The 135,886-nt window shown below is 36.1% G+C and overlaps 1 protein-coding gene across 4 annotated transcripts; it reads right to left on the minus strand.

Moving 5' to 3' along the window:
• Positions 1 to 12,400: 12,400 nt before the first annotated feature.
• Positions 12,401 to 115,204, minus strand: LOC149575720 (uncharacterized). Of its 4 annotated transcripts, XM_089815496.1 has the most exons (8): positions 114,729 to 115,204; positions 106,372 to 106,550; positions 79,051 to 79,113; positions 78,318 to 78,901; positions 76,277 to 76,348; positions 26,470 to 26,604; positions 12,929 to 13,043; positions 12,401 to 12,817 (listed from the first exon to the last, which is right to left on the minus strand). In XM_089815496.1, exons 4-8 carry the CDS (start codon positions 78,873 to 78,875, stop codon positions 12,672 to 12,674), a joined length of 1,026 nt encoding a protein of 341 aa, XP_089671622.1. In that variant the 5' UTR covers positions 78,876 to 78,901; positions 79,051 to 79,113; positions 106,372 to 106,550; positions 114,729 to 115,204; the 3' UTR covers positions 12,401 to 12,671. The 4 variants fall into 4 exon arrangements, with proteins under 4 accessions (XP_089671622.1, XP_089671619.1, XP_089671620.1 ...); XM_089815493.1 differs by lacking the exon at positions 106,372 to 106,550; XM_089815494.1 differs by lacking the exon at positions 106,372 to 106,550 and having other exon boundaries at positions 79,051 to 79,149.
• Positions 115,205 to 135,886: the final 20,682 nt, after the last annotated feature.

Raw genomic sequence — 135,886 nt, forward strand, 5'->3', positions numbered from 1 at the left:
TGTATCCAATAATTGTCTGAACATTACGTCCCCCTGATCTGGACCGGCATTCTCGCCTCCGCCTAATCCTGTATTCCTGTCATCTCGATCACCCATATTGTTGTCCTGATCAAAGAATATCTCCACTGTGTCTGTATGGTTGGATTCAATGTCCCACTGCACGGATGTACTAGACTGTTTGCTTTGCAAGTCTGAAATCCTATTTTGTCTTGCTCTGGTATTGCGGAAATTATAAGGCCCCTGTCACATGCTCAAACATAAATGCTTAGCCTGTGTTTTTTTTATTTCTGATTTTAGTGTTTTGACATTTCATCAAACATTTTTCCCTCTATCCGGCTGTTCCAAATTCCCTATAAGACCTCCACAAGATGGCAGGACTTATAGCTCTGATACCACTGTAATGGGCACCCCTGGATGTCCCAAAAGAACTAAACCAATTTGCTGAAAGGAATTTTGTCAAATAGTTTGCATTCAACCTCTTATTTCTCCGTTTAATGTTTTATACACCTTATAACTCCGAAAATCAAACGTTTATTTGTTTGTTGTGTTTTGTGCATGGAATTGGTATCATACAACATAAACAAGAAAGAAACTACAATAATATGCAAAGTGGAAATGAACTGCTGCTAATAAAATGTTATTTTCAGAATTCATAAAACCAAATACATGGCAGATTTATCAACTCACTAATTACTTCAGCAGTATTGACATAATACTCTAGCCCATGCTTTCGAACTTGTTGCTACAGTGCTTTGTCCTTCAATCAATCCACTACCTTCGTAATATAAGCATCGAAAAAGTACTGAAGAAGATATGAGGAAAATACCAAATCTGCCTGTAGCTGGAAATGCAACTAAATTGCCTGATAATGAAGCCAATAACAAAGAATTCCAAAGGCCAAACCCCAAGGGAATGACATCTAGAATGTTACAAGAGAGGATAGACGTCCTCAAATGCCAAGAACGGAGCTGCAACTCACACACCAATTTCTTCTCATAGTCAACCTCCCTAATGAAGCCATAATTGCTTCCTTTTATTCTATTTCCAAGGGTCCGCTCAACTCATATGGGAAATGTGGGATAAAAGATGTGTAGTAAATAAACCATATATTGAAATACCCCTTATGTCTCCCTTGGGTACACATCCCCATAAAATAAATATTAAAGTAACACTTTAATATTTTACAATTAAATTAGACGTTACTTTAATAAAACTTCAGGCATTAAAATGTATTAGCAATCGGACTCTGAATAATGAGAGTGATAGCTCATCGAAAAGCTCTCACCAAGGAGTATCAAATCCAATCACCAAAATTGACCTGCACTGTGTCCTGCCGACTTACTAAAAATAGTAAGTATGCCTGAAACTGAGTAAATCAACTTCGTTTTGGCCCAAACTGGAAATGACTAGGCCAAAACACTCCAGGATCTCATTAAACCCTTCGTTAGCCCTCGGGACCATGTAGAACAAGGCTAACGCACACACACTTGGTCAGCTGCTAAAATGGGGACATTACATAAACGTGCATTTGGGTTTCCTAACCCCGATTTTGGTCTCCAAGGCAAAAATGCCCATGTAGAAGACATTGTAAACCATGATTTGAGGAAAACATGCAATTCCATTACATGCAATACCCTTCTCAAACCCCAATTGTCTTATGAGGAAAAACGTTGCATGTAATGCATCATTGAATGCTCGATTTTGGCTTGTAGACATTTGCATTGCATATTTGAAACATGCATTTGGGCTTCTAAACCATGAGTTGGGTCCTCTATGCCAAAATGTTATGTGTAATGAGGATTTTGAACCATGATTTCACCATTTCATACTAAAGTGTTGCATGCAACAAGGCTTCCTAACATCGATTTTCTTAAAATGTTGAAAAGGAAAAGGTTTTTCAAAGCATTTGCATCAACACATGTGCATGCAATACAAGGTTCGAACCCCGATTTACTCTTGGGATGGCATTTTTAAACACAAAAATCATTTGGAGAGATGCAAGTTGCACTTTGAGGGGCATTTGCAACATCTTGCACATGCATTTGCATCTACACACCTCAATTTGAAGCTAAGGTTTAAATATTTCAAAGGTATTTGGTCATTACATGCAAACACACTTGCTAAACCCAATTTTGGACAAAACAAGTTCATTCAAACTTCTTCCAATTTTGTCTCTTTTCTCTCCAAGTAAGTGTGAGAATCCAAGTTTGCTTGCATTTCTTACTTATTTTGCTAATTTGTTGCATTCTTTAGCTCTTTATCATCCATTGGTTCAAATGTAGCCCTAGTTTCTTGCTTCAACTTATTAAATAAGTTTGAAACTTTCATTTTTTGCAAATGCAAAAGGTCTCTCATTTCAAAAATGAAATTGCATGCAAAGTGAAGTTTTTGAGTTTATCAAGTTTGAGTCAAAGCAAGAAGTATATTTTTCTTTTTCTTTTTAGTTTTCGTACATAATTTGTTGCTTTTTTTTGGTTTATTTATTGATAAATGTTAGAGATCTTCCCTCAAGAATGCAAGTACTTTTTTATGCTTTCATCTTCTATATTCAATTCATCATCCAAACATCATATTACTAAATTTGTAATCCATCCCTAAAACCTGATTACACACTTACCTCAAGTAAAAATGATGAATTTTTTACCACATGTAATTGCATCTCCTAAACCCAATTTTGGTTAAAACACACATTTTTAAACACCTAAACTCTCATTTTACACACATTCATATGCTTCCAACTTGTATTCTTGGTCATCCAAAATAAAAGCCCCATTTTGCCTATATGTAATCCACCATCCAAGCCTCTATTTTGGCCATTATTGCCCTAGAAACAAGTTATTCCAATTATTTCTAGGCTTCTAAAGCATTCAATAAGTATTTAAATCATGCTTTAAACACTCATCCCTCATATATCTATTATTTTTTATCAAAATTTAAAACCCCTCATGGATTTGGTCTCCTTGATAGATGTTTTCATTCTCTGGAAATCTAATGTTGCAGTAAACTCTTCAAATCAAGATATGAAAAAAATCCTTCAAATAAAGGAAGCAATGTTCATTTGGTCTCCACTTTCCTAGTGGTAGCCCTAGAACCTATGTTTGTGTGGGAATGTGCAAAGCAATTTGTTTGAAAAATAATAAAAATAAAACAAAAATAGTTGAAGATGTTGAGGGGAAAGTTGTTTTGGGCTTACATCCAAGCATCATTGAGAAGGTTTTATAAGGGTCAAAAATTTCGAAACACGCAAATCTAGCAAAGAAAAATTCCCAACTATGGAATGAGGAAGCTTTGATTACATCTAGTTGTTAAATGCCAACTAGCAATTCGTCAAAGAGAATGCAGTGGCATGGAATACAGGAACTCTTGATTCAACGATCATCCACAATTGCATCACCAAGTACAAAGCCTTTGTTGATAATCTATAGGGTTGATTCAACAATTCCAACATTTTCTTCAAGTGTATGTGTAGCTTTGTAGTTTCAAAAGATAGGTTGCATGTAACCCAATTACACTGTCTTTAGTCATGCAATCCAATAAATCTTCTTTCTTAGTTTAACCTAGTCAAGGTTATTGAGTTTCTCCTACCTTTTTATCCTTTCTCTCACTCCTTTGCCTATATAAAGGAGTGTTCATTGTAAAAATCACCTTTTATATATACAAGAGAGCTCCACCGAACATAACTTTGATTGTGTAGTACAAATTTGAAAGAAAAGTGAATAAAAAGATGCAGTTGGATTCAAAGCTTTGGCTGACAAAAATTGTAATAGAACAAATTGGGAGTTGTGAGTGTGATTTTTTTCTAATATTTTTAATTTGTGTTATTATTGTATGTTTACTAGAGCATAGTGAGTACAAGAAACAATTGGAGCTAGAGCTTTGACTGAAAGCAATTGTGGTAATATAGACAAAAAGCTTTGATTGAAGTTTATGTTAATGTCTCATATTCACACAAATTTTTAGAACTAAGTTATTGTGTAAAATCATCTACTTCTGGAAGACTATGTGCCCCAATGGTAGATATTTACTATTGTTTCATAGTCATTCCTATTAAATAAGGAAAGCTAGACATAGATCTAAGCTAGTACACTCTCAATCAGCCTTCGAGATGATGTTTGGTATCGGTATTATTGTTTTCAACTATTAGATAGAAGTGTAGTTATAGAGATTAAACCTTGCCCATTACTCACTCACGCGCTCAAGGGCCACGTGGCATAAGGGGGCCCCCACTATGTCAGGTCAAGCTCAAAATTGTCTACCTTACAGCCCAACAAGTCCATCACTATCACCGACCTCTAGTGTTTTAATGTTTGGATAAACCTGTAAAGTTTAGTTCAGTTCTATGAGTAATTGGATTCTTTCTTGAAATAGGAAGAAAGAATATCTAATAACAGTCCTTTACAATATCTCTTAAATTCTTGATTACCTTGAGTTGGTCCAGTGAACAGTGAGAGGGGGGAATCTTCCCTTAAAAGTAGGAGAGACTTTGTCTCACACGATGTCACTGGTCAACCTATTTTACAACCAAATTTGCATAAATTGTTGGTTGCAATAAACATCAATACTATGACAATTTTTTGCAAAAAAATTCAACCAAAAATTGTTGAATAACATGGATCATTTTCTGCAAATATTCTAACTTGCCAATGTTATTGATATGTTCTAAATGCATATTTAGATCTCATATATGAGAGGAGGAGACATGTCTCTAAGGTTTAATCATCATTTAATTAATATAAATATAAATAATTTGTATTTTTTATATGTGTGTGTATAGATATATATGTAGATGTGTGTGTGTGTGTGTGTGATATATATATATATATAGGAAATGATCATTTACCAATAACAATAATGTATAATGAATCAATCTGACTGAAGCTACAGCTTTAACACTCCCTCTTAGCAAGGGAGGATTTGTAGAACATATTATGCTCTCAAGTATATGAAGAGATATCATCTCAGTATGATATTTAATTCACTGTAAGGCTAAATTTCTCAACACTCCCTCTTTAGCAAAAGAGAATTGAAGAAAATATAATACAAGATTTGAATGCCACTTTAAGTGTGGTGTATAACAGATTTAAGTTATGGTGTCCATCAAGATACAACCTGAGGAACCATAACAATAGATTGTCATGGTGTCCGGAAAAATCTAGCCCAAAGAACTATGATGATTTGATTATCAAGGTGTCTAGCAAAATCCAACCTGAAAAACCATGATAAGCTAGTTATCAAGGTGTCCGGCAAAATCCGACCCGAATACCATGATAACATTTTCTCCAACCCATTTTGGTGTTAGGAGATAGATCAACTATTGATAAAATTGACACCTTACAATAGTGACCTCACACATATGAAAGATCATCACCTTTCATAACACACAATTGCAAAAATTTAATCTTTCAATGACAACAACTTAATAAAGTTTGTTATGATACATTCATTATCATGACTTTTAGCACTCTAGGACAACAACTTAATGAAGTCTATCATGATAACAAGTCTACCATTTATAAGATTGTCACCTTACAATGATTACCTTCTGTTTATATATGTCAATGAAAGATTGTCACCTTTATTATATGTCATATGTGAAATAGTAACCACCACGAACCAAGTCAAAGGGTGGTACAAAGGCTTTCACCTCAATTCTTCCTCATAGAGAAGAATGCATGACAAGGAGTTTCACTTAGAACTTTTCCTTGTAGAGAAGATATCATTTACAAAGGATTGCACCTCATAAATCCTCCCTTTCAACAATGATCCTGGGAAGTTGGGTCCTCTAGTTAATCCCTTTGAGACTTTCTTCACCCAAGGATGCATGTTGAAATCCCTTTGAATCTAATATTAATCTTTCAACCATAAGGTGAGAAGTTATTAATTCCTCGTGATGTACACATGAGTGGGCCCATCACAATCATGTATTCATACACGTGTTAGACTTTGTCTAAGTATCAATCCTCTGAGTGTGTTGTATAAGGTGGTCTCTGAAATGAAGTATTGAACTTCCTCTTGATATGAAAGGATACTCATAATCTCAATCATCAAAGATATTCGCTTTTAAGCCTCACTTTAACTAGTCAGATCATTAGATGACTCATAAATTCTAGATCACAATTTCTTTTGAGTTACTACCATAAGATTGAGTCTACACAATATTTGGTAGCATGTGTAAAGTACCAGCCTACTTTTCCTGCAAGATCATTCCTACACATAAAGGAAAAAATCAATGCAAATAGCTCTTAATAGTATATATACAAACATAGATAGATAAACGTAATATTGAAAGACAACAAATACGTATTTGCACATGAATGGATATCTTCCCTTTAAAGATGGTTCAAGTTGGAATAGAACATTGTTTATCAGTTCCCCCCCACAATGTGAAGTTACCACTCGTATATTTTCGAACAATTTTGCATCATATTCAATTATGGAAAACTCCTTTCTATTCTTCTTTGCAAAGAATAATCCTTGGGGATCAAGGGAAAGAACAAGAGCATAATTTAAAAAATGACTTTTATATTACATAAATAGTTAAGAGAACGATATGCAAATAAAATTAGTATTCAAGAGTGAATACCCAAGAATACGTATCTAATGAACCATTGATTTCCTAATGCACCATTCTTCTCTTCCCAATGCTATCCTTTACAGTGTGAGTCCTTTATATGTATGTTAGACTCTTATTTGTGTTTCTTCTAACATCACAGTGCAAATTGTAGTTGGCATTTGATATGAAATTCACATCACTTTACCCTCCTAGGAACCCCCAAATAAATGAGTGTTGCAATTTCAAAGATACCCCTATAATTCCTTAATTATCTAATGACTCTTGTCAACAATCAATTTATGTTGGATTTGTCAGACAGATTTGCCAAACTTCCTCTTAACATCAATCTCCCTCTTTCTCCTACAATAACATTCTCAGAAAAGATCAAGGCAAAAAAGCTCTTACAGGACGTAATGGAGGGAGTATTGGCCTCAGAAAAACATAATATGGTATCACTAATATATAGACTTAAGGAAGTGCCTAGCTCCACAAGTGTTACCTTGGCAAGTACATTGTTGGGCTAGGGAAAGGTTTTCTTTAGACTACCCGGCTAGGAGGGTGGTAGCCTAACTATGGTACTTGGAATCGGGATCGAAGATGGAGTATGACACACTGATGGACTTTGGTTCATCATTAGGTATAGATCGCCCTTTGCCTATATAGTTGATGCAAATTGTAGTTGGCATTTGATATGAAATTCACATCACTTTACCCTCCTGGGAACCCCCAAATAAATGAGTGTTGCAATTTCAAAGATACCCTTATAACTCCTTAAATTATCTAATGACTCTTGTCAATAATCAATTTATGTTGGATGTGTCAGATAGATTTGCCAGAGTCCCTCTTAACATCAATCTCCCTCTATTTCCTGTAATAACATTCTCGAAAAAGATCAAGGCAAAAAAACTCTTACAATACATAATGGAATACTAAGAGGGACTACTATAATAATCAAGGATAATAATAATATTAGGAATAATCAGATATTCATCTTATTAGTGTAATATTGATTCTTGCCTCAAAACAATATAATTTTTTATATTCTTTAATGTCCAAGTGACACTCTTATTTATGACTAATCATAATCAATATTTAATATTATACATAAGTTGTGTTCAATATTATTATGGTTATATTGATTTGTTGCTTTGAATCTCATTGTTCTCGCAGAGTTGTTGGGCAGGAGGATGAAAGACCCTTTGGATACACTATTGTGTGTCCAATGTGAATAATCATGTGATTTTACTAAGAATGGTGTAAGTATGAGGCCATCGTTTCCTTCTCTACACATGATAAAATCCCTTTCTAAAAGCGTAGAATGCTCCAATATCCAATTGGAAGACCAGAAGAAGCTTTAAAAAGAGTGATGTTTAAATTATTTGTTATTTTTTGAATCAAGAAAATCATATAACCCCTAGCTAAATTAATAGTAACCAATAGAAAAAAAGAAATAATGGTTATAAAAATATTTTTAAAACAAAACTATTTAAAACCTTTATAACTTGTTAGTTTTATTGAAAAAATTAATTGGTTTGAGTACATCCAAAACATTAGTTACCTGCCTATACATAGGCAAGGACTAATAATATATTTGCCAATAATAACATTTACAGTAATCATAACATGAAATAATATAAATGTTACCTTTGAAATGGCATTAAACATTATTTTCATACCTCCCGATATAACTTTGGTGGAGAATATAGTTTGGCAGTATGATGTTATCCCATCAATGGGATGTTAAACACCCAAATCATGTGGCAAACCTTCATGTTCAATGCAGGGTATGTTCAATATTGTCCTATATTGTTCGATTTGGTATTTAAATCGACTATGAAAGTTTCAGAATGGCATATGGTCCTTCTTTACAACCCACCGAGTGAAGAAACTCGGTGTACTAGCATTGTACTAGCACCACTTCCCAACTGGCATTATATTATCGTGAATTTTCTTAGTAATTCTGAATCCAACAATAGTTTTCCAAATATTAGATTAATTATTTGGATCTTCCTTTTAAGGGCACGATAGTCAATGCCAAGAATATTTCTGTTCGTGGTGCTTTTAATAAACTTCATATTGCCCAACTTAATAAATCATTTGATGTCGGCGAATTATTTTATATTGTTGTTGAAACAATGGATTGATTTGTCAGTGATTCCTCATATTAGTAACTTCACCAATGATTTATTCATTGCATCCATATTACAATATCATAAACATTGAGCACCCCAGTTGGACTCGCGTGCAACACCAAATATCAATAACAATAATATCATCTCTATAAATTTGTTGTATCTATCTACTTATGTGAGAATCAACCACCACATAAGCTTATGTTTTAACTGATATCCTGATACAACGGCAAAGATGACCTCACCAGCTATCACCCATTTATGCATCTCATATTTTATCCATATCGCAAGTTGCGGTAAATTTCAATTTATGATATTATCCTTCTGGTTGTCTTTCACAAGACGGTATGGGTGTTTTTTTTTTTTTAACTACAATCATATCTCGATTGGCTTTCCACTTCATCACCACTCAATAGCAAAATCAGAAAACCCGTTGACCACACACACTTGTTTAGCCAAGCGAGCTTCTAACATAAACTAAAGGAAAAGCTCATCCTCCTCGACCCTTTCATGACTCCAATCTTGATCCACATCATAACCCGAATCAGCAACACCGCAAACATCAACTTTACCATCAAATGCAACAGAGCAATCTTAAAGTCAAGACCACAGTTTCGTATGAAATCCTTTTGGCGGAGGTGGGTTCCTTTCCATTAGAAGCCGTCGCATTGACCCGAATGCTAAGCTATTTAAAGAAAACCCAAGGTCTAGAAACACATCGTTGGCCCAAGTTGGTAATAGAGGAAAAACTTGTGAGGCGGAAAAGCACATGGATGAAACAAAATGACAAATGGATGCAAAAATGGGATATCAACATCCAAGCTTGCCCGGATAACATTAAAGAAATAAAAAAGTTTGTCAATGAAAAATTTTGCAATATTCTGTAGACAAGACACATAGGGAGGAAAAAATCTTATTACATTAAAGAATTTAATCCCACTTCTAGTCATGATGAAAAGGCCTATATAAGGGCACCTATTAACTGGAAAGCAAAAATGTTGATGGCACAAATTAGAACTAGTTCACATCAGCAGCGATGTGAAACTGGTAGATGGCAAGTTCCAAAGGAAGAGTGGGCAGACAGAACATGTTTATTTTGCAATATGGGAACAGTGGAGACAGAGCAACACTTTGTCATGGAATGCTTGGCTTACAACGACATCAAATCTGATTATACAAAAATTCTGCAGAACAAGGACTTCAACTATTTATTTGAGGAAGATCAAGTGAAGAGAACAGCGGAGTTGATTATCAAAATTCAGAGAAGAAGAGACAAGTTAACCAAAACTTTGCAACTGACTAGTTTGGCTCCTGACTCGGGAGGGCGATTGCATGGGTCCCATAGACTACTTTAGTCTCGTGGACGTCATTAAAATCTATCATATCATATCATATCAACCAGATCTGTTGTTGAAGATAGTAGCCAATAAAAATGTGGAGTCAAAGATCAACACAACACGACAAGGTCATCACATCCCTACATCCAAGCAACCTGAATAGAGGAGCCCATAACAATGTGCACCAAGGGGGAGAAGACAATAGGATCCCCATCCACAATGTTCCAACACTGTCTATAGATTCATTGCTACCACATCTACTCTCCAATGTCAAATGGTGCCAAAAACTCTTAGTACTTATCCTTGTTTGCAGCCCCCTCAACATTTTTACCAAGTTCTCAAAACCTTGCCCCGCTCCTTTTCCCACTCCCACTCGTCGTTCTTTCCCAACATTTGGATACTTAATTTGATTACTGTAATTGTTATGCTATCTATGTAAAACAATTTTTATATTTAATTCATTTACCCATTTCCACTTTTTGTCTGCTTGTTGGATGCATGCCACAAAGTGTAGCTTAGCAGTCTATCTTGTTTATTGGCATAGTGAAATATGCACAGAAATGTTCTATGTGCTTGAACAACATGCCAAAATGTGTAGCTGAGCACACTACTTCGTTTATTTGGCATACTGAAACATATGCAGAAATTTAATATTTTTACGTACTTGACCTAAGAGTCTGTTTTAGACTTTACTAGTTGTTTAACAAGCATAGCCATTTCTACCTTACAATCCGGGTACAAGCGTAGCTCCTACCTGTATAATACTCGGCCTATTCAATACCATCCATTTGGTCTGGTATTGGGCCTCGGCCAAAACTCAGGAATGTGGTTTGGGCATAGATGTTGGGATGAGATGTTACGTGAGTAGATCAGTGTGGTTTCACCTAGGTGGACAACTTGTTTCACACCTTGTTTGAGTTTGAATCCCTTGTGATCTCGAATAGGCATAGATCGAACACAACTCTCCTCCCTTAATATCTTTTTCACAGATTTGACCATTGTAATGGTTTATGAGGTGTCTTAGTCTGTGCTATCCCAAACAGAATCTTACACATTTCAAGAGCCTCCTTTTATTTTTCTCAAAAATTTAAATTTCTCTTCATGTCATGCCCAGAGTTTACCCAAATTAATTTTGAAATGAACGATTGCTTTGTGAAGCATCGTTATTAAATTAATAAAGGATCACTGCCTGTTATTCTTCCCGTTTATATCAGACATGCCAATCTCTGTTCTTCCCCTGCCATTGTTTTCCAACTATCAAACATCTTTTGCAGCCACTTAAGCACTCTCACCCTCATTGCTCCACGCAACTTATCGGTGCTTAATTTATGGGAGCAACAAATGGTCTTCGGCAAAAAGTTTAAAAAATCTTAGACATAATTTATAATATATGATCGCCTTTTGAAATAGTGAAGCAGCTCCACTTTATTACTTGTGGATGAAAAGGAAGTGTCAACTATGTGAAGTACTGCTTGATTAATATTTGCTAGTTCAGGGGAAAGCATATGGTCTTCTGACAAAAAATAAAGCTTATAATTGCAGAGCAGTTGCACTTTACGAATTCAAAGAATAGTTGTGGAGTAAAAGGTAAGCTTATTATTATGCAACTACTGCTGGATTAAACAATTGTCACCTAAACAAAATTTTCTTCCCCTCATTTTCTTTTTAACATACTTCCAAATCAAAAATCTGAAAAAATAAATTAGGTGTGCGGTGGCAGGGGACCCTGCTGTTGGAATACAATGACATTTGTATAAGCAAACCAATTATTGGAAGCAGGATTTCTTATGATAAAGCATTCCCTCAATCAGAGTAAAATTGTTTTTGTTTCGTTATTGAGATGTGTTCAGCTTGTCATCATTGGCCGCTTCTGACCATGGTAGTATTTTCACCATAATGTATCTTCGATGAAAATGATAATGGACACCACCTCTACTAAGGTGAAATTCATTTTTCCTTTCTCCTGTTATGGGGTTCAATGTCCTGTCATTGAAGTCCTCCTGCAACCTATAGTACTGAAATTAATCTTCCAGCCTATCAGTGAAAGAATACACCGGTAACAAATGTAACTTTTCAATTATGGCTAGGTGGAAAATACTTGATCAATTTCGAATGGTTATAACTTTTTTTAATTGGACAAAGCTGATTACAAAGAAATAATAGTAATTGAAACTTTCAAAGAATGAATTATAGAAAGAAGAAGATTAGAGATTACAGCATAACCCCCAAAGAACAACTAGAACAAAATGCTGATCCAAATGGTTATAAGTTTGAAAGAAGACATTGAAATGGTGATGACATGATAAAATTCATCAAAAAATCACCTCTTGCAAGCAAATTTAATAATGATCTCATAGGGTGAAAAGTGCATTGACAGATTTTGCGGACAAACCACTCGTGACAGTGAGCTACATTCATTATTTACATCTAATTTTTTTCTTTAAAAAATGATCCATTAACTTTTATAGTACGGAATGCCCATTGGATATCAAATATACAAGGCACACTAAATAATAGATTTGTAACAATTTAAAGAATACAAGATAAAATTATTTACAGGATATTATCATATAATACAGTTTTGGCGTTGAAACCAGCTTAAGAATATTTCCATAGGATTTTCCAGCTTTGCGGAAGAATTAGATAAAACTATTCTGATTTATCCTCAATCTCCTTAGGAACATCAGCTTCTCCAGTCAAGACTTTCGCATAAGCTAATTGTGTAAAAAGAAGAGAAAAGATGACCCCATACGAAATGAGTTTTGGGGCACGCATGTATGATCCTGAAATAAGAGCTACAGCAGAAAAAATGACAGTCAGTATTGGCATTGACTAACTGGAATAATCCAGAATCATACTCCCAAAGAATTTCACAGATTCTGACAAAAGTTTATTTGGGCTATTACCTGAACCTGAACTCCACATAAAAGAAAGAAATACCAAGGAAATTCCCCCGTACAATATCTGCTTGTAACTTCTAGTAAAGTCTCCTGGGGTGATTGAGGATGGCATTGATGCACCCTGCATGCATCCAAACCAATTTAGAATGGTCGATATAGTTTCCAAACAAAATCAGTAAAGACGGCTAATAGCATTACCAACATGGCAAAAGTATCCTAAATATCAAATTCCACGTCCGACATGATACACAGCTTTCCCAAATACTGCATGATATAACCAATATCTATGCACCATAACAAAAACCAAACAACAGTTATTTTAACATACAATAATAAAGCACTATGTATTCGGAATATAATAAATTTAAGCACTTTGAGATATGTACTACTGTTGATACTCACAGGGAGCTTGAGAAGCAAAGAGAATCCCTGCTAATTGTAAAGAGATAAAGGCTACAACCATCGGATATAGAAAAATAATGCAAAGAAAAACATTGCACTCTCTCATGAGAACAAAAGGGATGCTTATCCATGAGGTGAACCTTCTATTTGAGTCTGCCCATGATCGCAAATTGTCAGACCTTTGATGTATTTTCTGAGTGGATGGATATCCTCCTAAATTTCTGGATTAGGAAGCCTAAATTCTAAAATATATTGCCCCACTCTTCCTCAACAACATGGCAGGGACCCAATATTACAAAGAATTCGGCCACTGAATTACCCTGGGTCTTCCCTAGGACTGCATTCATATGTTGTCTTGGTTAAAAATATTATGCCTTGTATTGGCATACATTATTTCAAATAAAAAGCAAGGTTATGATTATATAAAAATTTGTTTGTATTTGTAAGAAACATTTTTTCGATCATATACTTCACAATGGGTTAAATTTAAAATATCTTTAGCAGCAATGAATAAAATATCTCTATTCCACATGGATTCACAGACTAATCTTAACTCTTTTCCTTTCATTTATATAGCTATTAGAAATAGTACACAGTATTTCTCTATTTATTCACTCAACCTCTCTAACCTCTACTTACACTACACCTATCATATTATGTATATCTCTCTTTCATGCTTTCTCTGCTACTATACTGCATGATATGTGCCTTAAATTTAATACAACTCATGGGGCTTGATCCTAGACATTTCTGTTCTTCAGCCATTTCTTCTTTGTATGTTGTTACACTCCTACAACTATCACATAGGTCTCCACTGAGGGTGAATATATTTTTTGTCGTGGTACCATTCAAGCCTCTATGGCATGATATTACACTTGCAATCTAATGATGAACTCTGGCAGTACTAGCTACGTACCCTTGGACTTGAAACCTTGTCTCATCGTAACAACCCACCCTATTTTTCTTTGAATATTGCAATATTTAAATGCAATACAATGTCCAACACATTCTGATCAACCAAATCCTAGAATGGCCAAGGTGAAAGCATGTAATGCCTCCAACCACACAACTAATCTATATGAATGCAATTATTTTGAAATGGAGGCAAGCCAACCAAAATACATAGCAGACGCAACCTAATTAACACGTCTTCTCAAACTTCATGAATTGGCACCTCTTTTACAAACTGTGTAAATTGGCATGCAAGTGGCACAGCTAGCCTATCAACACTTATTTGACAAATTGTGTGTATGCAATGAAAGCCACTAGCAAAACTTTGCATACCTCATTCTCTTTTCCTACAACCTGAAAAACCTGAGGCTATCACGTAAACTTATTCCACCCAATCTCCATTAAGCAAGACAATCTTTACATCTATTTGATGGACTTTCCAGCCAAGCTGAGCTGCCATAGCTAAAACAAGACAAATGGTGCTCATTTTTGTTGTAGAATCAAAGGTATCCTTATAGTCTAGACTCTATTCCTTCTCTCCATGAGAATTTCTTAACCATCAACCATACCTTGTATTTATCGAGTGTTCCATTAGCTTTGTACCTGACTTGGAGCACCCATTTGCAGCCAATAGATTTCTTTCCTAGGGGAAGATCAGAAAGGACCCGAGTCTTATTTTTCAAAAGACTCTGATGTTCAGATTCCATAATTGTTTCCCATTCAGATTTACCTTTCACCTCTAAATAATCATGGGCCTCATTTGAACCATGAATGCTAGCCATGAGTCCAAAGTTCACTATATTTTGCTTACAAGTTACTTTTACCTTTGGATGAGCAATCCTCAACCAGTTCATCATCTTGAACATCACTACTGAGTCTCTCCCATCACTCAAAGATGCAAGGTAGAAAAACCTTCATTCAAATCAGCATGCTCACCATGACTAGGGTTACCTTGTAAATGTCTGGATGTTGATCCAAGTTATGCTGAGAAAAATCATCAGGTACTAGTACTTGCCAAAGAGATTCAACAAGTTTGAAATCATTGTCAGAATCCCCCCATTCAAGTGAAGCAAATGGAAGTTTAAAACCCAGATCTAAAGCCCTCATAGGCTGATCTTCACAACCATTAATGGGAGGAGAGACCTAAAAAGGGAGGAGAGACCTAAAAAGGCCCACCTTATTCATCGATGACTACATTCCTGCTAAATGTTAGGTGATCAATGTTCACATCAATCAGCCTATAGGCTTTATGATTGTCACTGTACCCTGTGAGCATTGACTTCTGACCTTTGGAGTCAAGTTTGGTTCTCTTGGCATCCAGAATCCAAACATATGCAATAGAACCCAAAACCTTAAGGTGTTCATTTGTGGTTTCCTCTGAAACCATGATTCCTTTGGTACTCTTCCTAAAAGCTTGTGTCGAAGACCTGTTAAACAGGCACACTATAATGTAAACCGCCTCAACCCAAAACTTGTAGGGAATGTTTTTGTTCTCAACCATAGTAAGAGCCATTTCTGTAATAGTACAATTCCTCCTCTCAACTACCTTTTTTGAGGGATATTTGGTGCGGCGAATTGATGCTTAATATTGTGTTCAAATAGATGCTAGTGAACTCGTTGGAAAAAAAGACCCGCATTATCAAATCAAAGGGTGATGACTGGACACCCTGACACTTTTTCTACTGAGGATTTAAACTTCTGAAATGTATTTAACACATCTAGTTTTGCCTTGAGGAAAAATACCCACATTTTCCTATTAAAATTATCAACAAACAAAAGAAAATACCTGGCACTAGTGACCAATGCAGTATGCATTGGTCCACAAATGTCTGCATGAGCCACTTGAAGGACCTTTGATGCTCTTCAAGCTTGTCCTTCCGAAAATGGAGTTTTGTGTTGCTTCCCTGCTTGGCAAGCTCCACAAACACCTTGGATATGTTGTTCAATCTGAAGTAAGTTGTCCAACATATTCTCTTTAGACAACTAAGAGAGATAACATAGGTCAAAATGCCAATAGAATTGATGCCAAAGGGTATTGGTAGAAGATGAACTCTTTGCAACCAATGCATGTTCTAAACCTCTCCATTATCAACAAGATGATACAACCCATGATCTTTGATGCCAACTACAATGAAATTCTTGGACTCATTGTCAACAATATGACACTTGTGTGCACTAAAGATAATGTCATGTCCCCTTTTCAAATAATTAAAAAAATAATAATCTTTGCTAAGGCAGGCAGGCCCAAGAAAGTGAAGTTTCAGAAAAAGGGGGTTAATCTTTGGAAACCGTTGGACTAATAAATAAAAATTATTATTAAAATATGTTTCATTAGCCTCTCTTGGACGTGAGTTACAGTTATGCCCTCTTTAAAGGGGTTTGGAGGCATTTTGGGTGGATTACAGAACTTGGATTTTGCTCATTTTCTTTGTTATTCTTCAGAGGCTGCCAAACCTGTGGAGAAGGAGACCCAAGAACGGGAGTTTGCAGGTTTCCAGGGAGACCCAAGAACGGGAGCTTGCAGGTTTCCAGGGAGACCCAAGAACGGGAGCTTGCAGGTTTCCAGGGAGACCCAAGAACGGGAGTTTGCAGGTTTCCAGGAAGGCTAAGGACGGGAGTTTGAAGCCATTCCATGTGCATGTTCATACAGAGTTTGCCTTTGTGCTGAACAGTGTAGATTTGGAGGTTTTTGGGTGTGTTTTTTGCATGAGTTTGGTGTTTTCAGTTGAGCATTTCATATCAGTTTTGGTTGCTGTTGTATTTCAGACTTTAAGCTGTTAAAATAGAGCTGAATATATGTATTGGGACGTGATAAAACTTCTGAGATAGTTTATTAGTGTTTTTGTGGTGTTTCCGGGCATTTTTGTGTTAATTTCGGGAGCCCGATGAGCATTGTTTTTGTCCTACATTTGTGAGCTGTTGTGTAAAGGCTATATAGATCTGGAAACGTCATTTTGTAGGCTGTTATGCTGCTGAAATTTCTGTAAAAATTTCCACTTTCAGATTTATTAATAACAGGTGAAGCTGTGAAGCTTTTTGGCACTATTTTCGGCATACCCGATTTGGGGTTTCTTGAGAAATTTGGTGGATCTTTGTGATAGCGGTTGTTTGATTTTGAAAATATGATTAGAGGTGTGAAATACCATATCAAATCAGAAAAGGGGACATTTCAGTGGTATCAGAGCCATGATCTTGCCAGCCTGAGGGTTTGTAGAAGTTGCAGGTCAGTTTTGACAACTACCCAGATCTTGCATTTCAGTTTTGAGAACTACCCAAATCTTGCATGTCATAATTTATGGTTGCATGTTCCCTCTAATCAGTTGCATGTCAAAATTTATGGTTGCATGCTACTTCTAATCATTTTCATGTTAGTTCTTGGTGAATTTGGTGGTTGTAGAAGTTTGTATGTCAGTTTTGACAACTACCCAGATCTTGCATGTCAGTTTTGACAACTACCCAGATCTTGCATTTTTGACAACTACCAAGATCTTGCATGTCAGTTTTGATAACTACCCAAATCTTGCATGTCAAAATTTATGGTTGCATTCTACTTCTAATCATATGCATGTTAGTTCTTGGTGAATTTGGTGGTTGCATGTTGCTTCTAATCAGCTGCATGTCAAAATTTATGGTTGCACGCAACTAAGTGAAAGAGAAAAAAAGATATTTGCAGCGAGAAAAGAATAAAAAAATTTTGATCAAACCTCCAATTGAAAGTAAAAGTACAAAATCCAAGGGAAAAGTATGGCTGATCCAGATGAGATGGCAAAGAAATTCTTCCAAGACATCCAAAATACTCAGAAGCAAACAATGGATAGTTTGGCAGAAACTAGAGAGGCTTTGCGAATATTGACAGAAAAACTACAAGGAGTTGCATCTATTAATGAGAAAGGGAGCACTTTAGAGGAGCCAAGAAATCTGAAATCCACACCATCTAAATCAACCAAAACTATTTTCTTGCTTGCAGATGAGCCACCAGTACCAAATCCAGCCATTAATCCTATGGAAGAGGTTACAGGTAACTTGATTACATTAAGAGCTACTTATAATGGCTTAGATGATGACTTTCGTAGTTTAGTTCCTTTTAGAGAATATGTGAATATGATGAACACTTTGATGCCCAAGAAAGAGTACAGAAGGGAGCATGACATAAGTGGAAGAGAGCTCAAAAATAAAATAAGCAAGTTTATAGCACCTACTTTTGATGGAACAAGTAAAATTTCAGCTAGAGCATGGCTACAAAAATTACAGACCTTCTTCACACTTAACCCCATGAAGGAGAGTGATGTTGTTCAAATTGCAAGTCTACACTTGGAAGATGCAGCCTATGATTGGTGGTATCATGGAATGACTACTCAAGGTCATGATCAGGTAACTACATTTGATGATTTTAGTCAAAGAGTGATAGATAGAATTGACCTCAAGGATGATGATTATGAGCATGTTGTTGTGCATGATGGTGAGATACCTGGTGTAGATGAGTAGACATTGAGCATTCATGACTTTTCTGAGAGAGAGTACCAGGCACAGTTAGATGCTTTGTCACATGAGGTTGAGGCTAGTAGTACTTCACATGATTTATCCCGCCAGTTGAAGGTGAGTGAAGACAGTATTGTCACTACATTATCTCATCATGACAGGTATGTGGAGTTAGTTGGTATTGGTCATATTACTCAAGTCATGATTTTGCTTGAGTTACCAGCTAATTCTAGTTTACATATATGGACTCGAGATTGTTATATTGGCATTTGGGGTTCAGTTGACTGTAAATCTTTAACACTTTTTGGTAGCAGTGATTGTTTGGGTGCTACCATGGATTTGATTAGCAGATTGCATGGTGTTGTCTTTTCTTGTGCCAGGAGCTTATCCGATGTTGGTATTAGTTTTTATACACCGGTGTTGGGCTTTGTTCATATATCCAGTCGACCATACTTGCTGGAATGTGTTGATGATATTTCATATTTGGCAGTGTGTACAGATGAGTCCCAGGATCATATTGGCATTAATGACATCCAGGAGGATGTAGTGGGTAGTTTTGAAGACTTAGTTTCCTTGGGTACAGAGGAGTTGGACAGCAGTGCTAATGTTTTTGATACTCCGTATGTTGATATGAGTTTTAGATTTGATTCACAGGGTATGGATTGTAATACTCTAGAGACTAGTGACTTTGAGGATACTCCTTTAGACAGTGCATCAGAGGAGGTTTGTAGGAGACAGTCAAGCCAGTGCCATCATGTGTCTAATCAGTTAAGAGTTAGTGACCAAGACATTGCTATCACTTGCCAGCATTTTGATGCTACTCGTCAATTGTTAGCAGTTTATGGATGGGGTTCTCCTACTAGTGATGAGCAGGAAGGCAATTATCTTTCCTTGACAGAGATCCACTCTTTATGGGAGGCTATTCAGATTTTGAGACAGAATTATATGCAGTTGGTAGCTGACATAGATTATCTTATGGAGTGGGGCAGTACAACATATGATGCATTGTTGGCCAAGGAAGATGAGGTGAGTGAGCTTACTGATCAACTTGAGGTGACTTCTGAGATTCTTGAGAGTACACAGTTGGCTTTCAAGGAGTCACAGTTTCATTTGGCTAAGGTGACCATGGAGTTAGAGTGGCTACAGTCTTTACCTGATTCTATACAGTCACAAGCTATGGTGTTTGGTGATCCGAGGATGTCCATGGCCGAGATTGTCAGAGACAGTGGAGATGGGGATGCATCCATCCTTGATACTAACATTGGCATATCATGTTCATTCCCACTAGAGTTAGGTTCAGTTGAGTTGGGTTTTGTAGCAGATTGTTGTATGCCTGACATGGTGGTGGCCTCTAGTACTGATGGCACAGAGACTAGAGATGTATCAAAGAGCATGTGTGATGTTGGTGAGTCGACAGTTGGCATGCTTCCTGCTAGTAATACTACTCCCTTGGTGATATCTTCAGAGGTAGTAGTCAGTTCCAACATGGTTAATGATCAATTGCAGTTAGTTTCATCTAGATTACAGTCTGAGCCATTGACTGAGATTGGCGCATTCTATCGGCATTACACTGTGAGGTACGCTCATCAATTTACCTTTGATGACCATGTTAATGAGATTATGATACAGAGATGTACTTTGGTTCCTCGTGCTTATCATCAGTTATGGAATAGTTTGATGCCTCGGGATGAGAGTTGTGATGGGCACGACATGGCAATAGGTCCTGCTGTTGATAGCTTGATAATACATGACTTAGAGCAGGTGTTTTGGAGTGATGCTTCAGCAGGGTATGTACATCAGTTAGCAATTGATCCTTTTGTTGAGGAGTTGATGGAAGGAAAATTTGGTTTGGGTTCCATTTCTTGTTGTTCATCTTGTGATCGCTTTTCACCATCAGGGGTGCATGGGAGTTATGGTTATGAGACAATGGCCGATGATCTACAGAGTTGTGTTGATTGCAGGAGTTGTACAGTGTGTGGATTCTCCATACTTGGTATAGTTTCATATGAGAGCATTCACCATTGTTGCAGAGTTGGATTGTACATTCCGTATAGGCCAGTGGGATGCGTTGATGGTATTTATTGTGTTGGCAGTTTGATTTGTCCACTTTACTTGGGTTCTAATTTTCTAAGAGTTTGTCTCGTGGGTTTCTGATTGTGGTAGTGGTGATTTTGGAGTTTGGTTGAGCTGTAATTGTCAGTTTGATTATGGATTCCTCTTGGTCATATTGCAGAGGATATTGCAAGAGCCTATTTTATTTGGCAGTAGTATAGTTCATGACTACATTTGGGATCCAGGTGGATTGATTGGTTTATTGTTCAGCCATTGCTTGAGGACAAGCAATGTTTGGGAGGGGAGGACTTGTCATGTCCCCTTTTCAAATAATTAAAAAAATAATAATCTTTGCTAAGGCAGGCAGGCCCAAGAAAGTGAAGTTTCAGAAAAAGGGGGTTAATCTTTGGAAACCGTTGGACTAATAAATAAAAATTATTATTAAAATATGTTTCATTAGCCTCTCTTGGACGTGAGTTACAGTTATGCCCTCTTTAAAAGGGTTTGGAGGCATTTTGGGTGGATTACAGAACTTGGATTTTGCTCATTTTCTTTGTTATTCTTCAGAGGCTGCCAAACCTGTGGAGAAGGAGACCCAAGAACGGGAGTTTGCAGGTTTCCAGGGAGACCCAAGAACGGGAGTTTGCAGGTTTCCAGGAAGGCTAAGGACGGGATTTTGAAGCCATTCCATGTGCATGCTCATACAGAGTTTGCCTTTGTGCTGAACAGTGTAGATTTGGAGGTTTTTGGGTGTGTTTTTTGCATGAGTTTGGTGTTTTCAGTTGAGCATTTCATATCAGTTTTGGTTGCTGCTGTATTTCAGACTTTAAGCTGTTAAAATAGAGCTAAATATATGTATTGGGACGTGATTAAACTTCTGAGATAGTTTATTAGTGTTTTTGTGGTGTTTCCGAGCATTTTTGTGTTAATTTCGGGAGCCCGATGAGCATAGTTTTTTGTCCTACATTTGTGAGCTGTTGTGTAAAGACTATATAGATCTGGAAATGTCATTTTGTAGGCTGTTATGCTGCTGAAATTTCTGTAAAAATTTCCACTTTCAGATATATTAATAACAGGTGAAGCTGTGAAGCTTTTTGGCAATATTTTCGGCATACCCGATTTGGGGTTTCTTGAGAAATTTGGTGGATCTTTGTGATAGCAGTTGTTTGATTTTGAAAATATGATTAGAGGTGTGAAATACCATATCAAATCAGAAAAGGGGACATTTCAGATAATGCCCAACATGGGATGGTGGCTCATCATCTGACTCACTAAGAGAAAATCAAACTCTATGCCCATAACAAAGCATTCATTGAGAGAAATGAGATTTCTCCCTCCAACGAGTATTTGAACATTGTTTTTGTCAACAACTATATACTCTTCACCACCACCAAAAATTACTAAATACCATGCAGAAGACTTTACATGATTTGCTGATCGTTTGGCCATGACTGCATAGAAGGTTGACTCTCTGGCTAATCTAAATCATGAATCTTCTATTGACACCCTCCCTAGTTGGATTTTTTATCAACCAACTGCTTCCATACTACTTCATATAACCAAGTTTACCATAATAATGACATTTAATAGATTTCAAATTCTTTGCCGAATCATTTGGTATGCCTTGTCCTTTTTGCATAGTGTACTTGTCTTTGCCTTTGTCCTTGGCTGTAAAAGCTTGTCCTACACTTACTAATCACTACTGCTACTAAAATTCTTCTTCCATCTATCCTATTGCAAGAGTCTATTGCAATAAACATTGAACTTAAAGTCAACATTGGAAGATGTGATATGCAAAGTCTTTGTGAAATTCTCATGGGATCGTTGTAAGCTTTTGAATGTGATGACAACAATATCTTCTTCCATCTTGTGACTAATAACCTCCAATCAATCGTGAATATCTTTTATTTTCATCAAATGATCTTGCAGAGACATTTTCTCATCCATCATGACTGAGAACAAAATAATAAAATATTGCTACTTTATTTAACTATTCATACAAAATTTTAGAGTCCAAATCTCTACAAAGTCTCGCCCAAGAGAACTTCTGGAAGCATCTCATCTGTAACAAATAACTTGATCAACATAACAACTTCACAATTACACTCATTCAATCTTGTCTTGGTCTTTTCCCAAAACTATTGGATGAGTTGATTTACCAGACACAATCTGGTCAAGACACCTATACTTGAAGATTGTAAGCATTTGCTGTTTCCAGGGATTGTAGATTTTTCCATTAATTTTTGTCTGTCTTCCAACATGATGTTGGACAATCATGACAATCCTCCTACTATCCAAAGGCATGAAAAACAAGGTAATGTATCTTTGTCTGAAATTTTTAGCAAAATATTATAAAAGCCCCCTTTGATTTTTTATTTTTACTGAAGATTTTATCAAAAACCCATAATTTTTTTTAAATGTTGAAAATATTTAAATGCCCAAGATTTTGTTCAAAAAACTGATACATGAAAATCAGCAAACCTAGGACTGATTAACCCAAAACTAATGAGAGGCCCAAGAAACCTACAAACCCTAAGGTGCAATTTTTTTCCTAGAAAAGATTTGCAGAAAAGCCTTGCCATAGACAAAAACCCTGTCATCTTGGCACAAGCAGAAAAAGCCCTCAATTTGTGCAGGCAAAAGGCAGGTGCAAAGTCAACACTACAAGACACCCTAGCACACAACATTTTATGTAGAAAATGCACCGAGTTGTGTGGGCAAAGGGTCGCATGCAAAGCCAGCAGAACTGCAGTAAAACCCATGGTTTTGTTTTAAAAAATGTATAAAAAATTGCAGGGAAAAAACTTTGTGCGGGTTCGCACTTCAAAAACACTGATGGGATGCTTAGACACGGTAGAAAAAACCCTTCGTGTACCACAATTTTGACCAAAATTGCAGGAACAACCTGCACAAGAAAAATCTGACTTTAAGCTCTTCAAGGTGTTGTGAATCCTCAGAAATTAGGATTTTTTTTATTCTTTTCTAAAAACAAAAAATGCAAAAAACAATAAGCAAATCCTTCAACTTTCAATTTGCAAATGATCAACACTACGAGACACTCTAGTACACAACATTTTATGTAGAAAATGCACCGAAAAATGGAGTTGTGCGGGCAAAGTGTCACATGCAAAGCCAGTGGAACTGCAGGACAGCCCATGTTTTTGTTTATAAAAATTTGTAGGGAAAAAACTTTGTGCAGGTTGGCACTTCAAAAAGAACTGATGGGATGCTTAGATACAGTAGAAAAAACCCTTTGTGGACCACAATTTTGATCAAAATTGCAGGAACAACCTGCACAAGAAATTCTGACTTTAAACTCTTCAAGGTGTTGTGAATCCTAGGAAATTAGAATTGTTTTTTTTTTCTGAAAACAAATAATGCAAAAAACAAAAACAAATCCTTCAACTTTCAATTTGCAAAAAAACCCTCAATTTATTGCCCTTGAATTCATAAAAATCTCCTCACAATTTCAAGAAAGAAATTGTAGATTTTTCCTTGGTAGATCTGTATGGTACCATACAAATTTGTATGAACCTTTTTGATACATTCTCTGTGAACCTATTCAAGTTTACTCAAAAGACATACTCTAATACCAAATTGTAAAAAGTAATGACATAATGATTATCAAGATATTGATATTAAAAAGAAGTGAAAATCACCTTAAATAAGAGATTACAAAAGATTTTTTCATAACGGAAACGATTAACTAAGAAAGCTTACTAAACTAAAAGATACCAATGAAATTTCTAAACAGAATCCTAAAGCCATAATTGACCATTACACTAAATATAACAACACTATTTTTATAGTTAACTGGTTTGCTCCTAGCACTTCTGCTTTTGCTCTTTCTTCTCCTCCTCTTCCTCCTCCTTCCCCTATCCTTCTTAACCTTCTTCATTTCTCCTCTTCCTTCTTCCATTATTTTCTTTCTTCCTCCATTTTATTTTTCCCTTTCAATCTTTTTTGCTTCCCATCTCGTGGCTTCTATCCTCGTTATCTAAAACTTTCATTGCTGCAACTTCTCTGGCTAATTGTTACTTCTTCTAGCATCCTTAACTGTGGTTTCATTTTGTAATGTCTATTTGGGCTAAGAGATTTACAACTTCCATCTCTTGTTTGGAATTTTCTTTTCCTCTTGTAGTTGATTTTCTAACGCTACTGATCTTTTTATGTGCCTCCTCTTCTTATTTCATTCTTGCCAAAAATAGTTATTGTTCTACAGCCTATATGAGAGAATTAGATCTTTTGCTCGGTCTATCTAATTTTCTTTTCTGTTGTTGCTGCAAGACTTCAGTTTCTTCTTTGAAAAGTTTTTTTTTCTCTCCAACCATCTGATGAGTTGCGCTTTCCTCCTCTCTTCATTTTCTTCTATTAAAAGACCCTAGAGGGATTCGGGTAGGGCCTCCAATATGTCTGATCAGGATACTCCACTAGTAGCATTACACTGGAGCGCCACTCCTAAAACCTTTTCTATGCCTGCCCTGTCAGTTGTATCATATTTCTTTGCTATTTTCTTAAACCTTCTGCACCTTTTCATATCTTGAATAAGTATCTGGATAGGGCTCATTCTCCTCTCATGTGGCCTTTGATGATGATTCTCATACTGCCACCCCCCACCCATTCTTCTGCCACACCTTCAGATTCTGATTCTGAATGACCCACCAGTACCTCATGACTTCCTACTTCTGCACCTAGTTTTATGTCTCTTTTTCATCATCGGTACAGTAGACGTCTTCTTTTTACCAACACTCCTTTGGAACAGTACAACCCCAACTACCCCTGCAGATGAGCTTGTCAATTTATCTATTGTTAAGAAATGAGTCTCACAGGCCTACCAACATAAATATTATTAGAAAGCAAATGAAAAAATAGTGACATAAGTAAAATATATTTACAATAATTCCTTGGCATGGTAGATGCAAACTAAATTGCCAATTTCCTAGCACTACTGTAAACACATTGAAAGAACCTTTAAAATTTTGAACATGCAATTGCATTTGACCAAACTAGGAAAGATTCATTGGAATGTTTTTAGATTTATAGTTAAGTTACAAAGTTGTACAGATGCAAAAATAAACAATTGAGCATAATCTAGACATGTGGCATCTTTGTATGCTCCAATAATCGAAGAATCTCAAAACTTGGGAAACTCAAGTACTTGAGCCCAATTGGCAATGAGCAAATGTGTTGGGGGTCCTAGTTTTAAATTTTATGATAGCCATAACTAAGAACCCAAAATCAACTACTTGTTCAACTGAGTCCTTTACCAAAACCCCAAACTAAGGAGCATGGCAACGAACCCCACTTTTGAAGACTTGGAGACCACATTCAAGGAGCAGTTTTAATACATATAATGTAGCCAGCCAACTTGCAAAAATACAACCTAGAATCAATTACTTATAGAGCTAAGCCCTTAACCAGAACCCCAAACCAAGCACTTGGCAAGGAACCGCACATTTGGAAAAATTGAATACCCCATTCAAGAAAGAAATTTAATACATGTACCAGGAAAGAATAGAACCCACTTCAACTAGTGGTGGAGCTAAAGCTAAAATACTGGATACCTCTCAATTAGTATATACTAAGTGCTCTAGTGAGGAAAAGCATCCCCTCATTAATATATGTCTACATATGCAAAGATTTCTGAGTAATTAAAATCTTGCCTCTTTTGCCAAAGTTGACCTTGTTGATCGATATGCAAGTACTCGTGGAGCTTTATATAGATTTTTAAAGAATAAGCCATCATTTCTTGAATATGAAGCAAGAAGTTGAAATTCCTCAAAATTACGAGATTGTGCCTGAAAAACATTGGACAGACATGATAAAAATTAGATGGGACTGCAAGTTTTGTAAAATTGCATACACCCAAACATATTTGAGTTTTAAAAAACTATAACTACTAACAACTTCATTACATTAATAGGTCTCAGCCAGAGCATTATCTTCCTGCGATAGAACTTGAGTGCAAACAAATAATATGACATTTATTAATTGGGAACGATCCACTCAAGAAAAAGAAAAAGAAATAACATTGTTTCATAGAGTTTAATTATGAAGCATACAACCTTGATATCACTAATGTTTTAAACCTTGGTCTATAATGTAAATTAATTCCAAACATCATCCATGGAGTCTGAAGTTCATGCTTTTCTAATTATTCACTTACCCCATGATATTACCTAACTGAATATCCATACCTCATACAGTCTAATAAATTGGACCTTGTAATGTACATAGTTCATGCTTTTCTAGTTATTCACTTACCCCATGATATTACTTAACTGAATATCCATACCTCATACAGTCTAATACATTGGACCTTGTAATGTACATACATATAATTATCCTTAAACACTACAAAGAAAAAAAACTCCGCATGTAATTTATTTCCTCGTATTTGATAAGCCCCTGTTTTACAACTTACTTGGATAATCTTGTTATGAGCAGGCTTTTTAATGGAAATTTCCACAGTAAAGCATATCTCTTTCTAGGAAGTTTCAATCCAATGCAAGACTTGAGATTTAGCTAATAGCATCAGTCCTTTTTATAGAGGAAAAAATAATAGTGTCAAAATATTAGAACTTCAACCTCCTATGAAGTTGCTCAGTCTGTACTATAGCTAAAGATAGGTGGCATAGAGAAGATGGAAACTTGGAGATTTAGCAAGAACTCTAAAGTCTCTATGTTTCCTCAATTAACTATGTGCTAGTCAAAATGTGGTTTTTTGGCATTTGTAAAATTTCTTTGTAGGGAATCTACAATCATTCTTTACAAGACTAGAATACTAGCACTTTTGCCCTTTCTAATATTTGTTAACTTTCCAATTGTGACCAGTAATCAGCATGCAGTGATTGACATTTAGCTTTAGAACTTAAAATACCAATGAAATAAAGGCCTCTGAACTTATAGAATTAGTGGGCTAGGCGTCTAGCTCTATTGGAGAGAGCTTCTGGTTGTAAAGCACTAGGTCCAGTCTCTTCCCCAGCCCACGTGGTATCGGAGCATGCATTGTATCAACATCAAAGGTCACATTAAAAAGTTGAAAAGGTGCACTGCAGTTCAACCCGATTCCTGCTGTAAAAACAAAATCTCATGGCATAAGTAAATGACAATCTTTATACTTTGTTAAATAATTTTCAAAATATCAAGAGTGGTCTCTTATGGCAATTTTCAGACTCAAATTTTAAGATGATTCAACTCTTGGGAATCTCATTTTTGTTGTTAGCCCAATATTTTTTGTTTTACAATTCTTAACTTCAATTGTCAGTATTGTATTGCTTTGCACTTTTATGCATAAACAATACTGAAGGCAACAAAAGGGATAGATGATGCTTTTTTTTTTGTGAGTGAGCACGAAGTAAATTAAATTTTAATTTCTTCCAAATGATTTGGTATATTTTGCTATATGTGTTCATTTGGCAAAGGCATCATCAAAGAACAATGTACAAGTACTGAGATCATTGCTTTTGGGCAATTCATAGTTATTTACTGCTAAATTCTGCTGTATTCCTTTCTGTTAAATAAATTAAGAGAGTAAATGCTGAATATATCTCAATATAACTCGTAGTTGTAAAGAACACATTTGATCCTTATGTGTATTATTACAGGAAAATCTGATGTTGATCACGAAATTTGTGTCCAATATTTCTTAGGAAAAATGCAAGATTATATATATAAATGGTAAAATCAACTAGATACAGATGAGAAAAATACCAGGTAGTAGTACTAGATACAGATGAGAAAAATACCAGGTACTAGATACAGATGAGAAAAATACCAGGTAAAGAACACGTTTGATCCTTATGTGTATTATTACAGGAAAATCTGATGTTGATCACGAAATTTGTGTCCAATATTTCTTAGGAAAAATGCAAGATTATATATATAAATGGTAAAATCAACTAGATACAGATGAGAAAAATACCAGGTAGTAGTTAAAACAGCATTTACTGAGGAATCTAAAAAATTGCCCACAACTGCCCAAATACTGAATGAATTAACGAGTCTCGAACAAGTAAAGGGTGATTTAAAAAAAGACTATAATAAAAGGATTCTAAATGTGACAAAAGTGTTAAAGAAAAACCTCAGGAGAAGATGCAAAGCAACAATACTGCATAAATGAACTACAGAAAAAAAGTGGTTTAAATTGAATATTCTACCTACATCTAAATTTCATGCTATGTACCAAAGATAGATGAAGAATAGCAGCAGCAGTTAAACAATGTTGAAGAAGAAAAATCGGAGTCTAGGTTTGAAAGAGATAAACTTCCTACCAATAAAGATGACAAAAAGGTAAAAATCAAAGACTGTTAGGGTACCGTCGGCTACAGACTAGAAAATACTGCCGGAACTATCCAGTCGGCTAACAAGCAAATTATCTAGTTCAGTATTTTTATTTTTATTTTTATTTTAGTACTTTCAGTCTAGGTTACTGGTACTTCAGAAATTTCCTTCAAATGCTGGTACAGTACAAATCAGAATCGGACACGTTGGAAATCACCATGGAATCAGACATGGTTTGACTTTTCAAAGCCTGCATCGTATGTGACTTTTACAACCTGTATCTGGACTTGGCGATTTGACTTCGAATCTGAGTGCTGATGTGGCGTTCTGAATTTGTTTTCTGATGAATTTGAGGGTGATGTGTTATATAAAACCTCTTGTTCACATTCGAAAACTCTAAAATCTCACAACTAAAGCTCCTCCCTTTCCTTTCTATCTGCCGCAAACAGTAATGACTGCAGATGGTAGCTGTTTGAATCCACTGCAGACAGTCGTGCAGACATTCGCCTTGTCTGCATTCTGGAAATGGTAGCTGCAATGACAGAGCAACCTGTGTGCGGTAGCTATGAAAGAAATTTTATAAAAGTTCTTAGTCTATCAAAGTTTTAAATTGATTTAGGCAACATGGATTTTTAGGATAATTTAAGATTTTTTAAAATTTATTTTAAATATATAACTCAAAAGCACTTAGGATAATTAGGAAAGATATTACAGGAATATTTAGAATGATTTAGGATATTTAAAGTAGTATTAAACTATTCTTTTTTTTTTTATTGGTAAACAGCCGAAGCCTAGATTTATTATTATTATATGTTAAGTGAAGGTAGATTCGAACCCAAGACCTCCCTCATGTGAGGCTCGCAAGTTACCGTTGCGTTGTAGGCTTTTGCCTATTAAACTTTAAAATATTACATATATTTATGATAATAGTATTAAAATTATTTAGAATGATAATAGTGTTAAACTTTAAAATATTGCATATATTTATAGTAGAAGATTTATATAATATTATAAGTTTCTATAGTTTCTAAAACATTTAAAAATTAAATTGTAAGTTTTTTCATGCATAGATAATATTATATTATATTATCAATAATTTTTTATTTATTGTTTAATATTGTATTATGTAATAATAATATTTATTTTTTTAATTTGTTGGCTGCTGTAGATAACATAATGGCTAATATTCTACTTTTCAGGCTGTATGCATTTATACATATATATTTATGATTTTTATATTTTTTTGTCCTGACGTACCTAGATGTACCCAAACCGCCTCCCAAGAAATTGTCATACCCATGTACCATACCCACATATTTGTACCTGTACCGGCAACTTAGCTTTCAGTATTTGTGTTTACAAGTTAGTGTACTTGATGACATAGTTCTAATAGATGTTTCAATTAAACAAATTCGGTGAATTTCTTTAATGCAGAACCTACATACCATGGTCTGCAATTTTAACATGGTATCAAAGCAAAGAATCTGAAATCTCCAAAGTTTTGATGGACGACAATGGCTGCTAAAGGTACTTGTCAGAGAGTTTCAGTATCTGTGATGTACAAGTTTCAGTGATTAAAGCTAGCTTGTGACAAGCACCCTGACTTGTGATAGGTTGTGGGTGTGATGCCCACAATCTTCCAGTAATTGGAAAGGTTTATTTTAACCTGAGATAGGTGGATGATTTATTTTGTGGTTGTGAAGTCTTCAGTGATTGAAAAGATCCAAACTTGTGAAAAGCTGTAGGGTGTGATGCCCTAGTTGCTTTGGCAATTGGGGTGTTGGTTTGCACCTAGTTAGGTTGCTGATACATGATCAGTCTCAACCATATGGAGTGTGACCACCTAGAGGGAATTTTAATTTTCTCCCCCTTCAAGTGTACGTTGCAGATATCATTGGAAAAAGTAGCTCTTTGGATCTTTGAGGAAACAATGTTGACACCTCCAACTTAACCTGCTCAATTGGCTGATCATAACTAGACAATGGTCAAGGTAAAATTATCATCTTGGCTTCCCTGAAGGATCATTTGATTTCTCACATTGCTGAAAAGAAATCAGCAAAGAAGATGTCTGATTTCTTCACCGCTCTTTATCAAGGTGTGAACATCTCTCAAAATATGTTCGTAAAGGACAAATTCGATGTCACAGGCTTGAGTGACACCAACACAGTAGCTATGATCAGCTTACAGTGATTGGTATAAGGTGGAGGGAAAGGAAAAGACTGTATCTATGGCCTTAATCGAATTCTCTCCATCCTGGGAACCATTTGGTAAAGGTATTTATGCTCCTGTGATCAAGAATCTTTGGAACAATTTCTTCCAAAAGGAAAATAGACTAGAGATTGTTTGAACTAGAGTAGAAAGAAGCAAAAAACCCAGCCCTCATTGAGAAGATTGGGAAAGAAGAAAACCAAGGTAAACCCAAGAAAGGTCAAAAGGGCAAAAAGGCAGAAAAAGACTTCATTCACATGAGGTGTGTTGGGACTCAAAACTGAAGCCCTGATTTTGAGTACCATTCTAAAAATTGAGCCCTATAAGCACTTTTAACGCATGCGTACCCAGTCGTCTTTTTGAGGCCTATAAAGTGTTTAATGTTTCTAACACTTTGCATTCAGCATATCCATGTGTCCCATGATGATAAATTGTCATTCCAAATCATTCTGTCAGGTTTCAATTTGAGCAATGTTCAGATTTGCAATTGAATATCTTGCACCCAGTAAAGTTTCATGACTCGCCGCTTTGGGAGTATTTAGTATGCATATCAGAGAACCTATGTTTCAGATTTCAAATCGATTTGATTTGTTTTGACTAGGTTTTGAATCCCTCAAAGTTGGTTGTTTACTGTTGTCATGCAGATGCAAATTTCTCAAAATTTCGGGAAGCCCTGTTTGACCAGCTAACTTTGACCCAATTTACTCTACTAAGAAAATTCATTTGTGCATTGCATTCTAGGGGTCAGATAGACGATATGTTTCAGTTTTGAACCTATGACGAATCCATTTGACTAATTTCCAAACGCAATTCCAGATGCAATTTCTAAAGTTTTACTAGTGTCTAAAAGTGCAGATTGATCGGAACCCCTGTTTGAGATGTCATAACTCTGAATCCGTGATAGATGAGACCAAATGATTTGTACCACTGTGTTCTACTCTTAAAATTCTTTAATTGCGCCAGTTTTCAAGTCTTGATCAATTCGTTTGCACACTTTCCCAGGTCCATTTCGTTTGTGAAAATCGTTGTTCTACTAGTGTTCCTAGTTCTGCAATTCTAAGTACCCCACATTGACCACTTGCCAAATTTGCCCAATTATTCGTCATCAGCCCAAATCATAGATTTATACTCTCCTCGTGACAGTAAACTAATGCCCCAATTTTTGTACCCCCAAGTGTCAATTTGACCTATTTTCAAAGCCAAAACCAAACACATTTTATGGTTTTTTGACATTTTTTTTGTAGGCAATTCAAAGAATGCAACTTTGACGGTCAATATCTTTAGACCCCAAAGTCGTCATGAGACGAAATCTGATAGGGTACAAGAATGTGGAACAAAGAGTCAGTGTGTTTATTTTTAGGGCTCAATCAGGTGTTTTGGTCAATTTTTAAAACCAGCCTATAGGCCTTCCTATCAGTGAATCACAGTTTGCGAATCTACAATGTCTACCGAGCTCGCAGTGTTAACAAAGTGAATCTAGTGTTGACCGAGTCATGCAATGTCAACCGAGTGATTCAACAGCTACCAAGTTTCTCAGTGTTCACCAAGTCACACAGTGTTGACCAAGTTCAAGCTACTCAAAAGTGATTATTATGGACCGAGCTTCAACTTCAACCGAGTGCCAGAGTTTTCCAAACATTGATAGTGTTTGTCAAGTATCAGAACATTACCGAGTTTGTCTTTAGAACCCGAGTTATAGCAGTTGGGCTGACTTTGTGAATTATGATGAATTTGGTATTGTAGCCAACTCCAATAAGTAGTTGTTTGGATTGATATATGTGGAACTCATTGTATCATATCCAAGTGTGTAATTGAGAAGGAATATGAAGTGTATGAGTGCGAATTAAAGAAGCCTACAAGCAGTATAAGAGACAATAGAGATTTATCTATCACAGTCAGGTGATCATTGCAATACAAGGAATCTCATTCAGGAAATCAAAATTGTAAATCAAAGATCAGCCACTGATTCATTCTAACAGGTGTATCAGTTAAATCCTTTAACCGGGTGACCTTGACAATCTTTTGCTAAATCTCCTAACAGAGTGCATGCTTCGTTGTATGTTTGTAAATCCTTTAACAAGGTGGACCTCATAGTCCTTATAGCTCCTAACAGGGCAAATCACCAGAATTGGTCACTCGTAAGCCTTAACAGGTTAACTTTATACTGCAGTACTAAAGTATGTGGGTATCATCCCCACCCCAATTTTATTTTCTATTTGGAAGGTTTTTGGGTCACCATATCTTGTGTCAAAGTGTTATAAATGTTTTATTGCTTTCATTCTTTTATGCATGCAATTAGATCAAAATAATATATGAAGGATTAATTGGTGAAGTAAGATAAAGTTTTATTGGATCCTCATTCACCCCTCCCCTCTCAGTAACCTAGCCTACCTTATATTTCCAACAATTGGTATCAGAGCATTTGGTTCTCACAGAAGAAGTTTAACAACGTGAGATAAGATCAGAGGCAATGGAGGTATATAGGCTAGGCAAGGCTATTGAGAATGGAAAGTTGGATTTGGAATTGGCCATTGGACAACTCAAGAAAGCAAAGGAACAACTCTCTCAATCATTGAAAAGAAGGAGAAATCTTGCAGCACAAATGGATGACAATCTCCACAATGAAGAAAGAATTGAAAACTTACGCCCAAAAAGAAATTTAGATGAAGTTGATGCCGCAATAAAAGACCTACTAGAGAAGAATTACAATATTCAAGAAGTTGGAAAGCTGAAAAGAGAGCCAGAAATCCAATCAATCAGAATGTGTGAGGTCATGGAACAAAAGGACAAAGCCAAAAAAGAGATAGAAGAAAAGGACAATGACATTCAACAACTATACCTTCAGGAAGCAGACTTTATTGATCAACTCAATGATGCAAATCAAGAGCTTATCAATCTAAGAACAACGAATGAAATACTACAGAATGATCTCAGCATTGAAAAGCAAACCAATGAGAGAACGACGAAATCTCAAGAAATCATGAATCAATTGAATGAGCAAAATTAGAATAGACACAAAGGCAAAGCTGGATTAGGATATACAGAAGAAGGTGAATCATCTCAGCAAGGAGCTCAAAAGAACAAAAACCTACTTGCAATCATCATGGTAAGATAGGTCATACATCAAACAAATGTTGGAGCAATGGTAAAGAAAAAATTCAATGGAAAGTGTTACAATTGCAATAATCATGGACATAGGGCAAGTGAATGCATAGAGAAACCTAAGTTTGAAGCTAAGTGTCACAACTACAATAAACAAGGACACAAATCTTCAGAGTGTAAGACCAAGAAGTGGAACCTTGCAGAACAAATTGTGAAAGCAATATTTTGATGAGATTATAACACATGGTGTAGCTGTCACTATTGTGGTGAGTTTGGGCACATTGGAGCAAACTGTGTGAAACATCACATGAGGAAAAGAAATACTACAAACAGATGTTTTATTTGTACAAAACTTGGACATCTTGCCAAAGACTATATGAACAGAGGAAGAATTGAAGATGAAAAAAAAGCCAAAGTTGACAACATCAAAAAACAGATGAGGCAACAATGGTTACAGAAATCTCCAGAAAATGCAAACTAAAATCATGAATTTGTTGACACCCAAGTCATTGAGTTGGGTGGTCCAACCATTTCAATTTAGTTCCCTATGGAGATCACTGGAACTATGATTTAGAAGAAGTCATCTAACATCTGTTCCAGCTAGCAAGCAGAAAGATCCATATCTGCATTCAAGATGCACAAGGATCACCAAGTGATAATGGAAACTCAATACCTTACCGAGCAAGGTTAGGTCGCAAGACCTTACCAAGCAAGGTCGGGTTGCATATCTTCTTCAAGATACAACTATTGAGATGGGAGTTCCTACCGAGTTGAAGGTGTCTTCTGGGCATTAAAGACCAAACCAAGTGGACGGTCTGTCACCGAGCAAGTATATGTACGAAGCATTAATGGCGATCATAAACAAGAAATTCGTTAAAACAAAGAAATTAATTGTATTGTTTCATTGTGAATTTTCAGAGCATAGAGTGAAGAGCAAATTTAGACCCTCTAAGCGATTTAAGCAATTGTTGTTGAAGATTCTCTCGTATTCAAAACCCTACCGAGCGATAGCATCTTCAAGGAGCAAAGTTAAAAAAGGTTCAGAAATGTTGGTTCATGGAGTGGATTGCAAAGCTCTTGCATTTAAACTGAGTCCAGCAATTCCAGAGGCACTAGACCCCACTGGAGCGCAATCACAAATTCAACCAAAGGTACTTCTTGTCCATGACATTTGGTCTTTCTATCACTATTCAATTCAAGAGCTTGGAACCCTAGAAATGAATGAACCATTCAACAAACTTTAGTGGCTGGCGTTCTCAAACCTAAGCACAATCATTTGGAGACAAACTATTTGACACAAATCACTAGAAGTGGTCAATTGTAAGCCTTAATAAGTTAACTTTGTACTGCAGTACTAAAGCTTGTGGGCATCATCCCCAGCCCAGTTTTACTTTCTATTTGGAAGGTTTCTGGGTCACCATATCTTGTTTCAAAGTGTTATAAATGTTTTATTGCTTTCATTCTTTCAAGCATGCAATTAGATCAGAACAATATGTGAAGGATTAATTGGTGAAGTAAGATTAAGTTTTATTGGTTCCCGATTCACCCCTCCGCTCTCAGTAACGTAGCCTACCTTATATTTTTATGCCAGCCTATAGGCCTTCCTGTCAGAAAATCACAATTTGTGGTTACTTTTGATCCAAATCAAACCTAGTTTGTTCAAGGAGTCAAGTCAATGCTTTCCAGGGGTCAAGTGTTTCAATTTGAAATTTTTTTAAACTGGAACCACTTTGGGGGTCGAACTGATCTTACCAGATTGATAAGATGTGGAGAGGATTGAATATGTTTTAAGAAGTCAAAATGATTAATATTGATTGCATATCCTAGCATGCACACATTATTCTTTATGATCAAAAGGACTTGTGGATTTTTAAATGCATTAGCAAATGACATATGTAACTGAGCTTGTCATAAGAGTCCCAAGGTTCACATCTATTGAGGACTTGTTTTTGAATCTTTAAGGTAGACAAATTGAGAATCTAAAGGGAGATTCAATACAACAAAAAGAAGTGCATGGAACAAGTTGTAGCAGTAAGTTGTCTGATGTTCTTTCCAATCTCTTACTCAAAATCATGCATCACAGTAATGCTTTATTCATTTACAGCAGTGGCTTTGAGGGTTGAGTGTAAATTGTATTGGTACTAAGAGAGTTCATCTTCAATCAATTCAGTCGGATATTGTTTTCGAAGTGTTGTAAAATCAGAGTCAAGAATGAACAAAAGGGTTTGTTTTCTTTTTCAAATTTGTAAATCTCCAAGAGTGGTTTGATAATTTGCATTTTTCCTACAATTGAAAGTACGGTTCAGATTTGTTATGTGACAAATTATATTTTTATTTCTCACAAGTGTGAGTGGCAACTCTAAATCTCTGTACCAATATCCTAATTAATTTCATATTAAAAAATTTGAAGGACTTTCAGCTTGTGTGGACAGATCTGAAGCTATTGATAGTAGTTCTTGGAAAAGAAGATATCAGTTTTTTATTTAATTTTAAGTGTTGTATGCATCTGTTGTTCTAAGAATTTGAATGTTAGAAAGAGAATCACTGTTGTGATTTATTTGTCGTCTTCAAGGAGATGGCGGCTCTACACCATTTTGATAAATGGTGTGAAGAACTTGAGGTTCACACCTGTGCAAAATTAGAAGATCGAATTTCAGCATCAGCACTTAAGGTATTTTGATTTTCATGTGTTATCTTTTCATGGAAGTCACGTGTTAGAAATCAGTGTCTCTATTTAGTGACTTTAAGCATTAAGAGAAAGAGGTAAAAGTTTTGTTTCAAAATGGAATTGGATCTCAGATCTGAGGTTAGTCTATCAAGCTATGAAAGTGTGATTGAAAATATTGCTATATTGAAAAAGGAAATCCACAATAAGATTGTCAGTTTCATAAGGAATATGGTAGGAAGTAATCAAGGTTTGGGAGATTATCAAGTTTATATGAAGTTCAAATCAGCACTCATGAAGTTGCATTTTTCTTCAAGACCAAAGGAATTTTCGTTACCTATTGTTTTCCTAGATGTCTTTATGCCTGATTCAGTTAACTGGCCAGCATATTTAAGATTACAAAAGCTTTTGCAAGTTGAAGAATACATCAAGAAGATGGAAAGTATTTTGTATAAAGATAGAATTCATGTTGAGTCTTCTAATGATGATAGTGAATGTGTTGAAAGTCAGAACGAATGTAAAGAATCCGTAGATAGTGATAAGTTGTCTTCCGAGTGTGAAGAGAAGAATTCAAATTTTAGTGAATCAGATGATTGGAGACAGCATGAGGAAGATGGATGCATGACTAAAAATGAATCTTGTGACAGTGCGTATGAGAGTGAAGAAATATATAACAGTAGTAAAGGTAATTCTTACTATGATGAAAATGGGTGTAGTGGCGATTCTGATTTTTCAGATTGTCATACCAATGGTCCTGCTGTTATGAGTTCTTCATGTCATCTGGATAATAATCACAGTCAAGAGAAGAAGATTTGTGAGGAAATCTTTTTGAACCCTAATGAAATTTCAGCTTTGTTAGCTCGTGATTTTGAAAGGTGTGTAAGTGTTTCTAAGGATGCTCATATTTTTCCTTATGATGTTTCTTCATTTAATGAAGTCATTTCCCCAAAGTTTGATATCGAAAGAGAAATAGAATCAGAGCCATCTTTGTCAAGCTTTGGAAGTGTATATGACAATACCTCAAATGTCTGTGCACATGATGACTTGTTAGATGTGAGAGATGTGATTGAAGAGAAATTTTGTACTGTTTCAATTTCTTCTCATTCCGATGATGCTGCAATAAATTTTGATTATACTTATGATGACAAGGAAAAGGCTTGAAGTTGTAAATCTGATTATGAGTTTCCCTTTTATGCTGATGAATCTTGTAATGATAAGATTGGTGAGTTCAAGGCTCATTTTAACATATTATTAGATAAAGACTATGATTATGATCAGCAAATTTGTTGTGAGCACTTTCATGGTAGTTTTTCAAACTTGATGACTAATTAGTTGTTTCTATGTGAAGAGGTTTCAACGTGTGATAAATCTGACTGGATGAGTATCAGGACTGCAAGAACAGAGAAAGCAGATTTTATGTACTCCTCACACCCGGTTACACAAGGTGAGTTGCAATCTCTTGACATGTGCAACTTTGTGAACAAAGTGGAATATGAAGCCTTTGTGTTTCCTATTGATAGCATGCATCAGTCATATGTAGATGAAGGTTTTCAGTTTGATCCTGATTTCTATGAGCATGTTAACCCCTGCTTTCATAGTGAGCATTTTGTTGAGGATGTTCCTAGTATGCATTATAATAAGTGAGGAAGATTATTTTGTTTTGCCAACTGAGCTAATTGAAAATTCTGATGTTATTGGTGAAAATAATGGAAGTGATTTTTTGAGCTTACCTCAAGGAGATGTAAATGAAAATCATGTGTTCAATAGAGGTAAGAAGTGTTGAGAGGTTTTGGTGGCCCACGGCCATCATCTTGTACAATTAAAGTAGGTTTCTTGTTTTAAATCAAGTTATTTGACAAATTTGTTGGAGTGGTCTGCTTCTTCCAGAGATCTGAATCCTTGTGATGCTTGCAAGGGACATGCATCCCCAAACAGAACCACTGTTGCGACTCAAAATTGAAGCCCAGATTTTGAGTACCATTCTAAAAAATTGAGCCCTATAAGCACTTTTAATGCATGCATACCCTGCCGTTTTTTTGAGGTCTATAGAGTTTAATGTTTCTAAAACTTTGCACTCAGCATATCCATATGTCTCATGATGATAAATTGTCATTCTGAATCATTCCATGACGTTTCGTTTTGAGCAATATTCGGATCTGCATTTTGCGGAAGTGTCAAATAGAGATAGGAAGCCTAGTTTGCAATTGAATATCTTGCACTTGGTAAAATTTCATGACTCACCGCTTTGGGAGTATTTAATATGCATATCAAAGAACCTACGTTTCAGATTTCAAGTTGTTTCGATTTGTTTTGACTAGGTTTTGAATCCATCAAAGTTGGTTGTTTATTGGTGTCATGCTGATGCAAATTTCTCAAATTCTAGGAAGCCCTATTTGACCAGCTATAACTTTGACCTAGTTGACTCTACTGAGAAAATTCCTTGTGCATTGCATTCTAGGAGTCAGATAGATGATATGATTAAGTTTTGAGCCTATGACGAATCCGTTTGACTAATTTTCAACCCTGATTCCAAATGCAATTTCTAAAGTTTTACTGGTGTCTTAAAAGTGCAGATTGATCGGTACCCCTATTCGAGATGTCATAACTCTGAATCCATGATAGATGAGACCAAATGGTTTGTACCATTGTGTTCTACTCTGAAAATTCTTTAAGTGTATCAGTTTTCAAGTCTTGACCAATCCGTTTGCACACTTTCCCAGGTCCATTCCATTTGTGAAAATCATTGTTCTGCTGGTGTTCCCAATTTTGCAATTCTGAGTACCCCATTTTCACCGTTTGCCAAATTCGCCAAGTTATTAGTCATGAGCCCAAATCACAGATTTATACTCTCCTCGTGATAATAAACTAATGCCCCAATTTTTGTACCCCCAAGTGTCAGTTTGACCTTTTTTTGAAGCCAAAACTGAATGCATTTTATGGTTTTCTAACATGTTTGTTTGCAGGCATTTCAGAGAATGCAACTTTGACGTTCAATATCTTTTGACCCCGGAGTCGTTGCCAAGGTACAAGAATGTGGAACAAAGAGTCAGTGTGTTTATTTTCAGGGCTCAATCAGGTGTTTTGGTCAATTTTTAAAGCCATCCTATGGGCCTTCCTGTCAGTGAATCACAGTTTGCAAATAACAGGGTAATAACAGTTTTAAATGATCAATCAGTGGTTGATTTTGATCTAGATCAAACCTAATTTGTTCAAGGAGTCAAGTCAGTGGTTTCCAGGGATCACATGTTTCAGTTTGAAAAATATTTTAGCCAACGCACTTTGGGGGCCCGACTGATCTTACCAGATTGATAAGATGTGGAGAGGATTGAATATGTTTTAAGAAGTCAAAATGACTATAATTGATTGCATATTCCTAGCATGCACATTTATTCTTTATGATCGAAAGGACTTGTGGATTTTTCAACGCATCAGCAAATGAAAGATGTAAATGAGCTTGTCATAAGAGTCTCAGGGTTCACATTTGTTGAGGACCAATTCAACATTGAACTTTTTAGTGAAAAGGAAGTTTGAACTTTTCACGTGAGAGAATATGTTGGGAAATCTTTCATAATAAAGACTTAAATTGTTAAGGAGCTCCAATGAATTCCCAAATCCTATCCATGTTTCACCTTTTAATAAGAATGAGATTAAATTGAAAATTGGGCTTTGTAATATGGAATTTTGTGACATTGGAGCTGCTCTCAATGAACAACGTAAAGAACCAACTGGAGTGAATGAAACATGCATGGAAAGGTTTCTTGACCTAACAGGAATATAAAGAGCTTCGGCAAGAATGGAAAGGGGCAACTGAATTGAAAAACGTGAAGATTCTTGAACTCATGATCTCGTGGGAAAAGCTATGTGCCAAAGATTACAACTTGAAAAGGTTGAGAGGCCTTCAGAAGTTTCCCAACTTTCTAGAACTAGATGTGAGTATGTGTCGTGAGCTAAGATGGACGTTTCCACCTGACAACAATGTTACTCCCAGTCTGCATGTGAACTACCCAATGCTAAATGGACTCTTCAAAGTTCACGTTGCCTTATGTGGATATTTGATTGTGGCAGCAGATATATAAATGCGGAGCTTGGACTGCTCTTGTTCTTGCATGCTCTACGACCCTCGCGGCCTCTACAAATAGCAAAATTCAAAGCATTGCTAGTTAAGGAATGCATGCCAAATGCATGAAGAAGATGCCGTGGTTAACCATTTTGAAGGACTCAATCTTTGCACGCCTCCGCAGTCTCCTATATGAAGGATATGCTTTCATGGAACACAATTCAAATAGCATCAAGCCTGGTGACGTCAAAGCATGACATTGACAATGAAAGAGATTGCCAGAGGAGATTTTGAACTCAGCGATTCATCCAAGAGAAGATCATATGTGTTTTGTGAAGCCACCATCAAAGTTATGGGAGAAAGTCCACGATAATGGGGCAAGAATTAAGTGTTCATTCAAAACACTCTGCTGTATTAACATGCTACTATATATGTAGTTAATTGTTCCCAATCAATTGTTTTTCTTTTTCTCCTTCAGGTTTAAACCCCAAGTGGATGGGGGCATAGTTTGTTATCAGGGATCAATTTCGAGCTGTGCCTTTGCCCTTCTAGGGGTAGTGGCGTGCGGAACAATGCTCTTTCTATCAACAAACAGACAGACAACTAGCTCTTCGCCAGTTCTTTTAGTCACCCTTTGGTGAGTTCTTTCCATGGGTGGTTTCAACTGTCCAGTTGGGTTCAACCAGCCTCTGATCTTTCATTTGCTGGAAACTATGCTATAGATGGTTTGGATCTGCTCCTGGAGGATACAATGTATGGATGGGATAATGCGAATACTACAAATTCCATTGTCCTACATTGACAACAGCGTGGTTACTTTACCCATTTAAAGTGTTTAAAGCACTTTGCTTTACGACGCAAGACACGAGATGGTTGGAGGGCCCCATCTAGCTAGTGGGAAATAAAGTCAACGAAATTTTCACAAAAGTTGACAGCGCAATTGATGACGTGGAGGCAAATTTGTATGGTCAGAGATGTTAAGCATGGAGACTTGCAATGTTACAACACAACGTAAGTTCAGAAAGGCTTCAAATTAAAGCTGCAATGCTACACCACATCGCAAGGTCGGGGAGGCTTGGGTATCGAGTTACAACAATACAAAATGGTCGTGTGGTCAAAAGGAGAGGTGAGGAGAGTCACAATGTTACAAGGAATCGGGAGATCAAGAAGGCTAAAATGAAGCTTTAAGATGCTACGAAATTGTCGTAAGATCGGGAGCTTGAATTTGGAAGGATGCGAACACACAACAAAGCGTAGGGTCATAAAGCCAAAAGTGCAAACTTAAGATGCTACAATGAGTTAGTAAGATCATGAAGCTCGTATGGTCAGGAGGCAAAATTTCAAAGGTTTAGAAGTTACGCATAAAATAATGTGGGTCCCGCTTGGGTGTCATCTGACCAATGGGACGCTGACAAGTGGCACCCAGGTGGTAGGTGATAAGGTAAATTTGAAAGAAGCCTAAAAAATTAAAATCAATATTCTCCAATTTGAATGCTCATCCTAAGATTGAAAAAGTGAAAAATTTAAATGACTATGATTATATCATATAGTTCAGACTATATAAATTTTAAATTTTTCAATTTAGAAGCCCTATTCATGGCCACAGGCCTGGAATTTTTAGACCAGCACCAGAGGCACCATTTCTATCCAAAATATGGAGTATAATATATCGTCGGAAACGGGAGAAGTTGTATTTTCCATTTTCGTAGTCAAAATTTGCACAAATCTTCAGTAGCAGAAGTAATAGGCAGTTTTGTAAAATCCGGGGTATTCTCAGCAATAATGAAGATTTGAATTTCAGGTGGAATAAAATTAGATTTAGATTAAATCAGATTAACTGAACAGCCACCAAGAATGAATTAAATGTTTTGAAAGCAGCTGTAAATGATAAGGCTCTGTCAGCAAGAGGTAGTTGGAGATTTCCATGACTAAAGGCAATAGAAGACAAACAGAATTAAATTGAAAACTCCTGCACATTTTGGATGCTTATTTGATATTCCATCAAAGGAGGGTTTTCTCATCATTTTAAGGGGATATTTTTGCAAGTTTGTTGTACTATAGTGATGAAATTTAATTTTCGGTTGAGGAGAGAAGACATAAGTTCTATAACAGCAGGAGGAAGAGTTTCATGTGGACACATGGCAATACCAGATTCGATCCAGGAATTCTTCCTATCTATTTATTCTCTTCTTTTCTCATTTTCTAGGGTTGTTGATGGTTGTTTCCAGACTACTGAACAGAGCTCTAACTGTGATCCCACCATTCAAACCCAACATTTTTCTCTATTATGAACGACATTGTAAATTCTTTTAAGCATTTAGATATTGCAATCATATGTTGTGTATTTTCTGAGTTTTTTGCATACATTTGATGTATTGGTTTCAAGGAAAAATACAAAGCTATGTTGAAAGTCTCAATCTAAACCTTATCTCTTCTTTATGGGTTTGTAATTTTCTATGATATATGTACAAGGTGCATATTGTCCAGTTGCAACTTGGCTTTGAAGTTGTATGCCATTGTGTATTTTGTTGTTGGGTCAAGGACTTGAGTAAATTGTTTGATATGCATTGACAGAATTGCAAGGATCATGGGAGGATTCGATAACTATGAGTTTCATTTTGAAGGTAGATGTTTGTTTGCAAGGTGAATGGATAGATCTAATATCTGGGTATATGAGTATGTCTTAGATATCCGTATGAATGTTTAGACTTATTTAATGCCCAATGGATAAGGGACTGAATAGCTTGGAGAGTGCATGTATATTGTTGTTCCATATGTGGGTTATGCTGATTCAAATGTTTAATCAATTATCCTTTTCCCTTTCTGTTTAGGAGCTTACAAGAGTTGCCATTACTTAGTTTATCAAGTTCATAGATCATATTGGTGGTTATTTCATGTCTATGTTGTTTGCATAAGCATAGAAGATTCAAGGGTTTCTTGCAGAGCCTAAAGGAGTATAGCCTTATAGTTGGCCCCAATGTTTGAATGGGTATGTCAAACATGGGAATTAGCTTCCCCTAGATGTATTTTGTTCCTATCACTGAGTTATTCAAAAGCTGTTAATTCAGTAGCCAACAACGCGTTGCCTGTAAAGTCCTTTTTTGGGATATTTCTGATTTTTCCCTTGAAACAAATTCCAACTCAAGAAAAGAATTGCATTATACTTATAAATCTAACTTTATGAAAAATAATTAAGTTTTATCATTATATTCAATTTATAAATCTATGAATAATTCTGAAAATACAACTTATCTTGATGTTCTGCAATAATTCTCCTTCAAATTGTCTTGCTAAAGATCAGCAATGCTCAGATCAATAAATCATAGCACAACACTCAATTGATCAAATCAAGAAATCCCCATAAATACCTTGCAAATTAGGAGTTAAAAGACTCCCACCCTAACTCCATTTCTTTGGATATGGACTGGTATTCACCAGCAATGTCCTCGAAGAAGCATATTTCTTAGCCCTCCCCAAGAGATTTTGACCTCAACAAATAAATGACTTGAGCTGAAAATATACTGTCCCTCCCGGACAAGAAAATTTCTACCGCATGAATTCTTTGAATCTATCCAACCCAAATATAAACAAGAATTCAAATGAAATATCCTAAACTAGCATATTGTCTCAAATCAGATTTGGATTTCAATTCTTGACATGTTTTGCTTCATTTCAATCCAAAATAACAACATGCAAACATACCAACTAAACATGCAAGGAAATGATATAGATTTTCAAAGAAAGAATTGATGACAAACAAAAATCTATTGATAATGGTTCTGACATTAAACATGCTTGGCTGTTACATCAAATATACTGCTGTTACAATGCTAGATGATGCATAAAAATTACATGCAACATTCCCACATGATTCATTTCCAATAATTAAGTTTTATCATTATATTCAATTTATAATTCTATGAATAATTCTGAAAATAGAACTTATCTTGATGTTCTCCAATAATTCTCCTTCAAATTGTCTTGCCAAAGATCAGCAATACTCAGATCAATAAATCATACCACAAAACTCAATTGATCAAATCAAGAAATCCCCATAAATACCTTGCAAATCAGGAATTAAAAGACCCCCTCCCTAACTCCATTTCTTTGGATATGGACTGGTATTCACCAGCAATGTCCTCAAAGAGGCATATTTCTTAGCCCTCCCCAAGAGATTTTGAACGCAACAAATAAATGACTTGAGCTGAAAATATACTGTCCTTCCTGGACAAGAAAATTGCTACCACATGAATTCTTTGAATCTATTCAACCCAAATATAAACAAGAATTCAAATGAAATATCCTAAACTAGGATATTGTCTCAAATTGGATTTGGATTTCAATTCTTGACATGTTTTGCTTCATTTCAATCCAAAATAACAACATGCAAACATACCAACTAAATATGCAAGGAAACGATATAGATTTTCAAAGAAAGAATTCATGACAAACAAAAATCTATTGATAATGGTTCTGACATAAAACATGCGTGGCTTTTACATCAAATATATTGTTGTTACAATGCTAGAAGATGCATAAAAATTGCATGCAACATTCCCACATGATTCATTTCCAATATCATCCAAGACCCTATGAGATATGATCATTTGTAGTGGGATACTCATCCACAAAAGTGACCAATGTAATGCACCTGTGAATCCTAGAGCAAATCGACCACTTGATTTGGGTTCTTGTCCAAATCACCAAATCAACTAGGACTTCCATTTGACGGTTTCATTGAAACTTCAAGCGAAGCTTCAAGTCCATGGAGAAAAGACTCAATAAAAATAACAACTTTAGAATGCCTTCACAATTCCCTTTTCTCTCCTTTTATAATAGCCTTTTCCCTAATTTGAGAGAAATAATTTATTTCATTTCCCTCCAACAAGCAACTTTATCTTGTAATTTAAAGTTGTCATTATAATAAAGTCATTTTATTAATTCAAGTGACATTTAATAATTCTTATTTTATTGAAGTCACTTTTAATTATATTGATTAAAATAAAGCAATCCTTTTAATATTTAATTTATAAGCACAACTTTAAAATATTTAATTTTATTTATTTATTTCACTGACATTTGGGGGCATTACAGTCCTCGTTTCCTGGAAATTGCTTGCCCTCAAACAATCTGCACCTGCATTGTAATATCCCTTCCGGATATTCTACTAAAAACTGAGATATAGACTTGCAGGTTTAAAACCGAATAATAAACTGACACTGGATATAAATTTCAGAACTTAAAACAATTTGTAACCCACAGATTTGCATTCAAAGAAACTCAGAAAAACTTGTTTTATTTCTCCAATAATCAGAAGTACATATTAAACCAGGAGTTAAATAACTCAAAATGTGCTACTGTATTATACATCAACAATACAATAACGTGCACAAACTCAAGTAATCCAATCTTATAAATAGAAAATGACAGTCAGATTGGAAATATAAAAGAAACCTGTAAGAAGGCTAAGTTTGCGTCCAACCTTCGAACGCTTCTCCAAGGGTTTGCGTCCTAGAAGAAGAAACCAGCAACTGTTTCCAGTTCCCAGATTAATATTTGCTTGAATATTATAATCTTCATATATATCCTCCCATGTAGAGCCAGTTGTACCTTTATTGCTTTCCTCAATGTGATGCGAACTCTTTTAAGCAATGTGGGATAAAGCACTTTTTTTGTCTTTTAGCCACTTAAGTGAACATAGTAACTTTTTAAAATAAAGTGACAAGTTAAATGACTTTAATAGTCACTTAGTCAGGAAACCATATAATCGTCAAGAATTAAAATAACTGACCAAATGAACTCGGATAAGCACGTGCAATAGCTCGTTGGAAAGCTCTCGACGAGACACTTCCAAACCAACACTGAGATATCCAGAATACTAAGCTCTGTTCACTTACTAAAAATAGTAAGTATTCGGACAACCTGCCAAAACTGCTCTGATGGGTCTGAAACTGGAAATGCCTAGGCCAAACCTCGAATTGAACCCCTGTAAAGAACCTTTCCGCCCCTGAAACCTAGGCGAAGCTAGCCAGCACACAGAATTATAATGTCCCAAAAAAAGGGGACATTACATGCATGCTGAAACCAAATGCCGAGATCCCATATCAACTTCAAGAACATTGCTCCACCAATCCACCACACTACTCTGACAATAACAACAGTAAAACCAGAGTTGTGAAGCAACTCATCACTCATCCTTTGAATCCTCTTTACATCTTCTATGATATGATGCACAAAATCTGCCCTCTTACTAGTTGCATCATCAAGCCATGTCTCATGACTATCTGCCCATACTTGAATGCCAACATTAGGTGACCCCATAACATTGTCTTTTCTATAATTGTGGGATGCATTTTCTTGAGGATGAAGAGATATATTATTGCTTTTATAGCAATCAGCACTGTTGTCGTGCATTTGTATCATGGCTTCAACTTTTACAAGCGCTTCTTCATTGAAAACTTCATGTGTAACACTTGTAGACTCAACACTTGTAGATTCCCCTACATTAGTTGTTTAATGTGTAGGAGATGCAAACTCATGAGAACAAAAAAGTAAACTATTGTTGTACCAATCAGAATTTTGACCTCTTCTTTACTTTCTTTGGAATCATCAATCACCACCAAATTTTGACTTGACTTATTTTCTCCCCATGTAATTAAAGGTGGTAGTGTCACAAATAAATCATCTTCAAACAATGTCACTAAGTTACAAGGAATTTCTTTGTGAAGTTCTTCAATTCTTTCATCAACTTGTTCGACTTTTATACATCTAACATTGTCATTTTGCATCATAGAAGTGGGTGCTATAGAGGTTTGAATTTCTTCTTGTATTTCCTCACTTTGGGCTATCAAAAGGAGGTCTTCTAAGTGCTTATGAGAAGTGTCCATCCTTGATAACTCTTGGAGATCTTTTATCATCTGTTACCGCCAAATGGTCTTGCAAATCTTTCCACACTGAAGGCTTTTGCTTCATGTTTCCCATGATTCCTTGAATGCCATGTTCTGATTTATCTTCATGTGTATGAATTGTGTCATAGTTGAAGTCAACATCACCCAAGAAGATGCTTTGTGATTGCCCAAAAAATCCATACCATCACTAGCCATATCAATCTCATGCTTAACATCAAGAGAAGTCATTATTATCTCTCTTATAGGTTTCTCTTGTGAATCTTCTCGCAAAGAGGATAGATAGATAAATAGATAAAATTTTAACGTCCACGAGACTAAAAATAGCCTATGGGACAGCAAGACAACTCAAGCAGATTTAAGTAGCAACGTTCACTGCTTGTGCAAGATGATGATGAGTCCACCCAATTGCTCAATGTACTCTTCGTTGAATAGGTTATGCCAAGAACTGTCACATATAGTGTCCGCAAATTTATCTCTACTACTCTTGTAGGCTTCACATTCTAAAATAAAGTGTTGTTCAATTTCCACTTTCCCAAAATTGCAGAATCTGCAAATTCTCTCTTCCCAAGCCTCCTTTGGCCTCTTCCAACGCCCGGTCTCACAACGAAGTTGGTGAGAGTTGGTTCTCAGCTGAGCAATAAGAATTTTAGCCCTCCAAGAAATGTTGGCTCCTATGTATGCTTTTTGGAGTTTATCAGAAGCGGGGTTGAACTCATTTATATAATATAATTTCTTCCTTCCGATCTCGCTTCCCCAATTTCTCTTGTAAAATTTCTCCATGACAAAGACCTTTATTTCTTTATTATTTGTGGGGCGCATATTGAATTGAATATTCCATTTACTCATCCATTTGATGTTTTGTTGCATCCATGTCCTTTTTCGCTTACATAGTGTGTCACTAAAGACCACTTTAGGCCATCTATCCTCTTCCATTTTTTCGATTCTTTTTAGATAGCTTAGAAGGTGAACCATAGCAAGTGCTTCAATAAGAGCAGCCCCCATTTCACTTAGCATGATATCATATGGAACAGTGCTTTTGATTTTAAACTTGCTTGTGATCAAGCACTTGCTATAGTAGTGTTGCTGGCCCATAATTCACACCCGTAAAAAACAACTGGCAGCACAAGAAGACCGAACAAGGTTTGAATAGTTTTCCAATCCCACAACTCTACTTCACGGCACCTATTTTGAAGAGCATAAAAAGCCTTCCACCCACCTAATATCCTTTTATACCTGCAACTAGATTAGCTTAGTTTTTTGTTGAAATCGATGCCAAGGTATTTATACTCCGCAACTTCTTCAAGAACACTTCCATTGTAATAAAATTCATGTTGGTGTTGTTTTTTATTATTAAAGAAAATCATAACCTTAGTCTTGCTGATATTGACCTGCGTCCCCACCATGCCGCAAAAGCACTCAAGAGAAGATAGATGATCTTGCAAACCACAGGCAGATTTGGCAATTAAAATGAGATCGTCCGCATATAGGAGCAGCTTTATAACAAATTCACCTAGCGGAATGCCTTCACCCTTTTGCATGTTTAACCACTCTTCCAGTTTGTCAATATAAACCAAACAAAGTAGGAGATAAAAGGCAGCCCTGTTTGACCCCAATATCGCTCCTAAAACATTCTGAAATGCCATCTAAAGTTCTGATTTTAACTTTCACCTCTTCGTACATCCTATGAACAACAGCTCTGAGATGCATAGGAATCCCCAATTCTTCCATCCTAAACCAAAGCTTGTCTCTCGGAACGGTGTCAAAAGCCTTTTTAAAGTCGACAAAGCAACAAAATACCTCTTCCTTTTTCTCCCACTCTTTTTCAATAATGTGTCTCAAAGTGACACAGTGATCCACTGTCGAGTGTTTTGGCCTAAAACCAGCTTGCCCTTTAGCACGTTTATGGTTTTCTTCTGCCCATTTGCTAATCCTAGTTTCTATCATGCTGCCAAAAAGTTTAGCAAAGAGGGGATTGATCATTATAGTCCTGTAGTTGGAGGGATTGTTAACATCAACACTCTTAAAAAGTGGTATTGCAAGGCTGATTGTCCAATCTTTTGGAAACCCTTCATGGCAAATTTTGTTGAAAATTTCAGTGATGTGCGGTGCAAGAGTTTTCATACCCCACTTCAAATATTCTGCTTGGAGCGCAACAAGGTCTTTTGCTTTACCTCCACCTAACTTCTTAATCCCTGCCTCTATCTCTTGCACAGTGAAAAGATTTGTATCATCATTGACCAAAGGTGGCTGTCCCACTCCACCCTCTTGTTCATAAAGTTTCTTAGCATATTCAAACCATTGGGTGGCAGTAATATTATTATTTTCAGTTTGTTTTCTCCTTGGTTGGAGTTCTTTCCAAAAACGTTTGGGGTTATTTCTGCCCAAGAAAATTAGCTCCTCTCCTTGTGAACATAAAATCAGTTTTTTTCTTCTTTAGGATCTGTTTGTAGGCCTGAATGTCAAGGTTAGTTTTATTTGACTCCCTTAGGTTTCTCCTAGCCCTCTTGCATTCCTTATCAAACCAAGCATTGGCTGGAAAACAATTAGTTTCAGATTTTCTATTTTTTGCTCTCTTGCATTTTGACAGAGCCTCATGAATCAGGTTTGATAAATCATAACTGTTAACACCATGTTTATACATAGGGTGTCCCATACAAAGTTCCTTAAGAGTAGCTCTGAAAGTGTTACTGTTTTCTAAAGTTAACAAAATTCTGCCCTGAGAAGGGGGGTATTGAGGGCCTTGGGTTTTTGCTCCAATCCGCCTATCCTTTGCCCAATACAAATTTACGTATAGCAGTCTATGATCTGATTTGAGATCCCAAATGTACTCTCCTATTTCAACTTCTTCAATATTTTCATACAAATTCTGCGAACAAATTACATAATCTACCACACTTGCCCCGTTGTATGTGTTGCAAGTGAAAGTGCCTGACTTAGCCCATCTAACCAAACCATTACAAATTATGAGATCAAATGTGCCACATAGAGTGATCAATTCTTCCCCAAAATGATTGCAGCCTTTAGCATCTTCGGATATTCTTTCCCATTGATGATTTCTTTCTTCTGTGAGCCAAATAGGGTTATCATTTACTTTGGAGCTGAAAATACTTGCTTGCCAATTTGTTGTCCTAGCATTGAAATCTCCAACAAGAAGAACATCCCCACGCTGCGAAAAAACAGCAACATCTTTCTTTAACGCAGCATAGGGGTCATTGTGATCTAAGCCACACTTTTTATAAGTTTTAGATACTTGTGGAGCAAAGTAACATGCTGCAATCCTGATAAGAGTGTTATTTTCCACGATTTTGAGCCATATAAATTGTTTATTAGAATCGGTCTTTTCCAACTGAATGGCACGACCTTCCCTTTCTTTTACTAGAACCATTATACCTCCATGACCTTTACCATTTCCCGCTGCCTCATTCCACACTACCATCTTCCAGTAGCTTTCAAACAATGGGGTCTTACATCCCTCATGTTCATGTGTCTCTATGAGACAAATAATGTCTTTGCCTTCCGCAATAGGTCCTAACCCAAGCCCACGTCTCCGTGGATAACCTCTGCAATTCCAACAAACTAAACTTAAGGACGCCTGGGTTAAGCTTGATTGCTATTTGTTTTGATGTGAAAGACTCGAAGTTGAGTTATTATCGCTAAGCGTGATTGCTGATCTTGTTGTACTGCTGCATGCTAATGTGTTTGTTGTCACATCTTTGTTGCCTTCTTGCTGCCCTTCATTGGAGCGGTGGCCAAAATGAGCAATAATTGCTTTTCCCTTGAACATCCAAGCTCTTTTGCCTTCATTTCTAGCTGTTCTGATTTTTTCCATTTCCATTCTTCTTTCTACTTGCTGTCTCATGGTTAAATCCTCCTCTACAACGAAGCGAGAACCCCTCAAGAGCTGTTTTTTGTTAAGTAGATTTTGTTTGTCGCTAATGCTGGGCATGACTACCTTGATTGGCCTATTTCTCTCAGCGTGTGGTTTGCCAACCCTCCAAGCTTGACAAATTTGTCCTTGCCACAACAACACATCTTGTAGGAAATCCCTCGTTAAGTCGAGGGTGTGTTCGCCTTCCCCATAATCTTTTATCCCTTTGATAATTATATTGGATGCCCTACGCTGCCTTTCCTTGACCTCTCCGTCTTGTGTATTCACACGAATCTTTGCCTCTTCTCTTGCCCTATCAAGGTGTTTGCTGTTTTTGTCCCAAGTTTTGGTGACTTCTGAAAAACTTCTCCTCTCCTCTTCAACCCCTGCCTTTCCCAACGAATTAGTGTGAAGAATTGTTCTCTCCTTATAATGAGATGACTCGGTATTTGCTGTGACCTTGTTTGTTTCCAATGTAGCATTCAGGTTTTTCCATTCATCCTTCATGTTCTGCCATTCAAGCTTCCCTGCTAAAAGTGTTTCTTGCAGCGTTGAGATTTGAGCTTTTAAAATGTTGTTATTATCTGCAAGAGTTTTATTTGCTGCAATTAACACCTGCATATTACGGTAACTTTCTTGTTCCTTAGCCTCTAGGAGTTCCAACCTCCTCTTGGCCCTCAATAGTTCTTGCACATAAAGATCTGGGCCCAAAGTTATTTGCTGTAATTAACACCTGCATATTACGGTAACTTTCTTGTTCCTTAGCCTCTAGGAGTTCCAACCTCCTCTTGGCCCTCAATAGTTCTTGCACATAAAGATCTAGGCTCAAAGCGAGAGGTATGGAGGTAGGGCTGTAAGTGACAGAATCAACAAAGTTGCTGCTACCACACAAATGACTGTCACCATCTAAGTGTGGAGGAGGGTACATTTTGACAACATCTTTCTGTTTCTTCTCTGGTTTATGCAATCTCTGCTTGTGTTTCTGCTTTTCATGTGACCCTTTCAAGCGAGCAAGTCTACGTTTAAAATGCCCTTGAACTGTTTAACCTTGACCCAAATATATTTCCCTGTCTTGCCGAGTGATGCCATTTTGACTTGACCTAAATGGTTAGTTTCAAAGTGCACCAGAATTTCTTGACCGTTTTTTACCAATGATATGGTTTGTTTTCCCATAGCTTGCATATCCACCGTTTGTTTTCCCATTGTTTGTGTATTCACAATTTGGTTTTCCATTGATCAAAGGAAAGAAGGACGAAACAAAACTAAAAAGAGCAAATATATAAAACAAAAAAAAAAATCGAAAAGTGCACCTTGAAACCCCTGGCTTAAGAGCCTACCACTATCTTGCTATGGGCTGGGCCCAGTCGTCATTTTTCGCTTGGAAATGAGCCTGTCTAGTATTGTGTCTGCTGCCTGGTCCCACTGTGATGCTCCGATGTGATGTCCTGGTCCCACTGTGCCGTTACCTGCTTAGTGCCCTGTCTTTTCTGCCTTGGAGAAGTGGAGCCCAGAAGTGGAGAATATGTTGAACGTATTGCTGGCGGAGACAAATTCTTGCTTAAGTGCCGCTGAAATCAGAAGCCCGGTGCCCCTAATCAGAAAATGCGCTGCCTTCAGCTTTAGCCGCGTTAATAACTTGGAGACGAAAGCGGTCTCTGAGGACGCCTAGTGTGAAAGCGTCACTCAAAGTCAAACGAGCTCCCAACTTGCAACTTCCTTTCCTTTTGTCCTCGTGAACCAAATCTACATGTTTATTAAATCTTTCATGTAGAATTTTGCATACTTCCTTTGAATTTTCTTTCCTCTTATTTTGGTGCTTTGAACTTGTAGATGATTATTCTTCTCTTTTTGGTATAAAAGTAGGTTGAAGTGATGTATCTGAAACTATCACAATGACTCTATCAGTTTTACTATGCCTTCTACTATTCTCAATTCTTGACCTTCTTAACTGTGAATAGTTCAATCTTATCTCACCCATAGTTGTAATCATACTGTCCTGTAAGTGTTGTACCATTTGCAGCTAATGTTGCATCTTTAGTTGTTGTTGTTGTTGCTATTGTTGCACATGTAGTTGATGTTGTTGTTGCTGCTGTTGAGCAAAAACTGTCAAGAAGTCATTAAGTTAATTATTTAGTTCCTTTGGCAGGCTTCCACCTCTTCATTCACCTATCTCTATTTCAAATGGGCTAAATTCAGCTTCTTCTACTAGTTGTCCTAACCACCTTCTAATGTAACATTTGTGTGATCCTACCACTCTAGGGTGTATAGAATTAATTGAAACTGACTTGCAATAACCGACTTTCACAAACTGATCAAAAGTACCATGCAACTCTTTGGGTATCTATCAAATTGACATGCAACGCAAATCCACTAACTAGGATTGCTTGGAAATAACATGCAATGATCACCCTCTTCATAAGTTGCATCTAAACTAACATGCAAGACAGCTAACTTGCATGTTTCATGTAGATTTTTGCATACTTCCTGTTTACCGCATAGATTAATTGATTAATACATACAGACAATGAACAACAACAGCAATACTCCTTTATTCGCATATGCCAAAAGATACATAACTGATGATAAGATGATTTACAATGTACCCAGATGGGTTATAAATACTTTTCGGCGAACCTTCCCGAAGGGGTCCGTCAGCGACAAAGCAATCCTAATCTACCCCTCGGCTACAAAATCCAAAATCTCCGACGGCATAACCAAGTCGGCTACAGAATGCAAAATCTACCGATGACATTTTCCCCCCCAAAAAGAAAAGTCATCTCCTGACAACTAACAAAATAGGAGACAACCCACATACAACCAAAAAAAAATACTAGAGAGAAGGTGGTGCCCCTAAAGAATGATGTTGCCGACACAACTCATAGACCTGCTTCGTCCGGATGCTCAAATCCTTTTGAATTCGTGTGTTAACCTCTACGACTTCCTTCAGGAGAAGCGCTGCATCCATAGCCTGGGTCTTTGCCAACTGTAATTCCTGTTCAGCTGCTTCCTTATCTCGCAACAGTGTTGCACACTCAGCTACCCATGCTGCCTGCTGGCTGGCCAAGTCGGTCGCTATCTTCTCCCTAGCCTCCCTCTCAACTGCTAGAGATCTCTCGGCTGCAACCCTGTCTGCTGCCCTGTCTGCCTCTGCACACCTGCAAGCATAGTAGACTTCTTTGTACAGTCCTACCATCTCGTGCGCCAGCTTCTCCATGGCAGTGTTGCATAGACCCAATTTTGGCTCTGTGGCCCAATCCGCCAACATCTCCGGTGTCTCAACTGTTGGCCAACCTCTCTCCTCAAAACATGAACAGAACCATTGCAAACAAATCCCCTTGATGTAAGCCCGAACCAAATGCCACTCTCTCCGCTGAGTCATAGCCTGCAATGCCACATTGTGTCCCTTCTTTAGCGCAACCTTCATAGCCCTGAGGTAGTCCCTGCACCTGTCCTCATCCGACCCATAATCCTCCTTTGCCACGCCCTCCATCGTCCATTCCTCGTCACTATTCTCTGCCTCGTCTGTGGTGGCCATGCCCACATCTAGTGCGGCCTCCTCTGCTCTTGGCGCATCCACGGCCTGTGGCACTCCTACCTCCAGAGGCTCTGCTACAGCTGATACCCCTAGATGCCTTGGGGACTGACCAACTTCAGCAGGGATGAGTCGAAACTGTTGTCTGAGGAAAGCACTCGCTCTATCTATCACCTCCGGCTGCTCTGACTATGCAGGCTCCATGCTCTCCTCCTGCTATACTGACTGGGCTAACTAGAATGACTATACTGGCTCAACTTCTGCTAACAAGGAGGACGAAATTGTCAACACTGCATCACAGTCAATCACATCCAAATGAACCTGGGGCTCAGGCTCCTGCGCTAACAACTCTACCTTCTAAGAGAGTGGCTTCGCAAATGGAACAACATCTGCCACAGCCGTGGAGAAAGTAACACTTGGACTAGTCGTCGGTGCAACGACATCTTCTGTTAGTGGGACACCCTTAGCCACTGCCCATGGGACATCTGCTACCATTGGTGGGGTCATCACGACCAGTGCATGATGTTGACCAAAAGGAGGAATGTGTGGAGTGGGGGCGGACAAGTGCGCCGAAGTTGACAACTGGGGCGGGGTGAAAAATGTGGGCTCACTATCTGCTGGTTCGCTGCCAACTTCCACGGAAGTACTTTCTTCCTCGTACTCCGCTCTACTGCTCTCCTAAGTCTCCTCCCCTTGAGCCACCTACAATCCCCGAAATACCTTCTTCTACCCCGCTGCTATCCCACCCGTGTCCAGATGTCTCCAATAAAATATCGTAGGCTCTCCCTGTGCCAACTTCCCCCGAGGTGGTGCCTCAAAAACATCCATTGGTAGTTGATTCACCGCTGCCTCCAAAAACAAGCCAATTGCATGGTGCAGCATAAAGAATGTGCGGTGCTGGAGTGTCATGAACTCCTCCATTCTGTCAACAAGAACTGTAGCCCAATCATACACCGTGTCGTTCATGATGCCATTCATGAATACTATCTGTGGCAATGCTATATCTAAAGCCCGAGTTGCACCTGTCAGCTTGCTCTTGATAACGTCCATAATGCACCTCCAGTGGCCTTCCCGAATCAGATCCCGCCGAAGCCCTCTGCATTTAGACCCATTTATTACTGACTCCATCTCTCGTGTAAGATCACGGCCTACTAACCGAATCCAGCGTTCCTTCCATTCTTGAGAGAGCTTGTGATTTTTTATTTCCACCTTACTTGCAGGACCAGGAATGCCAAAAACCCTCGTGAAATCCCTAGGCTTAAAAGAAACTATCATCCGATGCTTTTTGTACAAAAATGTGCTCGTTCTGCTGTGCCGATTATATGATTCGATCATGGTGCGCAAAACTGATTCAAACAATCAGATAGAAAAAATTGGAAGCTAGATGGTCCAATGCACCTGTGCCCGTATCAAAATCTGCTTAATTAGGTCTGCGTTTGGAGTTTCCTGCCACCATTTTCGGCACTCACTGCCATTGAGTCCCTCAAATTGAACAGTAAGATGTGTGAGTTCTGCCGTGACTTTCTATTTCTTACTGCTGGAAGCGAATGGCCCTGCAACCCGAATTCTTGAAGCTAAAACCCTAGCATTCTTCTCCATCCTTGTCTGCAACTAGTTCTTCCACTTCCATTTCCCTGTCGATTCCAAAATAACGGCTTCGTTCGTGTTATATAAGGTTCCTCTTTCCGTTATGTTTGTTGGAATACCCCTTCGCCAATACTTCTCTTTGTCCACGGAGATTGATTAAAACAATGAAGCCGTAGCCCTTCCACGCAGAAGAATCAGACACTGGATGATTGCGGGGGAAATCTACAACAAATGGAGCCCTTAGCCATAGGAGAACATAGCATCCGTAACTTCACCACAAATCACAATGCCTAGTTATGGAGGAGATCGAACACCACCGACTTCTTCATCTCAGCAAGTCTGTCTCCAAGAACGACTATTCTTCCAATACCCGAGGGAGAGAGATAACACGACTTCTTGCACAGTCTGCTCCTTCCTCAGTAATGTCCTCTGTTACCAACACCCGACGGAAAACATGTGCAAGTGTGCAGAAAGAAAGGATCAACGCCTACGGAAGAGTGTGAGTTCGAAGCCGAAGAGAAGGATCAGCAAGTCATAACAACCGGCAGGGGAAGAATAAAAGTTAAGCCGCTGTCACAAAAGCACCTGCGGGCAGAGCCCAGTCTGCGGAATGAGAGACGTTGCCGAGAATAAAACATGTTGCCCGTGCGTAAGTAAAGACCTTCACGAGGAGAAAGGAGAACATCCGCAGGACAGGGGAATGAGAGCGCCCGCGGAAGAATACAATCATCTGCAGAAATGAGCTATCCGCGAGCTAAAAAACAATTCGCAACTCCAAGCCAGGCACGCAGGGGGATATAAAAGGGTCCATAGAAAAAGAAATTACCGGATGGCCCCGTGGGGAAATAAGTCGCGGATTATAAAGGCCAACCGTCTTCTCCTACCGCATGTGCTTGAAATGTGTGGTACTTGCTGATTGTCATTGATGATAGCATACCTCTTGACCATTCAGTCAATCCATTTATTACTAGCCCCCCTCACATAACCTTAACTGTTGACTAAGATCTGAGATCCAAACTAATCTCTTACACTCCCTTCAAGGCAGTCTTCTCCAAAAGCAATAGATAGTTGTTTAATTTCATTTCTCTAGTGCGCTCACTATGATTTATCTCTTGACAAAAATAATCAGTCACATGAAGCTTCTTTTAATGGTTAGCTCCAATCAATCATTTGATCTTCTTTCCTCTGTACATGTCCTCGAAACCTCCCTAGTCCTGTCACTATTTTTTACCATCCATGGCACAATTATGGCATTGATCGTTCTTTCTTTTTTTCATACCTAGTTATCCCTCCAGACTTCGGCATTCTACGACGGCAAGGGAGTTCGGACTTTGTCATTTCGTGACATCGGGGGTATGTTTCTGGCATGATACATCTTCAACTTTGACCCATTCACTGCATGAGGCACTTCTTGCCCGTCCAAGGTCCACAATTTTATTGCTCCATTGTCACCTACCTCCCGGATCTGGTATGGCCTGACCCATCTGACTTTGAATTTGCCTGGTTTGACTTCGTTCATTCCATCATACTTCAATACCCACTGACCCGGTTGGAACTTGTTCAGTTTCAGGTGTTTGTGCCTTACGCATGTTCTGCATCACCTCTGTGGCCCACTATGCTAATAACCGCTTCTCCTTGAGCCTATTCAATTTGTACAGTCGCTCCCTTAAGCTTTCCATGTCGCCTAACTTATTTTCCAGTGCTATCCTCAAGCTCGGTATCATGAATTCCGCGGGTACCACTGCCTCCTGCCCAAACATTAATTGAAACAACATATGCCCCGTTGTCAGCTTATACGTCATGCGATAAGCCCAGAGAGTGGAGGGTAGTTTTTGCTCCCAATCCTCACCTTCGACTACACAAGACTTGTAAATAATTGATACCAGGATCTTGTTTGTAGCTCTGACCTATCCGTTTGCTCTAGGATAGTACGGGCTCAATAATGAATGACAAATCTTGAATTCAGCGGTGAGCAATCTGATAACATGGTTAACAAAGTGTCCACCCCTATCACTCGTTAACTGTAATGGAATCCCATACCTGGTAATGATTTGCTCATAAATAAACCTTGTTGTGCTAACGGTCGAGTTATCTGGTAATGTGCGTGCCTCCACCCACTTCATCAGGTACTCTGTTGCGACAATAATGTACCGGCACCGTCTAGTCCTGCTCACCTTCAAGGGTCCAATGAAATCCAATCCCCACCGTTCAAAGAGTTCCTGCACGTGGGAAAGGTTAAGTGGCATGAAGTCTTTCTTCAACGGCTTCTCGGCCCGTTAGAAAGTGTCACACCCGACGACCCATTCCCACGCATCATTGTACACTGTCGGCCACCAGAGTCCTATTAGCAAAATCGTCCGTGTCGTGGTGTTAAGTCCCATGTGTCCTGTTGGACCTTCATGTGCTTCTTTTAACACCCACAGTATTTCTTCCTCTAACACACACCGTCAGAAAATATGATCTGGCCCCATCTTGTAGAGCAATCCGTTGATCAACTGGAAGGTACGGCTCCTGATTATCAACTTGCGCCTTTCATTTGGTGGCATCCCACTTGGAAACTGTCCTGTTGACAGGTATTCTCCAATGCTCCTGTACCATTCCGGTGGTACTACAATCTGAAACAGCTGTGCGTCAGGAAAGTCGTCATTCACACCATCCGCCGATTCCCCTATTTTGATCCTCGACAGGTGGTCGACGCTGACATGTTTCTTCCCTAGCCGTACAATGATTTTGAAGGTAAATTCCTGCAACAAAAGTAGCCATCTGCTGATTCTTCCTTGAATGACAGGTTTATTGATCATGTACAATAGAGCCTGATGATTGACATAGAACACAAACGGTGTGGCCAGCAAGTAATGAAGGAATTTTTGCACAGCGTAGACCATTCCCAATGCTTCCCATTCAGTCGTATTGTAGTTCTACTCTGCTTTTGATAACAGTCGGCTGGCAAAGTATATCAGGTGATCCAACCCGTGGCTACCTGTCTGCATCAAGGTTGCTCCAATCGCATAGTTAGATGCGTCAACATGAACATGGAATTCCTTATCCCAATCCGGATATGCCAATATGGGTGCCATGGCCAATCGTACCTTCAGTGCTTCAAATGCCTCATCATGTTCCTTCTCCCATCTGAATGATTCTCCTTTGCAGGTTAACATGTCCAGTGGATATGATACTTTGGCAAAAAAATTAATGAACCTTCTGTAATAGCCTATATGTCCCAGGAAAGATTTTACCTCTGTTACATTGGTGGACGGCTACATTTTCAATATGATTCTGACCTTGTCTGGATCTGTCTTTAATCCCTCTTTACAAACTGTGTCCGAGCAACCTTCCCTATGGAACCATAAACCTGCACTTCTTCAGATTCAGGCTAGGCGCACTCATCAGCATCTCTCCATACACTCGCCCACTACAGCCAAGTGTTTGTCCTCGACGCTGAATACCGACCAATCATCCAGGAATGCTTTGAAGTTTCCCACAGACATTTTTTCAAAGATATGCAGTATGATCCGTTGAAATGTAGCCGGCACGTTGCACAAGCCAAACGGCATCCGGTTATATGCGTAAACTCCATCTTCTACGACAAATGTCATCTTTAGTTTATCCTCCTCTGCGATTGAAATTTGATTGTATCCGGAAAATCCGTCCATGAAGGAATAGATTTCATGTCCTGCAACTTCTTCCAATATACTGTCCATAAATGGAATCGAGAAAGGATCCTTGATCGTGACTGCATTCAGGCATCTGAAATCAACGCATATTCGGATCTGGGTGGTGTCTTTCTTTAGTGAGATTACTATGGGTGACACCCATTCACTGGTTTGCACCTTGAAAATAATACCGGCCTCCAGCATCTAGTTGATTTCTTCTGTAACCCTTGATGCATAGTTCTTGTTCATCTGATATGGTCGCTTTTGTACAGGAACTGCACCCTTGACCAATGGGATGCGGTGCACACACAACTCCGAAGGTACTCCTTTCAGATCCTTGTATGTCCATGCGAATACATCCTTATATTCTAGGAATATCTTGAATGCCGCTGCTTTTAATACTAGATCCCAGTTGTCTCCCACCAATATGTTTCTCAGTTCGGCTTCATCTCCCAAATTCATAGTTTGCAGTGAGGCTTCGTTGTATTTGATGGGCTCCACCTCAATGAATGCATGGGCAGGTGTCTCATGCAGTGGCGCATCCCCCTCTTTCATTTCTCTGAATTCTCTTGGAAAATCATCTCCGTTGTGGCTTTCCTCTACTGTCAGTACATTGTGGCTCTGGAACAGTTCGTAGTCCTCTATTTGCCAGTGGTAGAGACCGCTGACCAAATCCAAATTGTCATATCTTGATCCTCCTTCCAACCGCAGGACTCCCTCTTGATCCGGTTCCATACGCTGCCTCCCTTCATCTTCCTCTTCAGAATCTGATGACAAAGCTTCTTCTCCCACCATCTGAGTGTGCAAATCAATGACGAATTTTCTCCCTTTGCTTTCAAGTGATAAAGTGTTTCTCTTCCAATCGTGTATAACTCTGACTTTAAGCCATCCGTGGCCCAGAATGGCACCGTATCCTTTTCTCTTCAACAAGATCGCGACAAAGTCAAGCACGAATGGTTGTGTGCCAATTGTCACCGGTTGCACCATCAGAACGCCGAGAGGTTTTATGCCATGTTGGTCTGCTGTCAACAACTGGAATGTAGGTGGTCATAGCGTCAATTGTCCCAACCTCTTCCAGGTATCCTCGAGTAAGACGTTCACGCCGGACCCTTCGTCGACAATTGTATCCGTCAACACGCTTTTGAGAATCCCCATCTAGATGACCGCTAGATGTCGTCCGGATGCGAGTGCTAGCAACATTGGGTCTTCTCCACCAGTGGCAATTTCGTTCCCTCTTCTTGGTTCTCCTGGTAACTTAGCTACTGGCACAATATTTGTGAGTGTCGATCGAAGCTAAGGCATTGTGATCAACAGATCATTGATTTTGACAGGTACCTCCGTTTGTAGTATCTGTCGTACAATGTTTTGCTCGGCGCAGTTCCGTGGTGAGGTGCCCACAATGTCCTTCAACTGAGATGTCTCCACTTGCGTTGCTTTCTCGATTTCCTTCTGTACTTCTTCTAGCCTATTCTTTTCCTCCGCGGGGTCAAGGTATAATTTTGCTTGTTTTCACGTGATTGCCAACACCTCCTCTTCGTTCGGCCCGACGGTGATTAGATTTACTCCAAACTTCGAGCACTTGGCATCTTCATGATCGCCAAGTCCACACCATCTCCATAACAATTTTGGCGTGTTTGTCGTCGTACAATCCTTGGCAAAGTGGCCCCACAAATTACATGCTCGGCCTTGAACGATTGGCCGTCCATTCACATCATACTGAATTCAACTCTGGCTGTAATTGTTATTGTTATTGTTCGCATTGTTGTTGTTCTGCCCACGTCTATGATTCTTGTATCCTCCGGACATGGCACCCTCTATGCTTGTGTTCCCGCTCCCTCCAGACGCAGAAGCCTCCTGTGTCAGGAACGCCTGTTGAGGTCCTCTAGTTTTCATGTTGAAGGGGCATTCTTTTGTGGAATGTCCCATGATCTGGCAAATGTCGCAAAACTAGTTCTTTGGACAGGAGCCCTTTGTGTGACCTTCTGCCTTACATTTTGTGCACCATAGTTCGCTTCCCTTTATTTCTTTTTGCATGTTCTTGAATTCCTTCATCATCTGGATCATACCCTTCTAGAGGGCTCAGACCTTTTTGCTGCTATTTTCCTCATCGCTGCTTTCTTCTTCCGAGGATGCATCGTTGTTTGACTCAAAGGAGTTACTCTTCTTCTTTTTCGTTTTTTGCTCACTTTCCAAGTTCAATGCCTAGTTGTATGCTTCAATGTATGATGATGGCGGCACAATCTTTATTTTCTTTCGCAATTTCGGGTGTAGGCCTTCAATGAATCACCTTTTCTGTAATCCATCAGCTTGCTTATTCTCCATTTTGTTGATCGAGTCCTTCAACTTCCTAGCATAGACTCGGACTGTTTCATTTTTTCTTTGTTTTGTGTTGTATATTTCGGCTACTATTTCATTGTCGTCGCAGAGTAGTTGAAATTCGGTAGTAAACTCTTTGAGGTCGTCCTAAGTGGTTAATTTCTAGGGATCTGCATCGGCGAACCAATCAATTGTGACACCCCGTAGGGTTGCTAGAAACTGCCGAACCCATTTGTTTGTATCAGTTATGCCATTTGCCCTCCAAATCGTTTCGCATGTTTTACAATGTTGGTTCGGATCAGCCGTACCATCGCCATCAATCTTCGGCAGCTTTTCCTTTGGTCCCACCATCACTACTAGATTTTGTGCACGGGCACTGTTCGGTCCTACAACACTAGCACTGTTCACTCCCACACCGATTGTGTGCACTCCCACACCGGCGGTCTACTCTCCCACACCAATGGTCTCAACAGCTACGAACTTTGGTGAAGAAGGCTCTTCTGAAATTGTCCCTTCCGAAAGTGTATCCCGAACAAAGAGTTCACTCCACGCTCGTGCTCCCTCGGCACTTCGAGCCGTGCGAGTCCATTCCCTTCCATCTGGATTCTCTTCACTCGATGAATACAAATTCAAAAACTCCTCCCTTGCTTCTTCCACCAACTCCACGCGCTATCGAGTCTCCAACAATTCTTCCGCGCTTTTGTGTCCATCGGCAATCTTCTAGAAGCTCCTCTTGCGTTCGGCTTGCTATGCCAAAATTAAATTTTCTTGCGTAGTACGTATCCCATCTTTTCCCTTTATCTTATTTTGATCCTTGTTCAGCTGATTTGGCATTAAGCTTCATTCCTCCCTCCTTCCAAGTTCATAGGGCAACGGCGCCAAATGTTTACTGCATAGATTAATTGATTAATACATATAAACAATGAACAGCAACAGCAGTAATCCTTTATTCGCATATGCCAAAAGATACATAACTGATAATAATATGATTTACAATTTACCCAGACGGGTTATAAATACTTTCCGCCGAACCTTCCCGAAGGAGTCCATCAGCTACAAAACAATCCTAATCTACCCATAGGCTACAAAATACAAAATCTCCGATGGCATAACCAAGTCGGCTACGAAATGCAAAATCTACCAACGACACTTCCTTTGAATTTTCTTTCCTCTAATGTTGGTGTTTTGAACTTGTAGATGATTGTTCTTCTAATAAGTTGGAGATAATTTCCACAGCAAGTCAAATTATGATAATGCTATTAGGATTTAACTGTGTGATTTTTGAGTCAAACTCATTGACCCATATTTCATGAGTACTTCCCGGTGCTTCACCTCTGTGAGCATCACCTAGATCCAATGTGTGTTAAGTGTTCCATTTATTCTCATGAGAGATGGATTCATGTTGAATCACTACTCATGAAATATAGGTCAATGAGTTTGACTCAAAAATCACACAGTTAAATCCTGATAGCAATATCATAGATTGTTCTTCTCTTTTTGATATAAAAGTAGATTGAAGCGATCTATCTGAAACTATCACAATGGCTCTATCGGTTTTACATGCCTTCTACTATTCTCACTTCTTGACCTTCTTAACTGTGAATAGTTCAATCTTATCTCACCCATAGTTGTAATCATACTGTCCTGTAAGTAGTGTACCATTTGCTGCTGCTGTTGCATCTTTAGTTGTTGATGTTGCTCTTGTTGCATATGTAGTTGATGTTGATGTTGCTGTCACTGCTGTTGAGCAAAAACTGTCAGGAAGTCGTTAAGTTAATTATTTAGTTCCTTTGGCGGCCTTACCCCTACATTCACCTATCTCTATTTCAACTGGGCTAAATTCAGCTTCTTCTGCTAGTTGTTCTGACCACATTCTAGTGTAATATTTGTGTGATCTTACCACTCTAGGGTGTATAGAATTAATTGAAACTGACTTACAATAACCCACTTTCACAAACTGATCAAAAGTACCATGCAACTCTTTGGGTATCTATCAAATTGACATGCAATGCAAATCCACTAACCAGGATTGCTAGGAAATAACATGCAATGATAACCCTCTTCATAAGCTGCATCTAAACTGACATGCAAGATAGCTAACTTGCATGCAGTCATTTAACTTGATGTACAACTAAAAATCTTGACATGCAACTGAAAATGTCAACATGCAACTGAAATCTCAACATTCAATTGAAAATCTTTGACATGCAACTAGAAAAGTTGACATACAATTAAAACCCTCACAAGCTGGCAGGGTCACTGTGCTCTAATACCACTAAAATATCCTGAACTAGGATATTGTCTCGACTCCCAAATCAGATTGGATTTCAATTCTTGACATGTTTTGCCTCGTTTCATTCCAAAATAACATGCCAACTAAACATGCAAGGAAATGTTATACATTTCCAATGAAATAATTGATTACAAACAGAAGCTTATTGATAATAATTCTGACATAAAGCATGCATGGTTAATATGTCAAATATACTATTGTTACAATGCTCGAAGATGCATAAAATTTGCATGCAACATCCCCACATTATTCAACTCCAATATCATCAAAGCCCCTATGAGATATGATCATCTATAATGGGATAGTGGTCCACAGAAATGAACAATGTAATGCACCTATGAATCCTGAAGCAAATCCACCAAGGGAGCTGATTTGGGTTCTCATCCAAATTACCAAACCAACTAGGGCTTCTGTCCTAGGGTTTAACGAATCTTCAAGCAAAGCTTCAAGCTCACAGGAAAAGACTCAAAATAAAAATAACAACCTCCAAAATGTCTTCACAACTCCCTTTTCTCTCCTTTTATAATAGTCTTTTCCCTAATTTGAGAAAAATACTTTATTTCGTTTGTTTTATTTTATTTCCCTCCAACAAGCAACTTTATGTTGTAATTTAAAGTTGTCATTATAATAAAGTCACTTCAATAATTTAATTTGACATTTTATAATTCTTATTATATTGAAGTCACTTTTAATTAATTTAATTAAAATAAATTTATCCTTTTAATATTTAATTAATTTGCACAACTTTTGAATAGTTTATCTATTTCACTGACATTTGAAGACATTACATCAAACCTGCCCTTGCACTGCATTTTTATTGATTATTAGTATTATACTTTCTTAAGAAAAAAATTCAATAGCTCGATGGAGTACTTTTTTTTTAATTTGCATTGAGACATTAAATAATTTTGTGTGTTTTTCTTTTAATATTTTATCCTATTCAAACACACACAAGATCTCAAACCTAGTAACTTACATGAGTATGCATTGAGTGTTTATTGATTCTAATGTGTAATGTCCCCTTCTAAGTGATCGTTAATAGAGAAGAAATATTTAGCCTTTTCCATTCTCCGAGGCTGGGAGATTAAAATAAATAGTAAGGGAATGAGGGAATAATTTAATATTAACCCAAAAAGCTAAAGTTATTTGTAATATATTTAATTCTTCATTAAATTTAATGTTGGGACCGCACTTATAACAAGCTATAGCATTATTACACCTACTAAGTGCCATGGTGGAGATTTAATAAATAAAAAGTGAATAACAATTTATGCATACATTCAAAGGCCAGGCTTTTGAGTGATCAAATACTTTTTGGGAAGGAGTTTCTTTATATGAGGCTATGCTAGGTTCAAAGGGGGTATTCTAATCTATCAATTTGTTTTGATTTCTCCTCTCTGCAAGAAATTGTCGATTTTTTGGGATCATTGCAAATGTATTAAGCATTGCCATAATGTTTGGTATGTACTTTCCAAATGGCAGCGTCCTCTTGAATTTGTATATGGAATAAACCAAGAGATGAGACATGTCCCATAATGAGACATGTCTATCAATCAATATAATTAATATAATGGAAAACTTAATTATAGTTGTATATATATAAATATATGTGTGTGTAAGTATATTAATTTCTCTTTGATATCACAGGTTTATCCTGCTAAAGCTACAAAAACATCAACACTCCCTCTTAGCTAGGGAGGATAAACATTAGACACGTAAAACACCATTGGTAATATTAGATTTTAAGATATCATTGATTAGAAGATATCCACCATTTTGATCACACATGATATCAAGAGTATCAGCCTTCAGATTATCAACATGTGATATTCACCAAAACTCTAAGTAATGGTCTCCAGAATATCAACATATGATATTCACCATTTTGATATCACATTTGAGTATTGGTCTCCAGAATAACAATATATGGTATTCACCAAATACTCTTTGAGTAATGGCCTTCAAAATGTTGAGATGCAAGATATTCACCAAGTGTTGTGAGTAATGGTCTCCTGAACATCAAGTTGCATGATATTCACCAAGTACTCCATGTAATGGCCTCCAGGACATCAATTCGAATTACATCCACCAAGTAGCCAAAAATGTTTATAAGATACATGCACACGCATTCTCATAATGCCTAACATATAAACATCCACCATGCAAAGTATAAGCTATCATGATTTGCATAGACATCATAAGATATCCATCATAATAGAAAATTAAGTTATTGTAAGATCGTCACCTTTCAATAACTTCTACAAATACAAGTAATAATCATTTGGAAGCTGTCACTTTCTCACGATGTACACAGGGGGTAGGCCCATTTAAATCACAGTCATGAGGTATATTCATGAATCACAGTCCTCTTGACTACTTAAATTTATGGATCACTGGAGAATACATAACATGGTTTACTCCCTCTGAATCAATATGATTAAGATCACTGAAAGCTGACTGAATCATATCCTCTATTTGCTCCCTCTCTTTCAAGGTTACTTCTAATAAAATGCCAGGCTCCCTCTGAATCTCAATATCCCTCTTCCTGCAATAACATTTTCAAAGGAAAAGATCAAGGCACATAGCTCTTATATTATGTATTGATATTAGAAATTAGAATAATTCTACATAATAATTAATATTATTCCAATAAAATATAGATAAAAATTTACTTTAAATATATGCTTTGAACATATATGCATACATTTAATTCTCAATATATATATTGCATATAAAAAGAGTCTTTATCCATGTCCATATCTCATTAGAATAAAGAACTTATTATTATTCAATTATTCATTCAAACTATAACATATACTTTGTCAAACAAATACATAGCTTACTGAGACTCGATGTCTTGAAATTGGTGAGGGCCCACTTCTCATTTTGACCGTTGCCAAGAGCCAGACTTATCTTTTAAAATTTTGTCTTGATTGGTTTATGGAAATTGGTACCTCATTCTTTGTGAATCATATTTATTAATTAATTGCACTTCTTCATTTTTAATCAACAGGTAATCATCACTGCTAATTAATTGTTGTGATCTTATCACTGGTCTTGACATGCATTTCTTGGTTTTATTTCATTAAGACCCTGCTAAATTCCATAATCCTAGTATTATATTTTATGGAGAAAATTCAATATATTCGAGAGAAGACTCGATCTTTGCAAAATATTGTGAACCAAGCAGCTTCATCCTTAGACTAAAGGCCAGTTGAAGATGCTAAGTGTTTGATGCTGTCAATTAAGCAAGAAAAATGATCTTTTGAACAACAAATTTGCAATTCCCAATTATATTATTATGCCTTTAACCCGCCATTCAAACAATGCCCAAATAAATGAACGATTCAAAATCAATACAAAATGGAACAAAAATATATGGTAAGGACCGATTCCCCAACTTCCGAAAAAGAACCTCTAGTTGAACAGATAAGATTACAGCCATATATTTTATGAACAACATTCAATAAGACATTATGCATTTGAACTGTATCTTCTTGAAATGTAAATGAATTGTAGAGGGATCAGTTACTCGTGATTCAATCGTATTTGGGATTGGGCAATGACTGCTAAAATATGTATCAATGTTTATATCGATCTTCGCTTTCCTCCTATTAATTTTTCCTTGATTGTCAAGTCATACAGTCCTTCTACAGAGACCACTTACACTTTGATAACCTATTGACTTCTCCTCTCATTCCACACATACCACAAGACATTCTGCTAATAATTCACACCCACAATGGTTTGACGTACCCAATCCACATCACATGATTGTTTCACGTACTCCCTGTAGTCGTTGTCAAGGGTGGGTATGCTCTCTGCAGTATACTTGTTACAAATCTACAATATGTATATAGTATATCTTAGTATGTATGTTTCAATCTGCACTTTTGATGAGATTGCTATGCTCGATATATAAATACTTCTATGTATATATTGATCTCTATAATGGATGTCGCCTTATATATGTATATACACCCACACTATTGTAGTTGTATCAAACTCAAATATATATAATCTCTTTTCAATATAGATTCTATCCTCGGCAAAAGTACATTGGCTTCAACAATAAATATATCCTCTAAAATAAGTAAATGGACTTCTGCGATATATTTATATATCCTTAGCGAAATGTAAAACTATAATCTTCGAAGTCTTCTGCTCTTGTTCTGACTGGTGAGTGTATTGCCCAGGTTTGTCCTTGTATTCGACATGCTACCTCCATGCCTGCTATTGCAATGTTTTGTTTCAAGGGCGATATTTGATTTGTCTATTTTTAACCTCCCCACTTGTCCCTTGTATGCCGACTATACAAAGTGTCAGTCACTCTGTCTGCTATTATCACCTCATAAGAGCTTCAATGTTGGTGAAAAAATATTAATCCTCTAGTGTCAAGAAGCGATCCCCATAATGATATATTAATTGTCCATACAACTATTATCACTCCACTCCACCAAGCATTACTATCGCTAATAGTAATATTATCACAAATATCGAACAATTTCTTCTTTTCAATGTATCACTATAACAAGGAATGGTTTGCCTCCAATTTGGTTCGAACCCTGTGTGTGATTTGGCCTAATCCCTAACTTGTGAACTATTGAATAATAGTCAAAGATCTGTCACTAACAGTAACACAAAGCCAACATCCTGTATCCACATCCCCAAAAAACTAGTAATTTTAATTTAAAAATTTGCATTGCAGACTATTGAAGTTATTATTCTTTGAATGTGGTCCACCGCCATGTGGCCCTAAATGTATGTCATATCTACTATTTTGATTCTTATTCTTTGACATTTGCAGTCTTGCTTTGATACCATGTTGATTTTCCGGGATCGCTGCAAATGCACTAAGCACTATCATAATGTCTGCTATGTACTTTCCTATCACATCCCCTTTCTAGAGTGGACATTAGAGACGATAGAGTTGGCCTATCATTAGAGTCTCATAGGCTAGCAGCGGTGTTTAGAGACTCAATTAGGGTATACAGTGTTCGGATCTGGAGCAGATAGTAGGAGGGCAGTTGAGAGCAGTTCCTTAATTGTATGAGGAGTTTCCTACATTTTAGGAGGTGGAGATGGGTTATAGTCTTGAGTCTCTACGAGATCATTCTATGGTTTCAGTTTTGGGAGATTTGGAGATGTTCCTATTTTTTAGGAGTATCCCTAATTTTGAGGGATGAGACTGTCAATTATTTCAAATTATTTGGCATCAGTCACAGGACGTGACGAGTTCAATTTCACCTTGTAGAGGTGTTTTGGCTATCAGTTCGCTATTTGGGAAATATTTTCATATATTTAAATATTCTCCCAAGTTAGCATCTTAATAATTTGAGTAAGGCTAAGTTATAGCTATTTTGGAGTAATAAGGGGTTTTTTGGCCTCATCCGGGTGAATATCCCGTGGTGTAATAGCTTGTTGGAAAGGTCTTGAAATTTTCTAAATATTTTTCTTTTGACTCGGAGCATTTCGGTGAACGGATTTCTTTCTATTGGGAAAAAAGTTATTTTCTAGATATTTGACCACTTTAAAAATAAGAAATATATTATTTTATAACTCAACACCACATGGGGACACTTTTAGGGTTCGAGCTAAGTTTGGTGGGTTATAAGGAGGTAAAGACAAAGTTCGAAGGCATGATTGACATATTACATCTTGGATTTGTGTTTTGGGCTCTAATTGAGCTTTCAGCATTTGGGATGCCAAACCCACTTGCTTTGCCTGTTTGGGACGTAGCCCCCAAAATAGTGATCTAGATTCTTGCAGTCAAAAGCATCTTGGAAATCGTGCATTGTTTATTCTGGGGAACGCAGTACTGAGTCAAAGTTTTAGCTGGGGTTTGGGTATTTTACCCACGTGTGGGCACTTTGCAGCTGTACGGCCGCACTTGGCAGCCATCTACTTTTCCACGTACAGATTTTAAGAGCTGGATTCTGGCCGTAGCTTCCTTCTAGGTTCATATTTCACCTTCATGCCTTCAGGTTGGCTTTATTCTTGGTTCTAATCATCTGGACATTATTGTAAATCTTCATCTAGTTACATATTAGGCGTATATTCAAAAAAATCTGCTTGAAGTGACTTTGCTTTAAATGTATTTGGAATACATTCTCAAAATTGGTTCATGTTATTGTACTTCTGTTGTTACTTATTGAAAAGTCATCAAAAATATAAAACAATCAAACCATTCTGCAACTTCTATCTAGCTCTACAAGAAAATTTTAATAAACAGGGAAAACAAATTTAAAAATATAAAATTACAGCAGATCAGAGGAAAAGATCCATCAAGGATCTTTCAGTGGTATCAGAGCCTAGAACCTGCCAGTCTGTTGGAAAAGAAATCAGTTCAGTTATAGGCCAATACCATGGTTAGAAATAAAAATGGGTGCTCTAAGGTTTCATCTTCGTTAACAAACACAAGTAAGATGCCTCTTGCCAAGACATTCAATGTTGCAGTTATGAGTAGCTACCATCATTATTGTTCTCTTCCTAAAGAGATATGCAACCTCCTTTCCTTTACAGAATTTATAGGTGTACCTGAAGCAAATGAAAACTGGGTATCTACAAGCTCCTTTCAGCAGCAAAACGAGAAAGAAATATTAAATGATAATAAAGAAGCCATTGGTCACAAATTGGAAGAGATTACAATCAGGGAACAAACCATTAGAGATGTTGGAAATGTGACACCAAGGTGTGAAGCCTATTTTGAAATTTGCAACAGCAGTTCAAATCATGAGGCAACATTGATTTCAAATGGAGGTAATGATGTTGATGACAGTATTCAACTTAAGAATGGGATGACAAGTTTAGTATGCAGGCAATCTGATTTTGAATCTCATGGAAGCCAAGTTGAAGACTTCTTTGAGCCACTTCTATCTAAGCATGTGAAGAATCAAGATGGGGTGTTGTTTGATGATTGGAATGGAAGCATGAAGGAGGCTCCCACAACTCTGATTTGGGGCAGTGATAGCTTACACCCTCCTTCTTGTAATATTGTAACTCCTTCACTTGGGAATAGTCATGAAGGCCCGTATGCAAGTGGTGGCCATGAGGCTTTCTATGATAATACACTTAAAGGGGTCAAAAATATAACTAGAGCACATCATAATAATTCTGAAGTTCATAACAGCAGTGACACAACTTCGTTACCTCAAGATGTGGCATCCTTTAGTCAAGAAGAGAACAATGATTTGTATTCTATATTTGAGGGTACACATGGTGCAAGCATGGGACGTGATGATGGGAATGGTACAAGTCATCATAAACCTGATTTTGTGTACTTTGGGGTAGATGACATAAAACATTGTCACAGGTTGAATAAATATTGGTTAGATAGAGCTATGCAAGCAAAGATACTTGCTGCCCAAGCAAGACAACGTCTCCAAAGAGTCAAAGAATGTCATAATCAGATAGATGATGCAAGGAAACAAACGGAATCATCCATTCGAACTTTATTTCTTCCAACGGAAGAAGAGGCTAGTGTTGATTTGGATGGAACAACAAGTAATACAGAGGGTCAGGATTATTTTGGTGAGTTTGCACAAGAAAGTAATCCGGACATAGGTATTTCAAAGACATTGGGTGATGAGACTTCATGTCATGATGAGTCTGATTTCTTATACCATACCCTAGAAATTAGAATAGTGTGTAGTCATAGTGACACTAAATCCCAAGATTGTGATTCGGTTGTATTTGCAAACACATGGGGAGCTGATGAGAGTGAGCATAGTGTGGTGACAGCAATTTCATCATTGACAAAGGAGGTGGTCTCAAATGTACAAAGTTGCACTACTATAAATGAGGATACATACATTAGTGAATGCATACCAGATACTCCTTACTACGATGTATATGACTCCGACATAGTATTCTACCATAGCACAAATTCAAAGATAGTACACAAGCCTAAGAACTATCATTTTCAAACTCCTCATCGCTTGATTAGACAACTCAGGGTTGATGACAGGAGGGTAGACATAGTGGTTGAGCACTTTGATGTCACTCGACAGATGTTATCTACACTCAGTTGGAGTGCTCTTATGACTGATGAGCAGGATAGTGGAGGATTTTCCATGGCAGATTTCCATGCTCTTCATTAGGCTATGGGGATATTGAAGCAAGACTTATACTATCCATGTTGTAATAGTGCACTGCCATCTTCAGAGCATAGAGTTATTGACTGTAGGCTCTTGACTCAGCAGTTTGGGAGGATTGGTTGGTGGGACCAGCAAACGATCCAGCAATATGTCAAGCAGTTTCCGACATGGGCTATCACATCTATATCACAGAGACTTCATCCGGGATCATGGTTACAGGATGATGTGGGTATTAGCAGACATGATGCTTTGGATGATTATTACTTTCATGGTGGTATCACAGTGGTTGCAGAGAGTTATGGCATGATAGAGGTTTCCAGTTATCCCTGTTTATACCTGATGGATGGGTGTTGGTTCAAATGGTGTTGGAATCTGGGTGTTGTTTTGTTTGACGCCTTGTCTCACAGGAATTCCAGTATGTTACCACCTTGGTTGTGGGAACACTCTCATCCAGTGTGGGATCCTGGTATTATCCTATGCAGTGCATTTGATTGGGTGATCCTTGATGTGTTGTTTCATTTCACACACCCAAGAGTGTATATCAGAGTGGCGCAACAGGAGTTTGTGCATTGCTTGTGGACAAGCAATCTCCAGGAAGGGAGGATTGTCATGTCCCCTTTCTAGAGTGGACATCAGAGACGATAGAGTTGACCTATCATTAGAGTCTTGTAGGCTGGCAGTGGTGTTTAGAGACTCAGTCAGGGTATACAGTGTTCCGATATGGAGTTTCAGACAGTAGGAGGGTAGTTGAGAGCAGTTCGTTAATTGTAGGAGTTTCCTACATTTTAGAAGGTGGAGACGGGTTATAGTATTGAGTCTCTACGAGATCATTCTATGGTTTCAGTTTCAGGAGATTCAAAGACGTTCCTATTTTTTTAGGAGTATCCCTAATTTTGCGAGATGAGACTGTCAGTTATTTCAGATTATCCGGCATTAGTCACAATAGGTGACAAGTTCAGTTTCACCTTATAGAGGTGTTTTGGCTATCAATTCGCTATTTGGAAAATATTTTAATATATTTCAATATTCTCCTAAGTTAGCATCTTAATAATTTAAATAAGGCTAAGTTATAGCCATTTTGGAGTAATAAGGGGTTTTTTGGCCTCATCTGGGTGAATATCCCTTGGTGTAATAGCTCGTTGGAAAGGTCTTAAACTTTTCTAAATATTTCTATTTTGACTCAGAGCATTTCAGTGAACAGATTTTTTTCTATTGGGAAAAAGGTTATTTTCTAGATACTTGACCACTTTAAAAATGAGAAATATATTATTTTATAACCTAACACCACATGGGGACACTTTTAGGGTTCGAGCTAAGTTTGGTGGGTTATAAGGAGGTAAAGACGAAGTTCGAAGGCATGACTGACATATTACATCTTGGATTTGTGTTTTGGGCTTTGATTGAGCTTTCAGCATTTGGGACGCCAAACCCACTTGCTTTCCTTGTTTGGGACGTAGCCCCTAAAACAGTGGTCTGGATTCTTGCAGTCAGAAGCATCTTGGAGATTGTGCATTGTTTCTTCTAGGGAACGCAGTACTGAGTCAGAGTTTTAGCTGGGGTTTGGGTATTTTACCCACGTGTGGGCACTTTGCAGCTATATGGCCACGCCTGGCAGCAATCTACTTTTCCACATACAGCATTTGAAAGCTTCCTTTTGGGCTCATAATTCACCTTCACACCTTCAGGTTGGCTTTATTCTTGGTTGAAATCATCTCAATATTATTGTAAATCTTCATCTAGTTACATATTAGGCGTATATTCAAAAAAATCTGCTTGAAGCGACTTTGTTTTAAATGTATTTGGAATACATTCTCAGAACTAGTGCATGTTATTGTACTTCTGTTATTACTCATTGAAAAATCATCAAAAATATAAAACAATCAAACCCTTCTACAACTTTTGTCTAGCTCTGCAAGAAAATTTTAATAAACAGGGAAAACAAATTTAAAAATATAAAATTACAGCAGATCAGCGGAAGAGATCCATCAGGGATCTATCATTTCCAAACGACAGCATCCTCTTGTATTTGTATGAGGAATAAGCCAAGAGAAGAGACATGTCTATTCATCAATATAATTAATATAATAGCAAACTTAATTATAGTTGTATATATATATATAATCATTTCTCTTTGATCTCACAGGTTTATCCTACTAAAGCTACCCAAAACATCAACAGAAATTGCATGTCTCTGCTTTTTACAGGATGCAGCCCTTGTAGAAAACCTCTTCTAGACAAAATCCCAGAAGAATCATCTCAGAATCTTTAGATTCCAAGTTGTGGATTACAGTTTGAACTAGGTTCATGCAGCAGCCCTATTCTGGGCAGAAAACAGTGAAAAGCTACAGAAATTAAGGCGTCCCCAGAAAGCAAACTATCAGGAAGAATTCACAGCTTTTTGCCATAAATAAATGAATCACAGGTCTACAATTTTTCCAGCCAATCTTTGATATCTGGCGATCAGGTCAGCAGTAAATGGTTTCAGCTTTTGAATGATTATTTGTAAACTTTGTAATCTGGGCTTCCAATTTCGTTCAAGGATACTCTGATATTGATTATCAGTATCTCTATTATCCCATCTCTATTTATGTGTTTCATTTGGTTGTAATAAAACAAGCCCTTATTGCTGTGAGTATTATATTCAGTTTCAATTTAATCAGAAGAAAGAATATTTCATAATGATATGTTTTCTCTAAAACTGAAATTCAATAGCTTGATAAATCAATGTTCTATTCCATTTACATAGAAAGTTCTTACCTTTTGTTCTATATTTTAAACTCAAAATTAAATATACCTCATGAAAAAAAATCAATGCTACAATTTATCTATCGGAAAAAATAGAAAATAAATGCACTATAGATGTATAAAAATGTGATGCTAACTTGGAGCAAATAGAACTAACCTCAATATTTGCATTAGTGATATTTAGTTCTTGACGGAATGCATTAGCATTTGCATCCAGTTCATTGAGTACCTATTCAAGTAGAACACAAATGAGATGTTACTTGCCATAGACTTAACATTAATCACTAGATTTACAGTAACAAAATTTTAACTGTACAACAGCAACAACATATTTGTTAACAAGTGAAATAGTCAACTAAAAATGCAATGTTGGGCATAGCTGTAGTTAAAAATTTCATGTAATCTTGACAGTTAAAAATGTCATTAATTCAGGTAAGGATAAAGATAGTTTTCTAGGTTACCACAAAATAAGACAACAATTTTGGTATTTGTGAAGGTCCTCATGCTCTATGACACCAATGAAGACATTTATAATTGGGGGGCTAACTGTGGTTAAAAACTTTCACGTAATATAAAAAAAAAAAAACTTAAATAGTAGGCACCAATATTGCTGCCCTGTCTAGTAGGGGAATGGACAATGGTGAATGAGTCACTTATATTGGTACTCTAGCTGTAGACAAACCCCCTTTCTATGGTAGGGAGGAGGAGGAAGAGATCCACCCTTATCCATTGTCGGCCAAACAAAACCCCTATCCACCCCTGTTTTCCATAGTAGGTACACTTCATCCAATTATTTGTGAAGATAAAGACATCTTTTACATCACTGTCAAGTGAGACACTAGTTTTGGCATTTAAGATCCCCCTTGTGCAAGCATTCAATAAGGGGATTCTCAGTTCCCATACACCTTATATTGTTTTTGAGATGTACAACCTTACTCCCCTTTAGATTCGACCATGTGACCTCCATTGCCTTCACTATCAAGCCAACTCAAGTGAGTACAACAAATGTACATGGCATAATATCCACTAAAGGAAATGGGAAGAGTCTATTATAATAAAAAATAGACAGTGATATATGTCATATATGCATTCATTAGTTAATCATTTATACATCCCTGTAATGCAGTTGGAAAATTAGTTGATCATTTATAGTATATACAGTAACATAAGACATGAACACATTACTAAAATTGCAGTCCCCAACTCCTTGCCATATTATACTACAATAACACTGTAGTGAACATGACCAAGCACATAGACAATAAAAAAAATTGGCCGCATAATTACTAACAAATATAACAAATTCTAATTGTTCTACTGCAAACTTCACTATCATACAACTTATTAAATAAAATACAGATGGCAATAGCTTTCAATTCTGTAAATATGTTTCTTAACCTTATATCATGATTAATGTTACCTTTTAATGAGCCTGGCTATCATGAAGAATAATTGCTGATGTCCTAACATCTCTACTACTACCAGTAACTGCACAACCACCTTGGTAGATTCATTCCTGTGTCCATCTACACAGCAAGATATACTATTTATGAAGTTCTAGACTATTTATTGACAAATGAAATCCCCAACGAAAATCATGATTGAGTCGTGAATGGTATAATAAAAGAAAATGATTTGAAGTTGACGTATTAGTGTATCAGGGAAATGCAAGCCACAATTTGAGGGCATGGTTGTAGCTCAGTTGATTCGCTATATGATGCTTTTCAGTTTCATTCTACAACATGGTTTGAATGTAACAAGAAAACATCCAGGCATCATTTCATTGGAACTTGGTATTAGATGCTTCTATCAAGGTTTAAAGTTGACAAAGGCTTATTATTTGATCTTGAAATGCACATCATAAATTTCTTTTACGCAACCAACATTTGCCACAATACTTTTCTGTAATCCATATAAGAGATATTCTTTGATATAAAGACAAACAATAATGATGTACTATTCAAGCTCCCTGGGTTGATGTCCAAATCTAATCTGAAGGAAGAGGTTCAATACAGTGCTGCTCAGTCAGAAAGTCCTCTATATATTGAAAATCACTCTTTCAGCAGTACTGTAAATATCTGAAGTGTTTACTTTACCAGTCATTTTATAGTAAATAACTACAATCTATTCATAACTATTACTGTATAATATAGTTACAGACATACAGTATAAACAACTCTTATATACCAATTCCTTACCTGGCTTCCAGATGCATCCAACCTTTTCTTTGTAAGATCAGCAAGTTGAGCATAATCCAGCTGCGTCTGCAGCCCAATACTTTTTATTTTTTTGGAGCTTTCATCCAGTAACTCTGACATCCGTACTTTGGAAACCTCTAGTTTAACTATCTCAACAAGAATGTCCTGAGTCTCATGATCTCCACTTATCCAATCATCATCTGAAGACCTTATGCCACTACAAATAACATTCAATCCATCATTTCTTTGTTTGATCAAGCTAAACTTCTTAAAAGAGTTTCTCAGTTTTGGAACACAACACCACAGATCAGAGCCCAAAACATTTCCCAAAGGTTGCAGTGTACCATGTGGTACTGTGAGCCACGTAATGCTACATTTTAAATTGGGTTTCCTGGCAACAGAACTTCTGTTGAATTTGCATGAGCATACAAGGGTCTCTGCATATGAATATATTCGTACTTGAGCAGCAGATTTTACATCCAGGCGCCCGCCATAAGTCAAACTTCCATTGCTTCTGCCAACATCTACTGATAAACAAGCCTGAAAAGCACTTGCCATTTATACAACACCTCTGGAAAATATACCTGTATAACAACACCACGTTGACTTGAATAACCACTCTTGAGAGTAGGAAAAAAAAAAGCATAGGCATAAGATATCATAGTTGCAGAATCTAAATATACATTTCCTTAATTTTGCACTACTCCCAAATATAAAGTGTGAGATGTCTTACCCTCACATTAAGCTCGAGTCAACAGAAGAACTTCCTTTTCCACTAGCTTGTACTTCCACATAACTGCTTAAAAGCAGTAAATTTAGTTTGCACTATGAACTGAAAGAACACAATTGACCTAACTCAAGAATGTTACTAAAAGAGGTAAACATAAATTTTCTAGGTTTGAAAAAAAGAACTAAGGTAAACAAAAATTTGGAACTTGTTGACAAAAAACCTTAACAATAATCTGAGATTCTGAAGAAGCTGATGCTTGGTTTTGGCTCTCATATAAAAATAATAATTATAACCATGTCTCAATACTTCATTCAAACTCGTCTTCCAAAAACAATAGCCTTATATTTTTCAGGCTAAGATAAATGTGGCATTTTCATTGTCTAATGGTACTCAAAGAATAAAATCGTAAAATGTTGCAATGTAGCATAGAAAGAACCCATGAGAAGGATCATTTGACATTTCGTTTCTTTTTTAAGTTAGATCTGAAAATTGAATTTATGTGCAAGACTTTAACCCTCTCCAAAAGAATAAGATTCATAACACAAAAAATCTCTCAAAATCTGTTAGGTTCAAAATGTAGTGATAACCCACTGATCTGACTTGGACTATGACAGATAGTCATATCACTAGAAATTTGTAGGCATTAACTTTTTCAATGTGTGCTAACTGTTAAAACCTAAAAACTACCACGGTCAACATGAACCCTTACTATCAGAACAGATGCTGCATAAAAAGGATTGAGCCATGCAATCAAACTAGAACAGCTCTAAGGTAAACTTGGCTCAGTGTAGTAATAGAAAATAACACTATAAAACTGCTGCTCTTTTGAACCCCAAAGCTGATCTATTTTATTCTCATCTCTACAATGAGCACTAGAAACCTTGTTGAATGAGTAATACTAATTACAATATATTCTTCTCATCCATGTATGCTAATCCTCTGCAGTTAAAACAGATCCATGAGCATTTCCCTTAGCTTTTAAGCAACAAAACAAATCAAACGAAAATTACAGGTAGCAAGAGTGTCTGAAGCTATGATTGTATTCTTTTCATTTGGACTTGTTCTCTGCAAATGGACATTGCCAGACAATAAAAAGAGAGAGCAGAACAAAAAGGTTCTCTTGTTCACAATCTTTTAATCGTTAAACTGTCCACACGAAATTACTGCAAATCTAACTGCTCTAACTATTTGAAGCATTGAACTTCTACACTACTTTAAAAGGAAAATACTCATAAAGTCTCACCACTAACAAATACATCCTAGTCCCTTCTCATATAGCTGCTTGTCCTTGGCCCTTCTCTCCACTACCCCTATTGAGATGGGTCTTGTGTTGGGGAGGAGTTCCTTAGTTGTTGTGGGTTTCTGTAGGTGGGTGCTGTTGATTCAGCTGTTGATCTTCAAGCCTAGCCCCTTCTTTTCAGCTGGGCTATTGTAATGTTGGTGCGGAGCCTTCTGTTATGTATGCCGATCAGAAGGAAGTTTCTTGCTTTCAAGGGCCCCTTCAAAAGGCTGGATATTTTCAGTTTCAGTAGCAGGCAGATTTTGCGATTTTCCAATCCCTGGGTGGGAATCAGGTATGCTAATGCCACATGTTTGAGAGATTTCACAAGTTTGGTTAGATGGCTCAGGGAGCCTTGTACTCTTTGTAATTTTGGTTTGGGGAGCCTCAAAACGCCAATGGTCCCTAGTCTATAGAGATAGGTTATATATTAAGCCAGTCTGGTGTGCTGGCTTTTCCTGGGGCAGCCAGTTTCAACTTTGTCAATGTCTTTTGGACTGCAGTTCGCTTGTCTTTCTTGGGCTGCTTGTCTTTATTGTGTATTTTCTGTAGCAGCGTTCCATTCTGATGGGGTTCTAATCCCTGGTAAAATCTATTTGTATGGGGTTTTGGGTCCCCTCAAAACCTGCTTTTACCTTAATCCAAAACAAATACATCCTAGTCAATCCAAACAAAATTACAAACTAAAGTAGCAAGACAATTACATAACACCATGAGGCATTAGATAAAACAAAGAATGCACCTCTTCACACTACTTTCTAGACACTACGTTTGGCAGAATATCTAGAATTCAAAATCCAAATGAACACTGAGACAAGAATGTTTACTGAGTGAGAAGAAGAGATTGCATTTTATTTGGTATGAGCCAACTAAAAAGTAATTTCCTCCCTAAATTGATTCAGTGTGTGCAAGACTAATACTTATTTTACACAGAAGGATAGAAAAATAATTTTATCAATGGGGCCATTGGTTGCAAAAATAGGGGCAACAATCAATTAAACAATATTTAATGGTAAATACCACCATATAAAGGTGTGGGTATTTCCATAAAGAAGATATTGTAATTGCTGCAACACTTGCATTTTAATCAGGACAGATCTTATAACAAATTCTATGACAGGCCATCAAAATTGTAGAGTGGCATTTATGACCACGTGTAGCTGGTTTGAGAGAGGAATCGTATCTAAATTATTATTTAATAAATACCATTTTATATGGATATGAGGCATTGGGATTTGGGCACCCAAATTGCTCTTCTAGGGCTATAAATTGAGGTGCATAAGTACCTTTTGAATCTGTTTTTGTTTTCATATATCTTTCTATCATGGATTGAGCTTTGTGTCCAACAATCAATTCCAAGGCAAAAACCCTTGAATTTGGAGATCGAAGACAAAACCCCTTTGGTTGGAAATGGAAGTTACATCCAGAAATTGTATGTGTTAAAAGCAGTTTTGCTTATTAGTTATTTGTCAACAATGTTTGGTAGAGTGGAGCAACATATTTTGGTAACAAGTTTGACTTGTCTTTATCAGAATTTTGTATGCTTCGTATTTCCAATTTAAATATTCTGGCAGTTGAATAATAATATTCAACTTCTATATATTTGCAAAGATTTCTATTGTTTATGCAAAATATAACCAACTCTTTAGGCATTGTTACTTGAAAATTAAAAAATAAATGAAAGTTATCATTCATCCACCATAAGCTCTCACCTCACCCTCATGGGATCTTGGAGATCAGAAAATGATGACTAGTTATATTTAGTATTTACTATTTACTCACAATATGCTTCCACCTCACCCTCATAAGATCTTGGTTATCGATAAAGGGTAAATATTTTACATAAAAAATTGTTGATGTCATCACAATGGTAGCAAAGTTTGACTTTTTTTCAACTCTACAAGTCATATGGATTAATGAAAGGCCATTGACAGATGAGAAAAAAGAACTATATCAAGATACCATGATAGGGATTCATATGGTGCAAGAAAGAATGTGATAGTTGCTGAAATCAGGGCAAGAAAGAATGACCAAGTTATTGAAACCGCTACTGCAGATTGTAGCTAGTATTTAATGAATATTACTATGTTTTGATAATATGGTTTATTTGACTATGTGATATTTGTTTCTTAACTTTGGATAAATTACAAGAGATAGATAGCTGACAGTTGTGTTTCTCTTGTCAACCGCGGGTTTCTTTAAATAGATTTTCGTATCATCAAGGAAAGCAATGTGATCTAGTCGGATTGACTCTAAGCCTTGGTTGACCATGTCTAGTTTGCTTTTGTGGTAACTTCGTGTGCAAACAAAAATATACTTTTCCAACTCTATTTGGCATGCATTACTAATTCTATTTTACTATTTCAAGTATTCTTTATTATCAAATTAGAGTAAACATTGGTGTCAATGCCTTGAAATAGATTAGGTCAAATTCAAGAGATTCATGCCCTTAACTCTCTAATAAAGGTGGAAAGAGACCACAAGGTGGTCAAGATCAAAAAATTAAGTGATGTTTAAGGAGTGTAGAGCAAAGAGAATGGAGAAGATGACTATGAGAAATATCAAAGAAAACCCAACAATAAAAGTTCAAAGTCTGAGGCCATCTCAAGGAAAAAGTTGAACTTGGAGCCATAGTCACAAAAACAATAACCCTTTTAGTACAAGACAAAATACAAAAGGAGAGTCAAAGGATGTAGTCACATGCTTACCACTACTTGACAAAGTGTCATTTTGAACAAGTCGAAAAATTAAGACAATCTTCTTTGTGCAAGGTATGTTGGGAGTGGAGTCAAATTCCTTTATAGAAGTGGACAAGGGTAACCTTCAAGGCATCCAAAGGATATCAATCACAATAGAAAATGTTAAGCCAAGGGTGTATAAAAGAAAAAACTACAGGCAAAACAATTGCAATTATAAGCCCTAGCGTAGAAAAGCAAAAGTTACCGAATTTTATAAGAAGTGAATTAGAGGATTCTATGGAGCACTTGTAAGAGTTGTGAAACAATTTGGACAACAAATAAGCAAGATAATAAGTTTGGCTATTGACTTTTCTAGTCACCTTGCAATGTGTAGCATTGACAATTTTGTGTATACAAAAATCAACCAAGCCTCTGAAAACACATAAGAGAGATTAAAAAAGGCCTTTAAAGAGGAATTTATGTTGCCTCCTAATGAAAATGAATTAGTAGTAGAAATATATAGCACAAACAATATAAGCATGAATATGCAAAAGCTTATTGTATAAAAGGGGATTTTCTACCCTCAAGATGACAAGATCCCAAGAGGAAAATAGCCCAACGCTACCTTAATTAACTAGTGCTTTTGTGAGCTAGGAAGATTAAAATTATAAGGAACAACTAACTATGCTTATAAACTGGAACTAATAAATAGCTACGAGATATGAATGATAAAAACGCTTTAGCTACAAAAAAATGAAAGAGCAAATCACCAAGACCAACTGGTAAGCTTTGTGTACTTCCTGTCAAGGATGCACAAATGAGTCTAGACAACAATGTGGCACACGTGCATCCCGTAGGAACTAGATACAAAGATAGTACCAAAAAGTGTTGCATTGCCAAAAACAACTAAGGTAATGCTCCAAGTGTGAAACTAATGTGTGGCGCATGGATGTCTTTGCAGCACAAATATTTTCTAGAGTCAAAACAGTCCACATGGTCAAGGATTCACACAAAGGGGTAACAAGGCATGCGAGTGAGATGGACGCATATGTGGAGACTTTGATTCAAAAAAGCGAAGGCACCATGAGACATGGAATTGTGTTGGGCACAATTTGTAGCATAACATTTATAATCATGGAATTAAAGAATTGCTTGTAAAAATAAAGGAAGATTCAGCCAACAATTTCAAGTAAAGTTGGTCCATCAACTTTTTTCATTCAGAACAAATATGAAGGCAATACCACACTCTTCCAACCTACATTCGGGCAATGGACATAGAAAGTAAAGACAAAATGCCCTTTCATGGTAAGAGAAAAATAAGATGAAACTTCAAATGACAATGATGACAATAAATCAAGAATGATACAAGTGCTTTGAAGGGATATGCTCCAAATAACGAACAAAGTTTAGGCAAAGGAAAAAAACTAGGAAAGAAACTAATGGGCTATGGCATATTGGGTGAAAAAGTTAAAGTCACACCAAAGGTAATTACTCCAGAAAAATGTTTTGTGAGGTTTGCCAAGTTACAAGTTATTCAATGAAAGAGTGCCTATATAATTTAAAGATTCAAAGTATACAAGCATTCCTTACACAAGGAGAGTAATCCATCCACCTAAGTCACAGAGTACATCTCCAAGTTGTTATCAAAATCAAAGAGGAGGTCAAACTCAAAGGTAGTACAACCCAAAGGATACTCAACCGCACAATGTGGCAAATGTAATGAATGGCCATATTTTACGAGAGATTGCTAGTGTAAGTAGGACAAATTGCAACTCTTGTGCAAATGTGCAACACCTTGAAGATATTGAACGTCTGAAGCAAAAGCTATGCCAACATGATTAAAGTAAAGCACAATGAACTATTGGTCCTCACTCAAGCACAAGCAAAGAAGATTGTATACGCGAACGCGCATATGAAAAAAGAAAGGCTTTGTCCAGTAAGGGTTGTGGTATAGGAGAATGCTATGGCTGACAGGTGGCACTACTGAAATACAAATTGAAGTACAATAGCAAATCAATCACAATTCAATATAAATATTACAAAACAAGAACTTCAAACTATTGTACCAATCATAAGAGTTGCTTTACTACAAAGCAATCTAGATATACAAATTGCTTTATTACAAAGTATTCTAGAATTACGGAAGGTTATTGTATCGTATGATGCATGCTACAACCCATTTGCAAGTCAATAAGAATAAAGATCCAATAATTGAACCTTTATTGGCAGGCAACCAAGTGATCAATCTAATATTACCAATAGTTAACATAGGAGAGAAACTAGAAGCGGTGAATATGGAGATCCTTGAAGGAATCTCACCAATACAATTAGTGATGTTAGGTCTAGTGTAAACAAACTTCCAAAAGAGTCTTAAAGAAGTTTGGGCAATCAACAATTTGGCTACCAAATTCTCAACTAGTGGATATCAATCAACAAAATATTAAGATTCTTGGAGTTTTAAAGGGCCAAAAGGTAATTATTGGAACCCAAGCATTTTTATTATGTGGTCACTTCAATAGTTAAGAAAGCGTATGATACATTGTTGGGTTGAGGTTGTGTAATAGCAATTAAAGCCAGCCATATCTAATCAATTTGAAGAACCAAGCAAATTGTTAGGAAGAAACTTCCTTGGATTTATTAAATTCAACTTCTAGAGAAGAATAGATGGGGAAGCAAAATCAAGGTTTGATAGAACTAAATGACAAAAGAATTTTGGAATTATAGACATGTTCAAAGGATGAAATGAATTCTCTTAGTGGCCTATTTCATTAGCAAATGGAGGATTATGAAGCCTTTTCGTTGAATTGTAAATTTGATGGATAAAATGAGGCACTCACATGGAAGAAATTGAAATAAAATAAAAAAATTTCAACATTGTGTAGAGTGCCAAAGTCATCTTAGAAAATTAAATGTTTATGATACCCCTAATACCACCATATGACTTGTGTCTTCCCCAATTGTATAGTTTAATTCTACATTTGTCGTACTGCTAATACAAAATTTCCAAATTTTGACCATTACATGATTTACTCCTACATTTGTACAACTTACTATAAATATAACTATATGAATTGATCTCCATGCATTGGACAAGCTATTTAGCAAATTCATACATGTGATTCAATTGTATGGCCTTTCATCATTTTGTTAGCCATATAATTCAATACTCCAACAACCATACAACTTTGCATGAGAAGTGTGAAGGATGAGAAGTACATAGTGGTAAATGAAATGATTTCATTGGATATAAGGATGGAATTGTCCTTGCACTCAAGTCCAAGATGTTCTCGAACATAGTTGCATGACTTGTCAATAAAATAAAGAAAAGCATGTTTTTCCAAGAAGCCTGCTACAACCTTTGCCTATTCACAAAAGAGGTGAAAATGTATGTTCGTGGACTTTAGCATAGGTCTTTCTGAGGTAAGTGTCAAGGGCTACATTTGTGTTCAAGTGTACCAATTAAATGAATATGTATACTTATTCACCATCCCCATAACAATTAGTGTACATCAAGTAGCTATCTTAGTTTTCAAAGAGGTATTCAAGCAACATGTCTTTACTAAGACCATTGTCAACAACAAGGATAGCAAATTCTTGGATCCTTTTAGCAAGAATCATTTTGTTTGACAAATATTGAATTCATACACAGTATCCAACTATGAACCCCAAACACATGGACAAGTAGAGATTCATTAAGGGAATCAAAAGGCATTTGAAGAACTACATCACAAACATAAGTAAAGTGTTCACAACTTGGAGAGTATTGCTACAACACCACCAGTCACATGTTCATTGATATAACTTCACTTATGGTACTAAATGGATATGATGCACTAAAACTAATTTGATGTTTATTAATAACAAGCTACGAGTAACTAGTGACTTGATAACTATTTCTAAGACATTATAAGATCGTTTAAAAGTCAATTACAATGGGCATCACATCAACATAAGTTTTAAACAAATCAAACCGTATTATCATTCAAGGTTCGACATATGGTCTTTGAAACCCTACATTATAGAGTCTATGAGCTCTATGGCTTGATATTGATCTAGTTCGTACTGAGTACACAAACAACTGTGGCTCGAGATGCATACACGTACAAGAGTTTATTAGCTTTGCTGTCATTTCTTGTTTACCGATTCAGGCATTCTTTTGTCGAGGTACATTGATTAAGGATTTTACCCATTTTTAGATATCCAATCTTGGGAGTTGGATCTTCAAAACCCTAGCTACTTTTTAATATGTAAAAACGAAAAAAGGAACGAAACAAATCAGCTAGGTTAGAATATTGATCAGATTAGGGTTTTGTTTACATTTTATTTATTTAGCATTTTTTCTTTTATTGAGAACCAAATCAGTAGAACATCCTTCTTTAGTTCAAACCTTGCATCTTCCATACTAGAAAAACAATTTGTGAATTTTTATGTACTGATTTGAAAACCATTAGGATCATGCCTTCCTGGTTCATTAAGTGGAGCTGGTATGCATAAGGGTAAATTCATCACTACAATATCAAAAGGTTGTGAAGAGGATTGGTGCAGTTGAGGGATGGAGTGAGCATCTTTACAAAGCATCTACCAAAATTGCAGACCTAGAAACTACCTAGAAAAGCTTGAATAACAAGCTCACCAGCTACATAGGAGATTATTTCCATGTTCTTCCCAAAATAGTAAGCTCTTTCATAAACAAATCTTCTTCAATTCTAGGAGTTGATCTTCCAGCTTCTTCTCTTGAAAAGTTGAGAGAAGTTGTTATGACTTTTATCTATGCCTAGAAGATGAGTAGACACTTTTGGTGGATGGCGTGTACAACCATTATAGAGTATGTAAGGGAGTATCATATGTAAGGAAGTATCATATGTATGTAATTGAGGAGAGCATTGTCAATGTATGCAGAGATCAAAAGATGGTGTGAGAGCTTGTTGAGAATGAGTTAGCTTCAGTTATCAATTGTATTTCTTTAAATAGCATAACAGAAAGAGATGTTGCTCCTTAGACTAGAATTTTTCACCCAACGTGGGCTTTTCTCAAGATTATATTAGGTTGTTTAACATTTGAGCATGCTTGTTATGTTTATCTTCACATTTGTTAGATGTTTAGATCTTTGTTGTGGTATTATGCACATGCCCTTAGTATGTTGAAAAAAAATTTATACGACAATGAGTTGTTACAATGTATTGAGGGATCTTCGCACTATAATTTGTTCATTGATGACTAGGTGTGTGGAAAACCCCACATTATTTTACAGATCAATTACCCTAGGCTATTTTAGTTTGGTCTTTAAGCCCATTGTAACAAACGAATTTTCCTAACCAATTTTAATCACCTAATTAACAAATAACTGATTCCATTTCACATGACAATGACTTCTATTAACTAAATCTAACTAGAAAGAAGTAATTGTTTTCTATTCTATTTGCAATTTATATTCAATTGATATAACGAAATAAATAATTGAATACATTGATAACAATTTAACAATTTCTACTGATAACATGTTCAGCTGAAAGTAAAGTAACAACTATCTTCTTTATCTACTAATATAATCATTCAATTTATGCTTTTGGAAATCTAAACTATCTATTTATTCTTCTATGGATCTAAGGTAAAAGTGCAAAAGAAACATACAAAAATAATAGAGGAATCCCTTTGTCATGTTGTTCAAACCTTGGCATTGGTGAGAGGAGAAGCATTATCATAGGCTTAACCTTCCAACCATGGACCATACTTATCCCCACGCATCCTAACTTAATAGAACGGCCCTTCCCACCTTAGGATCGGGCTTGGGATGTTCTTAAGTCCAGCCATCCGAGCTAACCAGTGGTTTGAGCGCCCCATCAGTTATTCCTAAATAACTGAAGTTTATGGACAAACAAAAAATCTCATGATTGGCACATATGCCTATAACTACCTTGGCCAAGGATTTCAATTTGGGTTCGTAAACCCGATCTCCACCACTCGACTTGACAACAGATTTCATTAACAGGACATGCATGAGCTATTATGTGTTTTTCATTTCGTGGTTATTTGTATCTCATTCCATTCTTGGTTCTTGCAGGTTATCTCCACCTCTTCACCATTCATGGCTTCTTTGCCGATGAATCCTAGGTGCTTGAAAGTTTAATCCATTCTAAGTTATTTACACCTCTTCACCCTTCATAGCTTATTTGCTGATGAATTCCTCGGTGTGTGATCATAATGATATCGTTTACATTTCTGAAAATTGTTCGAAAAAAGATGATATACATATGCATAGATATTGATTTATACAACTCAATTGAATTCTCTATCCTCCAAATCCAAAATTCAAGTATTCTCATGGTTATTCAAATTTAAATCAAAGAACAAGACATCGGATTGTTTATAAAACTGACTATGGTTGGGAATTACATATCCGACTACACTTTCTATTCATTTCTCTGCTCAAAATATTCGACAGCAACAATGTACTTAATGGTAAATGAATTCTACAAATGCATTGATAATATTCAAAATGAAAGAGTATGGAAGCCGACTGAAACAAGAAATCACGTGACCTGATTTCAAGCTCGAGTTTCTGCTTCCGCCAGCCGGTATTCTTGATCTCCGTTGTATATTGCCTTGTTCCGAATTTCTATCACTGTTGGTATTAGAGGGAATCAGAGGAATGAATTGGATTTCAAAGCTAGGAAGGGTTAATTCTGAGATCGTTATTCATAGGCCTCATAACAAAACGTAGTAGATTTGGGATGAGAGTAGAGAAAACGCAAAAAAGAAAGGTGTCTCAAATCGATTCATGGTGTACTTTTTAATGGTCAGTCGTGACCTTTTGGCTACCATCGACTATCAAGAAGGCTATTCGAATTCTTCATAAATTTGAATTTAAAAAGGAGAGAACAAAGAGGGAAAAGGAATAAATAAAAGTTGAAGAGTTTAAATTTTATTTTATTATTATTACAAACTCTTATGTACATTCACGTATGTATATCGATGAGGTGACATCATTAGATTATATAATTATAATTTATTGGTGCCACTTCATTTTTATATATGTGTTCATATTTAAGGGTTTATAATAATGATTAAATAAGAAAATTCAATAATAAGTCTTCAAAGGTATGAATTATATTTAATTTAGATTATTTTAAGTTTTTATTATATTGTTTTCCTAATAGCTCATGCGGTCCCTTAATGTAATTTGTGGTCAAGTCTTCGTATCCTTTCCAAGACAATTTTAGGTCATACATGCCGATCCTAATGACTAGACCAATCGACCATCCCCTTTCGATGATCTCGTTTAGCAATGCTTCCCCTCTCTTCAATCTTCTTCCTGCAATCACCCAAGCAAAACATTCTTGCCAAGACATTAATTCAAATATATATATATATATATATATATATATATATATATCGTTAATTTCAATCAAACAACTGTCAATCATCTAATGACAGTTATAGGTTGCTTGATTATTTTCATTGTCTATAATAACTAACTCATTTCACATGATCATGAAAGAAATAATTCGTTATCAGTTGGTACAATGTATATAATTAACTAACTCGTTTCACATGATGAGGAAAAGAAATATTATGTTAACAATTGATACAACGTATATAATTAACTTGTTTCACGTGATCAGGAAAAGAAATAATTCGTTAAACCAACAATTATGATCAAATTTAAAATTAGGGCAAAATTTGGGATGTAACATACCCACCCCCTTAGATTTTTCATCGTCCTCGATGAACATATTAACAAAACTTAAGTAATACTTAGTTTATACAGGAAGAAAAGAAATATTCAGTTTTCAGTTTTCACAGAAAAGATAGGGGTATCTTTGAAAAATGTCATGATAATCCTCCCAAGTGGCATTATCCTCAGCGTACTGGTCCCACTAGACCTTGCACTGAGTCACTTCCCCATTTCATAAGTGTAGCTTACGCACCTCGAGTATTCTGAGTGGTCTTACCTCTACCACCCCTAGTTCTCGCACCTGCAATAATTTCCAATCAATCATATGTTCATGGTGGGTAATATACTTTTTAAGATATGATACATGGAAGACATCATGCATCCTGGCAAGGGCTGGTGGTAAAGCAATCCTATAAGCTACTGGGTTCACAACTTCCAAAACTTCAAAGGGTCCTACATATCTCGGTGCTAGCTTAGCGTTTTTACCAAACTTGATAGTACTCTTTTGAGGTTTAACCCTTAGTAATACCTTGTCCCCTACTAAAAATTCTATAGGTGTTCTTTTGGCATCAACATAACTTTTTTGTCTGTCGTTAGCCTCTTTTAACCTTTGACGAATTTGGATTACTTGCTCTTCCATCTCTTGAAGCATTTCAAGTCCGACAATGATTCTATCCTCCAGCCAATTCCAACTCACCGAAGTTCTACATTTACGACCATACAAGGCCTCAAAGGGAGCCATTTTAATGGTGGACTAATAGGAGTTGTTATATGCAAATTCTACCTAAGTATGTTTCCCATTGGTACTGTCGGTCCATACAGTATACCCTCAAGAGATCTTCTAATACCTTATTCACTCATTCCGTTTGACCATCTGTCTCAGGATAATAAGCTAAACTAATGTTTAATTTACTCCCCAAGGCTGTAAATAATGTTTGCCAGAATCTGGAAGTTATCCTAGCATCCCTATCTGAAATAATTTTCTCTGAAATTCCATGCAACTTGAAAATCTCTTTCATGAACTTATGGGCAATCTCAGGTGCTCCATCAGTTAAATTCCCTAGTATAAATGAGCAACCTTTGTCAATCTATCAACCACGACCAAAATAGTGTTGTGTCAATTTCGTGTCATATGTAATCCCTGTATGACATCTATGGATATTATCTACCATTTCTACTCAAGTACCTCATTAGGGTGTAACAAAAATGTTGGGTATTGATTTTCTGCTTTTACTTTTTGACACTCCAAACAACCCGCGACAAACATTGTTACTCTCTTTTCATCCTTTCCAGAAATATAGGGGTTTTATCAAAGTAACAAGAATCGGAATCGGATCGGAATCGGCAAGGCCGAATCAAATCGTGAATCGGCCATGAATCGGAATCGAATCGGCCATGAATCGGAAAATTAAAAAAACCCTTGAAATTTAGTGAGTAACTTATTTCATAAACCCTTTATCGCTGATTCGATTCACCGATTCACAAAAAATCGTTTGGCTTGAATCGAATCGCCGAATCGCATGAATCGCCGTGATTCTTGGAACTATGGGTTTTATATCAGACAGCATTTTTGTCACTCCCCGATGTCCTAAATATGAGGCTGAATGAAATTCTCCTAAAATTAGTCTTCGGAGTTCAGGGTCACTGGGTACGTAGATCCTGTGGTGATCTCTTAGTAATCCATCCTCTTCTAAGCTAAATTCTGAGTACTTGGGATCTTGTGGGTCCCTAATAAGAGCTAGGCTGATTTCTGCATAAAACTCATCACACTTTGAGTGTCATAAAATCTGATCCCTTAACCTAAAGTTTACAGTAGTTATCGCCGAGATGTGTCTTCTTCGGCTTAAGGCATCTGTCACCTTGTTTTCCTTGCCTTTATCGTAACTTATATCGAACTCATAATCTGCTAAGAATTCCAGCCATCTCCTTTGTCTAGCATTAAGATTCGGTTGGGTGAAAATATACTTTAAAACATGATGATTAGATCTAAATTCAAAAGGTTTTTCGATTAGGTAATGTCTCCACATTTGCAAGGCATGCACAATAGCTGCTAATTCAAGATCATGGGGTGCATAATTTTGTTCATAGTTTTTTAGTTTCCTAGATTCATAAGCAATAACCTATTCATCCTGCATTAGCACACCTCCTAATCCTTCTTCAAATGCATATGTTATAACTACAAACTATTTTTGTGCATCAGGTACCCTTAGTATAGGTGCCGTAATCAATTTTTCTTTCAAAAACTCGAAGGTTGATTGACATTTCTCTGTCCAGACAAATTTCTTTCACTTTCTCTGAAGTGAGGTGATCAGGTGGGCTATCCTTGAGAAATTTCTAACAAACTTTCTATAGAACCCTGCTAATCCCATAAAGCTCCTAACTTCGGATACATTTATAGGTATGGGCCATTCCTTAATTGCTTTTATCTTTGACAGATCTACTACTATACCCTGAGCTGATATAATGTGCCCTAGATACTGAATTTCCTTTTGATAAAAGGTGCACTTAGATAATTTCCCATATAGTTTATGTTCTCTTAATCTTTGCAGAACTATTTCTAAGTGTCTTTGATGTTCTTCCTCATTTTTAGAATATATTAACATGTCATCTATAAAGACTAATACAAACTTATCTAGACAATCCTAAAATATGTTATTCATTAAATTCATAAAAGTTGTTGGGGCATTGGTTAACCCGAATGGCAACACTGTAAACTCGTAATGTTCGTACCTGGTTCTGAATGCGGTTTTATGTATATCCTCATCCTTTATTCGAAGTTGATGATATCCTGACCTCAAGTCAATTTTTGAAAATACTGTCACACCCTTCATTTGATCAAAAAGATCATCTATCCTCGGCAATGGGTACCAATTTTTGATAATGACTTTATTAAGCATTCTATAACCTATGCATAATCTCATGGTTCCATCCTTCTTCCTCACAAATAGCACTAGGGCTCCCCATGGTGAGACACTGGGCTGGATCAATTTCTTATCTAGCATATCCTGAAGTTGGATCTATAATTCCATTAATTCTGTAGTTGTCATCCTATATGGTGCCCGAGATATTTCTTTTTACTCCTGGTAACAAATCTATGGTGAAATCAAATGCTCGGGAAGGGGGTAATCCAGGAAGTTCTTCAGGAAACACGTCTTGATAATTCTTTAAATAGGGGTATTTTTCCTCGAAGGATTCTTGTAACTTTTCTCTGATTTCCCCATCTTCATTAAAGTAGTCATCTCCATAAGTGGTGGTTTTAGGTTCCCTTGTGTCCTCAATCCTAATTGCAAAAATCTCACAAGCCCTTTCTCCCATATCTTTTAAGTTGCATTGCAGAAATCTGCTTTGATCTAATGTCATGCTTAATCTCTGTAATGCTTGTTGGTCTACCTTGATCATCCACACAATTTATAGTTTTGGCAAAACAATCTACTTTGGCCTTATGCTCACTGAGCCACTTGATTCCTATGATAATATCATATGACCCAAGAGGTGCTACATATAATTTCAATTCTATTGAAAATTTTGGGAAGTCAACCTGAGCTTCAAACAGGCACTACTCTACCTTAGCCCTTGATTGGCCGCATACTCGACTGTCCATGGTTTTGCCATAAAACTAGATCTTTTTGGAAACCTACTTAACAATCTAGGTGATATAAAATATTTAGAAGCTCGAGTATCAATTAAAATAGGCACAGGGTTTCCATAGATCTTACCCGGAGTTTCAATGGGGCCTATCTATTGTTTTGCCTATCTATTATCCAGGGCTGCATGAATCCTCTACTAAAAGACTTGTTGTTGTTGCGGTAAAAGGTGGTTGTTGTGGCTAGCTGACGTTGGGTTTACTAGGGCACCGATTTGCATAATGATCTCCTCCACAGGTAAAACATCCTCCTAGTGGTCCCTTCTTTTCATTATTCTTGTTGTTCTTATTTGTATTATAATTGCTTTTAACATCCTTAACTCCATTGCCCTTTAATTCTGGTTTGCTATATTTGTAGTCCTTAAATTGCTTTTTCTGGGACCTGAAATCAGCACCCTCTAAATTCCAAGTTGTCTATCTCTTGTTGTCTCAGATAGAGTCATTCTTTTTTATCTTGTGCTCTTGTCGAACAGCCTTTTCTAGAGCTTCTTCCATGGTTCAGGGAGCGAGAACATCAATAGCTCCTCATATCCTATTGTTCAAACCCATGATGAATTTCCTCACCTTCAAATTGGTGTCTTGCTGATATGGTGGCACATATTTTAACAATCGGGTGAACTTCTCTCAATAATTATGTATTGACATGTCTCCTTGTTTTAAGTTTTGGAAGTCTAAAAGCTTCTGATCATAAAAGGTTTGAGGCAGCCAACGGTTCCGAAAAATGTTCACAATTTTTTCCGAGGTGATCTCAATGGTTTTTATGTTCTGTTCAACTTTGGTGTTTCCCCACCAGGTTGCAGCTTCTTCAGTAAAATGATATATTCCCCAAACTATTTTTGAGGTTTCGGAGAAATTTCTAATTTCGAAGTACCATTCCATCTTAGTTAACCAAGCTTCTGCTTCATCCCCGGACTCAGAACCGAAAAACTTAGGTGGTTTTATTTCTTAATGTCTGCTGACAAATCAGCTACTATCTCTTTCTTCTTTTGTTTTTCTAATTGCTTGGGAGAGGAGGTTTTGTTACGCTTAGAGACTTCTATCTCCACTCTAGGAGGTGGTGAGGTTTGAGTTTCCTCGCGGTTCTGCCCTGTCTGGGCTGCTATTTCACTCATTCTTCTTTCCATGTTTTCTAACTTCAATTGTGTTTCTTGCAAGATTTGAAGTAGCAAATCATTAGAAGATTGGGTGTTCTCACGGATTATCTCTTGATTTACAATGTTCTCATTGCAGTTCATTTTATGTTTATGGTTCCCACCTGTTAATTTACAGTTGTGTTAATTAAGTGTTAGAAAAAAAAAAGATTTTACAAAAAGAAGAAGTCTTGCAAACACATGAATTGCAAATAACTTAATTTAACTTAATATTTTGTCACTTCACTTAGAGCAACCTTATTTACAAAAATTTCCTCTATTGAGGATGTTTACATCAAAATAACATTTAATCTTGCTTTGCAACACTTAATTTTGGTTCAGATTGGTACATATCTCGCACCATCCATGATCTATGAAACTGTAAAAGAGGATTCCTCTATCGAGCGTTCCAACTTTAAATCAGCTTGTTTCTATATGTTGGTTTGCTAGCAGGAGTCCACTTGACTCTTTCTTTCTTCATCCGCTAAATTGCCTGATCCAGAGTTTCGTTGTCTCAGGGTATAGAACAACAAGTGTAGTCATATTTAGTCATGTTTTTAATGAGATAGGGAAAGATGGGGTGTTGAGTCTTCTTGCGGGGTGTTTTACGTACTTGCATCCTGTAGTTAGTCCAGAATCTTTCAGAATTCAAGAAGGTAGGGTGTCCTAGGTTCAGTATTGAACCTGGCTCTGATACCATATGTAACAAACGAATTTTCCTAAATAAATTTAATTACCTATTTAACAAATAACTGATTCCATTTCACATGACAATGACTTCTATTAACTAATTATAACTAGAAAGAAGTAACTGCTTTCTATTCTATTTGCAATTTATATTCAACTGATATAATGAAATAAAATAATTGAATACATTGCTAACAATTTAACCATTTCTACTGATAACATGTTCAGCTGAAAGTAAAGTAATAACTATCTTCTTTATCTACTAATATAATCATTCAATTTATGCTTTTAGAAATCTAAACTATCTATTTATTCTTCGATGGATCTAAGGTAAAAGTGCAAAAGAAAAATACAAAAATAATGGAGGAATCCCTTTGTCATGTTGTTCAAGCCTCGGCATTGGTGAGAGGAGAAGCATTGTCATAGGCTTAACCTCCCAACCGCAGCCCATATTTATCCCCACACATCCTAACTTAATAGAACAGCCCTCCCTACCTCGGGATCGAGCTTGGGATGTTCTTAAGTCCAACCACCCAAGCTACCCGGTGGTTTGAGTGTCCCATCAATTATTCCTAAATAACTGAAGCTTATGGACAAACAAAAAGATCTCATGATTGGCACATATGCCTATAAATACTTCAAAATAGACAAATGCTCTCTACTATGGAAATTTTGTGGAAATGGTTAAACCAATGCTAGGTGGAGGAGGTTATGTGTGGATTAGCAGCCATTGCAAAGAGAAATCTAGTAGCTCTTATAGTCAAGTGAAAGCACATTTTTGCTTTAATCCTTGACAAGGCATTAAATTTTGTACAAGGAAGCCAAGAGTTATAGAGGTAAACATTATTTCAAAATGTATCTAGACATTGCCAAAGAAGCCATAGCGAGATGCATCTATGCATGTGGATTGGCATTTAATGTTGTTTGCTCACTATATTAGCAAGAAATGGTGATATCAATTAATGAGGCTCCAAAGGGGTTCAAGGACCCAAGTTATGAGAAGGTGTGCAGGACTTTATTGGCTAGAGAGGTGATCAACGTAAAGGTTTCTATGCAGCCCATAAAGGATTCATGGATCGAAACAGGCGTGATCATAATATCCAATGGATAGGAAGGTGCGAGAAATCAGGCTTTCATCTATGTTATTGCAATTTCCACCAAAAGTGCAATGTTTCTAAAAGTTGTGGATTGTGAATGAATGGTGAAGGATGGTCCTCTCATTGCAAACATTTCATCCAAGCCATTGAGCAAGTTGACCCTCAAAATGTTGTTTAGGTAATAATTGATAATGTCAAGAATTGTAGGGTTGTCGGGTTATTGATTGAAGAGCGCTTCAAATACATTTTTTGAACACCTTGCGTCGTGCACTCACTCAACCTAATGCTACAAAAATTGGCACTAAGATTGAGTGGATTAAAAAAAATGTATGAAGAGGTACAGGGGATCCAATATGTCTATCACAAACCACCATATGACACAAGCCATATTTAGACAATTCTCAAAATTGGAGCTCTTAAAGATAAGTTCAATTGTTTAAAATTTAAACATGTTTTAGAAATCTAGTCACTTTAGTTTAATAAACCTGCTATGTTTTTAAATTTAAATTTTGATCTTGATTTGAATTTATTATTGTTTTGATCTTTGTCAAGTTCTGTTCCCATTTATAGGCAAAGCTTCTGGATTTGACAATTCCTTCAGATGGATGTCAGTTTGTAAACCCTGCGCAGTGGACACTAAAAGTCCGTACGGTGGACAGAAAGTCCAAAAGCAGGGGTGAAGAAACAATTTGCACTACCTGGAGATCGTACGATAGTGTTGGCCTGAAGGTCGTATGACATGGATGTGATACGGTGATATGTCTTAGTCGTACGATCGAGGTACTATTCTGTATGGTGGTATGTGGGAGCTGTACAGTAATGTTGGAGCAATCCATACGGTGCAAGTAGGGACAACTTCAACAAAGAAGGTGGATCCACATGGTGTAAATCCAATTTTCGGTGGAGGTTGTACAATTGTGTATATGAGCTAAGGGTGATGGGATGTAATAACTTTGCCAAGGTATTGCATGCATCCACGCAAGAAAGATAAATCGCTACCAATAACAATTATACTGCAGGTGATTGCACATAGAAAAATAACAATAGCACTTCAAATTTGCTAGATACAAATGATAGATAAAATGTCAGTACAGATAATTACACATGAAATGTATATTCACAGACGAAGATGGCACTCCAGATATGCTAGACCCGAAGAAAAGTAGAAAACAATGAAATAGGGTGAGGGTTGAATCCCACAGAAACCGAAATAGCCAAATAGGGAAGATCTTTCACTTTCGAAATGGCGATCAATACAGAACTCCAACAGAAATTCACAAAACAAAAAAATAATCCAAATTGCATACCTACTACTACCTACATGTCGTGCTTAAATACCCTTCGGAGAAACTTCCCGACGGTTTACAAAGATAGCCGATGACCATACCTACGGAAACAATTAAATAAAAATGGGTCCAAGATATATTAAATCAATCAGCCCAACAAAGGTTTGATTAAATGTTTATTTTATGACGGGAACCAGAGTTACTAGAAACTCCTCTGTCCCTCCTTGGGTGCACGTATCCCCGTATCCAATTTGGAAACGTATCAGATACTGCTCGGATACATATTGAATATTATACCCATGTTTGCCTAAAAAAAGTTGATTTTCCGAGCATGCCAAATACTATGTAATTTGATTTTTTTAAAGATGTGGCATAAATCTTCCCAAATTTAATTTAAATAACTTTATTAATACAATTGTTTTAAAAAAATGGTATAAACAAAACCCGTACCAAATGAGAAAGACAAATAAAATGTTTTTTCTATTCAGCAACCCATTTTGTTGGGTTATCTTCTAATGCAAAACTACAATTTTTGCATATTGTAAAAGTGTATAAGTTAGTTATAAATATATATGTAGCATTTATGTGTCAATATTGTTTTTTAAGTATTGAAAATCTCCTCTAATAACATAGAAAATTGTGTTAAATATACGTGTATGTGATATTTATTAATGTCGTATCCAGCCATATCCATATTGGGGATCTTAGAAAATGGTCGTATCCGTACCCAATATTGTATCTGTATTTCTATCTGTATCTGTATCCATGCAACATTGACGGGAACATTACAATCCTTCTATCCCAAAATTTGCTTGTCCTCAAGCAAATGCAATTCCGATTCTTGAAAACCTTCTATAATCAGCTTCTTCAGTTTTGAGTCAGGTACCAAGTAGATCTTATCACCGTAGTAAATGATATCATCAAAAACTTGGTAAACATCCATCAGCTGACACGCAAGTGTTCTTGGAGTACTCAACCAATAAATGAGCCTGTTGATTATCCAAGGAATGGGGTAAAGTGTTGATTGCCATGTTTTTACTTGCAGTATCTGGGATCATATCATGTTTAAAAATGGCCTCCATCTTCTTGATTGTGACTTCCCTTGATCCTTTATTCGACATTCCTCTTAGCAGCACCTTTTTGCCATCTATCTCAAATGAAAAGTCCATCCTCTTGAAACTTTGGGTGTACTGGTCAAGGGTTTCCATCCACTGGATGCCCAATATGATATTGGTATCAACCAAATCTATAACAAAGAAATCATCTGTCAAGGTATAAATTCCCATGGAGATTTTTAGCCGTTGGATCACATGAGTGTAGGTAACAAGGTTCCTCCAGCAACCATAACCTCAAATCCTCCATGCTCTACTATGTGCAAGCCCTTACTAGTGACCAAAGATGAATTGATGAAATTTAGTGTGGTGCCACTATCAATCATGACGGTGACTCATTTCCTGTGAAGTGTGCCACGAATTCTGAAGATACTACTTCTAGCCATTGTAGTGAGGGTAGCAATGGAACCCCCTTTTTGTATCAAGGCATTTTTTCTCTCTTGTTGGTTAATTTCTTCATCAGTCACATCAGGAAGCACCTCAATGTAATGAATCTTTCCCTTCCAAAGGCTGTGATGACTTGTTCTCCATGGTTCCTTGTACATAAAACAAAGCTTTTTCCTTCGAAACTCTTGCCGAGTCTTCATCCAACAGAGGTTTTTTCTGAATTGGCTCCTTATCTTTGTCTTCTTGTAGGGATGGCGTTGGCGTAGGTATGTGAGTTTTAGAGGAAGATGCAGCCATGTCATGCACCTTCTTAATAGCTTCGTTGAGTGCGCACGGGTTGAACCCTTTGATCTAGCCTCTCAAAGGCTCTCTCAGCCCATCCATGAATAACATGATTCGACGTCTTTTAGAGATGTCTGTGACTAGTACTGATAACCTTCGAAACTCAATGATGTATTTTGTCTACCATACCTATTTGCTTCAACTGAGCTAGATCTTTGAATTTTAGTTTAGAGTCCTTTCCATCGAAATGGTCAATGAGTCTCTCAATGAACTCAACATAAGAGGTTACTTGGTCATAACCGAGAGTGACCAATCCATGGTGCCACCACTCTTGCGCCACTCCTAGATGGAGTGTTGCAAACTTGATTGCTTCATCTTCGGGCATCGGGTTGAGTTGGAAATAGGTGTCTGCCTTCAGAACCCATACCTGTGCAGTGATAGCTCCAAATCCATTAAATGGTGATAAATTTACTTCTTCGAGCTTCCTTTTGAGATCGTCATTAAAATAACCACAATTTCCTCCACCTGAATATCTCATTCTTAGATCAACAAAGTCTTTGTAAGATATATCACCTTCCATATTCACGTTCCTCCAATCTTCTCAAAGTTTTTCTTGCATTTCCTGAAAAGTTTGCTCTCTTTATTTGTGTGGTGCTTCCGTCCTTGGAAGGAAGATGGGTATCAAGGGTCGAGAGTGAGAGGGTTGAGAGTTTGTCCTTCCCGTAACAAAGTCATCGCTATGCCCATTTTGTTCTCCCATTGTCTTTCCCTTGGCCTATTTTTGTAGTGTTTCTTGCATAAGCCTTTGGGTTTCGTTGATTTGCATTTGGTTGCTAAGCTCTCTTAAAAGATTCATGAGTTCTATCATAGGATCCCAAGGATCTACCATTCTACCAACAAGGTTATTTCGCCTTCTCCTTCAGGTATAAACTTGCATTCACTTCCACGGGCTGGCAGAATCACTGGTTCTACTACCACTATAATGTTTCGTTTCTGTTTGTAGGCGAAGGTTCCGGATTCAACAATTCCCTTAGATGAATGTCAATTTGTAAAGCCTGCGCAGTGGACACTGAAGTCCATACAGTGGACAGAAAGTCCAAAAGCAAGGGTGAAGAAATAGTTTGCACTACATGAAGACCATACGATGGTGTTGGCCTGGAGGTCGTACAGCACGGATGTCGTACTATAATATGTCCCAGTCGTACGGTGGAGGTACTATTCCATACGGTGGGTTGTGGGAGTCATGCAGTGATGTTGGAGCAATCTGTACGGTACAAGTAAGGAGGGCTTCAGCAGAGAAGGTGGATCCGTATGGTGTAAATCCAATCTTTGGTGGAGGCCATATGGTTGTGTGTGAGCATAAGGTGATGGGATGTAAGAGGTCGTACGGTTGTGTATGAGCGAAGGGTGATGGGATGTAATAACTTTGCTAGAGTATTGCATGCATCCACACAAGAAAGATAAATCGTTACCAATACCAATTATACTGCAGGTGATTACACAGAAAAATAACAATAGCAATTCAAATTTGCTAGATACAAATGATAGATAAAATGCCACTATAGATAATTAGACACAGAATGTATATTCGCAAACGAAGATGGCGCTCCAGATGTGACAAACCCGAAGCAAAGTAGAACACAATGCAATAGGGCGAGGGTTGAATCCCACCGAAATCGAAATTGCCAAATAGGGAAGATCTTTCACTTCTGAAATGGCGAACAATCCAAAACTCCAACAGGAATTCACAATACAAAGAAATAATCCAAATCGCATACCTACTACAACCTACATGTGCTTAAATACCCTTTAGAGAAATTTTCAACTGGTTTACAAAGATAGCCAACAGCCACACCTACGGAAACAATTAAATAAAAATGGGTCTGAGATATACTAAATCAATCGGCCCATTAACAAAAGTTTGATTGAATATTTATTTTATCACAAGAACATTACAATCTTAAAATAGGTTGTGGAGACCCGCTTTGCCTCCAACACTATTGTTTTGAAATGCTTTGTTAAGTTTAAAGAGGTGTTGTCTAGAATGGTAATAAAAATGGGTCCGAGATATACTAAATCAATTGGCCCATTAACAAAGGTTTGATTAAATATTTATTTTATGACAAGAACATTGCAATCTTAAAATAGGTTGTGGAGACCCGCTAAGTAGAACACAACGCAATAGGGCGAGGGTTGAATCCCACCGAAATCGAAATAGCCAAATAAGGAAGATCTTTCACTTCTGAAATGGCGAACAATCCAAAACTCCAACAAGAATTCACAATACAAAGAAATAATCCAAATCGCATACCTACTACAACCTACATGTGCTTAAATACCCTTTAGAGAAACTTCCAATGATTTACAAAGATAGCCAACAGCCACACCTACGGAAATAATTAAATAAAAATGGGTCCGAAATATACTAAATCAATTGGCCCATTAACAAAAGTTTGATTGAATATTTATTTTATCACAAGAACATTACAATCATAAAATATGTTGTGGAGACCCGCTTTGCCTCCAACACTATTGTTTTGAAATGCCTTGTCAAGTTTAAAGAGGTGTTGTCTTGAATGGTAATAAAAATGGGTCCGAGATATACTAAATCAATCGGCCCATTAACAAAGGTTTGATTAAATATTTATTTTATGACAAGAACATTACAATCTTAAAATAGGTTGTGGAGACCCGCTTTGCCTCCAACACTATTGTTTTGAAATGCCTTGTCAAGTTTAAAGAGGTGTTGTCTAGAATGGTAATCAATGCTAATTGGAGCATATGGAGGCAATCTAATAATGCCAAGGCAGCTGCCTAAGGCATTGATGCTAGATGACTCGTGGTAGGATTGTGTTAAGTACCTTTTGAAGTTCACCAAGCCTATATTAAGCATGATCTAATAAACTGATATGGATAGGCCTTGCTTGGGTGAGGTATATGATGGCATTTGTAATATCCCCTTAGTCTATCTCTTAGGATTTAGAGGATCATTTACTTATAACTTTAATTACAAGAAACTTCTTCCTTTAGAGTTTTGATGTTGGTATTTTGATCATGTATATAGATACTCAATTATATCTGAATCTCCTAGGTAATAATACAATCCTTCATGTTGATCATTGGTGATGTTATAACTTCCTTACAATAGAGACCCCCTTCACCATCTAAGATTGATTTATATTCCAAATGTTGATGAGTAGTAAATTGAGGCAATAAAGGTAAATATGAATGTACAAAAAGTTTATTTGCTTCAAACTGATCTATTTATTTGCCCGAGAATCGTGAGTTGAACTAAACCAGTCCTTGGTTCCTATCTACAGTATTTCTAAAAGGAATTCTCAATTGATTTGTACTCCCCGTAGACCAAAGTCCCCTCCTTCAATGTTGATCGACTCTTCCTATCCTGTGATGTGATGCGATAACTGAGAGGTGATTTGGTGTTTTAATGTACTCCTACCGTAGCTTGGGTTTATCTGATTATATTATGCGTCGGAGACTGTGGTTCAAGTCTGATTTTGATTAATTCCCTTCATCTTGCCTGCCGCTTAGTTGAGTGCCTAGTTGGATATCTTACCTGATGCTCTTGTCTTCTGATACCCAGCTGTATTGAATGATGACCATTACTATATTCATTTCCTCCCATTTTCTTGCCGTGGCACAGGGTTCTCGATCTGCAGGAGCCTACGTGGCATTATTTATGATGTTGTGAATGTTGTATGTTTCTCTCATCTTGCTTACTTCCTATTCCCTGTCCATTGCTAGTAGGTTCCCATTTCCTTTGCTACGTAGTTCACTGCCTTTTATTTCTTTCATCAATCCATCCCTTGATATATTCCTTTCCCCAAATCTTTTGTCTATATACTTGTATGATAGAATGGATGTGACCCTTAGAAAACTGATTATATAATTGTTATATTTTGATACTTGAATATAATTATATTTAATATTTAGGTTATATTTTTAATCACTTCCATAAAATAATATATTCTTACAATTAGTATTTTGTATTAAATGTCCATGTTCAATATTTGGTGTACATTAGAATATAGACTCTTGATGGTATATATTACAATATATACCATGATTGTATTATCAGCACTCTTAATTAAAATATAATTCAGGTCATTTAAAAATAAATGGTAACATTATATCTGTTTATATTATACTAATTAATATTTATATCTTTCATTATAAATATAATAATTTGGATAATAATATTCTATAAGGTATTATTAGTTATTTAACATTATCAATATAATTATAATTTTATTTATTTATTAATTTAATCTTATAACTCTATTATTATTAAAATCGATCTTGAAAATCAGCATTGACTCCATGATTGAGGATGTTAGAAATATCATAAATGAGAGAGGAAGATCCTAATGAAAAGTTCTTGAAGGAGCTACAGGTAAACATGCTAGAGAGATGGAACAAAATGACTACCCCTTTGCATCGAGCCTCGGGTTCTATAGCCAATCGGTCCTCGAGGGAGTACCACTAGTGTTGCCCCATACAGAGATCCCGAAGTTGCTCAAGGGTACAAAGCAAACCTTCAAAGACTCTTTCCTGAGCACCTATGACCTACAGTGAGGTTTGAATTCATGAGCTCCTCTCCTGAAGACAAGAGTGGTGGTACTTCCATGCACAAATGTACCAGCAGTTGCAACCCATTGCCATCAAATTTTATCAAAAGTAAGTTCTTTACTCTTAAGATTCTAATTTATAAATTCTTGTTGATGTATATTGAATTTATATTTAAAAACCTTTTATTCAAAACACGCAACTCTAATTTCAAAATTTTAAATCTTGACAGGTTGCTAGTTCATCATCATCCGAGAGGAATTAGAGCACATACTCCATCCACTCAATAAAATGCAACCAACTAAACTCCTAGAAGACAGATAACTTGTCTTTGTACATTCAAACTTGAGGCTTACAACACACAAAGACAATACTTAAAAAAAAAGGGGAGGCAAAGTATTGGGATGTTGAACTAGAGTCTACAAAGTTGAAGCCCACTTTGATGCGCTTGCAATTGATGATGGTGATCAAGAGCTACTTAGTGATGTTGCGGCTGATCCTCAAGCTGCTAGTACTAATGCTAGTGGCACTATTTGTGCTTCTTATCTGCAATAGAATAATAATGATGATTTGTTTGATGATATTTGATCACAGATGACTGATTATTAATGTTGACATTATTGTTTATGAACTGACACATTGATATGGTGGTGTATTTTGGCATTTTGTTATGTTATTTGAATAGGTGGTGGTGTATTTTGCTAAGCTGCTTCAATATTAGCATAGAGATGTACGAACTTATTCGCTGCAAAATATTTTTACATTATCATTTTTTTATTAAAAAAAATAGACGAACCAGAAAAAAATGGATGAATTTCAAACCCAAATCTTGAACCCGCATCTGTACCAAAATCCAAACCAGCAACTTAGATAATAAGTCTGTCATAGAACTGTTTCCCAAAGTGTCTTCATTCTTCACTTTGTCAATCAATGGTCCTTTTTGCATGATATCTTACTATTTTCACTAGTGGCCACAAAGCTTTCTAATTAGCTTCCAACAATTGATAGAGTGACTTCAAGACAAGCTTAGTTCAACTGCACCTAAATTCCTTCAAGAAGGATTATTCCTCTCACAAAAATAAATGCACTAGGAGGTTATTTTCTCCCATAAAATAAGGTTCAATTAACCGAACATGGTGTGTATCCAAGAACTGATTTAATAACACAAACAACCATGTTCACTTTCAGCCAAACTAGTCATGCATAAAAGGCTTCCATGATCAAACAAAAATGATAAGGCCAACATTTTATTTGCTCTTTTCTATGTCAACTACGAACATTCCTTTAGAGCTTTCTTGATTAGAAACTTGAAAGGTTTACAATGTCATCAAAGAAGGACAACAAATTGGACAAGATATAAAGGCAAATACTCAACAACAAACACGCACTTTCTACCATGCACAAAGGTTCAAATCTGTTAATTTTAGAGATCTCTAATAGATAAAACTATTATAACAGATTTGAATAACAATGAATATCCTTACTTGGTTGATTGCAGAAACTAAGGGGCAGATCTTCGTCTTTGAATGGCATCCGATATATCTTGATCTTCAGATTATAATATCAATGGAGAATCAACAATTCTGAATGTGTTAACTTGCAGGGAGAAGAATGCAGATCGCTGTGGCTTGCATTATCGTGGATTGACATTTGTCCCATCGATCTGATCACATATATATAACATAGTGGAGAGTCATATCTTCGTAGAGTCATGCCTCTAAGGGTGCATGATTAACATTAATTTGTTTAGCTTTCACATGTAATCCTTTTGTGATCAGCGGTAGACTATCAAGTCCCCCGATAATAATAATAGCCGATAACTGTACAATTTGTAATATGAGCATTTCAATGTATCTATGCGCGCGCGCGCATGTGCGTGCGTGTGTGTGTATAATATCTATAAAACAGAATTCACATAACCATTTACATTACTTCAACTGACGCTATACATTAACACTCCCTCTTAGCAAGGGAGAGTAATACACCTTTTAATAGATATCATACTAGGATATCTAAACACATTATCTGACTTTAACACTCTGAAATAGTGACTTGTCAAATAATTAAAATCACATGCTATGAACACTATCATAACATATATTATGATCTCTAATTGTCTGAAACAATATCTAGAGTAATCATAATGCATTCGTTATCAATGATCTCTAATTGTCCGAAACAATATCTAGAATTTTCATGATAACAGGCCTATCATTTGCAAGATCGTCATATAACAAACGGTTTTTCATTACAAAAACAAAGACAGTATATAAAGAGATTTTCCCAACATTCATTGAATAGATAATTGAATTCCTTTTCATATGACATTAACTGTTTTAATTATCAACAATTAACTGTAATAACCATGTTCAATTGAGATAACCATATCAATGATGAACTGAAATAACCTAGATTAACGATTAACTGAAAATAATTGTATCAATGATCAACTGAAATAACTAGTTTAATGATTAACTAAAAATAACTGTATTCATGATCAACTAAAATAACTAGATTAATGATTAATTGAAAATAATTGTATCAATGATCAACTAAAATAACTAGATAAACAATTAACTATCTTTTCTACATACATGTAAAGTAAATGCTTCTCATGGAAAGAAAAAAAGAAACATACAAGTATCATTCGGTGGGTCTTTAGCTAGTTGTGCAAGCCTTGGCTTTCGGTAAGAGGAGAAGCATTGACTTAGGCTTAACCTCCCAACCTTGGACCTTACTTATCCCCACACAATCTATTGAATTAGAAAGGCCCTCTCTACCCCGAGATCAAACTTGGGATACTCTTAGTCCAGCCACCTGAGCATTCTGGTGTTTAGTATGTCCGCACAATTATGGATGGACATGTCTACATAACTGGCACCACTGACATCAAGTGATCAATAGATGGAAAACATGCCTTTAAACTACCTTGGACAAGGTTTTTCTAATGGGTTTAACAACCCGATCACCCACTACTTGACTTGACAAAAGCAAACATTTATAGCGACGAGCATGAGCTATTAAGTATAGTTAATTTATTTATTTAATCATATCTGATTCTACTTCCATGTTATTGCAGATTTCATCTCACCTCTTCACCTTTACATGGCTATACAGCCGGTGAATCCCAGGGGTTTGAATATTCTGAGCAATCTGCTCTATTCATTAATTCTAAAAGGAATCATTGAATAGTATATCTTATCACAAACTGTGACTTGAAAGAATATGTTCTTTGAGACCAGCTAAAAACATTATTGAATTCTAATTTCCATATGGTATATTTCAATTAGGTTTTATTGCATTTAAATAGCTCTTTTCTCAAGAGGTTCTATCCGATAATATTTATGATGATTGTATCTATTGTCTAGCTGTTATGAAAGTCAGAAAAAAGTGAAAAACGACATGGAAATATTCAGCAAAGCTTATAACATGGTTGATTACGTAACCTAAGATTATTCTGGAAAAGAAAGAAGTTTGAGCCTAGCTGGCCGCTATGGTTCAGCCTCTCTACAAACGTTCTCTAGGGGCAAATATCCAATGTATAAAAGGATCACTTATTCTGCAAAACAGGACTATAACAAAAAGGAACTTGGAAAGTTATAGGCGGCAAAGATTTTCAGATGGTATTTGCAGGTTATCGACTTTGAATGGAAGTGGGGAAAACAAGAGAGAGAGAGAGAGTTGGTTTGTTGGAAAAGGTAGTTGGGTGCTTAAAAACAATGATACCTCCGAGTCTCACTCATGATTTCTTATAACATAATAAGCTGGCTCTTTGCCTTTCGTAACATAAGAATATTTTGCCAATTAAAAATGCCAAGTGTTCAATCGGTTTCAAACGAAGAAAAGAATAAAAAGATGGAAAAAGAGTCGGAAGATTATAATTCGAAAATTATTATGATTTATATGTATCTACATACATGTAAATATATTGGTGAGGTAGCATCATTTTATTATAAGAATATAATATGATGGTGTCACTTCATTTTTATATCTATGTGTACGTACATAGATATATATTATAATAATATGGTGAAAGATCATTTAAAATCCTTTGAGATATGTATTATATTTTAATTAAATTATTTTATGTATCTTAAATTATTTATTTAATAGCTTATGTGGGTCCTTCAGTTGTATCCTGAAGTTCAAGTGGCCAAGTCCTTGCTAAGGCAATTTAAGGTCATACTTGTCAATCCTGATGACTAGACTAAGCTAATATCCCATTCCGTTGATCCCGTTTAGCAATGCTTCCCCCCTTCATCTTCTCCTGCAATCACCCGTAAAACACTTCCACCATAATAACAAGTTCCATAATGATAAATATTTAAAAGACTTTAATTATTAACCATAATTCCAAAATCAAGCAACTACTAAACATTATATAACAAGTTATGGTTAACGATTAACAATTAATACAACGGATATAAATAACTACCTACTTCACATGATTATGAAAAAAAAAACCTGTTAAATCTAATTGCTATGAACAATTTAAAATTAGGTCAAAATTTGGGATGTAACGCATCACCTCACAAATGATTACCTTCTCAATATATGTCTATAAAAGATCGTCACCTTTCATTACATATCTTATGCAACTAAACAATAATAGAAGACCTAAATCTTTCATATCAAACTCTACTATTAGTTTTTCTTTGCACTTCTTTATGAGATGTTCTTCACCTGTTATCAACAAATCATCAACATATAACACAAGAATAATCATATCATCACCATCTATCTTGAAGTATAAGTTAGGATCAGCTTCATTTTTTAAGTATTCTAACTTTGTTAGATAGTTGTCTATTCTTTCACACCGTGCTCTGGGAGCCTATTTGAGACCATATGTGAGATTTACTGTCATAAGTGTATAACCCTTATGGTTGCTCAATATAAACTTCTTCAATTTTACCATTTAGGAATGTTGTTTTAACATCCATTTGATGAACTTCCTTTGGATGCTGCAATAGCCAAGATAGTTCTAACTGAAGTGTATCTAGCAACTAGAGCAAATGTTTCTTCATAATCGATACCTTTTTTTTGTGAGAAATCTCCTGCTACAAATCTGGCTTTGTACTTTTCAATGTTATTGTCAGGTGCATGCTTAATTTTGAACAACCACTTAGAAGAAACAACTGATTTGTTTTTAGGTCTGGGTACGATATCCCATACATCATTTTTTAGTATGGAATTATATTCTTCAATCATTGCTTCTTTCCAAGGTTGGCTTGATAGTGCTCCTTTAACATTTGAAGGCTTTGTTTTTATAAGTTCAGTTAATAAATAGCATGACTGGTTTCTTGTTCTTTTACTTTCTCAAATCGCTTCATTAGGTTCAACATGATTCTCTTCTATCATTTTCCTAGCCCAAAGTGGCCTCTTTTTATTGTTAACATTCTCAGAATCTTCATGGTTTGATGTAGAGGTAGAAGATGGTTCAATATCATTCTCCCTCTCAATTTTTGTTGTGTGATTTTCATCTATTTCAGGAGCAGGTTTTGTAAATGATTCATCATTGTTTATAGAAATATTGAAGGCAATATCTTCTTCAAATTTCACATCTCTACTAATTTCAATTGTTCTTTGACCCGGAACAAAAACCCTGTAGCCTTTGGTTGTTTCACTGTATCCAATGAGTATCCCCTTCTTTCCAGATGATTCTAGTTTTGTTCTTTTCTCTTTAGGAATGTGAATATAAATAGGACACCCAAATGTTCTTAGGTGACTTAGATCTAGTTTAATACCCATAAATACTTCTTCAGGAGTGGTGTTCTCTAATACTGAGTGTGGACATCTATTTTGAATGTAAATTGCAGTGCTAGATGCTTCAACCCAAAAGAAAGTATGAAGGTTTTGATCATGCATCATTGCTCTAGCTGATTCAACAATTGATCTATTTTTACGTTCTAAAACTCCATTCTATTGAGGATTATATGGTACAGAAAACTCCCTCTTAATCCCAATAGCAATGTAAAAGTTTTTGAAAATTTCAAACATGTATTCACCTCCATTGTTTGACCTTAGTATTTTTATTTTCTGTAACTAGAGTTTTGAATTCTTTAAATTTTGATAATACTTCAGCTGATTCCTTTTGTTTTAGGAAGTAGATCCAAGTTCTTCTAGAATAGTCATCAATAAAAATTACATAAAAGAGACACCCATTTAGTGAAGGTACGGACATAGGACTACAAAGGTCAGTGTGGATAAGTTCAAAAATAGATTTTGATTTGTAAACACTTTTAGGAAATGATTGCTTTGTGTAATTGCCTAGGGCACATCCTTTGCAGATGCTTAAGTGATTAGTTTTGAGACTAGGTAATCCTTTTACAATTTTCCCTATAGATGCTAATACACGATAGTGAAGATGACCTAGCCTCCTATGCTAAATTTCGGTAGAATTTGATGTTTCAAGACTTAGGGCTAAGTTTTGATTGTTACAAAGTTTATATAGACTTCCATCTCTAAATCCAATAGAAATAGTTTTCTTGATATTAGAGTTATTTGGCCAAGATAGAACATTGTCCTCTTGAAAAGTGACTCTGAATCCTTCATCAACAAAACTAGAAATAGAGACCAAATTTCTTTTTATACCAGGTACATATAACACATTTTTGAGTTGGAGAGTAATTCCTGAATTTAAGTGAATTGAGCAAGAGCCAATAATACCTTTGATAGGATGAGTAGAATTATCCCAATTGTGACTTCTTCTGAGGAGTATTCTGAGAAACTTTCAAATTTGTCTCTAAAACCTGTTATATGCCGAGATGCTCCACTGTCTATGATCCAAGTATTTTTGTTTGAGTTTAATTCACTTGAAAGAGCTAAATAAAATGCATAGTTTACTTTTTCCTCTTTCTCTGCTTTCTCTTCTGTGACTTCTGCTAAGGCTGCTTGAATTCTCTTTCATTCAAAGCAGAAGTTATGAGAGTGACCAATTTATCACATTTGAAATATCTTACTTTGGACCAATCGTGTTTCTTATATGATTTCTCAAATTCCCTTTTATTATGTTTGAATTTTCTTTTCTTGTTAATCTTGATTCTTCTTGTGTGCATTCATTTTTTAGTAATTCAAATTTAGGAAGCTCAGGTCGGGAGCTTAGACCTCGAATAAATGTTTCCCAAGAATAAAGAAGTCCTCTTAATGCTATCATACTAAATTCTTTGTCAACAACTCGATTTTTTATTGTTGCAAGTTGATCTTTTAATTCTGAAATTCTTAAAAAATAGGATGTAATTGACTCCCCATTATTCATTTTTATGTATAGTAGATCTTGTTTCAGAGTTAGCAATCTACTAGTATTGTTGATTTCAAACATGTCTTTGATAGTAGAGAACATCTCAAATGCAGTCTTAAGACTGGATATAGAGGGCAGAATATGATCTTTTACAAAGTCCACTATAATTTTCATGGCCTTGTTATTGTGTCTTTTCCATGTCATTTTCTCTGGATAATTTTCAGGCATGGATTTGTTTGTTTCTATGTATTTCTCTAATTCCATTTTCTTTAATATTATCATGACTTGAATCTTCCATGATGAAAAATTTGATGCTCCCTCAAGTCTATCCTCTAACCTTACATGATTCACTATTTTGATTTTGTGGATATAATTTTAAATTTTATAGATCTGAGATTTTAGATTTAATTCTGAATAATATAGTTTCTTATCAGAATGGCTCTGATACCATGTTAATTTTAGAGATCTCTGATAGATAAAACTGTCATAACAGATTTGAATAACAATGAATATCCTTACTTGGTTGATTACAGAAACTGAGGAGTAGATCTTCGTCTTTGAATTGCAACCAATATATCTTGATCTTCAGATTATAATATCAATGGAGAATCAACAATTCTGAATGTGTTAACCTGCAGGGAGAAGAATGCAGATCACTGGGACTTGTATTGCCGTGGATTGATATTTGTCCCATCAATCTGATCGCATATATATAACATAGTGGAGAGTCATGTCTCCGTAGAGTCATGCCCCTGCAGGTGCATGATTAACATTAGTTTGTTTAATTTTCACATGTAATCCTTTTGTGATCGGTGGTAGACTATCAGGTCCCCCGATAATAATAATAGTCAATAACTGTACAGTTTGTAATGTGAGCATTTCAATGTATCTACACACACACACACACACACACACACACACACGTGTGTGTGTGTGTGTGTATAAAATCTGTAGAACAAAATTCACATAACCATTTACATTACTTCAACTGACGCTATACATTAAATCAAATTGGGGTGGCTTCACTCCCCAGGAACACGAGTAAAGTGCTTAAAAGAGAGTCCACCATCCCAAAATAATGTAAAGCTTGAATGAGAAAAAAACCATCAAGCTGTCATTGGTTAAAATTACTCGTCTCAAAAGACCCTACCAGGAATGATTTATTGTCTAGTGCAAAGGACTAACCCGATTCCTGGGTAAATATTAGAAAATGGCACACAAAATGTCCAAAATAAATCAGTTGTCTGTGTACTTGATACAGATCAGGGAAAAAAGTAAATATGACTCTAAACAAGAGGTCGCATACAACCACACCACTGAGAATTACCAGTATGTTATACTGGGATAATTTCGGACCAGCTTTGCAGTGAAATGATTCTGTAGACTACAGTATTGGGCAAAACATAGTGCTCTTTTTCAGTGGATTCAACAGAGTAAATTCTAGGCTTATCTACAATAAAGTTATTCGGTGGATTTTAAAATCTAATAGTAACACTTGCCAAGATAATTTAGGTAAATTAGTATTAATCTATGGCTTGATTTGATTGACCCATAAAGACTCCACTGGTGGGGAATGTTTTTTTGCTGAATGCAACCATCCAACACGTATTAGGTAAAAGGTCATAATTCAGCATGAATTTTGAAGATGGAATACAACAGACAAAGCAACTCGATAATTATTTAATTAGATGTCATAACAATTTGGAAAACGAAATTTAAATATGGGATTGATCAAGGAGTCCCATAGATCTGCATCACTAGAATTATTGGAGGGGTGTTACTTAGAAAGATTTGGAGCAAATCTGCAATAAAATGGTCCCAGAGATTTTACAAAATGAAATCATACCAAAAGAGAAAAATGGAGTCATCGATCGTGAAAAAAATTGAAAGATATTCATACATTTTCTACCAATCTGAAATCCTTGATTCACCAGGGTGTTTATTATGAAATCAGAAAATGAGGAAAAAAATGAAAAGGGAAAAGGAAAATCTTAACTTAAAAATTTTAAAAGTCAGGGTGATCTATAGATCAAAACGGATGAGCGACAGAAAAGCACATATAGGGTACAGTAGTCATACCCAATAACTAATCAAGTAAGATATCTATAGGTATAAACAAGGCCAATCTAGAAAATATAAAATATCACCATTTGAAAAAAATGAAAAGATGAATTTCCCTGGCTGGGAAGAGCACGCTAATAGTCACAGAAAGATACAGAAAACAAATCCCACGTGTACAGCATAATATAACCTATACAATTGTAAAGGAAAAACAAAATTATGTAAGTGAATTACAAACATAATTGGTGGATTCAATACCCTCATTCCTCCAGACATAAGCCCAAGAAGATCCATTTATGGTACACACTAGTACAAACAGAATTTCAAAGTCTTCAATGAAAAATAAAATAATACACAAATATGCATGCATATAAGCATTAACAAACATGTACACAAAACATTTTGAGCTTCCTCCTATTCTGTCTGACCACTGGTCACTAGACCATGTATAACCCTAACTGTATTCTGCAATCACATGAATTTTAGAAAACCAGCTGAAAACTGACCTCTATATCAACAATATAACCAGTTTGCAGGACATACCTTGTATAGAATATTTGATTTTGAGTCTCGCGGGAAGCTCCTTTTGATCTCCACGATTCGAGGAGAGAGTAAACTATTATTATTAAAATTTTGTGGAACGTTGAGCAAAGCTTAAATAAGCAAATTGAAAAATGGGTTGAACGTTGAGGAAACGAGAAGAACCCTAAAGCTTCAAGAAAAGTATCAAAGTGGCAGGTAGGAAGGTCTTTTACGTGTGCAGTTGTCTATGCTAAAACGTGTACGAATGGAATCCAGCAACGACTGTATAGAGCCATGTGGTTTGATTTTAGTGGAGATTCCCTGAATCTATTGAAACTGCCATATGAATCATTCTGTTCCCATTGATATTTCACCGTAACTTGCGTAATTTTTCCTTGTTTATTAGGTCTGGTTATGCAGAAAATCTATGCTAATTTAGTGGCGAGCATTTGTCATTTAGGAAGCACCAACGATTAAATGCTCACTTCATTTGGGAGTTAATGTTGTTATTGGACGTAATATATTTTAATGTGTGGAAGAGTGGATGGCTTAAACACCAGTCTTAATATTAAGGTCTGATTACTACACTAAAAATGTTAAATAGTTAAAGTTGACTTAGAATAAGTTTAATTTTTTCTTAGTTCTTAGTGTGTGATGTTAAAGAGTGATAGTTGAGGTGTTTTGATTGATGACAATGGCTTATTTTTTGTGGCAATGTTAGATTTGGTCATTTATAATAGTTCGACTAGATGGGTAAATTGAAGTTGCTCACAGAAGTTTGATCTCATGGATTGCATAAATCTACTTGCTCTTCTAGATGGCAAAGTCTACGAATTTCACTTACAATACTTAGAGTAGTATAAGTGTGGGGGATTATCCAAATTGCTCAAATATCTTGTGTGAGAAAATGGAGAATATTTTGATTGGTGAACAAGTAAGACAAAAACAACTTAGGGCCCGTTTGGTAGTTGGAATTTGACTAGAATTAGAAAAGTTCGCAACTCGAATGCATGAATTCCTTATTTGGTAGTAACTTTAAAAAAATAGAATAGAATTGGATTTATGCTATACTAATTTCACCTTGAAATGGGCATGTGACTCTTCAATCTTGAGAGGTGGAATAAGAATTCAATTCCTATTCCACCTTTTTTATAAACTCAATTTAATCTTCTATTAAGTTCATGGCTTTTGTGTAAATTGCAAATAGATGTAATTTCATGTTCTATTGGGTCTATGGCTTTTGGCATAAATTGCAAATAGATGTTTCTTGCGTCCACTACTATTTGGAGGGAAAGCATTATTGTTTGGAGGGAAAAGAAAATCCATCTATTGCAAAGGCGACAGAGGCCATCATTCGCATGCACCCTTGTTTGCCGACAAAGGTCTCCATTGTTTTTTGTTGGTAAGGATGTTGTCATTGTCACATTGGGTTTTTGTATTTCCTATTGTTTACGATTGTATTCACCATTTTTTGTAGACGACAGAGATGTTGAGGACATCTTGCACGTCATTCTTCACCAACGACCTTGAAGACTTCACAGTTTGCCAATATATCTGGTATCATTTAAATTTCTACTTGCTCTTCTTGTTGTAGGTTAATGTTTAATCATTTTAGGGTTTTGTATTTTTTGAAATATATGTGTGCTTGCTACAGCTTAGATAAAGTTGTGTATTTTAGTTGTTTCAAGAATAATCTTTAAAGTGGTTTTTGAATTAGGTTGTATTTTTTTAATGGATAACCTCTTCTTGAAGCATTAGGTTCAATGAGAAATATGTATTTAATTTGTATGGCCAAGTGTTTGCCAAGGAATTACCAGCACCATCAAAAGTCTAAGTAGTGATTTTCCAAAACATTGTTGAATGTATTTCCTCTCTTTACACCTCCTCGTTCATGCCTACTTGCTTTCTTGATTTCATAAAAATCTTTGAAGATCAAATTGTTGTGTATGGCAAGGCTTAAGGCATAGTATGCATTATGAAGTTTTGTCATATCTTCCTCTAAATCAAGTTGTTCTTCCCCAACACCTACTGGTGCTTTTTTGTCCAATAACTTAGCCCTGAAGGTAACTGAAGCTTTCCTACAAGTAACTGAAGCTTTTCCTCCATCAGAACTACTACCTTCAACATTATTTTGAACTAGCCTATCAACACTTAGTAGTTGGTTCATTCCTTGTAAAAATTGAACCACCTCTCTCATGGTATCCCTCGTGCTAGTATGGATCTATCTATTCCCCTTAATTTGCCTCATTTTTGTCATCTCTGATCCTTTTCACCCATTAATCCTCAAGTTGGTAGAATGCCAAGCCCTGATCGTGATGCCTAGTTGGTTCTTCTATGATTCCAACACCATAAACAAGACAAAAGCAAACTAGTTGCAAATATATAGTTTCAGTGCAGTAAAAGCTATTACTTGCAAATACAAATTGATTGCCAGATTCTAATGAGAACAAATAATTAGAACAATTAATTTAAAAACTCAAATTGATTGCATGATCTTACTAGTTCAATACACTTTTGAGGCTACAGACCAGAAGTTGCCTTTCACTTAGAAATATTTTATAGCTAATTACAGTGCTTGTAATATGACCTGGCAAAGGTATTCTCTATAACAGATATACCTCACAGGCTAGAGAAGTTTAAGATATGAAAACATTAATTTATATTTTCTTTACCAATGGGAGATGATGTGTAACTCTGTATGTAACTTTGTCTTTAGTAAACATCGATTAATTAATTCCCCCTTGTACATTGATTGTATTAAACTTCTCTATCAAATTATGATCACTTATTTTATATGGAATGCCCCTTTATATGTTGTTGGTCACATAGACTAATCTTAGAAGGGGTCATGCCATTACTCATTAATTTCACATGCAAAATATTATTGTTCTATGCTTCAATAATTGGAAAATGAAGTGTGATGGGTTGTGATAAGAAAATACTTGTGCATAATAACTCTTAAGAAGAATAGTTGTTCAGTCTTGAATAAGTTTTTGAGTTGTATTCACATGTCATGGCTCTTTTAATGTTCCATATCTGCTTGTTGATAGAAAAACCTAGGACAATCATAAGGAGTTGCTAAAAGAATTCACTGACACAAAATCACTTAAAATAATTGATTTTATGCTTACCTGGTGTTGTTTTTACACCATGAAAGCTATTTAGAAATTGTTGTTACAACAGAGCTCATAAGAAAAGAATGGAACTACGCTGAGCTCATTTACCATGTTGATCAAACCATTAATATCTATATAAGTACAAATGGAGACTATTTAAGTCTATGTTGTTCATGAGTTTTAATCTCTGGTCACTTTTGTATGTGTCGTTGTGTTTTTGATTTTAGGTTTTATGGTAATTTTAGACATCTAAAATCATATATCAAAATGTGTGACATTTAATTTTTCGTATGAAGCAACTTAGAATAACATGAATAATAATAAGAAAAAGAAAGAAAGTTTCATTGGCAACAACACATATTACTATTAGGAGGCACAATAAAAATATAACCAAAATATTTGTTACTAAACTACATACAGAATTTAGTTTAATAAATTTTCTCCATGGTTTACTTGTGTAGAAAGATCTCTATGAGCATTAAGGGCCTTGCATGAGGCACAAACATATTTGCTATATTGATTGAGCCCCTTGAAGCTCTTTGAAATATTTGTTTATTATGTGTTTTTAGGTCATTTAGATGGATCTTCACAATGATTTAAGGATTTATGGACTTATAGCTAGGAAGAATAGAATCACTGTTATTATTGTAGCTTCTCTTGTCACCCTTGCAATATCCATTGTAGCATCTGCATAAAAAGCTAGAGGAAAGAGATGTGGGTGCAGAAAGGATGAAATTTCATTTTATAAGCATATTATCCATTTAAATGAGATTGATTGTCATGACCAAATTTGCATGAGCAGGAATACCTTCTTTTGTCTAGTGAACATTCTTAGGATAAATGGGAGATTTACAAATACGATAAATATATTGTTAGAAGAAAAATCAGTAATGTTCCTCAATACTCTTGGCCACAATTTGAGGAATCATAAGATTGCCCATAATTTTGGTCACTTGGGTGAGACAATAAGTCAACACTTCCATAAGGTATTGAGAGCTATATTAGCACTACATGTTGATTACTTGATCCCTGTTGCTCCAAACACTCCTCCTAAAATTCTTGGGAAGGAACATTTTGATCCCTACTTCAAGGTAACTCTCCTATTAGTACATATTTGATTTTTTTTACTTTAGATTCTACTAGTGCCAATAAAAGTATAAATTATGTTTTTGTAGGATTGTATTGCAGCAATTGATGGATCTCATATACCTGTTACAATTGATGTGGACATACAAACTAAATATCATGATAGGAAAGGCAACCTATTGCAAAATGTTACTGGTGTGTGTTCCTTTTATTATAAGTTCCAATACATTCTTGCTGGTTGGGAAGGGTCAACTACAAATAGTTGTGTTCTTGCTTCGACTCTCTCCAGATCAGATCCAATGTCAGTTCCCCCTGGTATGCAGCATCATCTTGTATATAGTGTAGTTTATAAGAAATGTGTGAAGGTTATGTCTTCACACTTTATGGGAGTTTATGTAGGAAAATATTTTTTGGTTGATTTTGGATATCCAAATGTACCAGGATTTCTTGCCCCTTAATCGTTGTATAGGCTACCACCTAAAGGAGTTTTCTAGAGCAAATTTGATGAACACTCCATAGGAGTTATTTAACCACTACCACTCCTCACTTCATAATACAATAGAGCATACATTTGGGATTTTGAAACTGTGTTTTCCTGTCTTGAGGCATGCAACATCTTATGCAATCATGACACAAACAAAGATTGTAGTAGCATGTTGCATATTGCACAACATCATTGCGATAAAAGATGACTTTCCATCAGAAGTTGAAATTGAAGAGGATGATGAGTGTGAGGGGGTAAATGTACTAATACTTCAGACATATGGGATAACTCAATAGGATAGAGATGATTGGGGGAAGTTTTGAGATGAAATAGCATGGAGGATGTGGGAAGACGACAGATCTCGAGATTAGTTTTACGCGATGCATATTATACATTTTGTTGTATAATATAAATTGAGACACATTTATGACTACCTTGACAATTGAAGTGTATTTGAATAGCTTGAAATATTTGGGAAGTTTCGAGATGAATGAATGATTTGAATTCAAGAATTTGGTGTATGTTTATGTTTTTTGAATAAATAATGATCTAGTATATGAATAAATTAATTGTGTCAAGGTATTTTAATATCATCTCTTCAAGGTTATGTGAAGGTAGCATACAAGAAATGTGTGAAGGTTACATCAAGGTATTTGGACATTACTTGTTTAGCCATATTACATGAATGATTAAAAGAGATTAAAATAGTAAATATACTTCTTCAATATTTGTAACTAGTTTTTGGTCCTTGCAAAATATGACTTGTTAAATGCAAAATAATGCTCGTAATAATGTCTTATGATGTATAGAGCAACATGGACTTCTATTGCCCTACTTTTTGACTTTCAATGTGTGTAGTAGGTTGATTCAATCTAATATATGGTATATAGTATCAGCCACACCCCACAATCTCTCACCATTCCATTATGTCTCAATCATCAGTTTCTAGAAGGTAAAGAATCCTACACTTACTACAACATGCAATGCTTTAGCTCACTTATTCTTGCTTCCATTATTGACTTTCATGAAATTATTGGACATTCAAACATAGTATGTAGAGATTCAATGAATGTATAGTGGATGGTTGGAGGTTATTGAAATTTTTTAATTTTGTCTATACAATTATGAATACATCTTTTCCATTATCAAATGCAGCAACCAATACAATAGTTGATTTAGATTTTATTTTCTACAGTCTAATTGATGTTTAATTTCTACTTAAAGAAAGACATTATGATAGGTCCTTACAGTTCTCTACAACTCATTTCCTTAACATTTTTTTAGCTCTCCATGGCCTCAAAAACTTCATTGTTCTTTCTTTTTGAGACCTCTATAACCAAGCAATCCAGCCACTAGTTCCTTCAATTTAGCCACCGATTCCTTCAATCCAGCCCAAAATCTCATCATTCTAGATGAACTGATGTATGGGTTTGCTGAAATGGTTGATCTAGGTTTCTGTAGTATAATTCAGGATTGGAATTGCAATTGGATTGTCATGTTCCTTCTAACATTTCCTTTAACTCGTTTTTGAGTTTGGCCAAGGCTTCATCAAAAGGAATATTTTTTTTTTGGCTCTGCTCAATGATCTAGGCAACTCCCTCTATTAACCTTCTCAGTCCCTCAATTCAAGAGGTCCACAAATTTAAAATAGTAACCTATGTGTTTCTGAAGAAACTTGGTAAGATTTCTAGCTCTATCGTTAAATATGTCTTCATTCTTTAATTTCCAAAGAGTCCATATTATTCCCACAGTTAGTATAGACTAAAAAACATCCATCTATTTCTATGACTCACGAGTTTTTATTTGAAATATGTAGAAGATTGAATTATAGTGCAAATACAACTATTTCAATGGCTCATGAGTTTTCCATTTAAATTATGTGGTGGATTGAAGTTATAGTGCAAATAGAGGCCATAAATACCACTACAATTTATGCAGGAGAAGATGCCACAAGTAAAAGATGTTTTCTTGGTTCAATAGGTGTATGCCATAGTTGCAAGAGGAGTTTGCTCCAATATGTAGTTTCCATGTTCAGCTTCTATTTGGTACATAGCTCAAGAGTGTCATGGTTGTCTGTGAGGATTTTATTATATTTGGCTTTTATAAATGGAAGTATGATGGCATTTGAGTCAAGAGATTCTCTCTTCCTTGCATTCACACAAAATCTCAAGCTTCAACCCTTTACAAGCCTACTTTATCATCATTATGTTGGTTTTTTCAGTGAGATTGTGGGAGGTCAAATTTATGACACAATTCTTGCCATTGGTTAAATTTCCATCCTAGATAATATTTAAAATTTATTTGATACCTTTTCCAGTCCACTTTTCTTGTCGAACAACCCTGTAATAGTGGTATTGGCTTATCACCATGTCTGAGATTCCACCATATTGACTTTATCCCACATATCATATTATTTTTATTCAAATTTCCTTATAGCAAGTCATCAATGTGAAGTCCCTTCCAAGATATAACACTTCACTGGGATACTCCGAAAGTGTGGCTTTATCAATCCATTTGATTGTTAGGGTAGTTTCTTGGATTTAAAGATCTTTTAGGCCCATCTTTCTAATGTCTTTATTAATAGAGCACCATTGCCAACTTATTGTGTGCCTTTTTATTTTTCTTTGTTGTCTAACCGTAAGAAGTCTCTAAACTAGATAGAATCTAAAATAGTTAAAAAATAGAATCTAAAATCGACAATATTATAGAATAGCTAGTTGGAAAGGTTTGTATGTTCCAATGTCATTTCCCTATCACAAAAGATGTACCTTTTGTTTACTGTGAATAGTTTAAAGCAACAATTGTAGGGAGATTGCCAAATTATAAGACTTGGTTGTATGATGTGACTTGAGCACACAACCTGGAGATATGGAAAAAAGAAAAATAATGATGTTGTTGTGTGTGGAACTGTGTAATTTTTTAATTCATATGCATCTACCAAAACCCCACGAAGTTCATCCACACCACTATTGTCATTTAGATCAATATCCTTGAATTTCACTATAATCAGTTTCCTTGAATTTTGAACAATATTTTGTATCATTAGTTTTACTCTACTTTTGATTTACTTGTAATGTTTATTGTGATGTTTCTTTTTAATTTTCTCTTGTTTGTTCTTATTTATAATTTGATGAATTCTACAACTTATCAAATTTCTACTCCTGATGGATTTTTGGTTTTCTTCAATAGCATGGTTGAAGAGGTGTAAACTAGCAATGTTCCTTCTTCGAATAGGGTTGTATGGTCAAGAGAAATGGAATGCAAGTTCCTTGAATTACTCCATGAGCAAGTACAACTAGGTAGAAAAGGTGAAGGTTGATTCAAAAAAGAAGCTTGGACTGCCATTAAGCGATGCTTCAATGAAGAATTGAAGCTTAATTTAAGCAGGGGTAATTTAAAAAACTCAAAACTTGGAAGATGGGATTTCGAACCATGAAAGATTTGAGAAACACAAGTGGATTTGCTTGGAATGAAACTACACAATGAATGGATGTTGAAGATAGTGTTTGGAATGAACTGTTGAAGGTAAAATGCTATTTGAAATTCATTTGATTTAAGTCTAATTTTATCTTGTAAATCCAATATTGAAATAAAAATAATCATCTCATTTATTTTTCCAACATTTGGAGGAAGGAATTAAAAAATGCAAAAGTCTACAAAAGGAAGCCATTCCATTACTATAACGAGTTAGCCTTTATTGTGGGCAATGACATTGTAGAAGGCACTACAGCTACCACACCTCATGAAACTAAAGGAGGACACATAATGGATGAGGTCATTGATCTTGACAATGATGTGGATTTTAATATAGTAGCTAATGTTAATGATAATATAGACAATGACTTCGTCCAATCTAACCAATCATCTACAACTACTAGACAAAGAATTTCTCCACCCTCATCAAGGAAGGGAAAGAAGAAGGTGAGCATGACTGGCTCAATGGATACTATTTCCAAAGCCTTGAATAAGATCCATGAGGGCATGTCAAAGCCTTACTATAAAAGTGGATGAAGGGGATTTTGATTCGGTTGCAAAGAAAATGTATGATGCCCTTAGAGCCATTCTTGGGCTTAGTGAAGATACAATGATAAGGGCATATGATACATTTTTGGTTGAAACTACAAGAGAAAAAGGCTTTTTGAGAATAAGTGATACAGAGAGAGCCAAATACATACTACTTAAGTATGGAGGACTCTAGAGCTTAGATAGAACACAACATATGTTTTTTTAATGTTAAAATTTTTTTATTAGATACATTAACAACCAATTTTTATTGGTTGATTATACTATTTTAGTCATCTTTAAATATGGCTTCTTTATAACATGCCTTATGATAGTTCTGTATGATTTTAATCAACTTTAAATACATTTTCCTTGCTTTATGAGCTTTCAATATGGTTGTTGTAGGACTTAAGATGAATTTGTGCTGAAAAAAATTATGAATGATGCTGTTGTAAACAAGAAAATTTTGAATGATGTTGTTGTACATACCTTGCTAATAAATCTCAGGTGTACAGACCTTGCTAATCCTCCCACATTATGGAGTACCAGAGTTTTATACAAACTGATGGGAGTATGTTAGAATTTATCTTACATATGTTACTTATCAAGAAAATGTTGAGGATGAATTATTAGAGTTGTTCAAACATGTCTATGTGTAAACGATCTATACCTAACCTTGACATGCATAAGCATATGGTTCTAGCATGGACTATAGCTTGTTGGAACAAATGCTTGGCTTTGAATTTCCTCAGTGATTGTAAATGGGATTGGTAAGTTTTGTTTGGTGTAGATGTGCGCGAAGACATATTTTTTTGCAGATGAATGATTTGGCACCACTTGGGAATTAGTTCGAATATCAATTGGTATCTTAAAAATGGGGTTGTTAAGTTTTATTTGGTGCAGATGTGCTTGAAGGCATAATTTGTTGTAGATGATTGATTTGGAACCACTTGGGAAATAGTCCTGACAGTAATTGGTATCTTTAAAAAGTCTAATCATTGCCACTTCTTAGTAACAACACACATGATCTATTTGTTCCCATGTTCATAAGTTGATTCTAAATTTTGAACAAACCCTATGACTTATGTTGATTTAGGATAGTACTTTTTAGTTTAGGACAACCCTCATGTGTATAATCATTTGATTTCCTTTGGATTAAATGAAGAAGATTCATCATAATCTTTGGATCTTCTATATTGTCATCCAAATATTTTAGTAAACACCATAACTATCCAATAGCTCATCCTTGGGAGTATTAAAAAATGTTTGAGCATACACTTTTCTTGGTATGGGGTTGGACTTTTGAAATGTCAACTAATGATTCTGGCATCAATTATTGACAAAGGAGTTGTGCACCAAAGGCACGTGGCATTGGTGTGAAATGCCACCATTTGTTTTATTAATTCTTAGTATTTACTACAGGCTTTTGTTCTTTTTTTTTTTTGGGATTCATATGCATAATTTTCTATAACTCTATAGTGATGTTTTTTCATTAGTAGTAGTTCACAAATTCCCTTGTGATCATGAATAGTCCACTTGGTACTCAAGGTGACACTAGTAGGGTAGAAACATTGAGTCATTCTTTATTATCCCATATTTGATGAGCAATGGTTAATTAGAACTCGTCTTTGATGAATATGAATGGTCCACTTGTCACTCATTGCAATGTAGTGATGCCTATAGAGTTGAAGACTAGGTCTTCTTGTTGGTCACTCATTCTTTTGTTACTATGACTCAAACACACTTAACAACCATGAATTTTTCTACACGATCAAGCTTGCATCAAGTTGTGAAAATGAATTCACCTTCAAAATTGTACTACTATCTAGATCTACCTAGCAAGGCTCATTTATAGGCCTAAAGTTTAATCAAGGGCCAATGTCCCCGAATGGGCTATTGCCAAAATAAAAGGGGATTTTAGATGGGTTTGCTTGAGATTCAAATTGCTTTCCAATTATCATATGACCTCTTCAATGCACAAAAAAATACTCTTTAGATCATTAGATTTGTCCTAAAAGATGCATCCAATTATCTTGATTAAATTTGGCTTTGAAATGGGCCATGCTGGCTTGATCTACCTAGTAGTACAACTATGGAGGTGAATTGCGAGTGCCTTGAGCTAGGATAATTTGTAAACAAATCTCCAACATTCTGATGTGAATTTACAAATCTATATAACAAGAATAATTTGTTACAGTAAGTTTAAGAACTTCATTAAATAGCAAAAGCCTACATTTTGATATGGTACTTTTACAAGAGAGTTGTTGCGAGGGAAAAAGGTTCTATGTTCTCTAATTGCAGCTTCAAGGAACAAAATTACTTGCCATTGGTAATCTTTCACTGATTTGCATGTATCCCATATATGTTATTTACACACATATATCTAGATTAATTATTAATATTGAATTTTTAAATAATATTTGTAAATATTGGATGCTTGTGTGTTAATATCAGATTTTCTATTAATATCAATGTAATATGAATATACCTTAATCTGTAGAGTTTTGAATATCAATATTAATGAGAAGATGGTTCACTTTAGATGCTTTTGAGTGTGTATTTCCATATAACAAACATACTTTTGATGTTGCAGGCTTGATGACTTTAATGAATGTGCCAACATGTCGATGTGGTGCAGGCCCATGTTTGTTAAAGACCTCAAACACACAAAAAAATCCCAAATGTAAATTTTAGTGTTGCTCGAATAAAAAAAGGGTTGTTAATAGAATAAAAAATTTAGTTAGCATAACGAATGGTTAATTATCAAACTAAGAACTAATGAAGATTTTCTATTGTAGGGACATGATGGGTGTAGATTCTTTGATTGGGCGAGTGGTGTAGAATCAACAAATGTAGTTTGTGATGTTGTGTGTGATGAAGGAAAAGACTGCAAGTGCTGTAAGGCTCAGAAGGTTGAAATTTACTTTTTAAGATGTCTTCTTTGCCTTATAATTTCACTTATTTGTTGGGACCATTTGCGAAAAAGTGCATAGCTAAAAGTTGTATAAGGATGTATTTCTTTGTTTGACCATAAGTAGACCTAAATTGGATCATAATTTTCTAAATTTCTTAAGGTTGAATGATCATTTCAAAAAGAAATTGGTTTTCTTTAAGAAGATGGTTTCCTATGGAACCCTTGTGTCAAACATCTCTTTAAAAAAAATGATAAATGTACTAATAATTCAAGAGAATATATATATATATATATATATATATAAATTGGTATGGTTAAATATAGTTTGATTTAAATATATATATATATATATATATATATTGGTATGGTTAAATATAGTTTGATTTAATATATATATATATATATATATATATATATATATATATATATATATATATATATATATATATATATATATATATATATATATATATATATATATATATATATATTAATTGGTATGGTTAAATATAGTTTGATTTAAATATATGATTTCTATAAAATGACAAAAAAATACTAATACCATATTTGATATATTTTATAATTAAATATAATCAATTTTTTTTGAAATTCTATCAAATATTTATAATTTGATTTTTTTTTAAATAGTAAACATAATTTTTTTAAATTAACATTAGAATTTAGCTATGAACATTGCAAAAAATAATTTTAAAACAATAGATTTTTTTATAAGAAAAATATATTCTTAATATAATATGTCCTTTGAATTTCAAAGATTGTTGTATACTTTTAATTCATAAAGCTAATTTTTATAAAATAAAAAATCTTTTTGATGCTAAAATTTTAATCAAGATAACTTATTTTTTATAAATAAAAAATCTTTTTTATTTAAAAGATTACCGAACTTAAAAAACTTATAATTATTAAAATTACAAAAAAATACTTATTCCAATTCCTATTTCAATTGTTGCAACCAAACATAGAAGATGCATCTTCCATCTCTTCTTCCAGGTCAACCAAACAGGTCTAAATGTTATTCTAGAAGTTATTTTAAGAATGTACTAATTCCAAAAGAGAGCTTATACAGCATAGTTGAATTTTGCATTCAACAATTCTTGCAACCAAATGGACCCTTAGTGTTTTCAACAATCTTCCTCAAATAGTAGAAGTATTTTGACTTGAGATAATTATAATGCATTCAAGTTAGCACTTGAGAAACTTTTTAAGAGGGAGAAAATTTTGTTGCGTGTCCTTCATAGTCACACGCTATCAAACTTGATTTGAAGTGCACTTGTCGAGGGCAAGAGGACAAAAAATAATAAATCTAGAACAAATCTCTCTCTTGTCAATGGTCACTTAATGAAGAATGCAAAGAGGCGAGGAGAACTTTGAAACGTATGAACTATTTATGGATTTGATTGTTTATATTTTTTTAACATAGAAAAAATCCGATAAATGTTGAGGACTTTGAAAGTCAAACAAGAAAAAAAAATCAAAGCTTACAAGAAAATTTGAAGAAAGAAAGAAATTGATTTTATGATCACAAGGCACGAAAAGCTTTTTTTTGGGGAAAAATAACCCTAAGTTATTTTGGAAATAGCTATAGCTACAAAGGAAAATGCAAATGGAAAATAATATTACATCTCAATGATTTAATTATGCAAAGGCAACTTTATGAGTAGGATTTTAAGGTTGAAACTCCCCCCTTGGTCAACATTACTATTAAGCTTCTCATTTCTCAAGAGATCAAAATGGGTATCAATAAATTTGGTGTTAGAAAAGTAAAAGACTTAGTCAATCTTCAAGTCAAGTATCTAGAGCAAGGTATGAAAACTATTTTGCACCTTACATTACAAAAAATAAAATCAATAACATCATTCCAAAGGAGTTCCTGTGAGATCAGACAACTACTCTTGCAATTCCTCTTTTCGAGAATGCTGACATCAATAATCCCTCTAATCATAGATTTGTTTGTACAGTTATTTGGAAGTGTGCTAGAAAATAGAATTAGCAAGTGTATAGAAGAAAGGGATAAATGGCTAAAGGGATGCAAGTTTTGGACCTACACATTCCATGATTTAATACAATATAACTTTAAGGAGTCAAAAAGTTTAGAAGAAAAAAGGAGCAAGCATTTTGTAGCTTTATAGATTTTTAAAAATCATTTCTTGCGGTTTGTTGAGATTTATGTTTTGTCATAAGTTGGAGTACTCGAGGTCCCTGTACATCCTAGAGCATATATTCATAGTTTGTGTGGGAACATGCGTAATTTCCCACCTGGAAACCCAAGAGAAATTAATCTACTAGGTTACAATGATTCACTAATTTTTTTTGAAGTTTATACAATATAAGATAACAATGCAGATGCAATTTATGCATACACATCAAGTACACATAAGCAATTACAAATACAATTTCCATTCCTCAAGGGTTCCTTTACATTGATTCACATTTAAGAAGGTTTTATTAATTAGTTTTAATCTTAAGCACAATGTCCACAATCATAAATGAATAATAAATACATAATCTCACAAGCAAATACATAAATACAACTCATATGATAAAAAGCATCCAAATAACAACATCCACTGCACATGTCATAGGGTATGAAATAATAAATAAAGGTACATCAAAATATAATCCTACATCCCATAGCATCTCAAAATACGAGATACATGATACGTATATACATAAACTAAATAGAAGTCTCAAAGATAAGAATAAGAATTATAAAGGTACAATTGCATCATAAAACATCCAACATCAATGTCAACTCATGGGGGGAACCCAAATGGTAAGAAGGCACTACCTCTCAATCGTGTGGTCACCTAATCAGGCTCTCACTCCCACTATGCAGGGGAGACAATGTATGGTCCACATGTAGATATCAAATTATAAAATCAATCCCATGCAAGGAATCCTAATTGTCAAATCTACCTCAAGGGTACACAAACTATTAATAAAGAAACATAACCAAAGTTTAAAAGACAATCATCCAATACCAAGATCACCACATACCAAAGTCAACAACAAATAGCGAATATAAATCAAGTATTGAAACCAAAAAATTACAACAGTCATAGGAAACCACTTCCAAACCAATGTCAAGTGTCAAAATAATAATAACCAACAAACAAATAACCATCATTAGTAAATGTCCATCACCCACAATAATTAAGATCCAACAATGAGTATCAACTCACAATAAATAAATCCAAAAAGTACATCACCAAAGACAAATATAAAACAACGATTAAGGAAATGAGTGAGGTAGTCAGTGAAGTTGGAGGTGTGGGCGGGAATGGTGGAATTCAAATTTCAAATGGGACTGGTGTAGGCCCATCAGGGGAGGGAGGTCAACTTGGGATGACTGAGGATACAGGACAACTTGGTAAGGAACCTAAAGGAGGTGGGCTACTTGGGGACCCGAGGGGGGAGGGACCCAGGTCTACTGAAAATATCAAGATTCCTGCCAAGAAATGGCCAAGCTTGTTTTGCATTAATCTGGCCAATAAATCTTCTTTTCCCCTAGTCAAGAATGTATTTATTATCAAGAAAGACTCACTTGTTTTGGAAATCTTGGATCAAATCCTAGATATGAACACATCTAAAATAGATCATACCCTTGGGGGAGATTCTTGGGAGCTAGATTGAATATTGAGGTAGTTAGAGTCTTTGTTAAAAGGAAATGGGCTTTGAAGGGACAAGTGGATATTGTCACTATGTCAAAAGGTTTCCACTCCTTTTTCTTTTTCTTGCGAAGAAGATCGTAGAAACATCTTGTGTGGTGAACTTTGGTTAGTGGGAAAAAGTACTATGATATAACAAAATGGTTCCTTGACTTAAGTTCTCAGAATGAATCGACTGTACAAGCCCATGTTTGGGTTAAACTACTGGGAATGCCATTGGAATTCTAGGTAGAAGATGTTTTCCAAGGAATGGCTAACACCTTTGGTGAGTTTCTATCAATGGACCTAGTGATAGTGTCAAGAAGGAGATTAACTTATGCCAAAATATGTGTGGGAGTCATTCAAGGGGTTGATATTCTAGAGTCTATTACACTTCAATCTAAACTTGGCATCTGGCAGTAGAAGATCGAATATGAATCCATTCCTTTTGCCTATTTTCATTGTAAAAAATTGGGTCACTAGGTGAAGAAATGCCCTAATAAAGTCAACATCCCAAAGAAATATAAAAAAGAATGGATTCGAAAAGGAACCAAGGTTGTTGAATCTATGGAACAAAACCAAATAGAGAGGGGGGTAAACGTGGGTATAAATGGCACTCAGGCGGAGCCTATTGAAATTATTAGTAAAGACATTAACAATGGGAATCTTGTGGATCAAATCCAGGTTCTAGAAAAGGACCTAGTCAATACCATTAAGCATATAATGATAAAGAATAACTATGATGAAGAAGGCCAGAGTAGAAGGATGGAAGTGGCAGAGACCAACGAGATAAATGATGTGAATACCGTTGAGAGAGAAATGTCAGGTGTTAGTAGCAAGAGTGCTATTAACAAAAAGGAAATGGATTGTCAAGAGGCACAAGATTGTAGTATTATAGGACCAGATTTATCTGAATGCTCTTAGAATAACATCAATGATAAAAGGAACTCACCACACAAGGATGGAATCTTATCAGCAACACAAGAAAGAATGCACAAGTGGGGGGATGCTAAAGATATTGATAGAGCTTTGCAAGATGAGGAAATAGTAAATGGAGAAGAATGGATTGATGTGGAGCATAAGAAGAAAGTGAGGACTAAGAAAAAGGAGAACAATATAAAAAAATAATAAAGAAAATTAAATGCTTAGTAGAAACACAAAAAGTAAGAAAACAAGGGATGTTGGTCATAACCAAACTCCAGTAGGGAGGCCTTCAAATCAACAAAAAAGAATTTTGGAGACCAACAAGTACAATGGATGGTAGTCAAAGGACTATCTTGGAATCAAAAGCATTCCATAAGAAATGAAGATTATCTCATGGAATATCAGAGAACTGAATAATCCTCATAAGCAAGACATGGTTAGGAATATGATTAGAGATAATAAATTGGATATTGTGCTTCTTCAAGAAACCAAGATCCCAAAGGATAAAGTAGAAAGTTTGTTTTTCTTTAGTAGTGGTAAGATCTTAGGTGGTGATGCAGATGGGGCCTCTGGTGGTATGGCAATTTTATGGAAAGATAAAAATATTCATGGGGAACTTTTATCTCATAATAGGAATATGATTAATATCAAATTTTCAAATACTAAGGATGACACTTCATGGGTGCAAACTAATATCTATGCACCTAACACCAAATGGGGAAGGAAGCTTTTTGGATGGAAATGATTAATTATAAGAAGGACTTTGAGATGGGAAATTTCAACACACCTTTGAAGGAAAATGAGAAGATGGGGGAAAGTTAGACCAGTTTGGATAGTAGGATGGATTTGGTGGAATTTATTGATAATCATATGTTGCATGACATGGACTTGCAAGGTATAGCCTATACTTGGATGAATAGAAGATTGGGTAATGATCTCATACAATTTAGACTAGATAGAGCCCTTATTAGTAATGATTAGTTTCAAAGTTATAAATGATCTTTAATGACTCATGTTAGAGCGAGTTCTGATCATTATCTCATTTTTCTCTTGGCTGACCTTGTTTCCATTAAAAAAAAATCCTTTCCAATTTGAAAAAATGTGGATTTTACACCCTGGGCTGGAAAACCTTATTAAGGATTGGTGGAGGGTTAAGGTTGATGGAACTGTTATGTTCAAAGTGGCAAAAAAGCTAAGAAATGTTAAGGATAACATTAAAAGATGGAACAGAGAAATTTTTGGGAATATATTTGAAAGAAAAAGTAAAATTCTTGAGGAACTTAAAGAGATCTAGGACAACATTCAGTTTGAGGGTTATGAGAAAGTTTCTAAAAAGGAGGAGGACTTGAAGTTGATTGAGTTACATGACATTATTACCAAGGAGGAGGTTACTAGAAGCAATAATCTAGGAAAGACTTTATTAAAGAAGGGGACAAGAACACAAAGTATTTCTATATGTCCACTTTGAAGCATAGAATGGTTAACAAAATTTCCAAACTAAAGTTAATAATGCTATTGTAGACACCTAATTCTAATTACAACACTAGGTAATCTAATTTAGTCATCTTCTAAGACATTATTGATTAAATATTTATTATTGAATTAATTAATCATCATCCCCTAGTTAATTAGTTTATTTAATTAACTATAGTCCAATTCATAAAATCAAATGATAATCCAAAATCAATTTATCAATTAAATCCCCATTCACATATTAAATTAAATAAATACAAAAACCTATTCAATTTAATCCGACCTCCGCCTTTGATTAAATATATCATCTCAAATCCCTAAACGATCTCTGAACCCTATTATTACCCTAAGCCAACCCATTCACCCATTCTAACCTCACTTAGCCAACTAATTATCCCATCCCATCAAAGCTAAACCACTTACCTCCTAACCCCCATCCCAGGCTAAGCCTAATCTCCCTTCTAAACATGTGCACAACTTTGAGCAAGGTTTAAGACTTTCTAACCCAATCCAAAGTCAATAGTCTCCCCTATCCTCTTCCATTCCTATCCAAGAGCATTAATGACTCTTACATGCCATAAATGCCCTTAAATGCTTCTTACATTCCTCTTCCACACTCCTCCTCCCTCATTACTCCCTTTGACTACCCAATCCCCTTGTGGCACTTGTCACAAGGATGGAGCTTTGAAGAAGCACAATCCATGTGCTCCCTTCTCCTTGCACCCTAGCCCTCCCTCACCATTCTTCCACCCTTGCATCCTGACCCTCCTTCTCATCACCCCTTAGCCTATAAATGAAATCCTCTCCCTTCACAATTCATATCAAATTTCATGCAAACTTATAATGCCCCATTAACCACTAGAATACAATCATTTTACATCATCACCATGTCAAAATCCATACATAACTCCATTGTTGATTCCTTTATCCACCTCCATGCTTGAATCCCAAACTCACCACTTGAAGCTTGAAGCATGCTTGAGCATACATCCATCCACATTTAGACACATCGAAGTCATCAAGGTTACACTCAAGGAGCATACCATTCTTGGTCTGCTTTCCTGCTTAGTGTTCCCTTTGTCCTCTCACAAGTGTTAGTTTGTTTCGTATTGTGAGTGCTTTGTTAATCTTAGTATTCTATTTGCAATTACTAAAATAGCTAATACATTTTGGAATGCCCACTATCTCCTTATCCTGAGCTTTTCATCCACTATATTCTCATCCTGAGCTTGTTTTCCACTTTCTACTCTTGAGATTTTTTTGCACTATCTCCTAATCCTAAGTTTCACATTCGCTATCTCCTCACCATGAACTTTTCATTCACTATCCCCTAATCATGAGATTTTTCCCACTATACTATATCATATTACTTATATTATCCTATTATATTGAGCTTTTGTACAATAAGCCCTTTTGTAAATATCATGTTCAATCTGTTGTATATCCTCCACAATCACTCCTTATCTTAGGTCCATTGTGCATACCTCGGTTGTTCATGTTTGATTGTAACTTGCATTTCTCTTGGTTAGGTGCTTTAGTGAATCCTAATGCGAGACCCCTTGTCATCAAAATGTTTCCCTAAAAGGTCATGCTTGCCCATCTCATCCTAGTCCCTGATACTACCAATAAATCCTTGTAGGATGCATCCTTCCTCTCATCTGATCTTGCTCCATCAGTATATGGTCTTACTGATTTCTTTGGCAACACATTAACTTTTTCATGGAGTTACATTTTCTTTTGATTTATTTTCTTTTCAGGATTTCAAGTTTGGTTCTTAAAATATCTCTTCCAAGCAATTTGGGTTGTTCCCTCCTCAAAGTCACCATGATCTTTTCTATCATGGTGTGCTATGAATGGGGTAACTCGAGAGAAAGGTTTTGATTAGGTCTCTTTCATCTTCTTTTTTCTACTTGTGAGTCAGTCGGATATGACCCCTACATAATCCAAACATGTGATCATTTGTGGTTACATGGTGCACTTGGGAAATAGTGTTTGCTTGTGGGTTACCCAATATCATTTCCACTTTGATTCCTCTGAGATTCATGTGATGCTAGGGCAATCCTTGCATGTTTGTTTTGAGTCAGTCCTATGTAATATTGGTGCAAAGGCCTTGATGTTCTTCGTGAACTTGACATACCTCCAATATTCCTATAACAAAATAAGTGCTCAATTATATGGTGGTGCTCCCCTTTGGAACACCTCCACACTCAAGATTTAGTGAATTCCTTAACCCTCCCCTTCCACCTAATCTCACTCAATTTTTAGAAATGCTTTAGAATAATTGAGAGTGGGGGTGAATCAATTATTCAAGGTCCAACATGTCCAATTCAAACTTTTCATCAAGTAAAGTGTGCCCATCAAACTATTCATTCATCCAAGCTTTAACTTTCCTATTCAAAAAATTACTGTAAATCAACATGCAAGCATAAAACATAAACAAATCAACACATAACACAGTGATTTACATGGAAATCCAATTTGGGAAAAAACACCAATAACATACTACTCAATTCTCACTCTTAAAAAGTGATGCCCTGTGAAAGGCTTGCCCTGTTAAAGGCCTACAACACACTGTTAAATGTGACCTGGTTAAAGGATTTAACCACCCTGTTAGAAGTGGGCCTAGTTAGAAGACTTTAGAACATTCACTTGGAATATCACCCTGTTAAAGGATTTACAAATGGCTATTAAACCAACCTAAGTCCATAGGATTTTCTTCTACCCTAACTGATACAATTGCTAAAGAGTAACAATAAGGGGTTTAGACCTAATTATAGAATACAACTCAACTTGCAGACCTCATATCACTTCTCAGCTCATAACATTGTCTGGCCTTTAGTCTTTGCAACTCTTGACAGCTTGCCCTCCTTTCAAGCTTAGTCTTCTTGAGTCTCCATGCTCAATGTACCAGTGCAATCATCTCTTTTTAACCACTTGTCAAAGAAGAGTATTTGTGCTCTGTTCTTCCTTCTCCTGGATGTCTTCTCCTTAACACTCTTCTAACTACTTCACAATTTAGCACACCAATAGCTCTTGCTTCTTGGTTTGTGACTCCTTAAATAAGAATACGAAACTCCTTTTCCCACTTGATTCTTCCCTCCTTTAATTTCAGTTTGCATGGATTAGGTAGCATACATTGAATCTAACCCATAGTATGTTTCCATCATGAAGAATCCACTTGAATTCACTCAAAAATAGTTTACATAGAATTTTGTGCCACCAGCTCATCATCCTTATCCTCCAACTAGCTCACAAAATTCAAGGTAACAACTCTGTCAACTCAGATTTGGCAAATCTTTGTTTTTTCCAATAATGCAACAGCTCGACACTATTGAAGTTTTGATGCTCGACACATACTATGTTGTGCTATCAAATTTCTGGATTTGATTGTGTACAATTTTTTTATATCAACATTTCGGATCATACTACATGATCCATCATGAGGATGCTAGAGAGAAAAGAGAACATGAAAAAATTAGAATGCAGATCCAACCAGTTGAAGAAATAGAAGG

This window comes from Cupressus sempervirens, chromosome 2 (genome assembly GCF_028749045.1).
Source record: "Cupressus sempervirens isolate cs-2001-9-10 chromosome 2, ASM2874904v1, whole genome shotgun sequence".
Lineage (NCBI taxonomy): Eukaryota > Viridiplantae > Streptophyta > Pinopsida > Cupressales > Cupressaceae > Cupressus > Cupressus sempervirens.

Bases quoted from the DNA above. Each gene is read 5' to 3' on its own strand.
- LOC149575720 (XM_089815493.1), bottom strand. From the start codon at position 78,875: ATGGCAAGTGCTTTTCAGGCTTGTTTATCAGTAGATGTTGGCAGAAGC. The intron at 26,605-76,276 runs GTTAGTTCTATT...AATGTTTTTCAG, and splicing joins TCACTAATGCAAATATTGAG to GCACAATCTCGTAATTTTGA. The intron at 12,818-12,928 runs GTAATAGCCCAA...TTTCTGCTGTAG, and splicing joins TATGTGGAGTTCAGGTTCAG to CTCTTATTTCAGGATCATAC.